Source organism: Eptesicus fuscus, chromosome 12, assembly GCF_027574615.1.
Source record: "Eptesicus fuscus isolate TK198812 chromosome 12, DD_ASM_mEF_20220401, whole genome shotgun sequence".
NCBI lineage: Eukaryota > Metazoa > Chordata > Mammalia > Chiroptera > Vespertilionidae > Eptesicus > Eptesicus fuscus.
Genome location: NC_072484.1, coordinates 1 through 137,500, shown reverse-complemented (window position 1 = coordinate 137,500; position 137,500 = coordinate 1). Strand labels below are relative to the sequence as shown.

Sequence of the window (137,500 nt, the reverse complement as noted above, 5' to 3'; positions counted from 1 at the left end):
TCCCTTCCCTTCTCTTCCCTCCCTCCCCCACCCCTCCCCCCTGCCCTGCCCCCATGCTGGGAGTTGAGGGCCCTGGGAGGGCTGTGGGTGACATTCTGCTCTCAACAGCTGCTCCCTCTCTGTGGCCTGAAGAGGGGAGCATTCTGCTGCAGTTTCGGGGTGGGGGGGAATGTCCCCACCTCTGCCCTCCCCCAGCCTCTGATTGGGGCTCTGGCCTCTGCACTTTGCACACTAGGGTGAGTGAGTGTCAAGGCCTGTGCCCCTGCCTGTGGCAACACCCATCGGAGCCGGCTCCAGGCCACGTGGCTCCCTGGGGAAGCCCAGCCCCCTGAAGGGCAGGTGGGGCCTTTGCAGACAGAGCCCTCTGTGTGGGACGCTGTGTAGGACTGACTCCCAGGCCGGCCTTCCGGCAGTCCCTCCGGCCCAGCTTTCAAAGACGGCCTGTTCTCCCTCGGGGGAGTGGGGAGCATCCTCCCCGCCTCTCTCAGATGTGCAGGAAGGCAGCGGTCCCTCCATGTTCTCCCTCCCTTCTCCATCCACTGGGCTCTGAAACTCTGAGCCAGCCGGAGTGTCCCTGTCCGGCCCCTGGGGAGCTGGATGCTGGACAAGGGTGACACGACTGTGAGATCCGCCTGTGATAAGGCCGCTGCAGGAGGGCCCAGGGCCTGGGGGGCTCCGAGGACAGACACCCGACCCAGCTGGCGGCTCCCAGGGCGGGTGTAGCAGGAGGAGCTGGAGAGAGCGGCTGAGCACGGGGAGGGGGGCAGGTGGAGGCTGGGTCTTTATCCTGAAGGGTGGGGCCTAATGGGGCACACAGGACAGGGCAGTAGCTGCTGCCAGGTGGGTGCAGGGAGGTGCTGGGTATGGACAGGGGGAGGGGCCTACCTGTTCTCCAGCCAAGGAAGGGGCCTGCCTGTCTGCCTTGGTGGAGACCCCTCGCAGGCCCGGCACGAAGCCCGGTGGACAGCTGAAGGGGTTGGGTGGGCTCTGGGTGTTTGGACGTGAGGGAGCCAGGCTGCCTCCACTTGTGGATGGATCCTGTGTCCAGCCCCTGCTGTGCTGTCCATGTCCATGTGGGCTGGCAGCCCCGTGGGCCGGAGCACAAGTGAGTGTCCATGCCCTGTGGCCCCACAGCTGCCGCTGAGCAAGTGAGTGCACCCCAGAAGGCACTCTAAGGAAGGGCACTGAGGGGTGTGCGGCAGTGGGCTCAGACTGGGGGCCTCAGACCCCCTAAGGTTACGTTAGAAATGGTGGGGCCCTCCGGAGCGGGGACTGCGGTTCCTGTCCCCGTGAGTGCCCACAGGAGGCGTCCTCAGGTCCCTTCGCCCTGCAGCCGCTCCGTCATTCAAACTCCTTCCGGCAGGCCGGGCCCCTGGGCGGGAGCCTGTGTCCGCCCCAGCCCTGCCCCTGGGACAGGCGGGAGGAGAGGGGCAGACGGAAGGGCCTCCGGGCTGCTGAATGGCCCGTTCTCTCCTGGCGCTCTCTGTCCCACGCCGGTCCTCACTTTCCTGTGAAGCGGTTTCCAGCAGTGGCCCACGTTGCAGGATAAATGTGACAACCACCATCAAGGCACCGAGACAAGGGCACGGGGGTCCCCACCCACAGGGGGCAGGTGGCTGCAGGCGGCGCGGCTCAGGCTGAGGCTGAGTCCAGACCTGGCTTTGGAGTCCGGCCCAGAGGACACGGCAGCCCCGTCCTGCAGGAGGCGGGGCTGAGCGGCCGGCTGCCAGGATGCTGTGGCTGCCAGGAGCTCCCACCACCGCCCGCGGGGGACGCTGGGGCACAGGTCTCTTGCGTTTGCGTCCGCCTTCTGGATGGCACTAGAGAGTCTGCTTTGCAAACCCTGGTGATGTGTGTCCAGTTGCACGAAGGGAAATTTCGGGAACGCGTTGCCTTGTCCGTCGGAGCCTAGCGGCGCTGAGTGCCTGGGATCAGAAGCGGGGCTCAGGATGTGCGTGCCGGCCCGCGGTCAGGCCGCAGACAAGGGGTGAGGGCGCAGGACGGGGTCTTCTGTGAGGGGCCCTCGGTGCGCCCTGGACGTCCAGCTGCGTCTCTGCCGCTGGCCCCTCTGACCCCAGGGCTCCGTGTGCTCTCAGGACTGTGCCTGAACGGCCCACATCCCACAGCCCTGGCCCCGGCTCTGCCTGCGCTCCCTGTGACCCTGAGGGTCGTGCGCGTGGTTTTCGAGCTTCCGGCGAGTCCATCTGGGCTGATGCAGGACGGACCGGACCGCAGAACCAGGCTTCCCGGAAGGCAGTGCATCACTAGGAGGCCGCTGCCAGCGCGTAGTGACTGCCCCGCCGCCTCCTGCCACCGCGTGATAGTCAGGATTGTTTTACGAGAACGCAGACAGGCCCTTGTTATGTTTCCAAGGAAACTTCACAGCCGAGTGACTGGAGGGCCAGCAGCTTCAAGTTCAAGCAGTGACTGCTGTGCCCAGGTCCACGCAAGCTCGTAGCCCCGATGTCCTGTCCCTCAGCCCCGGGGCTCCCCAGCTCAGAGTGGGGCTCGAAGCCCCTCCTCCCGTGACCCTGCTTATCCCTTCTGGGTGGGGGCTGTGCCCCCTACCCTCTGCCTCCTCTCCGGCACCCTGGTGTGCTGGGCCGCCCTGCTCTGTGCCCTCTGGGGGATTTGCATACAGGTGCGCCTGCCCGTGCAGCTGAGGGTTGGGGGTGGGAACCAGGAGCACAGGTGGTGGGACAATGGCCACTCAGAGTGAGTCTCATTCTGCTGCTGCCTCCTCAGAGCGGCAGCCTTGCCCAGGCCAGTGGGGGAGGGTGGGCTCTGGCCTGTGGGCCCCTGAGGAGCCCTTGGGCTGCCATGAGCTCGCCCTGGAGCCTTGTCCCCTTAGTGGCTGTCTGAGCCTCCTTCCTTGTCTATAATTGGGGTGACATGGCCCCGGGGAATGGCCTGCAGGGCCTGTGCTGATGGAGGGGGCCCTCAGGTCCGGCTGCACATCACAAAGGTCTCCCATGAAGACTTTCGGGGCTCCCTCCAAATGGGGTGGTGCTTGGCAGGCAGGTGCTGAGGCTCGGCAGGCCCATCCGCAGACCCGCAGGCGCCGGCGTCTGGAGCGCTGTAATCGATCGAGCGATCACCCCGCGGCTAGTCAGCTGTACAGGGCGGTTTCCCAGGCGCACGCGGCCACACCGTTTGGGGACACTGCCCGGCGGTCTTCGCCTTCTCCCAGCCGGGAGCCTGGTGGCCGGAGGAGGCTCACTGTGCGGGTGTCCTCAGGGCCTGGTGACCACCGTGGCGACAGTTGGGAGGCGCTGGGCTCACAGCATCCCTCCCCGGCCAGCTCTGGGCCCTCGCCTGGCAGCCGCTTCCCAGGTCCTGTCCCAGCCCGAACTCCGGGACCAGGAGTGGCTGTGTTCTGTCAGCCTGTCTCTCTTTCCTTCCAGACCCAGGATCCCCAGTGTGTGGGGCTGGGGCGGGTGTCTCTCAGGCCTCTGGTTGGACACGAGGTTGCCTTGCTCCATGTGTGTGTGTGTGTGTGTGTGTGTGTGTGTGTGTGTGTATGTGAGTGTGTGTGTGTGTGTGTGTGTGTGAGAGAGACAGAGAGAGAGAGGAGGGTCAGGTCAGGGAGGGAGGGGCACGCAGGGTTCTGAGCTTCAGCAGCATTGTGGGTGGTTATACTGGCTCCCCAATGAGCAGTGTCCCATGTCCATGCCGGATGCATCCCCATCACCTGTACCAATCTAACCAGCAAAGTGATGCATTCACCCCACCCGTTCACTCGTCCACCCACCTCCCACACCACCACCACCCATTCACCTACCCACCCACCCACCTCCCACACCCACCACCACCCATTCACCTACCCACCCATCCATCCATCCACCCACCTCCCACACCCACCACCACCCATTCACCTACCCACCCAGACAGCCACCCATCCACCTCCCACACACTCATGGAAGGCAGAGGTGGGCATGGAAAGTCAGGGCTAATGATGGGCTCATTGCAGTCTCATCCAGCAGGTTCAGGCCTCTGGTGTGTGTGTGAGTGTGTGAGTGTGAGTGTGTGAATGTGAGTGTGTGCAAGTGTGTGTGCGTGTGAATGTGCAAGTGTGTGCGAGTGTAAATGTGCGAGTGTGTGTGCATATGAATGTGCGAGTGTGTGCGAGTGCTAGTGTGTGTGAATGTGAGTGTGCAAGTGTGTGTGCAAGTGTGAATATGTGTGAATGTGCGAGTGTGTGTGAGTGCAAGTGTGTGTGAGTGTGCATGTGAGTGTGTGTGCGAGTGTGTGTGAGTGCGAGTGTGTGTGAATGTGCGAGTGTGTGTGAGTGCGAGTGTGCGAGTGTGTGTGAATGTGCGAGTGTGTGTGAGTGCGAGTGTGCGAGTGAGAGTGTGTGAGTGCGAGTGTGAGTGTGAGAGTGTGTGAATGTGAGTGCGTGTGAATGTGCGAGTGTGTGCGAGCGTGTGCGAGTGTGAGTGTGAGAGTGAGTGTGTGTGTTGGGCTGGGAGGATTGCACAGGGTTTGGACGTTTCCCAGCTGCTCTAACCTATGGAGGCTGGGTGGGGTGCAGGGAGAGGTGAGGCCTTGGGGCCCTGGACAGAGCTGTAGTCCCGGCCCGGCCCAGGCCCACGGGCCAGGTGAGCAGCTCTAGGCTGACCAGGCGGAGCGGGGAGCCTTCCTCACCCAGAGGCGTTGAGTCCCTGCGCCCAGAGCCTTTCCCAGGGAGTTCCCCGGGAGGAAGCACCGGGGCCGCCAGGGTGCCGCAGGCCAGGCTTTGGGCTGTGGCTCCAGATGGTGCTGGACCCCGGGCAGCTCTGTCCGGGAGCTGTGGCCCTCGGCTCTGAGCACATTGCTGGTCCGGAGCCACACTGCTGGCCTTGCAGGGTGCAGGGGCACTCCACAGCGCCAGGTGGAGATGCAACGTCTCTCTCTCTCTCTCTCTCTCTCCTCAGGCTGGGCCGCTGGCTCCCTCAGGAGGTCACCGTGCTTGCTGCGCCCAGATCTGCCCCCACGACTAGCTCTGCTGAGGGCTCCAGCTGCCCTTTCCCTCTTTGGGGCTCTGGGGTGCCCGCCGGGATGGGAGGGCCCTGCACCTCGCCCTCACCCCAGGGCGCTGTGACTGAGCCTGGGGCTGACCGGGGTCTGTGCTTTCTTCCTTCCCTCACCCAGCGGGCTGGCTCTTGTCCCCACTCCCACCTACCCACTGGTGCGGCTAGAACACCCCGGTCAGCTGGCCTGAGCGCCACCTCCAGCCCCTGTGCACTGAGTGTGGAGGGCGTGCATCTCCCAATGGGACTAGGCTGCTGTTGTCCCAGACCCAGCCTGCAGCCACATGGTGGCCCCGGCTCCGTCGAACCCCACTGTTGCTGCTGGGGCGCTCCCTCCTGGGCTCTGCTGGAGGGCCCCCCAGGAGCTGTCGACGTTTGTGGGCAGCGGCCTCATGGCCACCAATAAGCAGATGCCACCAGCCTGGCCGCCATGGCAACGGCCCCCTGCCTCACTCTGTCCAGCTCCGGGCACTTTATCTCTGCGGCCATCTGTTCTGGGAGCAGAATTCCAAAGCCATTTAAACAGACCCCGGAGCAGGGAAGGTGCTGAGCCCTCCGTCTTCCCACATGTGTGCACATAAACACACACCACCCACATGCACACACGACACACGTCACACACCACACATGTGCACACACACCACATATGTACATGCCCACACACGCAGATGAGGGTGGAAGGCCACAAAAAGGACAAGGTGCGGGGAGAGTCCCACCAGCACTGCTCCGTCTTCCCTCCCTCTCCGCCCCTCACTCCTCTGTCCATCTGTCTGTCCGAGCCTGCCTGGTTTCTTCCTCCCTCTCTGCCTTGCTCTCTCCTTTGTCCCCACCCGTCTCCTTCTTCTGCTGTGTCCATCAGCTGCCTCCAGCCCCTTCCCACTGCTGCCTGTCACGTAGGTCTTTTTCTCTGACTCTGTCCTCCCTGGGACCAGGCCAGCTGCTCTGCCCTGGCAGGCCACGCCCTCAGAAGGCATCTGGTCCCTGCTCACTGTCCCAGACGCACTTAGAAGTCTCAGTGGGGCTTCCCGATCAGGTCCGAATCTGTCTGGCCTCCCCAACCCCAAGATGGCCAGGTGGGGGGCAGAGGCCATCTGACATGGCACTCAGCTTCCTGGCCCCACGCCTGGGGCAGCCTGCCCTCAGCTGGCATCGAGAAGCCTCACTCTGGGCAGAAGCGGCATGTAGGGCCCAGGAAGCCTTGGCTGTGAGGGGACATGTAGCTGTGAAAGGTGATGTCCCAAGGGCTCCCTTGGTTGGTGGCTGAGCTCAGTGCTGCCCTGGCTTCTGGACACGGGGAGGAAGGTGCCATTGCCACACAGAGCCCCTGAGAGGGCTGGATGGCCTCTGCCCTTGACAGCTAGAACGGAACCCTACAGACCGGCAGCCCTCCGGGGGCCTGTGGCCAGAGGCGAATGCTCCTGCCGCTCCAGGGCTGCAGGCCGCGCAGGCGGGTGGGTCTGTGGATTCCAGGATTCTGACTCAGTGCTGGCGGCCGCGCGGGGTGTGGGGCCTGGAGGAGCTGGGCCCTGCAGCCCTCAGAGGGTAGTTGACTTGGTTTCACTTGACTCAGAACTTGTCCAAGTGGTTTTGTCATGTGATGGATTGGGAGATCATTTGGTTTTATTAAAGGAAACAGCACAAGCATTCATAGATTCCCCCGTTGTTACTTTAAATAATCCATCTTAATTAACTCCATCCAAAGAACTCATCTCCCCAAGGTCAGGGCGTGGGCTGAGGTGGAGGGAGCGAAGGGCTACTGCAGGCACCTGGTGTCTGTGGTGCCAGGAGGGCCTCCTGGGCCCCTGAGGCTGGGCAGCCAGGAGTGTGTGATGGGCCCCGCATCAGCCAGTCAGTGCCGCAGGCCTGGGACCCACTGGGAGGCGGCGGCAGCTGAGGCCAGAAGGGCTGGATGGCTCTCCCTGGTCAGCTCTGTTCTGTTAGCACAGGGGTTGCTGCAGACAAGGAACAATGACCGCCTGGAGGGGGTCTCCCACCTGCCCCACCTCTCCTCCCCCACCTGCCCCTCTCCCCCGCACCCTCGCCAACCGCACTAATCAGAGGACTCACCTTTTATTTCCAGCCAGATCTTGGCCCTGCGCCTCCGCCTGGAGCCACGTAGATCCCCACACACCTGCTTCCTCCCCCAACCTGGAGTCCTGAGCAGCCCCCTACGGTGTGTCTTGCCTCCACCCCACACCCAGACCATCAGCAGCCTGTGCCCCCACTTATAGGCAGGGGAGTAGCCAGATGGGGAGTGGGATGGAGACCTCCCAGAGGTGAGACTTGAGTTGTCTCAGGGTGAGCAGAAGCTAGGCTTCAAGCTGGGAGTGTCCAGCCAGGTCTGGGATTGGCCAAACTTCGCATAAACAAAGCCTTGCAGGCAGTGAAGGATGGGGACGGGATGAGGCAGGAGGACTTGTCCTAGAAAGACCACCCGCCCCTCCCCACGCTGGTCTGGGCTGAGCTGCCAGAGGCCAAAGTCAAGTTTCTTCCTCCTAACCCTCCGTCCCTGGGAGGTGGGCTTCTGGTCCTCCCTTTACCCCCCCCCCCCCCCCACCGGGGCTCCCTAGCTTGGTGGTGGAGAGCCCATAGTTCCAGGGCCCCAGGGCCTGCCCCCAGGCAGCCCGTGATTATGTAGGGGACAGGCCAGGTCTCCCCGGAACCTATCCTCCCCCATCCCACTGGTCACCCACCTAGTTTCTGTCCTGACTTGGTCGGGGGTGAAGCAGGTAGAGAGGGAAGGTGGGGGGAAGAAGGTGAGAGGGAAAGGAAGGGGAGGAGAGGAGGGGGAGGACAGGGGAGGAGGCGCTCAGGGAAGGAAGCGGTGGGGGGAGGGGAGTGTCCTTGGGAAGCGGGGCCTTCCTCTTCCCCACCTGCAGGCGGGGCTCTTTGTCCGGGCTGGCCCATTGTGTGGGGAAGGGCGCCTCATTGGCGAGGCATTAATTTGTGATTGTCTGCTCTTTGCTCTGATTGGCTGGGTGAGAAGGGGCTCTCCAGGGCCCTAGGACACAGAAGTTTGTGCAGCAACTTTTCCCAGAATGAAGTGACCGAGTGTCCCCGCTTCGGAGTGGAGATTTACCTGCTCAGCCAGGATGGCACTCTGCGGGACCTTCCTGGGTGCGTACCTCCCCCCAGCCCCTTGCACCCCTCCCTGGGCCTGTTCACAGGTTTCCGCCCAGACGCCAAAGGGACTAATTAGCTGTGTCCCTGTCAGCACTCAGCCTTCTTCTCTGGGAAGCAGGGGAGGTGACAGACAGGCTCCCCCTGAAAGAGGCCAGGCCCGGGGACTCCAGCCGCCCCTCCCGCGGCTGGCTGAGAGCTTGCAGCACCTGTCCTTGGGCTGGCCGTGGGATTGAAGGTGGGGGGCAGGGAGGGGCAGTGTGGGTGCAGCAGGCTGCCAGGCTCTGAGAGGAGGTGAGGTGGGAAGCAGGCGTGTGTGCTCCTCAGGTCTCTGTGTGTGCCCGGAGAGGCTCATCTGGAATAGAGGGGCTGTGTCTGGGGCAGCTGCTTGCGTTCCTGTTACACACAGAGTTCCTCCGTGTGTGCCATTAGCACCGTGTTGGAGCAAGAGTTAGCGTGTGAGCCCTACAAACCCTCCCAAACGTGTGTTTGTGTGCGTATATGTGTCCACACGGTGTCAGAGGGTTGGTGTGTTTGATGTCTCAGCGTGAAGCAGTCTCACAATCTGGCCCCGAGTGTGTGCGGGTGCGCGAGACGGCACACAAAGTCAGCCCGGTGCTGGTAAGAGTGGCTCTGGGTTTTGTTTGCTCCATCTGCCAGCGCCTGCCTGGGGCCGCACCCCCCCGCCCTCAGCTGTTCACATACAATATTAATGCTGACCACCTCGGCTCCGCACACAGGGCCCTAATTGTCGCCTGCAGCTTTAAGGCAGGCGTCCATCTGCAGGGACGCTTTCAGAGAACACACACAAGAGAGCCTCACCCAGCTGGTCACGGAGAAGGTGGTGCCAATCACAGATGCAGAAAGTTCAGACCAAAGTTACTTAAAAGAGTTTTTATGAAGCAAATGAACAGAAACTTGGAGTATCTGTGCAGCTTTGCACAAGGAATTACACGTGTTTTACACGATCGTTCCAGCCAAGCCATCACCAAGCCTCCCCAGCGCGGCTTCGGCCACAGGTTTGGTTTTGCAAAGCTCTCTCTGTCCCTCCCAGCGGAGCTTGGAGGCCCTTCAGCCAAACAGAGGCTGTTTCCCGGTGGATGTCCCCCCGGAACGGCCACAGCGACTCCCCTGTAAAGCGTAACGCAGTCTGCTCCACGCTCACCTGTGGGAAAGGAAGGATCTCATCCCTAAGATGTCCTGGTGTCCGTCACCCGGAAACAAAGTGTTTGTTGCACCTGGCGACTGTCACCTCCACGCGGGGCTGGCAGCCTTGGTGTGAAGGCTCCGGGGAGTCCTCCTCGCCGAGGCTCTGGGAGAACAAAGGCCGCTCGGGGCGACGGCGCTGTCCAAAGTGCTGATCAGACCGAGGCGTGTGGCCGCCCCACCTTTCAGGCTAAGGGAAGCCGCTACCCCTTAGAAGCTGCCCACACAGCCCTTCCCTGCTCCTCTCCGGTGACTCTCCCGTGTTCTCTGGACGAGTCAGCCCCAGGTTTTGAACCTGTGCTCATTAAAACCCGTTTCTTCTGAAAGCCCCAGGGCTTCTCTCCCGGTTCCTGGAACTGGCACTGAGCACACTGGAAGGCCCATTCCTAACAGAGCTGCACAGCTCGGGGGGCGGGGGTGAGTCAGTGGGGGACACGTGAAATGCTGAGACTGAGGTTTGTGCTGATAAGTCCTGTTACCTGAAGAAATAACTGTGCCGCACCAGGTCTTTTGTTGTACAACTCGATCCCTCCCTGTTGCTACCTGTTTGTTGCTGTTCCTAATCGTGACTGTTACAGATCTGAACTAGTGCTTTCCTGAGACAGTGGGCATTGTTGGGGAATCGGCTGACTCAGCACCGCCCTCCCCCTCCCCCCCCCCCCCCAGTATATCTCCCCCGAAAACAATGGCGCAGGGCTGCCCGAGCCTGCAGCCTGCTGATAAGAGTTTAATAGGATTGCTGAATGCCCAAGGCTCGGATGTAAAGTGACCCAGCACACAGAGTGTCCAGAGGAGACAGGAAGTGGTTTTTCAGGAGAGCTCTCAACCGACTATGTCCTTCTAGGCTAATGGGCATGAGCTTCTGAAAGAATAAAAACAATTGTAGGCAGGCACTGTAGGAGCCTCAAACTTCCCTTGTTGGATAATTAATGTTTCACCCTCAGTTTGACCAGTGAAGGCGCGCATTTATTACCTTTTGCTCAATCTGAAAGATTGCCCTCCGGATAGTGTGCTCTTTATGTGGTGAGGGTATGTGTGTGTATAAGAACCGGACATACCGACTCGCCTCCTTTTAGGATGGTGTTTGTTGGCTTCCCTGTAGATAGGACACTGCATGTTAAAAATAATTGCTTGTGGAAGAGTTTCAGCTGATTTTCAACACATGCTTTCTTAAAGAATGTGAAATGTTTTAGTTCTGTCTCATTCATACTTTTGATGGCCCGAGACCTCTGATGCTAATTAAGTTGGGGTTTATTTCTTGGATAGCTTACCAGGAAATGCTGTTTGTTGCCGGAACCGTCCTAGGCAGGAGTCTGAAATTCACAGGACAGTTCCTAATAGCCTACCTGTGATAATGGACAATTGTTTGCCTGATTTGTCAGTAAGAAAAGGGAGCTTGAGTAGTTAGCAAGCATACCTTGGCTCCCGGGTACCCTGAGGAAATGCCTACATTTACCCCTGAATGTGGAAAAAAATCCCAAGATGACAGATGAGAAAGCAGACAATTGGGTTGACTAAAGAGTGGGTGGTACTTCTATTGTGTGTGCTATGCATTTTCCTCCTCCCGGTTTTCATTGGGTAGCTCCGTGCAGGCAGTTTTAAAAAGACTCAGAAAGATGGAGCAGAGAACTTGCCTGGATGCCTTAGGGCTCCCGGAGGCACGCATCCTCTCTGAGAGGGTTTCATTATTTTAAAATAATTACTTAAAAAAGGGACTGTGCAATAAAAGAAAAGTATCTTTTCTTGACTGATTATTTGTGTGTCTGAGTGTATTTTTGGTCTGTAACCACAGGTACGGTTTCAGCACTTTAAACACACATACACATTTCCTTTTAAGTCACTGGTACTTGAATATGCAGATGAGCCCCTGTGTAGCCTCCTGGTTCATCCGAGTGATAAATCCTGCCGTCCGTTCTGTGTGATGGTAGGTCATGTTCTTAACCACCGATAAATATTGTAAGTTCTTTCTCTGCGGCCGTGCTAACCCAGGGCATCTGTCACTCCGGTGCTGCTATTAGGAATTATTGGACTGAACCACTGGTGGAGAAAGCAGAGGGGGGTGAGCAGGGCCGTTGTGACGCTTTCTGCCCTTTTGTGTATTTTGCATAAACAATCCAATCATGCCGCATATTAATTATAAACCAGTGTGGGCAGATGCAGGCACCTTGTGCTAGAGGTGGCTCGGAGCAGAGTCGGGCTCCGCCAGCCAAGCCCCTCGCAGTTCCCGGGTCAGCAGATCCATCTTGCTGATGCTATACTGTAAATTTATTTCACCTCGGAGAGTAAACAGATATATTGAGCCCCAAGGGTTCATGGGTAGCGTATTTACAAAGGAGCGTCTCTGCCAGCCCGTGCCACCGCTGCTAATGAGAGCGGTCATTAAGTAAATGAGACGCTGCCTTTCGCCGGCTTAGGAGCCCGCACACTGAGGGGAGAAGATATTTAATTGAAACCCGCACACAGGCTTCCCCACATGTGATGCCTGGCAGGCAGCTGCCTGCCCCTCCTCCGTCCACCCTGCACCCCCCCATGTAAATTTCATGATTGCTTTCCGTGATGTCATTTTGAAAGAGGACAGACAATAGCTGTGGGGAAAGGTAAGTCAATGTTACGTTCTTTCGCGGACAAAGGCAGATCCGGTGCTGGGCTCCCCCTCGGGCGGGCGGACGGGGGACAGGGCGGGCACGGAGCCGCTAATTGCCGGATGAAGGCTTTCTCTGTGGGGAGCAGGTCGGGCGGCCCTTTAGAGCCGCTCTGCCGGGCCCAGGCGCTCTTCTCCTCCGGGGTCTGCGGGGCTGGCTTCCTCCCCTCTCGGTCCCGCCCTGCTCGCTCACGCGCTCGGCCTCTGAGTCTGGACACGCTGTGCGTCTGCCGGGAAAGACATGGGGTACCCGGTAGCAAGGCGAGAAACTTCCCGTGCATTTCTGGGAGAGGAGCAGGTGTGCCTGCAGCTGTGGGACCGTGGCCGTGACGGGGAGGACGCTGGCTCCGTCAGCAGCAGATCTCCCCGGAACGGGGACTCAGAGTCCGCACTTCGTGTGCCCCCCCCGCCTCCCCCCCGCCCAAGACGCGGAGTGGAGATGGTCATGTGAGCATTTGTCTCTGCGTGTCACGTATCTCTAAAGTTAGGGAGCGACGCCTAGGTGCGTGTGTCTGTGGGGAGACGTGCCTCTCGGTCCCTTCTCGCGATGTGACAGGGTCCCGAGGGCCATGGTGCATGTCTGGGTGTAACTGGGCTTGTGTATTTAAAACGGAAAACCCTGGCTGGCCGAGCAGTTGGTGTGAGCGTTGAGCGACGTGGTGCCTTGTCTGTGGGTGACACGGCAGGGACGGACTTTGTTCTGTCCCCGGATCACTTCCTTCTTTGTGAGCCAGGAAAGGAGATGAGCCCCGGCCCCGAGTGTGGGTCCTCACGCGGGAGCCCGACTCCTCTCCGTGTCCCGCAGCTGTTCTTGTCCCCGCGTCCACGGCACCAGTGGGCACCACTGCCGGTCAAGTTTGTTTAATTCCCGAAACAAAACACCGGGGAGGCGGCTCTGGAGCAGGAGGAGGGCTGGGTCTCGGGCAGCAGACTGTCCCTGTCCGGGTGCTGATGACAGCAGTTACCATCATTACTCCTTCGGGAGAGGGAGGGGAATGTTGCCTCAGTGGTTTAAAAAGAAGTCAGGGAACCTGTGACGGTCTCTGGGGCTAGTGGCCGAGTGAACAAAAGGCAGGCGGGTGTTGGGCAGATCCGAGGAGGTGAGCCCCTGGCGAGGGGTGACAGTGGGCTTACTCTGGTCCTTGCCACGGGGACCCCTCCCATGGGTCCTGGGCTGTGATGATCACCTCCTTCCGTGTGACCCGTTACTGAACGATAAACAAAAGAGCGGGAGGGCAGGGATTGGCGTTTGTGGCGCAGCAGGGAGGGCGTCCCCCGCCGGGCAGGACCCGCCAGCTTCCCAGGGTGGTTCGCTGCGCAGAGCGGGCCAGCCAGGCCCAGGCCGCAGCTTGCTTGCAAAGAGGAGGCGGTTGCAGGAACCCTCGGCCCGTGGAGCTGGAGAGGGGCCCCTGCGCAGCACTGGCCCTCCCGGGCCGCGAGGGCGGGGAAAGGCCTTTCCGTTTGGAACCGCCTGGGCGGAGTTCCCTTGGACCGCAGGGCCCAGAGGTGGGCCTGGGCGCTCATGCGGGTCGAGGAGGGCGCTTCTGACCTGGGGCCTGTGGGACCCTCAGGATGGCCCTGGTCTAGAGGCAGCCCCAAGCACTTGAGACAATATGCCTTCTTGGAAGGTTCTGGCAAAGGCAGAGTTCTGGTGCCGGTGGCGGGGAACCATGTGGGCGCAGAGGCTTTGGGGCTGAAGGTTTGCTCTGTCCCGGTTGTCACCGCAGCTTTTACCGAAAAGCCCTGTCGGTGCTCAGAGGTGTCAGACAGCCTGCGGGGCGTGTGGCCCCTGGCTCACAGGAGCGCTGGCTCTGGCTAGAGCTGGGTCCAGCTGTGCTGGGCACTCTCCCTGGTCTACCCAGAGCCTGGACCCTCCTTTTCCTACTGCCTTTTTTGGCCTGGAGTCACCCAGAGTGCCCACCAGGACAGGGTGACTCTGTGAGGGTGATGGCAGGGGTGGGGGCTGGAGTGTGTAGGCAGCACAGCTAAGCTGACCTCCCTCCGGATGGGGCCTGGCGAGGGCCACACCGTTGGGAATGCTGGTTTGCATGGCCCCCCCCCCCGGGCTCACAGCAGGACCCAGTGTCTGCAGACGGACACTGTGCGGAGAGCCAGCACGGCCCCCGGCCTCCCGACGGCAGTGGGCACACTGGTGGGGCCGAGCTCCTCCTGGATGGGCTGGGCGTGCCATGTGCCATGTGCCATGTGCCATGTGCCGTGGGGAAAGCTCCGTGCCCACCTGGGTGACTGCCTCGGTCAGCACGTGGCCCAGAGCGAAGGGGCGCCAGGAGGCAGGGACTGGCCCGGGGCGGGGTGCCGCCATCACCTGATGGGGCCCGCAGGGCACTGGGCAGCCAGGGGGACGCGGTCAGCCACACAGGCTCCCTGGGAAGACAGACCAACCCTGCGCCTGCCCGGCCCTGGGGACCGGCCGGTCCTCTGGTCGGCTTTTCGCTGTGGAAAGGGCCTCGCTCCGCCCCAGCTCCCAGACACCCGCCTGTGGCTTTCCTGTGAACGCCCCCACGGACAGCGGAGCAGCTGAGTGTCCACTTTGACGGGAATTTGTGGTGAGAGTTTATAGAAAAATGGTCTTTGGGAGCCGGCATCATTAGGAGGTTAGTCAGCCCCCAAAATGCCACTTCCTGGAGGGGTGAGAGTAGCAGCGCCCCCTTCTGCTCCTAAGCCCCCACGGCCCTTCCCTCGGGGACCCGCCCCGGGCAGCCCAGCCCGAGGGCCGCGGGGGCTGGGGTCTCGAAGCCCTCAGAGGACGGTCTGTCTTTCATGAATGCTGAGTTTCACTTCTCCAGACGCTGCTTTAAAAACGCAAAACAAAATGAGAGAGGAACGTTTTTCACTGGAAATGCTCTTGCTCGGACAGAGACAGGACCCCGCAGGGGAGCGCTTCCTTCCGGCTCCCACAGTCAGGAACACATGCGCTTTTCTTGTGCCAAGAGAGGCTTTACCCTTCGCTTCATCCCTTTTCTGTTTTTAAATTTACCCACAAAAGTGCAATGTTATTTTAATCAGACGGATGAAAGTAACCGGGGGATGGCTGTGAGCAGGCCCTGTCAGCAGCCGCGCGGGGGGAGAGGGGGGGGCCCCCCCACTGGTCTCAGGCCCCTCCTGTCACCTGAGCGCTGCCTCTGCAGCCCCACCTTCAGGGTGTCCTGATAACTGCGGGGCTTGTTGGCCTGTGTGTGCGGTGCTGCGGGTTGATCTGGGGCCGTGCGCTGAGTGGGCGGGCAGTGGCAGGTCCTTGGAGGACTGGCATTCTGGGTGGTGGTGGCGGTGACCTAGATGTAGGCACACGCGCCATATGGCCCAAGCTGCTGACGGACCCGCTGCGGGCTCCCACCCACACCACGCCTGGCTTCACACCTTGATCGTGTTGGACGGCGGTCTGAAGGCTCTGGCAGAAGCCATCTGGGGCCTCTTCTGTTTTCCCATTTTGTTGCCTAAAAGCTGCACATTAGGGGAGCAGCCTGAGCTCCAAGACCCCCCCCCCCAGAGGCTTCTCCTCAGACCCAGGGTCACCCACGCACATTCTCTCTGCTGTGGTGGCTCAGACACTCCCTATGTGCAGTACCTGCTTGACAAGGCCCACGGGGGGCCCTTGGGCTCCCAGACCTTAAACCCACGTCAGCCGTGGCTTGGGGAGGCTCCGGGTCATGGGGAGCCAGACCCACGGTTCTGAGGGCCCGATGCTTCCGCGTCCCTGTCGTCTTACCGGGCTGACGTGTGGCAGCCCTTCAGCCTTGGCACCTGCAGGGTTTGCTGAGCCCTGAGAGCAGCTGGCTTCAGCCCTGTCCCCTGAGGACGGCGGGGCTCCTGCGGTGCCGGCCGCCCCGGCCCCAGGGGGGTCAGACACGGCGCTCTGCTGGGATGCGCTCCGGCCGCCTCCCGCACAGCCCTCCTGGGAGACGCCGTGGTCTGTGTCCGGCTTCCTCCGACCTTGGTCTCCATCCCCAAGTGAAGGTCCCCGACCTGCCTCCCAGTGGCGCTTCCTCCCTCTCCCTGCAGCTGAGTTTCCTTCTCCTTCGAGGCCCCCGGGGGGAGGGGACCCCTGCAGCTTCTTCAGTGTCTCATCCTTGACCTGCTGTCTCGGCAGCTCCGCAGGACACTGACCCCTCGCACGTGTCCCGCTCCCTCTGAGCAGCTGCAGGCCCAGGCCCGCCCCCTGGCCGCGGCCGGTGCAGCTGCCCAGGCGCCCGTGGACGGCCCTGGCTGGCCACACCAGGGATGCTTCTCAATGGTGGTTTCAGTGGGAAGGAAACGGAGTCAGAAGAAAAGCCACTGACACGCCCTGCGAGGACTTTCGGTTTTGAATGTTCCGTCCTCTCTGCTCCTTCCTGAGGTTGGTTCTGCCGCGTCCTGTGAGTGTGCCATCCGCCTGCAGAGCTGCCTCCGCTGCTCCTGCGTCCTGTCTGATTTCGGCGAGTTCAGCTTTCTGCGTGACCTCATTTCAGTCCCGCCCTCGCTGTGGCGGTTTGCGGAGGGCCGGGGCTCACAGTTGGTGAGAGCCGTGAGCGCCCTGCCTCTGCTCATGCCAGTCTGCTGCGCCTCCTGGGAAATGCCAGAGGCCGCCGCCAGCCCCTGCTCCTCACAGCGTCAGGAGCGAGGGGTGGTTTGGTGTGGCCCCTCACAGCTGCTGGCTCTGGGCCCTGGCCTGCCGTCCAGCTGCAGGCTGACCCTCGGCTTCTGGTTCAGAACCTGCTGCTGCACGTCTGGCCCCTGCAGGCTCTGTTAGGGGAGCTGGACTCCCAGCTCTTCTTATGCTACAGGGTGCACTCTCTGGCCCCGCCCAACCCCTCCCGCCAGGCCCCTTCCTGTCCAGGGTCCCTCTGAGGCCACCCTGGACTGACCAGACAGCAGCAGAGTTCCCGGGCATTGCTTGGAGGCTGGTCGGCAGTCCGCCACTCGGGGCCACTGAGCCCTGGAGCTGGCTCTGGTCTCCCCTAACGGGCCCTGGGGGTGAAGAAGGGAAACGGGGCCTGTGTCCTCTGGAGTTGACAGAGACCTGTGAGGAGGGCCCTGAGCCAGCCCTCTGGTTCCCCACGGTGGGTGAGGCTGTGCCATGCCAGGCCACCATGCCGCCTTCTCCTCTGTGTACCCCTGGATTGAGACAGGCAATCTGACTCGATTGCTCTGAGGTTTCTGAGGTCGGCTCAGCCTGGCTGGCCACACCCTCCTTTCCTAAGCCCGGGGTGGCCCAAGCTCTGAGCTTGAGGAGCAGCAGCCACAGACAGAGAGGATGGGTGGGTGGCACTGATGGGGCCCTGAGCTCTGGGGGCGATGCAGGGGGCATAGCGCATGTCTTCCCAGCTCCTGCCTGGCCTGCCGCCTGGCTTGGTTAGTGGGGTGGGTCGAGGGAATCGCGGGGAGCCCCCACCCCAATGCCTTCTGCCACTTCCCTTGGGCTCCCCCTGGTTCTCCTAGCCTGTTCTTCCAGCCTCTCTTACTTCTGTCTCCCCTCCCCACCCCCACCCCGCTCCTTTTCTGGGGGGAGCTTCCGAGAGCGTCCGGGGGTCCCATCAGCCCAGATGTCGTGGGGTTGGGGTCATAGTGGAACTCCACTTGGGGTAGAACGTTCCCGGTGAAGTCCGTGAGCATCGCGTGGAGCTCCGGTGTCGGGGACCCGGCTGGCTTGGAGGCCTGGCCTGGGCGACTCCGGCCGGAGCAGCTCTGCACCGCGGCCTCTCCCGGGCCGGGCGCCGGCCTCTGGGGGCTGACCAGCTCCGCCCACCACCTGGGACCCACCCTCCCCGCTGGCAGGCTCTGTGGCAGATGCCTGGAGAGCAGCCTGTGATTTGGTTTAGAAAGTCATTATTACTGCTGGGCACTTCACTGTTGTTTTTACAGCCTTGGTGAGGTTAAAAGAAATAATAATAATAACGTAACAAAGACTCAGCACAGTAACTGACAGCAATGTGCTATTTGCATTTTTAAGGAACCACTTCTTTGAGACAGCCTGGGTGAAAGGTCTCTATTTGCATATAAATGGAAAAGTGTGAGGCTGAAGTTACGTCTGTATTGTTTTCTCAGCAGAGAGCTGCTGCTGCTGCGATTAAGGGACAGGCCTGCTAGTGGCTTTTATTGAATAGAGAAAGTTCCAGGGAGGCTGAGTTAGAAGCAAAAGAATGAGAGAACCTCGCAGAGCGAAGGGAAGCCCCCCCCTCCCCCCCTTTCCACCGAAACTCAGCAAAAGCAGGTCTGTCTTTGCTCGACTCAGCAAGTCTTCATTTTATTCTCACGAAGTCCAAGCTTAAGAAAAAAGGAAAGAAAAAGAGCAACACTTGTCTCATTCACCCCTGGGCCCTGCTTGTGTTTCCTGCCAAAAGCTGGCGCGTGGGTGGGAGGCCAGCGCTGCCCCGGACCCCGCAGCTGTGAACCCAGGTGTGGGGCCGAGAGGGGCCCAGAGGCCGGGGTACGAGGGCTCCCTGTCTGAGAGGCAAGGGCTGCCGGAAAAGCCAGGGTGGGGGGGTGGAGGGATAGGGGTCGGAGTGGGAGGAGGCAAATAGAGGGTCCCTTTGCCTGGGGCCCATGTGTCCAGGGCACCAATGCCACTTCCTTTTTCATGTTGTGGCTGCCAGACTCCTGAGGGACAGCTCCACCCAGGAGGCTGCGCAGAGTGGCGTGTCCCAGATCAGGCCCAGCAGGGCAGGTCGGAGCCAGCCTCCTGGGCTCCAGGGACAGCCTGCAGCTGAGAGGGACCCTGCACCTGCAGGGCCCGAGGGCGCGGCCCCCTGCCCCTCTCCTCGCAGACCTCTACCGACGGGCCCGCACTGAAACCACGTCCCCATGTCCTGTTATTTTTCAAAATATTTTTGAAGCAACCTCACAGGAACACGTCAAATGCAGGACAGAGCAGCTTTTCCTGACCCCCCGGAGAGCATGTTGGCCGCGGCCACGCCGTCACCCAGAACACCCTGCGCGGCTGCTCTCACTGGTCTTCATCAGTCTTGACACATGAGCAGAGCCGGGACGATGGCCTGGGACAGACACTCGCAGGGCAGAAAGCCGTGGGTGCCTAGCAAGGGGCAAACTGGGAGAACAAGAACCTGTCCCCAGGTGACCTCCTCTCCCCGGCACGTCACTGGACACACAGTTTGGACCCTGATCTTTCCTATCAGGGTTTAGGCCCCTGACCTTTTCCTCTGAAGATAACACCGAGGCCTCAGCTGTGTTTCAGCTCCAGGCCCAGAAAACAGCAAAGCCAGACCAGTGAGCTGCACTGCATAACGACCCTGCCCTGCACCGACCCGTCAGCGGAGACCAGGACCCGAAAGAGCTCTCCTGGAGAGCTGATGGATATTCTATTAGGACCCTCCCCTGGGACCTCCCCTAAGATTCCCTCCTGCAAGAGAGAGAGAAATACACTCAGGACAAGGACCCCGTGTGTCTGCTCCCTTCAAGGAGCACCCGGCCATTTCCCTACCCCCCCACCCCGCACAGGCACGAAGCCCCTAACCTCTAAGGGACCCATGAGACTTGCAACCAGGGGAGCAGTGGGCAGCGGCAGGCAGCTTGTCCCGGCTCACCCCCTGAGCCTCTCTGGAGGCCAAACTAGGACGACAATTGCACTCCAAACACAAGCCGCTCTGCCTTTACTTCAGGAACAGCTGACACAAACCCTGCTCAGCACAGCAGCTGGCGCCTAGGAAAGCTACAACCACACTGCCCCCATTTTCAAAGACCCAGCACGGAAGCCACACAGTACCTCCAAGCTCGGTCCATCCGCAACTGTCTTTCTCTACCCAGCTTCCATCTTCTCAACAAGTATAACTCCTCTAACCCTTCTCTTCTACCAGCGCCCCTAGGACTCCTTTGTCCACGCAGAACTCCCAACAACTTCTTAACTCTCCACTCAGAACCCCTGAGGCTATCGCTCGCTCCCAACAGGCAACCCTGTCCTCAGCGCAACCCAACCAAAGCACAGCCCCACGCGGACAAAGGGGCCTTTAGCCTCGTCCTGGCGGGGCCATTGGGACAGTCTCAGCTGCAGCTCCACGGGGAGGCTCACCTGCCACGAACACACTCTAACAGAACTCACCGACCCAAAAGGGGGAACGTCTCTGTGCCCTGCGGACCGCTTAGCCGACTTCCCAGGCCCCTGGGCTCCCTAGCCGATGAGTCCTTGACAACCTGTAACCTCGGTGCCACCCTCTAGAGCAGGGAGGGGTCTGTGCAGGTGTTCACAGACTTGCTGTCCCTCCATCAGCACTTCCGGTCTCGTTGGAACTAACATAAAGACAATCTGTGAACAGGCAGAATGGTCACACATATATAACTGACAAAACCAAGATATTGGCAATCCCTCTCTTCCTGGCGCCCAATAGGATGTGGCTTCTACCTATTTTGGGTCCACTCACCTCAGTGAGTCTCCTTCTCTCAGACCTCGCATCGGCCGTGCCCTCCTTCCCTTGCTCCAAAACTGTCTACAAACTATTCCAGACACACAGCCAACCACGACCATGGCCTACAGGACACCCTACCATCACTCTCCAGGTCCCCAACATGCGAATGTGGGTCAGGGACATCTCCACACCCCCAGTCAGCAGGAGGTGGTTCCAGAAGATAGAGACCTTCGCCCCGATTCCATAAGAATAATTTCTAACATAGAGAAGAGGAAAATGTTAGGGCCGTAGGGCAACATGATTCTTAAAGGCCATTTGTAAGCTTCCCGCCACAGGAGACGAAGACCAGGAAGACTTGTCCACGCTTCCCGCCTCAGGAGACCACAGGCCGGGAGGGACTGGCTGGGACCAGGTGTCGGAGCACAAGGAAGGGCACCTGTCCCGGAGGCACCTGGGCGCACACCTGCGCTCCATCTGATCCCCAGCCCGCCAGCTCGGCCCACCCACTGACGACAGGCCTTCCGCCAGGGGCTGCGTAGGAGGTGGCGCTCCAGCGCCCGGCCCTTTGGGCATCCCAGCCCCCGGCCCTTTCCTTAAATAAATTCCATTTTCCTTATCCACCATCCGAGGTGCTCTGTAGCCCGCCCATGTACCACCACGTTAACCTTTCAATGACCTTCCCCTCCTGAAGAGTGCTGGTCAGCTTTGGTAGAACGTCCTGGCTGTCCCCAAGACTGGAGCCCCTGGCCTGGGGCCCTGTGCCCGGCCCGGTGCCTCTGCTTTGGTCAGATGGTGCCGTCCTACAGCTCCTGACGCAGGGACAGTCCTTTTCTTTGCACCTGATAAGTATTTGGCAGGAAGGTACTTTGAAACTATGGAGATGTCTCGTTCCTCACTTAACTACCAATTTATTCATTTTATTGATCTCTGAGTAGACGAGACTGGTTTTACCCAGCGGGTTAGACTCTTTAAGTCGATGCGCAAATTGTCCCTGCTGACCAGCGGAAGCCACCGGCGCGGGCCTGGGCCCTCTGCTGCATCCCCGCCGGAGTGAGTGCTTCGGGGGTCTCGGCACATCCAGGGCCTCGCCCATCACCGCACGGACCACCGCATTGCATCCTCCAGAAGGAAAGCCGTGCCACCCGCGGTCCTCGCTTCTGCGGGTCACCGTCTCTGGATGGCCGTGCACACGGAGCCCAGCGCCGGTCCCCGCTCCATCTGAGGCTCACACACCCTGCCACTAGCAGCACTGCGTTCCTTCTCGTCGCCAAGCACAGCTCAGTGCATCCTAAAAAATAACTGACTGATGGATTTCAGAGGTGCAGGAAGGAGAGAGACGTCGCTTTGCTGCTCCACTTGTTTATGTGCTCGTTGTATGTGCGCGGCAGCCACACCTCGGTGTGTTGGGACGACACGCTAACCAATGAGGCGAGGCCGTGGTGTTTGGTTTCATTCATTCAGCAGTTGGCGGGCATTGGGGCTGTTGCCGCTTTTTGGCTGGTCTGAACAACGATGGAAAGAATCGTGTCCAAGGCTTTGTGTCCATCAGCTGCCTCCTGCACGCCCCCTAGTGGGGATTGAGCCTGCCATCTGAGCATGTGCTCTGGCCGGGAATCAAACTGGGACTTCTTGGCGCAGGGGACGTTGCTCAACCCCTGGGACGCGCTGGCTGGGCTGTGCCCTTTTCGTTCCCGCCAGCAACGTGTCTGTGTTCCAGCTTCTCCGTATTCTCTCCAACACTTGTTATTGTGTGAGTTTTAAAAGAATTAGAGCCACTGTAGTGAGTTGGTGGTTTTAATTGGCATTTCCCTAACGACTAGGTGCTGAGCTTCTTTTCATGTGTATATTGGCATTCATATGTTGTCTTTGGACAAGTGTCTATTCAAACTGGGTGGTCTAGTAATTATGGCATTGTAAGCCTTCTTTATGTGTTCTGAATACAGTCCCTTATCAGATAGATGATTTGCAAATATTTCCCCCCCAGTTTATGGGTTGTCTTTTCATCCTATAGATGGTGTTTGATGTGCAAAAGTTTTAAACTTTGATGCAGTCCAATTTATTCACTTTTTCCTTTTATTACTTGTCCTATTGGTGTCATATCTGAGAGACCATCGTCTGAGTCAGAGTCAGGAAGGCGTGCCCCTGTGCTTTCTAAGACTTTAGCTCCTGCATTGAGAGCTGTGATCCACTGTGAGTTCCTTTTGCGTGTGATGTGAGAGCGTCCAGCTTCATTGCTGACAATCTGTGCTCCTCGAATTGCCATGTACATTTTAGAATCAGTCAATTTTCGCGAACAAAACAGTTGGAGAGACAGAAGTCGCCAGATTGTGGTGAGACTCAGGATGTAACTGTGGCAGGATTTGGGGCCCAAGACAATGCTGGTGCCCTGCTTGAGGAGCGGGGAGAGGAAAGCTCAGTCCTATGAAGAGCGGATTCTAAGAGCAGGTACCAGAGTCGGAAGAGGGGTCGATGGGACGGCCAGTGGCCAGAAGGACCTGCAGGCAGTGGGGGAGAGGTTCGGGGTCAGGGGTGCACCATGGGGATGTGACGTGGCTGTGACTGGTGACCCCTCAGGGATTGTGCTCTGGTGGAAGGCTGTGGGTGGAGGCCACTGCGGTGGGGAGTGAGGAGCAGAGTTAGCCAGTGTGGGTCCCTTAAGAAATGTGGTTGTGATGGGGGTGAGAGAGAGGCTGCTGGCGGTGGAGCCCACAGGGATGGATGGTCATTTTTAAAAAAATTTATTTATTTTTATTTATTTATTTATTTAAATAAATCTTTATTGTTCAGATTATTACAATTGTTTCTCCTTTTCCCCCTCCATATCTCCCCATCACCCGGTTCCCTCCCCCCCGTTGTCCTTATCCATAGGTGTATGATTTTTGTCCAGTCTCTTCCCATACCCCCCACACTGACACCCCTTTCCCCCTGAGAATTATCAATCCACTCCCATTCTATGCCTCTGATTCTATTATGTTCACCAGTTTATTCTGTTCCTCAGATTTTGAATTCACTTGATTTTTAGAATCACTTGTTGATAGATATTTGTTGTTCATAATTTTTATCTTTACTTTTTTCTTCTTTTTCCTCTTTTTAAAGAATACCTTTCAGCATTTCATATAATACTGGTTTGGTGGTGATGAACTCCTTTAGCTTTTTCTTATCTGTGAAGCTCTTTATCTGACCTTCAATTCTGAATGATAACTTTGCTGGGTAGAGTAACCTTGGTTGTAGGTTCTTGCTATTCATCACTTTGAATATTTCTTGCCATTCCCGTCTGGTCTGCATAGTTTCTGTTGAGAAATCAGCTGACAGTCGTATGGGTGCTCCCTTGTAGGTAACTAACTGTTTTTCTCTTGCTGCTTGTAAGATTCTCTCTTTGTCTTTTGCCCTTGGCATTTTAATTATGATGTGTCTTGGTGTGGTCCTCTTTGGATTCCTCTTGTTTGGGGTTCTGTTTGCTTCCTGAACTTGTAAGTCTATTTCTTTCACCAGGTGGGGGAAGTTTTCTGTCATTATTTCTTCAAATAGGTTTTTAGTAACTTGCTCTCTCTCTTCTGGCACCCCAAAAATTCGGATATTGGTACGCTTAAAGCCATCCCGGAGGCTCCTTATGCTATCCTCACACTTTTGGATTCTTCTTTCTTTCCACCTCTCTGGTTGGGTGTTTTTTTCTTCCTCATATTCCAGATCTTTGGTTTGACTCTTTGGGTGCGGTGGTCTACTCTGTATATTCTTTATTTCAGACAGTGTATGCTTAATTTCTGACTGGTCCTTTTCCATTTTTTTGGTATTCTCATTAAGGTCCTTGAAGATCTCTTCAAGTTTCTCAGCGGTTTTTAGAAGATTCTTGAGTAACCTTATAAATATGGTTCTGAACACTGTGTTGTCCATTAGTTTGCTTTCATCTATCTCTCCTACTTGTGACATACTTCGATGTCTCCACATTTTGGCTGCCTCCCTGTGTTGATGGAGTGGCTTTGTGTGGTCGGTGACCTATAGGGGCCGGTAGCTCAGCTTCCCCAATCACCCTAGGTGGTCGCTCTTGGTACTCCCCTTTGTGGGCTGAGTGGAAAGTCTTGGTGTAGTTAAAAGCCCTGATTGCTGTTGGTACACTGGGAGGAATTGACCTCCGGTCCAATTGGTTGTGAGGGCCTGCTGTGTCTATAACGGAAGAATTGCTGTGCTGGAGACAGAGTAGGGCTTTGGTGCTCACTGAGTCTTCCTCTTGAATGTGTCCCTTATGAGAGTGGTTGAAATCTGGTGTCATCCACACTGACAGAAAAGTCACTCTCACTCTCCGACCGATGGCCGAGAGTCCCGTAGGCGTCTGGGTCCCCGCGTGTCCCCAGAAACTGGAGTTCAGAGTGGTTGGGATTGTTGGTATCACTGGCGGGAATTGATCCCCAAGCCAGTTGGCTGTGCGGATCAGCAGTGTCTCCGCTGGGAGAGCTTCTGTGCTCAGCTTGGATGGGGCAGAGTCTCAGGGTGGCGCAGACAAGCTTTGGTTTCCCATCTGCTCCGCCCTAAGAGGGGCGGTTTCTCCGTGTCTGAAACAATGGCTGCATGGCTCTGAGAGAAGGCAGCTTTCGAGCCTCTCCTGCTGCCTAACAGATCAGTTTCTCCCCAGCTGGGGCTGGATTTCAGTGCAGTCGGGAGGTTTTGTTTTTCTCCCAAACGAGAAAGCTAGCCACGCAGCGGCTGCTGCCCTCCCTCTCTGCGCGCTGCGAGCAAGCCTGCCGAGTATTCAACCGCCCGCCCTTTCCGCGCTCACGGATCTCCGCACCTCCACAGCTCCTGAGGCTCAGCGTCCCCCTCTCTTTTTTTCTCTAGTTGTAGGTTTTCCACTCTGCCAGCTTTCCGGTGGTTCTGGACGGTGTGCGCTCTGTTTTCCAGTTGTAGTTTCAAAATTGTTGTGGTAGGCAACAGTTAGGTATTTACCTTATGCCGCCATCTTGGTTTCCCCCTGGATGGTCATTTTAACCTCAAGTTTGTTGAGGAATTGAAAAGCCCCAGGAAGGGTCCAGTTGAGAAGCCTGTGAGGTGCCCCTGGGACCCTTTATTCGATATTGGGAAGGAGGGGCATCAGGCCCGCGTGGAGAGGTTGGCTCAGCCAGGATGTCGGGAACATAGGGGGCCCAAGGAGGGCTGGGCTGAGGCCTCCCGAGACCGTCTCTCATGCTCGGGGCCCAGGGCTGTGCTGCTGTTTGTCAGGAACTGTCCTGGGCCTGGCGGGCTGGCCCTGGGGCTGCTGAGCTGGGCGGTGGCTGCTCTCAGGAGAGGGCTGGCTGGGCTCGGGCAGGAAGTCGCCCTGCTCACAGACCCACCAGCCTGGCAGCAGACCCTGGTCGCTGCTCTGAGCTTGTCTGCCGGCCAGAGTCTCGTGGTAGAAGTGAGATCGGGGCCGCTGTGGGGACAGACAGGGCACGTGGTGCCCGGTCCCAGAGGGGTCACGGCCAGCACCCCCTCCTTACCACCTGCCCCAAGCGGCCTGATCGCTGTTTGAGTCCATGCGCAGGGATACGGATGAGCTGATTAGACACCTAAGAGCTCACAGGCAGCTCGTCCCGAGGACAGCCTGCTCTTCCCTTCAGATTCCCCATAACAGGCTGTGCCAGCCTCACGTGTCTGCTGTGCACCGACCCCGGGAGGGCATGTTCCACACGAGCTCTCAACCCCCAGACCTCCCTCCCCCTCACGTGGTGGGTGGGAAAGGGGACATGGAGGTCAGGGGTGGAAGCAGCTCTGCCCCTCTGCCCCGTGTGTCCAGAGCAGGTGACCCCTGCAAGGCACAGCCTGCGGGGGCCCCAGCAGGGCCGCCCTCCAGCCTGAGGACTCCGGGTTGGGCGGGTGGGGGCTGTGTGTGCTGCCTCCGTGTGTCAGACAGGAGGCGTCCGGTCTGCCATGTGGCCGGGCCACGGGCAGGTCCTGGGGGCCTAGCCCAGGAGGAGTGCTGTCTCCCAGCAGTGACAATAGTTTGCTGCCAAATCTTCCCAGGAAGAGGAAGGACTCACATCAGGGGAGAACTGGTTCATGATGAGGATCTGGTCCCGGGGCTGCGCCCTGTTTGACGCCGAGTCCCAGGGGTGTGAGCTCCGGGTTGCTGAGGAGCCGCCCTGCTCCTGTGCCCAGACGCTCCCTACCCTGAGCTTTCCCTGCGCAGGCGTGGGGAGCACAGGGAGCGAGGCCCGGTGGTGTGGGGAGCGCCTGTGAGCTGGTTGCTTCCCATCAAACAGAAAACAGAGTTCCCTCCGCGAGATTTGCTCTGCTCACTGGCTGGGCTCCTCTGGGAAGCAGGAGGGACCTCGAGGGGTCGCACAGGGGTGGGGCACGCCTAGGGCCCCGCTGGGTGCCAAGAGGGGAAACAGTCCTGCCCGCAGCACCGACCTTACTCAGGCTCTTATGCTGTCCCTCCAGCTGCCACGACACACGCCCCCGTCACCTCGCACGTTTACACGTGTCACGGAGACGCGCAATGCCGCTGGAGCCTGGCCGTCAGCCAGTGCACGGGGGCTGTGGCGTCTCCCCGCTGGGAGGTGTGTGTGGAGAACGAACCCCGTGCGCGCTCACCTCTGCCCTCAGGTGTCAGACACGTCCTATGACTGGCCGACTCACCGCGTGTCCTTCATCCCTTCCAGGGGTGAGTCTGTCTGTGCCCACTTTGCAGCCTCCGCCTGTTCATCCAGGGCCGGTGCGGCTCCCACACACCTGCGGCGGGTTTGGAAATCTGAATGCCGGCGGGGGGGGCCCGTCCCCATTTTGGGTGCGCTGGTGACTGGTGAGGACCTGGAGCCAGGAGTCACGGCCCACACCTCTCTGGTGGAGGCCAGTCCTCACAGGGGTCCCCTGCAGTGACTCCTGGCTCAGTGAGCAGGCACGTGGGAGGTACCAAACCAGTCCTGTGAACAACCAGTCTGGTCGCTCAGTGTCGTGCTCCTGGAGGTCACAGGAGGCCCTTGGAGGGTCTGGAGGCGTCTCCAGACACGTGGACGCCGTGGGAAGGAGCCACAAGGGTGCCGGGGCGGGAGCGGCGGACTTCAGGACACACCACGTGGGGATGCCTGCCCTCCGATGGTGTCAGAGCTGCGGCCCGCCACTTCCGGCAGAGTCCAAGCTGCCTTCAGGGAGCAGCAGAGAGCTGAACGCAGGCATTTTCATTTCCTGTTTTTATTGTTGGTCACTGATGGCCTTTCTTTGAAACGCTGCTGCCGGTGTGGAAAGCTAGTTGTCATGGAAACAGAGTGCCGCAGGGAATAGGCACACAAGGCCGTTCTTTGTCCTGTCCCGCGGAGCCGGGTTGCCGTGAGGGCGCCTCCAGAGGAAAGGTGCCGGGTGCGGGGAGCCAGGCCGAGGGGAGCAGGGGCCCCGCAGTGACGGCTGGAGCCCCAGTGTGTCCTGTGACCCGGTGCGGTGCAGGGTGTCCCCGTCAGCAGTGCTGTCCCTCCACGAGCCTGGCGTGTCTTTCAGTGGATCTGGGAAGGCTGTCGATGGCCGGGCAGACACGACCCGCACTGCTCGGCTTCTGTCCGCGGGACGCACAGCCGCACTCACTGTGTCCTTTTTCTGGCCCTCAGAAAATGAGTTCCGGGGTGAGCTGCTGAGCCAGAGGTGGACACACGGAGACAAGGCCAGCAACTGCAGGACCTCGAGGCTTCTGGACGGACGCGGCAAGGTGAGGCACTCAGAGGGCCACCTGCCCTGCCCTGGGTCTGGGCAGACGAAGCTCTTCCCTCCAGGCCTGGGGCAGCACAGGTGACGTTTGTCTAGTCATCAGTCTAGATTAGGCAAAGGACCGGTGGGGCTAGGGGCACTTTAAACAAAGGGAGAAGAGTGGCCGAATAGAACAAGTCCCCAGGTGACAGTAGCTGTTCCGAGGCCCCATTGCACCGGGTGCCCCGATGTCCTCAGCCATTGCTGCCACTCTCCCCGCTGTGCCCTGGGCAGGCTGAGAATCCCTAGGGACTCGTGAGGTGTGCTTCCTCGTTTATTTCCATCTCCCCAGGTGGAGGCAGATGGGTGGCGGTGGCTCAGGTGCCCTCCGTGGTACCGCTTCCTAGCCCAGGACATCCGTGTGCTGGCAGCCACGCCACCCTCTAATTCTAGAACTTCCCGCGATGTTCTCCAGGTAAAGCAGGGTCCCCGGGGTCAGGTGACCCTCAGGGATGGAGTGTAGGCGACAGCAGGCTTGGTGGGCCTCCCTTCCCAGATCTCAGATTCTGACCTCATTGTCCTGACACAAAGACACTCTCTGTCTGACAAGGCTCCAAACCATGACCCGAGGTTCGGCCACCAGGATGCGACTGCCCAGAGTGTAGGCGGCCAGGGCTACAACGTTTGGGTGACAACCTCCTCTGAGGGTGCTGGTAGTTCGCTCTCAAAGCCCAACCTCTTCTTTCCAATCTGGTGACTGGCCTGGGCACCGTCACGGGTCTGTCCCCGCACCTCCACCCACACCTTCCTTCCTGTGGGTGACTGGTGCCGCCTGGAGCCTGAGGCCAAAAGAAGAGGCAGTAACACCAACCCTGCCTTTATTTAAATTTTGATCATGGATTTCTGCATTGGTTTCAATGTGTTAAAATACTGCATTAAAATATTGTTTAATCTTGATCACTGAGTTTTTGTTTCCCCCTTAAATTTGCACCCGGGTGATGGCCTTACTTGCATCACCCCACTCCAGCCCTGAGCAGCTAAACAGAGATCACGTGACCAGAAAAGTGACAGCAGTTTCAGAGCCATTGCGGGCCCAGGCATCCACAATAAAACAGATATCAAAAGACAGTGAGTCATACACAGTTTTCTTTTTTTTTGGTCAGAATGCACACATTTATTAAGTTCGCTGTCTTATATAGGCATGGCTCATGGCCCATATAAGACAATTACAATAATAACATCAAAAATCATTAATCACAGATCACCATAACAAATATGTCAATAGTGGAAAAGTTTGAAACGTCGTGAGAACCGCCGAAACGTGCCACAGAGACATGCAGTGAGCAAACACTGCGGGGAAGATGGCGCCGACAGACTTTCCCCTGTGGGAACAGGGTCTGTGAGGCGCCATAGAAGGAGGCCCGCCTGGACTTGATCTGAGGCCGAGGGCCTGGGGACGTGTCCTGCGGGCGTTGGAGCTGTGAGGGACGGCAGGGAGCTGCTGCCCCTGTGGCTCTGACCCGAGGAGCTCATGGTGTGGGACCTGCCGTGCACTAGTCTGTGGGCCACGCTCGGTCCTCTGGCAGCATCGGCTGTTACAAGAGAGACTTGTCCCTCTGCCTCGGCAGGTAGGGCCTGAATTGCTGTTCTGATCCGAGGATGTGCAGTGAAAGGGTCGGTTTCCAGCACTGTGGGCTGAGGAGGCCGCAGCACAGAGGTGCTGGCCTCGGAACAGCTGAGCACCAAGTGGCAAAGCAGGACCGGCCTCAGGCAGGAGGTGGGTGAGGCGAGGAACAGCTCAGTGCCTGGAGGCAGCGGAACCCTCTGTGGGAGGTGTGCACGGCTGACCCTGGCTTCAGCACCAGGCGTATGGACAGCTCCCAGGTGGGCTGGGCAGGGGCCCTGACACAAGATTAGGTGGTTGTGCGTTTAGGGGAAGTGCTGGCTGGTGTGTGTGTGTGTGTGTGTGTGTGTGTGTGTGTGTGTGAGCACTTGCTTATTTAATTTAATTTATTATTATTTAAAAATATTTTTATTGATTTCAGAGAGGAAAGGCGAGAGAGATAGAAACATCAATGATGAGAGAGAATTATTGATCAGCTGCCTCCTGCATGCCCCCTACTAGGGATTGTGCCCACAACCCAGGCATGTGCCCTTGACTGGAATTGAACCCGGGACCCTTCAGTCTGCAGGCCAACGCTCTATCCACTGAGGCAAACCAGCCAGGGGTGTGTGTGTGTGTGTGTGTGTGTGTGTGTGTGTGTGTGTGTTTAAACCTAAGGAGAAAAGATGCAGGCATTGATTGTAGGTCCTTATACCTCTTCTTGACCTTGAAGAATGAAACAGTGCTATTCAGCGGATGACTAGAGATATGCTATGGAGAAGGTGGATTGCATGACACCCAGCAAGGCTTTCTCCCTGCCACCCTGCCTGGGGCTCCTGACGAGGGAGGGAGGTACCTGATCTCTACCTCTGGACAGGTACAAATTCCATTTATGGTGGGGTTTTAAAGAGAGAGACTCAGACATGGCTGCTTTATCAGTGTGCATTATGTAGCTATACATTTTAACTTGGGGTTGGAGTGAGCCATGACCCCATGCTTAGAGGTGTCAGGAGAAACCTTCCCAAGACACGTGTTCAATAATACTCCATGGGTGTCTTTTTTGCAACCCCAAACAGGCGGGTGTCTTTAGCTGCCAGGAGGTCGGACAATGGGTGGAGTGTCAGGAGAATGTCAGACTTGCAGTGGGACTCCCCAGGGGAGCTGTGACGCCAGCCATCCGGGGTGCAGGGGTGCGGTGAGGGGTGTAGCCTCAGAGGTCAGAGGATGGGGAGCTGGGTGTGCGCTGAGGGCTCCGGAGGTGCAGGGCCTGCCCATCTGTGAAGCAGAGGCTGCTCGGGCCGCCCGCCCCCGCCGGTGCCCGCTCAGAGAAAAGGGAGCTGGGAGGAGTGAGGCAGGGCGCTCTGAAGGGCTCCAGGGGGAGGAGCCAGGACCGGACCTGAAGGCTGCCCTCAGCTGCCACAGTGCTCGCTCCCGCAGGCGTGGCCCTCGGCCGAGCCCAGACCCAGCCCAGACCCCACCCTCCCCGGAGAGAGGGGACACGGGCAGATCCCTTGGAGCCCATAGGCAGGTGATGGCCAGTCCCGGCCACCTCCATATGTCCCTCTGCCCTCCCCACTCCGTGTCACCCCGTCTTTCCGGCGGGGCTGCCTGCGGTCTCCTGGGAGTCGGCGGATGCGCCCTCTTCCTCCGGGTCTGTGCTGAGACACCAGAATGCATACGATCGTGTGGCTTCAAAAATTGTCCTAAGCTTTGCAGCTGTTGGAGCGAATTCCAAATAAAATGAAACACTCACCTGCCTCCTGCTGCATCCCAGGGCCAGTGAACATCCCTGAGGCCCGGGTGTGTGCTCAGCCGCCTTCCCCAGTTGTCTGTCCGTCCATCCATCCTTACACAATAGGTTCTGAGCAGAGCGAGGCCACAGCACCTTGCTCTGCAGGACACAGTGACCTGGAAACAGGAATGAAGGAGCTTATCTCAGAGGGAACTGAGGGCTGTGAGGGCGGAGTGGGCGGGAGCAAGGCCTGACTGTTGAGAGGATCTGACACCTATGGGTGCTCCTTGTTCCCCAGCTCTGAGCACCTCCCACCCTGAGGCAGCCTACATGTCCTCAGGTTTTCATTGACTCACTGAGCCTCCCTCCCCACCAAGGTCCCGAGTCTGAGCAGCCCCTGAGCAATCTCTCCCCTGACACCCCCTTCCCTAGCGTGAAGGACCCTCGGGCTGGCAGGCAGGTTGTCTGAGGCCCCTCGGGGCTGGGCCTCAGCTGTCTGTGCAGAAGGGCAGGGAGGCTCGTCAGCTGTGAAGGCCTGGGAAGAGTGGAGAAGAAAGGAGTGAAAGAGAGGGAGAGAGACAATAGGCGGGGTGGGGCTGGGGGCTCGAGGGAAGGGCACTTCCAGAGACCACCCTAGGGTCCCTGAACTTGGGGGGTGGACAGGCCTGGCCTCTGGGATAAAAGTGGAGATGCACAAAGCCTGTGGCCACGTGGACTGGACCCTCCTGGGTACAGAGTGCCCTTCCCTGTCCGCTCTGTCACTGGCTGGGCCCGAGCGCCTTCTCACCTCCGTGGCCCCAGAGCCCAGATGAGGTTTGGAGGCTGCCGACCACATGGGCTTGTTTGGTTCCCAGTTTGTAAATACTCAACCCAGGGAACCCAGTTTGGGCCCCGGCAACGTGCAGGCGGTTGGACGAGGGCTGGTCTCTGTGGCACGTGGCTGCGAGAGCCGCCGGTGCTTTGGTCACACGCCGAGTGGACAGCAGGGAGAGCCACATGACGACGTGGGTCCTGAGGCGACGCAGGACAGGACCACCTTCTCTGGTTCGCAGATGTGGCAACGCCGGTGCATCTGCATCTGTAAATTACCGCCCCCCCCCCCCCCCAGTTTTCCTTTTGAAGGCAGAACTAGTGAAATATTGATGAGCGCTTAGAGCCGTTTAAGGAGCAGGGAAGTGGGAGGCTCCGGTGGCAGAGCCGGCTGGATTACAGACACAGGCGGCAGAGGGCTCCTGAGCCGGGAGAGTGGCCGAGGGGACGGGGCTGGGCCAGGGGCCTTCCCCCTTAAGGGGAGAGGCTGTCAGTCATCTGTGGGCAGCTCCAAAACAGAAACGTGATGGATCTGTGCTTGGAACAAGTGAAGGGTTTTTAAATAATAAATGAATGAAAAATGGGGCTGTGTCTCCTTGCCTTTGCGGAGTGGGGGCTGCCGGGTGTGCTGGCTCCACCTGGGACGGGAGCCCGGAGTCATCGCAGCCTTGCCCGGTGCTTCTGAGGAGCCAGGGCCACTTCCCAGCAGCTCGGAAAGCGCCGTGGCCCCAGGCACTCTCACATTGAAGAGCCAGCCCACCTTTCCGAGTAATCCAGTTTGTTCCCTTTACAACCAAAGCCACACGCCCCGAGGAGAACTCGGGGATCGACCATCCGGTTCAGAGGCCACAGCTGTGAGCTCGGCAAAGGGTTTGCCGTTTGAGGCGGCGTCCACGACCCACCCCTGCCACCTTCTCTGCTCTCTGCTCTGAGTAACTTGTCTGCAGGGAGCCCAGATCACCCAGGCACTGTAACCAGCAGGGCGCTTGCCAGCTTCCTGGGAAACATCACAAAAAAGAGCGGTAGATTGCATTTCAGCTGCAAGCAGGCGCCCGGCAGCCAGGCGTCAGCGTGCCGCGTCCTGCCTGGCGGGCGCTGCAGCCCGCAGTGCGTTTGAGGGCTCGGAGGGTAATGAAGCCCCTGGACACCTGCTCCTCTTCTCACTCCCCCTGGGAGCCCCGGTCCGCAGGGAGCCGGCCGCGTGGGAAGTGCAGCCCCCGCTCCCGCCCAGCCCGCCCCGCAGCCACCCCAGGTTTTGGGTTTTCCTCCTTAACAAATCACAGACATCACCACGTGGCAGTGCCGCTTGGGGGGAGCTTCCCTCTGCAAAATTCATCTCACTACTTGGGGGATCCCCCCTGTCTTCCCAGGGGCTACCCCAGACACTGCTCCCACTGCCTTGGCTCCCTCTCCTGACCGGCTGGCCCGCTGTCCACGGTCCCCCGGCAGCCGCGTGGCGGCCTGAGACAGGTGGGCTGCCTCCGTTCCCTGACCCGCTCTCCCGGGGCCTCCGGTGTGGGTACGGGGCAGAGGCCGCTCTCTCTTGGAGACACACAGCGTGTCGAGGCTCCGCCCAATGCCCACCTCCTACCTCGTCGTCGCCTGCTGCCCAGATGTGTCATGAGTGACACAGGCCACGGATCCGTCTGACGACCTGTAGCCCTGGGGCTCTCCCGGGACTCCTTGGAGGACAGTGGGGGCGTGCCCCCACCGAAGTGGATCAGGGGTGGAGACTGGGGGGCATCACTAATGGGCTCCGGTGGGGTCTAGACCAGCGGTTGCCAACCGGTGTCCTCGGATCACTGGTGGTCTGTGAGGTCCAAAAGGTTGGCGACCGCTGGTCTAGACTGTGTCTCGTCCCCTCTCCTGGGAGAAGTGGCATCGGGTAGGGCCGGTGGGTCTGGCGAGCTGACCTGTTGGCCTTTATTCACGCCCCAGCCTGGCTCTCACGGACACGGCCTCCGCCTCTGGGCAAGCCACACAGCCTGGTGGCCGTGGGCATGTGGCAGTGGCTACTCACGCAGATGTGCTCTGAGACCCGGAGACACGCAGGTTTCTCAGAGTTCCCACAGAGCAAGCGTCTCATTCACAATCTCCATATCAACCATTGTTGTAATGACAGTGTTCTGGGCAGATTGGGCTCAGTTTAGTATTAGCATTAGTTTCAGCTGTTTTTTTCACACTGTCGATGTGGCTATGAGAAAGCGCACAGAGATGTGTCTCTGGTCCCTGCTCTAGTCCCCAGGGTGAGGTGTGCCGAGCAGCCTCTAGGAACACACGCAGGGGTGACCTGCCCCACGTCAGGGATGGTTCCTGAGCTCAGGGCACCTGTCCTTGGACTGCTCCTGGGACAGCACACAGCACACAGTGAAGCTCAAAGCTGTCCACTCTGGACGCTTCCTGGACGGCCCATCCGGGTCCTGGCCACCTGTTTCTGACCGGACGACCCTCACGTTAGCTCCCGCAGGAAGCTGGGCGTGGGGCACAGAGGGGCGGAGTCTGCGCCTCGAACTGCCCTGGTGCCTGAGCCCCTGGTCCCGGGAGAGTGGGTGGAGCAGGCCCCGCCCTCCTCAGGTGTGAACCTGCGGTTGGGGTGGGGCAGGCGCAGGGGATGGGAGGACCGGGGGACGGGAGATGGGGGGGCGGGGGGGGTCTGCTGCTGCTCCAGGTCCCAGGTCTTTCCCGCCCTGGGAGCCATTCCTTGGATTCCGCGGCACAGACCCGCCTTCACCAGCAAAGCTGGGGCTGGGAAGCACGCAGGTGGGCGGCGGCCTGTCTTCCCTGAACGTGACAGCTGCTTCTCCTTGCAGATGAGCTTAGAGAACGAGGAGATGCGTGCTCGCACCAGATCCAAGGCCCTGCGAGGTGAGTGCCGCCTCCCCGTCCGTCCTGGCACCACAGCTGGCTCAGTCCGAGTCCCAGGCCAAGGCTGTGGATGCCACTTCCCCGCGGGAGAACGGCCCACGGCGATGCCCGCCCGCCGCTCCTCCCGGCGGGGCCTGGGTCTAAGGCCTCTGGTGGCCGCGGGCTGTGGGCGCTGTGGGGCTCCCGCACAGAGCGCCGGGCGGGTGCCAGGCAGACGCAGCTCCACAGGGCGTTCCCGCCGCAGTTAGGAGGACGTGCCCACTGGCTCTGAGGGCCCAGGAGCCTGTGTGGGGTGGGGCGCTTGTCCCTCCAAAGCCACCAGCCTTCCCAGGTTGGACTTACTGCGCACTAGCAGGTCAGGAGGGGGTGCCACGGGTGGCCGCCACGCCCCCGCCGTGCCCGTCTGATGCTGACTCCGTGTGCTTCCTGTCTCTCCAGCACCCCCGGAGCCCACAGGTGCCGAGCTCAGGTAAGAGGACTCCCCGCCTGTGACTGCACGTCCTAATGTCCCCGCCGGGCTCCTGGGATTGACCCCGTTCCCTGATGAGGCCCCTCTCTCCTTGGCACGTGTCAGCTGTACCCCGCCCCCACCTCTGCCCTGGCCCCACCACACAGCCACCTCATGGCCACCGCCGGCCGGGCGGTCACGGTCTCTGCAGTCCGAGGGCTGTCTGGGTGGGGTCACAAAGGCGCTGTGTCGGACGGACTGTCTGAGGCCCCTTTGGCCGGAGACGGGACAGGCTTCCGGGCCCGAGGCTGCCACTGACTGGGAAACGCGGGCGGTGTGTTGGGGTCTCGCGTGGCAGAGTCTGCGACTGCCGATCCAGGGCCGAGCCCTGAGGAGGAGGGAGGACAGCCCTCTGCCGCGAGTGCGAGTGCGAGCCCGAGGGCCAGGCCCCCGGAGGCTGGAGGCTGAGGTGCCCTCACCTGCTGGCTTCTGTCCTGGGTGTGGCCAAAGCCTTTGGGGTGGGGATGGCCAGAAGGAAACCCACCCCAATGCCTATGTGCCTGTCTACCCAGCCCCCTCCCCACACTGCCGGCCCAGCCCCCTCCCCTCACTGCCGGCCCAGCCCCCTCCCCTCACTGCCGGCCCAGCCCCCTCCCCTCACTGCCGGCCCAGCCCCCTCCCCTCACTGCCGGCCCAGCCCCCTCCCCTCACTGCCGGCCCATCCCCCTCCCCTCACTGCCGGCCCATCCCCCTCCCCTCACTGCCTGCCCAGCCCCCTCCCCTCACTGCCGGCCCAGCCCCCTCCCCACACTGCCGGCCCAGCCCCCTCCCCTCACTGCCGGCCCAGCCCCCTCCCCACACTGCCTGCCCATCCCCCTCCCCACACTGCCTGCCCAGCCCCCTCCCCTCACTGCCGGCCCAGCCCCCTCCCCTCACTGCCGGCCCAGCCCCCTCCCCACACTGCCGGCCCAGCCCCCTCCCCACACTGCCTGCCCAGCCCCCTCCCCACACTGCCGGCCCAGCCCCCTCCCCTCACTGCCTGCCCAGCCCCCTCCCCACACTGCCGGCCCAGCCCCCTCCCCACACTGCCGGCCCAGCCCCCTCCCCTCACTGCCTGCCCAGCCCCCTCCCCACACTGCCGGCCCAGCCCCCTCCCCTCACTGCCGGCCCAGCCCCCTCCCCTCACTGCCTGCAGACGTCTCTTCCGGGGGTCTGGGACCCTGGTCTCAGACAGCCCCAGGGGGTGGTGTCTAGTGACCGGCAAAGAAACGGGCCCCAGGCCCTGCTTCTCCGAGGAGGGCAGTGCCGACGCGTTCTGTCTCAGAATACAAGGGAAGAAGGGGAGGCGCTGCTTGCCGAGGGTCCCCAATATGCCATGTGGGCATTGGGTACCCCATTTACGCTCCACAAATCCCCTGTGCGGCAGCCTGGAGGGCGGAGGGCCTCTGCCCAGCAGCTCTGGTGCGGGGGCAGCACGGTGGGTGTGCCACACCTCGAGATGCCATGCTGAGGAGCCGGGCGACCGGCACACCCGATGGAGGTCTCTGTGAGCTTCCAGACTCCCGGCCGGGACAGAGCCTGCCTTCCCGAGGCTGCTGCCTGTCCACAGGATGCCGGCCCCACCTGCGGGCCCCCGGCACTCTCACCAGACGGAGGAACGATGGGCCAGGACCACTGTGTTCTTCTCCAGGTGGCTGCTGAGCGGCTGGGAGAATGGGGGGACCCCAAAGTGTCCCGGAGTCCCCCGAGCTCTGGGATCTGACTTGGTTTGGGAAGGGAAGGGGCGTGGGCGGGAGGCGGGGGCTCAGAGCCGGGCGTGGGCGGCGCCGCGCTGCTGCCTGTGGGACCCGCCCGAAGCTGTGCTGCTGGTGTCCTTGTGAGTGGGAACGGAGGGTGAGAGGGTTCAAGCTTTCCGGCCCAAAGAGCAGCACCACACGCTCTGCAGCTCACAGCACCGTCCGGGGTCAAGGGTGAGAGGGTGAGGGTGGGCGGCAGGCAGACCAGGCGCCCTGAGCGAGGCCGCGGGCCCCGAGGCCCCGAGAGGAGGGCCCGTCCTGGCCGGCCGTGTGACGCTCGCCTGGGGACATCCTGGCTTCCGCTTTGGTAACGGTGTTAGTTCTGCCGATGGAGAAGCTAGGAAGAAGTTAGAAAAGCGCACACAAAGGCCTGGATATTCTCTCTTTTTTTTATTTTTTATTTTATTTTATTGATTTTTCATAGAGAGGAAGGGAGAGGGATAGAGAGCTAGAAACATCGATGAGAGAGAGACATCGACCAGCTGCCTCCTGCACCCCCCCCACCACCGGGGGATGTGCCCGCAACCAAGGTACATGCCCTTGACCGGAATTGGACCTGGGACCTTCCAGTCCGCAGACCGACGCTCTATCCAGAGCCAAACCGGTTTCGGCTGGATATTCTCTTGAAGAGAAAATGACTCAAACAGATTTGCTTTGAAGCATCCTAAGAGGAGACCCGGCCAGGTGAGCGAGCCTCGGGCGCCGGGCTCTCCAGCCTCGTAGTCAGACGGTGCCGTGGGCTTGGTCGCAGACACCCGTCCAGTTTCCTGCGGAGAAGCAGGGGAGACTGGGCGCCCAGCGTTCTAGCAACAGCGTCTCCAGCTGCTCTTCAGGTTCCCGAGAACCGACGTCAGCAAAGCGGAGCGGACTGCACCGAGGCGCCCGCGGGGGTGGGACCGACGGCCGCAAACGGCGCTCCGTGACGTCGCCCACAGCGCACCTTCGCACCGCGGGCTGACGGGAGCAAGCTAGGGCTCCCCCCACAAGCAGACAGGCGCCGTCCTGGCGGGCCGCCCACCGTGGTGCCGGCACAGGGAGGGCTGTGGTGCCGAGCAGCGCTGAGGCTAGGGGAGCTCAGGGCTCACTCCGGGTGAGGGTGTGGCCCATCGCCCCAGAGCTCCGCGTCACCCGCACCCCCGCTGTCCCTTCACCAGCTCAGTGTGGCCCTGGCGTCTGGGTGGCAGCACAGGGTGTGAGGAGCTGAGCTGCCGGGAGGCTGGGACAGCTGGGGCCCGTCTAAGTGTCGGTGAGAACATGCCGTCCGGCGGCCTTTCCCTTCACGCCGCGAGAGGTGACACACTTTCCTGCGGTTCAGTCCAGGCCCATCTGCTGCCACACACACTGTTCGTGCTTAGACCTGGGGAGCGGCCAGGCCCCCCGCGAGCCTGCATCCCGGCGCCTCCCGCGCGGCCCTCGCCAGCGCCGCACACGGCCGGCCGGAGGCCAGGCCTCTCCTGAGTCGGTGGGCGGGGTGTGTCTCAGGGCAGGTGAGGTGTGGGGGCAGCGCCAGTGCCCCCGGGCCTCACCGGCAGCTGCCACCTAATTGCCTGATTAACTCAGCGATTAATCGACTAATTGGGACCTCAGCTTCCAGTCTCCGTAACAAGGAGCTTTTGTGGAAAGTCTCAGGGGGTGGGGCACAGCCTGCCACCGCCAGCCCGGACAGGCCGCCGCTCTGCGCCTGCAAAGGAGACCCACAGTGACATGGCATGTCTCCCCCCTCCCCCGCCCCCTCCCCTGCTCTCTCCCCTGCCCCTCCCTCCCCCGCTCCTTCGTCTTCTTTCTAAATCAATGAAAATCAGTGCTGAGAGCGGCCTCGAGGCCCCACACGGGCTGCAGGCAGCGCTCCCACCAGCTGCTCCCCAAGGCCGCCGTGTGGGTGGTGCTTTGCCTCCACACTCGGTCCTGTTTCTCCCTGACCTGTCCCAGGTGTGGCCCTCTGGCCAGTCGGGCCCGACAGCTGTCTGCACTCAGGCCAGTGACCAATCAGGTTAGAAATCATTGCGGGTGTCTGGACAGAGGTGCCCCTTTCCTGCCCCCGGAGCCTGCACATGTCGGGCCAGAATGTTCTTTCCTGCTCGGCTCTGGGGAGTCTGTTCCGAGTGGAGCTCAGGCCTCATGGCGTTGCTCCTGTTAAAAAGGAGGTCTTCTCCCCTTGGGCAGGGCACCTTGGGGTGACCCCCTTCTAGGGGGAGCTCGGGCCCCTCCTTTAAGTGACCTCTCCATCTTGCTGGGTGTCAGTTTGCTGCTCTGTAAAATGGGGTGATAACAGCTCTTTAAAATCCTTCGTCTGTGATGTGTCCAACAGCCCACAGGATGCTCACTCCACACCCACCCAGGCCCCACCCAGGGCACTGGAGAGGCGCTCCTGAGCAGTGGGTTGGGTGGCATGGCCACGTTCATGACCAGAAGTTTCCGGCGCTTCCCACGGTTTGGTTCTGTGGGGAGACATGATGGTGAGGGGTGAGGAACTCCTGGGGTCTCGCCTCTATTCACGTTCGTTCACCAGTCCTGAGGGAGGCTGGGAGAGGCCCACCATCACCCCCTCCAAGGTCTCATGGCAGCTCCTGGGTCACCCGTCCTCCTGGCTTCACCACACCTCCGTGTTTGCACCGTCCTTCCTGCGGGCACGGCCTCAGGCTGCGGGGCCTGTGGGGCCCGAGAACCCCAGAGTCTGTGCTGCCTGGGCCGCCTCAGGCCCGTCCTGGGGGTGCTCAGAGCCCGCCCAGCCCCGGGCGCTCGGCTGCCGTGGAAAGCCTCCTCCGCGGAGAGGGAGAGCCTCCGGGTGCACCCTGGGAGCCTGGCCTCCGCGCGGACACTCCGACAGTCCTTCCGTGGGGAGAGAGTGCAGTGGGTTTTTGCCGACTGTAAGCGGCTGTTCTGAGACGAACAGCTGGGGCACCGTCTTCTGCCCCCGGGTGAGGTCTGGGCTGGGCCCCTCCCCCAGTGACCGCTCTGCTTGCCTCCCCAGCTGCCCCACGCCGGGATGCTCGGGCTCAGGGCACATCCGTGGCAAGTACTCCAGGCACCGGAGGTAAGGAGGCCTGTGGGCCTCACCCTGGTTCCTGGGAAGGAGGGTGGGCTGCTGGATCCACCGCTCTGAGTCTTTTGTGGATCTAGAACCTTCATGTCCGTCCACGGCTGCTGAGCCGGTGTCCTCCCACGCCACCTGTGACGGAGGGGCTGGCCCAGCTGAGGCAAAGCGCGGGGTCTCCCAGTTGGGCTGCCGGGAGGCCGCAGGACTCTGTGTAGGAGAGCTTGGGGCAGACCCGGGGCACACTGCGTGGCTCAAGTCATCCCGGGGGCTCCATGCGACCCCGCCAGCGAATCTGGGGCTTCTAGCAGAGGGAGGGGATGTGATGCCAAGAGAAACAGGGTGGAGGGCAGGGGGGCAGGGAGGCATTGTGGGCGGCCACAGCCTGGCCCCCTTCCCCCAGTTTGCAGAGCTGCCCGCTGGCCAAGAAGAGGAAGCTGGAGGGCCCCGAGGCCCAGCACCTGGTGTCCACACGGAAGTCACCCCCCCTGAAGCTGGCTCTGGACGAGGGCTACGGCGTGGACAGCGACGGCAGCGAGGACGCCGAGGTGAAGGACGCCTCTGTCTCAGAGGAATCGGAAGGAGCTCTGGAGGAGGCCGAGGCCGAGATGTCAGGACAGGAGGAGGCTCGGCACCCCCCGCCAGCTGAAGGTGCCTGTTCTTTCTGCCCCGAATCAAGGCGCCCAGTGTGTGCCGGAGAGCCGCGGCGGGGCCGGGGGCGCCCTGCCAAGAAAGGCCTCCTGAGAACAAGGGCGCCCTGTCCGCGGGCGCGGGCTTCCTGCGAGGCCGCGCTGCGCTGTGTGACCGCCGTGTGACGGGGTGTCTGTGCACGTGAGAGACTGACACACGGACACGGCTGTGTGGCCCTTGGGAAGTGAGGCCGGGGCTGCTGGGCACTTGGTGAGATGGAGGAGGGTTGAGGGGGCCCTGTTTGCACCGGCTTCGCTTGGGGCACCCCGCCGTTGGCCAATGCTGGTGTGCCGGACCAAGGCCCGAGCCCCCTCGCGCCCCCTCGCTTCTCGGTCTGAGGTGGTCGGTTAACTTGTTGCCACTCCTGCCGGCCCACACCTGCCTCCGTCCCGGCTCGGGCTGCGCCTGAGGGCGCTCCATCCCTTGGAGCACGGACTGCAGGGCCGGCGCGGGGAGACCCCACATCTTAGTCATTGCCCTGGAAACATTTACATTTGGGTCCTTTAAAAAGTATAAATTTGTCTACTACTTTTCAATTTGAGACAATTTTTAAAATTCTGATGTACCCTGTGAGCTCCATCGTGTGAGGTGAGACAACCCACACGGCGCTCCCGTCGGCCCCGGAGCCGCGGCAGTGACGCAAATGACCTCACTGACGCCCCCTCTGGGCGGGGACAGGCCTGGCCGCCCCCCGGGGCCCCTTCATGTGGCTTTTCTGATCTCGTGCAGGAAGGAGCCCCGTCCAGTCTCATTTCGGCTCCAACCCCACGGGCTCCTCCAAAGGCAGCTACAGCCGCTTCCAGGAGGTCATTGCCACTTCCCTCCTAGACCTGGGCCACGTCTCCGAGGAGCCCCTGGTCAGGGAGGGCTCCAGCCAGCAGGCCACGCCGGGCCCCGGTGTCCTGCACCTGGTGCAGGAGGAAGCGGAAGGAGGGGCCGCCGGCGACGGCGGGGAGAAGGAGGTTTTTGTCCAGCCGGAGGACATCGAGGAGGTCATTGAGGTCACCAGTGAGTGCACTCAGGGGCCCGGCCCCCAGTTCCCGGAGGGCGTGGCCAGCGGGGAGCTCCGCCAGCAGACAGTCTCTGAGGGCCACGAGGAGAAGGAGGAGGAGGAAGCTGAAGAGGAGGAGGAAGAGGAGGAGGAGGAAGAGGAGGAGGAGGAGGAGGAGACCGAGGAGGAGGAGGATGAAGAGGACGAGGAGGAGGTCACTCCTGATGTGACCTGCCGGGAGGGCACCCCTCGTTCCCCCCCAGAACAGGCCCCTGAGCCCCCCTGCCACAAGCCCGAGTACTCGGTCCTGGTGGAGCTGCGGTCTGATGACGGCAAGGATGAGGACTCGAACTCCCAGAAGTCCGCGGTCACGGACGAGTCCGAGATGCACGACGTGATGACACGGGGGAACCTGGGCCTCCTGGAGCAGGCCATCGCCCTGAAAGCCGAGCAGGTGCGGGCGGCGTGCGAGCCCGCGGAGCCGGGCCTGGGCGAGCGGGCGAAGGCGGCCAGGCCCCCGGAGGCCATGCGGAAGCCCTGCTGCAGCAAAGGTAGGGCTGGCGCGGGCCCTACACGCCCACCCCGCCCCTCCCCCGGGGACACCAGGTGTGCAGGTGCCACCAGAAGAGACCCAGCCCGATGCAGTGTAGCCAAGGGGCAAAGGTCACAGGCCACAGAGCGAGGCATGGAGTCTGAGGACGGCTCACGCCGCGCACACAGGGCCACCAGAGAGCAGCGCTGAGCAGAGGGGGAGGGACAGTGACCCAACTCAGTGGCTCAGCCTCAGCCCGGGAGCCACCGGGGTGGGAGGGACTTTTGTGAGCTGTAGGTCATGGGGCCGCCTCGCTTGTGGAGACAGGGCCATGCTTTCTGGAGAAAATCATGCCTGTGGGACTGGCGCAGGGTCAGATATTCAGGGGCACAGCGGGGGGGGGGGGGGGACACAGATGGCGACGTTATTTCAACCCGGGGAGAGCTGTCAGGGGAGACCCTTTGGGGGTGGCAGACTGAGGGACAGCAGTTTGGGGCGCCTAGTCAGGCCAGCACAGGCTCCTGCACAGGCCTTGAGGGGACGTGGACACGAGGAGGCCCGAGTGAAGGTGACATGGACTTAGGGGTGGTGTAGGGTGTCAGTCCGAGGGCGGACTTGGGGTCCACAGTTCAGTGGGACGCTGTTGGAGAGGGGATACAGACAAGTGACAGCCCAGGCCCAGGTGTTCAGGGACTCACACCGGTGGGATGGGCGTTTGGGGGCCCAGATGCAGTGCCCTGCTTTCAGGGCTAAAGTTGAGGGCAGGGACCCAGGGGACAGACCCATAAGGCTGTGCCAGGCTTTGCGAGGCCTCCCTGCGAGCTTTGCTATGGCCTCTGGGTCCCCCCAGAGGGGCCGCTCTGCCCAGGAGCTTCTCGAGGGCAAAGGCCGGGCTCCGGAGATCACCAGAGTCCTGACCGGTGTCCCCTTTGGGTCCACACGCATGAGTGACTCTCCGGCCTTGCAGAGAGCAGATGAGCCGGTTACTGAGATTGAGCTTAAATTTCCGCCCCAGCATTTAGTAGGCATGTCATTGGGTGAGTTTCTTAACTTCTCTGTCCTCCTCATTTTGTCACAACCAATGGCCAGTCCCGGCAGGGCCCTTTCCCTGCAGAGGCTGACCCCGAGGGGGCGCTCCGGGCGGTGTGCCCTCACTCTGAAGCCAGTGCAGAGGGACCGGGCTGGCTGCCCCCAGGTGGCCCTCAGCCCAGCGCAGCTGCTCTCGGTGCCGGTTCGTCTCCGGGCAGATACGTGTGTGGGGGGACCAGTTTCTCTGGAGTCGCCTCGCTGTGCAGTCCCGGTGCCTCTCGGGCTGTGGGGCAGGCCGGCCACTCTCCTCGCTGCTCGCCGGAGGAAGGACCGCTGTCCTCGCCACCCAGCTCGCAGCTCCCTGGGCGCCTTCCGACTGGCGTGTTGTGTGTTTAGATTCCTCAAGAGCAGAGAAACGTGAGATCAAGTGCCCAACCCCGGGCTGTGACGGCACCGGGCACGTGACGGGGCTGTACCCGCACCATCGCAGCCTGTCAGGGTGCCCCCACAAGGACAGGATCCCTCCAGAGAGTGAGTACTCCGCAGAGCTCAGGACACGGCTGGTTTTGGATGGTGTCCGAGTGGCCACTTGGGCCCTGTCCCTTGCACTGGCACCGTCCAGATGCCCATACGTGAGCCCTATGAGGCTGGGGACGGAGCGTGCCCAGTCATGCACCTTGAGAAGGCAGCTTGGGTCAGGGCCCCCTGAAGATGGGCATGGGGGGCACAGCTGAGGGAGACGAAGCCACCCCCGACTCCCCCACCCCCGGGCAGGGGAAGCCTGTCCTGGCCCCAGGCTGGAGGCAGTAACTGAACCGGAGCTTGACAGGAGCCAGTCACACTGCACAGCTGGGGGTTGCTAAGCTGAGTTTGTTTCTGCCCCAGGGAGGCAGGGGTGGGTGGGGGTGGGGGGCATGCCCTGACTGGGCTGAGACTTGGGGACTGGAACTGCCCCGGACCACGGCTCAAGGTGCAGTGTTCCTGGCGGACTCCTGCCTCGGGGCTGTGCTCACCACCCTTCTCTTGCAGTCCTGGCCATGCACGAGAACGTGCTCAAGTGCCCCACCCCCGGCTGCACGGGGCAGGGCCACGTGAACAGCAACCGGAACACACACCGAAGGTACTTGCCAAGCTGGGCGTGGTGAGGGCGGCGCGGGTGCGCGGGGCTTGCCGTGGCCCCTCGGGGCAGCCATAAGGTCAGGGCAGCCCTTTGTGTCACTGGGTTAGAATCTCCCCAGACAAACCACCTGAGCAGTGGGTGCTTTGACGCTCGAGCCCAGAGCAGAAGAAAAGGCCAACTCTGGAGGAGTGACAGCTTCCCGGGCCCCACAGGCTCCTGCCGCGTCCCCGGCCCAGCGGACAGGGCCCAGAGGAGAGGCTCAGCTGACCCCTTGTCCTTCTCTAGTTTGTCTGGGTGTCCCATTGCTGCTGCAGAAAAGTTAGCCAAATCTCACGAGAAGCAACAGCCGCAGACAGGAGATGCTTCCAAGATTGACTCCAACTCAGAGCGGATCCTCAGGCGAGTGCAAGCGCCACAGCACTGGAGGGGCTGCCTGTGGGCCGCGCGTGCCTGCGGGTGTGGGTGTGGGCGTGTGCCTCACGTAGCCGCGGGCCTTCCAGCACGGAGCTGGAGGGCAGTTTCAGGGCGCACAGGACTCTCTGGCCTGCTGCAAAGGCGGGGGCGGGGGGGGGCAGGCTCCTTCGTCCTGAGTGGTTGACAGTCTCCTCCTGGTGGTCTTCCTGCCCGGCTCCTGAGCCCCCTGGGCTGCTCTTCATGCCGCCTCTTATGCACTTAAACATCCGAACTCTTCCAAGAGCTTCAATAACAAAGAACGGCATGCCTGCAGTGGCCTTCCCACGCCTGCCCCGTCCCTGCCCAGCCCTTCAAGGGCCATCTCAACCGTCCCTGCCCGTGAAGAGCTGCGTCGGGCCAGTCTTGAGGGTTCTCCTTGAGGGTCCTCGGACATCTGCTGCCGAGCTTCCTCCCTGGGCCCACACCACCCCGCTGGAGGCTGCCCTGGGCGGCCCGCAGCCAAGGGCTCCCGCGCACTGTTGCTGAGCCGCCTGAAACCTGCTCTCCGGAGGTCGCAGCCCCGCCTCCTCTGGCCGATGCTGTCCGCAAGGGGTCAGGCCATTCTTCCCCACACAGACCCGGCCCGGGCAGCTGTTCGTGGTGGGCATGGGGGAGGGTCTCCCAGGGCTCTGGCCGCTGGTCTGAGGGGTCCCCGAGCAGGCTGGGGGTGAGTAGCACTGGGTTCCTGGTCCTGCCCTCACGGTTCTGCATCTGTCCTGCACCCCAGACCCATGTGCTTCGTGAAGCAGCTCGAGGTCCCTCCATATGGAAGCTACCGGCCCAGTGTGGCCCCGTCCACGCCCAGGGCCAGCCTGGCCAAGGAGCTGGAGAAGTTCTCCAAGGTCACCTTTGACTACGCAAGTTTTGATGCTCAGGTTTTTGGCAAACGCATGCTTGCCCCAAAGATTCAGACCAGCGAAACCTCACCTAAAGCCTTTAAATGTAAGTTGGGGAGCATTGCTCCTGGGAGGTGTAGAGTGAGGAGCAGTGGAGGGACCCCGGCCAGGAGGGCGTCTGCCCTGGGGCCGATGGGGCAAACCCAGGGCTCAGCTGTCCCAGTGTCCACCCTCCTTGTTCACCATCAGACTCCCTGCTCGTGAAACCAAACCAAGCCCTTTGGGGGTGGGGGGGGTGTCAAAAGGCTTGAGAATGACGTCACTGCTGTGGCCACCCTGAGAGGTCCCCCTCTTCTGGCCACCTACTCCCAGCCTGTTTATTCTCAGATCGAGGCAGGGTGTGTGCGAGTGTGTGCGCATGTGAGTGCGTGTGTGTGTGTGTGCGCACATGTGTGGGTGCATCAGTGCGCATGCATGTGTGTGTGTGTCCGGGGCGGGTCAGACAGCTGCTGTGTTGAGCCTGGTACCTGACAGGAGCCATTTCCCTTCCTGCTGGGGGCAGCCCGGTGGACGCAAGGTGCTATCTGTGAGAGCAGCAGCACAGTTCCTGGGTGTTGGTACCAGTAGACACGGGCCTTCGGGAACGCCCTTCCCGCCCTTTTGTCACGTATCCCACTGCTCGCCAGCCCTGAGCCCGGAGATGCTTGTGAGATGGAGACGCGCCACGGCGCCTGGGATGGAACTGGCACCTGCGGGAGGAACTGGCCCTGAGCGCAGCAGTGACGGGCTCCCGCCTTAGTTCACAGCACAGGTGCCGGTGAGACGGCGGCCTGGAGCTTGGCGCCTCGCCCGCCTGCTAGGTCAGGGCCGCCCGCCTCCCGCACGGCACCCCGACCCAGCGCCCACGCGCTCCGCCAGTCGGAAGCTGTGGTTACTCAGAAGTCTCAGCCCTGAGAGCACAGTTACTAGGAAAGACACCATTTTATGCCTGATGTTTGTGTGAGCGTTAATGCTGCTTTACTAAAGCGGGGACTCTTGTGGGGACACAGAGCTGTCCTGCCTGTGGGCTGCGCGTGGGCAGAACTCTTGTTTTTTGTGTGTTTTTTTTTTCCCAATTTTTTTTATTAAGGTATTATATGTGTACATATCTTACCATTGCCACCCCCCACCCCACTCCCATATAGAACTCTTGTTTTGTGAGAGCCACTCACCAACGGGCAACTTGTGTTTTTTTAAAATATCGGGGATGCTGGAATGTCTTTGAGGGTTTCACCCTTTCTGCACACATTTTGGTCAAGCCAGACACAGCCTCCTCAGCCCCAAACAGGAGGGGGAGCGGGAGCTGGGTGTGGGCACCTGTGAGCAGCCTGAACGGCCCTGCCCCGACCCCTTCCCCTGCAGCTCTGCCCTGTGCACCCCACCCTCCCGTCCCGTGTGCATCTGCGTGCCCCCCGCTGTCCAAGCTGAACACAGCGTGGTGCTGTTCACTCTGCAGCCAAACCTTCCCGAAGGCCTTCCCCCAGCACAGCTCCCGCTCTCCGCCCTCCCTGCAGGCTTCGACTACGCGCACGACGCAGAGGCCGCGCACATGGCCGCCACCGCCATCCTGAACCTCTCCACACGCTGCTGGGAAAGGCCCGAGAACCTCAGCACGAAGCCACAGGAAGCGCCCGGCAAGGTCCGTGTGTCCCCTGCGGGCCCCTTCGGAGGCAGGCACCGTCTGGAGGAATTGCAGTCAGGGCCACCGTCCATCGGGGCGGGTGCCGTTTTCTCCCTCTCCCTCCGCTGTGGCTCCTGGTGAGCAGAGCTTGGACGGGTGCCTGCTGAGAGCTCTGTGTGCCGACCTGAGGAGGGCCCTCACGGCCATCCCAACGTGCCTCCCTGAGACTGAGGGCCATGCACACATGTGTTCTCTCATATCTCCCGGAGACCATCATGCACACATATGTTCCCTCGTGCCTCCCTGAGACTGAGGGTCACGCACATGTTCTCGGCTGACCGTGCTCACGGCCTCAGGGCCTGGTCTGTGGTCCAGGAGACGGAAGGAGGGCGGTCACATGTCCTCCCTCCGGGCCTCGGGTCTCGTCTCTCGGAGGCGCTTCTTTCTGTCTGGCTATTTCCTTCCGAGGGAAGCAGGTCTGGGCGCTCTGCAGCGCCGCCTTCGGGACCTCGGGGCCCATGTGGGAGGGGGTGGGGTCAGGACGCAGACGCCCCTTTGCGTTGTAGGCAGCGGCCATCGAGGTGGATGAGCACGGGACACTGGACCTGAGTATGCGCAGGCACCGCCGGCGGGAGGGCGCGTTCCCTGGCGGCGGCCCCGGCCCCGGGGTGAAGGCTCCCGAGGCCTCCCAGCACCAGGGCGGCACCAGTGCCCCCGGCAGCTCCGTGACACCCCCGTCCAGCCAGGCCGCCCACCAGGAGGAATGGGACCGGCCTCTGGACTACACCAAGCCCAGCCGCCAGCGAGACGAGGAGCCCGAGGAGGTGGGTGCGCGGCCTGAGGGGTCCCGTCGCTTTGCATCGGTTCTGCACCCTCGGGCAGCGAGCACTCAGCCGCCTCTGGGCGGGGTTTCTGCCAGTGTGAGCGCGGTCTCCGTGGCCCTAAGACACGGTGGGGCCTTGGAGAGTGCGGGGAAGAGGGGCTTCTTTCCGAGCTCCTTGGTTTGGGGCTTCCCGCCACCCTGCTTCCCAAAGAGGCACACGGAGCCCCCGCAGCAGCCCTGGGCCCTCCAGGCCGCCTGGCCCCGTGGACAGAGGCGGGGAGAGCTCCTGGCCTCAGCCTCCGTGCGGGGCCGCGGTCTGGGCGGGGTGGGCAGTCCCTGCCCGCCGCTCCGCCAGCTGAGATCTGGCGGATGGAGGGCTTTCCCGAAGAGTGTGCGTCCTGGACAACAAAGCCCGGCTCTGCGGGCGGCGCCGCCCTGGCGGCTCTTCAGTGTGGCCAGGTCCCCTCGCCCCGTTCTCCCCGCCAGCCCCTCACCCCGGAGGGCAGGGCAGGTCCCTGTGGAGGAGGAGGTGGCGGGGAGACCTCCCGTCTGAGCACTGTCCCCTCCGTGATCCCGTCTTGCTGGGGAGCCAGGCTCCCTCTACATGTGTCACATGCACCCCCACTTCACAGAGAGCAGACGAGACCCCAGGCTGAGGTCACATGGCTGTCATTTGGTGTCTGGCACCGAGGAGGGTGCCTCTGAGACAGCCCAGTGGAGGGAGGCTGGCCAAGACCCGCCCACCTGGAGCTGTGCTCCCGCCTCCTCCCTGATGGGCAGACCCGTCTGTGGTCGGGACCGCCCTGTGGGGGCTGCAGTGCAGGTGGGGCCTCTGCGTCTGTGTCGTCCTCGTTCCTGTCTTGTCCCCAGGACTTAGCTGCCCCCCCCCACCCCCGCCGGCGACTTTGCCCCTCGTGGCCCCTTTGTCTCCTTCCCCGGCCCCCCCTCAGCCCTCCTCAGGCTGATCCCCATCCCTGGGCGGTCCCCTTCTCTCCGAGTATCCTCGTCCCCTCCCAGGACTGACCGTCGCCGATGGGGTGGCCCAGAAGCCCCACCCCAAAGTTCCCGCCACTGAAGCCTGTTCCCACGCTCTATCCTGCAGCCAGCAGCCCCTCCGGGCAGAAGCCTCAGCTCAGCCCTGTCCCTTCCTCTCCCCAGCGGTCGCTCCCGGGCATGCGACACCCCTGAGCCAGGCCTTCTCCGTCCCTGTACCACGACCCTGGCTCCCAGCTCAGACGCTCCTTCCAGCGCGACCGCACTGCCCGCACCCTCGGCCCCGGAGCGCCCTGCTCGGTGCTGGGAGCCCTGTTCACGCCGGGGCGGCTTTTCTAAAGTTACCTTTATTGGGGCGACGTGGTCAATAGCTTGCTACTCAGTCAGGCGAGTGCGTCAGTAACAGCGACGAGACCTCGAGCAGTCCTCCCACGGCTGGTGCTCCAGGGCGGGGCCTCCTTTGGCCCCCAGAAGGCCTGTGCGGGGCTCCCCTGAGCTCCATTTCCAAAGGGGCAGCTCAGCCCCAAGAGGCTGACCGTTTCAGGGACACAGAGCGAGGACCAGTGCTGGGGTGCGCCGTGGGCCGCCGTGAGCCACCGTGGGCCGCCGTGGGCCGCCTTAGGAAGTGCCGGCTGGGCTGTGGTGCAGCGTCGCGGGGGGGCGGGGGGGGGGAGAGGGGGCAGCTGGCTGCGGGTCACGGTGATCGGTGATCGGTCTGTTTGCTCCGCGTGCGGTTACTCCTGTGCCGCCTCATGGTCACAGCCTCTCCACCAAGACGATTTGGCGCCCCCTGTGCGGGGCGCCCCCTCCGAAGGGTGGCGAGGTGTGCGTTCAGAGGTGGCTCAGCGGCCGCTGGACGAGGCCACCCCATGCGGGGATGCAGAGGATGTCAGGGTCTCCTGTTGCCGGGCAGCTCTGGCTGAGGTCGAGGGGCGCCACCCCTCGGGGTGCTGTCTTCTGTGTCTGTTGCGGGCACTCTTCTCCCTTACCTAGAGGGTGGGAGACTCCAGGACGCGCCTGTGGCCTCTGCTCTGAAGGGTCCTCTCCCGCAGCCCTGGGCGGGCTCCTGGCCCGCCAGCGGTTAAAACCTCTCCCTGCTGGTTTTTTGCAGTCAGAGCCAGCAGCCCATTCTTTTGCTTCTTCTGAAGCAGATGACCAGGAAGTGTCCGAAGAGAACTTTGAGGAGCGGAAGTACCCCGGGGATGTCACCCTGACCAACTTTAAGCTGAAGTTTCTCTCCAAGGACATAAAGAAGGAGCTGCTCACGTAAGTCTCACCTGGGAACCGCCGTCTGGACCGGAGTGCGGCCGGGCCGGGCGGGAGGTCGGGCCGCTCTGTCTGGGCCTTCCGCTGCCCTCTGTGCAGTGTCCGTCACAGAGGACCAGGCCCCGGGGACAGTGTCCGTCACCGCCGCCCTGCGCTGGGCTCTCACGTGGTCCTCGAACACGACTGAGAAGGAGAAAGAGGCCTGTTCTATCCGTGCACCAGGCCGGGGCTGAGGGAAGCTGCTGGGAGCTATTCATAGACAAACGCAACCCACAGCTCCCGGTCGGCCCGTGAGAGCCAGCTCTCGCAGAGCAGGGGCGAGGCCCTGCCCCGTCTGTGCCGGGCTCCTCTTGTCCTGAACCCCCTGCTCCGTAGCTGCTCCCCGGCCGGCCAGCCCCGGGCTCTGGCTGGGCCCTTGTCCTCAGCGAAGGCCATGCTCTTGGGAGAGGAGCTTCCCGTGTGTTCACGGGCACCCACGTGTGTGCTTGAGACACCCTCACTTCTAGCGGAGCTTTGACTTGGTTCCCTTTCCCGCTGAGTTGAGTTCTCTGGGAGCTGCCGTCCGCGGCTGAGGCTGTGCTCTGAGGACGGAGCGGGAGGCGCTGCCCCGGGGCGACCGGGAGGCGGCCGCGCTGTCCCCGCGCAGGCTCGGGCAGGCCTCGCAGGCGGCCCTCTCTTCTGACGCTCTTTTTCTTTGTCCAGCTGTCCCACCCCGGGCTGTGACGGCAGCGGCCACATCACCGGGAACTATGCTTCCCACCGCAGGTTCGTCCCCTTTCGGGCTGCCTGGCCGGGTGCTGCGTGGCGGGTCTTCCTCCTCTCCTGCTCTGCTCCCTCTGGCTTACCCCTCTCTTCTCTTTCAGCCTCTCTGGTTGCCCTCTTGCTGACAAGAGCCTCAGAAACCTCATGGCTGCCCATTCTGCTGACCTCAAGTATGTCTGCCCTCCTGGCCGCCTCTCTCGGGCGGCTCCCTAGCTTTGCTGTCCCCTTCCATGAGGCTCCAGCCCGAATCGCAGGCTTCAGTGCCGGGCCGGCCGCCTGCAGGAAGAGGCAGAGGCAGGGCCGAGGAGGAGCCGATTCCCGTGGCTGGGGCTGCTGTGCTTGTGGCTCCTGCTCTGAGGCTGCTGTCTGTCTGTCCCCACCCGCTGGGCTGCTATAGGCTCTGTGCTGCCCTGGGCCCTGCCGGCCTCTCTGAGGGCCCCGCTCTCTCCCTGTACTGAGGCCCTGACGAGGCCTGCTCCACTGCACCTGGGGTGGCCCAGCCCAGAGCCGGCCTCGCCGCCACCGCCGGTCTGGCCGTCACAGCGCTGCAGGCGGTGCCGCTCGTGCTGAATGAGGGGCTGTTGCTGGTGAAAGAGAAAGCTCCTTCCCTCCCTCTCTGCAGCCCTTCAGCTGCGGTCTTGGCCCTGGTGCCCCAGATGTGCCTCTCCTCCTCGCTCCTCCCTCTGTCTGCCGAGCTCCTCCTCTTTCTGCTTCTGCTCCTCCCTGCCCCGAACGCACGGCCTGGCAGACTCCGTGGCACCGGCACCTGCCCGGCAGCCTGCTCGATGCACCCAGGGGTTCCCGGGTCTCCGTGTCCTCGGGGTGGCGTGGACTGTCCTTGCCTTTGTGTTCACGCCTTCAGCTGAGCTGGGACAGGCTGGTCCTGGCTGAGCCACGACGGGGAACGATGTGTCCCTCTGGCCCCTCGGGTCACCCTTTGCGGCTGCTCCTCCCTCCAGGCCTCTGTGTGGGGAGGCCCTGGGTCCAGACACGTTTCCCTGGCCACGCCCCCGGGGTCACGCCCCTCGGGGCCAGATAGAGCGCCCCGAGCTGGTTAGAAACGGGCAGAAAGCTCCAGGCCCCCGAGCGCTCTGCCCCGCCGCGGGGAGCGCCTCCTGGCCCCTTGCTGCAAGGGGCTCGTTCCCAGAGGTGCTGGGCCCGTGTGCCGCCAGGGGTCTTTCTGGGAGTGGCAGCTGGGACGGCGTTTCCTAAGGCGTGGCTCACCCCCGCTCACGCCTGGGGTCCAGCCCCACTGGGACCCCTCCTCGCCTCCCAGCCGCGCCCACGCTCCTTCCTCCTGTTTTCTTTTCCAACTCCACTGCCTTTCTGGCCTGTGACTGGTTTTCATGGATTTCCGGTTTGAGGGCCTGAGTGACTTCAGAGCCATGACCACGTGTGCTCAGGGCCACTGGATGGAAAACACCAGAAACGTGGCTGTGAGAGTGTTGCATCCTTCTCAGACTAAAAGCCTGTGAAGAATGTTAACCCAGCCCTGGTAGGGGCGGGAGGCAACCAGTTAACATCTCTCCCTCCCCCTCCTCCCTCCCTTCCACTCTCTCTAGAAATCAGTGGAAAGAATACCCTTGGGTGAGGATGGAAAAATGACTTTAACCCAGAGCATACCTGGAAGTAGCACCAGAAAGCCCGTGTGAAACAGGCTCCCCGCAGCCGGGCGCCGGGAGCGGGGAGGGCAGCCCTTTCCGGTGCCGAACGCTCCCTGGATCCTCTCCCTCCCCGTCCAGGGGGCGGCAGGCATGGCTGCTCCCCACCCGCCCTGTGGCCGGTGGGGACAGACACCTCTGCCAACCTCGCAAAGACTTTCGGTGGCCTCCCTAGCCACCTGGGTGCAGTGCGTCTCGTACGATGTTTTCTGTATTTTAATCAAATCCGTTTGCTCTTCCCGGTCACGTGCCCCGGTGTGGTCAGGGTGGGACTTGGCTGCCCAGCGCCCTCTGTATGGGGAGTTGGGGTGCAAAGGTGTGATGGGGGCTCCGCACAGGGTGGGGACAGGGATGGGGCTCAGGGGAGAGTCTGTGCATCGCCACGCCCTCAGGCACAGGGCTTCCTCCTGCCCAGACGGCCCACTCACCAGCAAGTGGGGGCCTGCCGCTGGCCCTGTGGGCCCTCAGGGCCCCGAGAGGGGCCGGTGCCCGCTGCTCCACCGCACGGACAGCACCCTCTCTGGGACACGCCTCTGGGAAAAGCTGTGGAATTGGGTCTCAGCAAGGAGTGGGACCGTCTCGGCGGCCTGGGGCAGGTGTGCCTCAGTGGGCCCCTGGGGTTGCCGGTCCCACCTGTGCTGGGCCCGGCAGGCACCGCCCCGTGTGTGTTCCTGTCCTAGACTCCGGCCCCACCGGGGCTGCCACCTTGCAGGGCCCTTCCCCACCATCAGGAGCTCATCAAGGCCGAGGTCACCACCCACCCTGAGCCTCTGAGTCTCACTCGGGGGGAGGCTGAGGGGAAGCAGAGGCCTGAGCAGCGCCTCCTCGGTCCGCTGAGGAAGAGGCAGCAGACGTCACAGGGCGGTGGCCTCAGCACAGAGTCCCGTGAGGCCCCATGTGCCTGAAGGACCTGAGCGGGGGCGCCTGGGCCTCGGCAGTGCAGAGACAGGGGGCAGCGCAGGGGTGCTGTGGGTGGGTAACGGCTGCCTGGATGGCTGTGGGGGCGGCTCCTATTAAAATGCAAAAGCCTCCTTGTCCCAGACATGGGTGGGTTGAATGTGACCACATGTGACTGGGACAGAAACCATCACAACCTCAATGGGGTTTGAGTTACCCCACAGCCTGGTCAGGGGGTGATTTGACTGGTTGGTCCACTGCCATGCCAGGGAGGCATTTGATGTGTGGCCCTGATGTGGGCAGTGCTGAGGAGGGCCCCAGAAAGTCCCAAGTGCAAGGAGAGGCCAGAGGAGGCTGGGCATTGAGCCCCATGTTGCGTGCCCACCTCGAGGATTCCTATGGGGACAGGCAGTGCCACCTGCTGGGTTCTGGGAGGTGCCCCTGTGACCGTGGGGCATCCGTTGGCAGCACCAGCTTCCTGTCCCGCCCCCAGTGCCAGACGCTGCGTGTGCCGGTGGGGACATGAAGAAGGGGTGGCAGGCAAAGGCCTGTGTCCTGCTGCAGCAAGCTGGTCCCCGCCCCTCAGGCCACGGGGGCGCTGGGGTTCTGTGTGGGAGGGCGAGGGGGGAGCAGTGGGAGTGCCCTGGGAGTATCGGCTCCCCCAGGCCACACCACAGGCCTGCCGCTCCCCTGCCCCGGCCGGGGTGCGCCCTCACGGGGACGCCCGCAGAGCCGGGCCCGCAGCCGCAGGCACTCACGTCGCTCAGAGGTCATTGGGGAAAATCATTTAAGGGAGCCACGCTCGTGCGCTACAGTGGGATTTCTACCGTCTCTGCGATGCGTCCGCAACGCCCTGTGCGGGCAGAGCTGGGCTGTGTGTCCGCTCCCCTTTCCCAGTGCCGCCCGCCCCGCCCCGCCCGCCCCGCCCCGCGCCGGGTGAGAACACGCTGAGCAGTGGTCCCGGGCCCATGTGGGTGGCGCTCACACGGCACAGCCTCCTTCAGGGAGCCCTCTCCTCCCAGTGACTCCATGAGACAAGGTGCTAGGTGCTAGGCTTGCCTTCCTGACCGCCGTGTAGCGTGAAGGCCGGTGTGTGTTCTGGAACCTTCTATTGCAGCCCCAAACCCTGCACGAGGTCAGGCTCGGAGCCCTGCTGAGGGGTTGTGCTCTCCTCTTGGCCTTCCTGGGACTCCGTGGGGGACTCACTGGCAAAGCAGTGAAGGCCGGAGGCCCGGTGAAAGGCTGGCCAGGATGGGCACCCCCGACGGCAAGGCCCCCTGGGCGGGCGTCTTCACCGGCTCCGTCCCAGCTCCCTGTCCCTTTGCTCCGCAGGTGCCCCACGCCCGGCTGCGACGGCTCTGGCCACATCACAGGGAACTACGCTTCGCACCGCAGGTGAGCCTGCCGCGCCCAGGGGTGCGGGGCGGGCCTCCCTCAGGCGCGGGTGTGAAGGTGCTGGCAGCCAGGCTGGGCTGCCTCTGACCCAGCTGGGCTCTGGGGGCGCGTCCTGTCGGGCCTTCCGGGGCTGCTGACCCCGGGGGAGCGCGGCTGCTCTGGGACCACGGCTGGGTTTTTCCTCTTCGAAACCAGCTTATCAGGCTGCCCTCGTGCCAAGAAGAGTGGAGCCAAGGTGCCGCCGACGAAGGACGACAAGGAAGACCCCGAGCTGATGAAGTAAGTCGGGCCTTGCCTGCAGAGCGGGGCTTTCCTGTGTCTCCTGATCCCCTTCCCACGTCTGCTTGTGCACATGTTCTCGCCCGGGTATGTGGACGCCCTGTACATTGTACCGGGGCACACAGACCCCTGCTACCCCTGCACCGGAGGCCCCCGGGGCAGGGCTCCGGTCTCTGCCCGTCGGTGGGAAAGGGTGGGTGCAGGGGTTGAGGAGGAGGCTATGGCTAGAAAGATGGCAGATCTTGTGGCCGGTCGTGAGCGTGAGACTCACAGACATGCGCGCTCACACACCTTTTCGGGAGCCGAGTGAGATCCTGGGAGTTCACCCTGGACCGGGGCCTCGACGCGGCCGTGGGACGAGGGGGGCAGCCTGTGCCTTGGTGATCCAAGTCCCTGAAACCCTTTCCGACCTTCTCACTGGGGGTGCTTGGCCCTGACTGGGTGCATGTGCCCTGGTCCTGTGTCCCCCTCTCAGAGGGCTGGTGTCATGGCACGGTCACCCTCCCAGAAGGCCATTTGCCCACTTGAACCTCTACCAGCAGGTGGGGGCAAGGCCACAGGGACAAACAGGGTGCGTCGCCATGCAGGGTGCCCAGGACTTTGAGAGGTGATGTGGGCCCTCCGGGCAGCTGAGGAGTGGGAGGGAGTGGCTGGGGCGGCGGGGCGGGGCGGGGCCTCAGATCGCCGGGTGGTCCGATCGCCAGGTAGATCCCGGCGGGGAGTGGGTCTGACCTGACCATGTCGCCTGGTGGCCAGGACCAGCCCGATGCGCACCCGCGGGAGCCACTGCTGGTCAGCGTCGCGGCTTCACGGGCCCAGAGCCCGTTGTGCAACAGGCGTGACTTTTTCTGCACTCACACCTCGCGGTAACGCTGTAACGGAAGCTGAATCAAAAATGCAAAGCAGGTTTTGTTGGAATGCTGCCTGCTAACTAGTCCGGGGCTTGCCGGTCGCAGGGGTGGACGCCTGGTGCTGCTGGCGGCCGTGAGCGCACTGTGCTGGCCTGGCCCGTGATTCCCACCAGCACCGGGACGAGCAGGCTCACTGGGAATCGGCTCCTCTTCCCCGTGGGCTGTGAACTTTGTTTAAAAAAACAAGACAAACACACAGGATTTCTGCAGCCAGCTGAGAAGGTGACTTTCAGAAACGCTCCGCCTCTGCGGGGAGCCGGCTCCTGAGGCCCCCGTGCCAGGAGGGGGCTGCCCTCGCAGCGCCTCCCTCTGCAGGCCGCCCGCTGCAGGACGGGGCTTCCTCACACGCCCTCGCTGAGCCTCCGGATGGACGGGCTGGCGAGGAGAGGGCTCCCGTTATGGCCCCTGTGTCTGCTCTGCTTGAGATTAAGTCCCGTCAGCACTTTGTGGGGAATCCCTTTGGCCACAGCTGAGTAACTGGCCATCCAGGCCTGTGGAGGCTCCTGGGGTCAGGAGCCGGGTGCCCTCTGTCCTCGGCTACAGTGGCATCTGGGGTCCCGGTGGCTCTTCACTCCTGCGCCCGGCACAGGCTCCGGGGAGTGCAGAAGCCACCCGAGTCGGCTCCGCACACGTGTTAACATAGTCACCTGGCAGCTCTGGAGCTGTGGGCGCTGCTGGGTGGGAGAAAGTGCGCACTGCACCCAGTCCCTGCGGCAGGTGGCACGGAGAGCGACGGGGACTCCAGGCCCCACCGCTCACCTGGCCTTCGGATCTGGTCATGTCGGGGCTTCACGGGCACCTGGCCCAGGCCTCCCGCCGGACGCCCTCAGCTGGGAGGCGTCCAGGCGTGGGGATGGGTGTAAAACAGAAACTCTCCACCCCCTTGTGAGCCCCTGGCAGTGTGTCTTCTCTGAACTATGGGCTGAGGTGACCTTGGATGGGGTCAGTGGACACCCCACAGGCCAAAGTCCGTGTGGGTGGGATGACTGAGGAAAGGGAGCCGGCAGAGGGGGACAAACAAGGCCGGGAAAGTGTCTGCGGCGGCTGCTCCGGCCGAGGCCGGGGTGTCGGGGCCAGGAGCCCAGATGGCCTTGTCACTGGGCAGTGCACCCCCCCGCCCCCCGCCGGTGCTGCAGGAGCCCTGGACGGCCAGGCCCTGCCACGGGCTTCCTGCCCTGACTTCTCAGCCCAGGGACCTCTCTGTAACCGGGGTGGTGTGTCCCCTCCCGGGCCCTGTGCGCGGGCGGGTCTGCAGCACAAAGGGTGGGGACAGCATCACACTGAAGGAGGCTCCTTGTTGGAGGGAGAAGACTAGGGACTTGCAGGTAGAGGAGCTTGTCCTCTGCCCCTGTTGGCCCCAAACCAGACCCGTCGGTGCTCAGAAGGAACGGCTGGGAGCTGCCGGGCCAGGCCTCGCCCCATGAGGCACCCAGAGCTCTCGGCCTCGCCCTGCTGTTTGTGACCGCAGGGTGCGGGGCAGTCACTCTGCGCCCCCTCACGTCATCTCTCCTGTCCCTGGGGTGCTGTGATTTCTGTAGGGACCCCTCCTCTCCTTGAACAACCTGAACAAAGGGAAGGCCAGCCTCAGGCTGGGTCGCTGTGGGGGGTCGGAGCCGCTTCCCACAGGGCTGTGGCCTCCATCGGTCCCTCCGGGCACACATCTCAGATGTGGCGAAGCTGGACACCCATGGGCATCATGCCATGACCAGCCTCATTGTGGGTGCTGTGGGGTGGCAGGGCCCCTGCTGTCGCCAGGCTGCTGGGCTCAGGGTGCCCTTCTGACCTCTGTGACTCCTAGGCCACCCAGGCCTGTGCGTGGTGCAGGCTCCCGGGCGGTGGTCTCTGGGTGGTCCCAGCGGGCACTTCACCGCTGGCGTGTTACAAGGCGACATTGGCAGCAGGTCTACTCGTAGGTGTGGACCCAGAGACCCTGCGAGCCACCTCAGGGCCAGGGGGTCACGTGAGAGTCTGCTGGGGACCCTCTGGCCACGCAGGGGGCAGGAGGCCAAGGCTGGCGCAGGGCCGTGATCCCTGCGGCTGTCACCTCCCTGGGGCTGCGACCATGGCAGGGCCCGTGTGGGAGGGTCTCTGGGCCTCTCCTCCAGCTGCCCTTGCTCACCTCTGAAACGTTCGTGCAGGTGCCCAGTTCCAGGCTGCGTGGGGCTCGGCCACGTCAGCGGCAAGTACGCCTCCCACCGAAGCGCGTCGGGCTGCCCGCTGGCTGCCCGCAGGCAGAGGGAGGGCTCCCTCAACGGCCCCTCGTTCTGGAAGTCACCAAGGAACGAGGGGCCCACCTGCCCCACTCCGGGCTGCGACGGCTCCGGCCACGCCAACGGGGGCTTCCTCACCCACCGGAGGTAACTGCCGGGGGCGCCGGGGCCCGAAGGGCTCAGGGGTGACGGGCACTGTCTTGAGGGAGGATCAGGGCCAGGATTGGCAGCTCCTGGGGAGGCGAGAGGAAGCCTGTGGCCCAGGTGATGGGCCTGTGGCCTGTGGCCTGTCCTGAGGGGCTGGCACCGCCTCCCTCCCGCCCCAGCTGCCAGCGTCTCAGCAGCGTTGGCTGCCACGCTCCAGGCCCTGCCCTCCTGCTGGGCCTCTTTGAAGTTTGGGGCCAGGCCTTGCCTGTCTTGCAAAGAGGCCTGGTGACAAGACCCCTCCTCGTCCTGTCAGGAGTCCTGGCCCCCGCGCCCCCCCCCCCCCGCCCCAGGGCGAGTGAACCTTTCTCTCCAGCCCGCTTCCTCTGTGCCAGGTGGTGGCTGAGGTGCACAGGGCCACCACCGGGTCCCATCTGCCTTCTTGTATTTGCCCTCGTCGGTCCACCATGAGGTCGATGAGCTCACTCACTCCACAAGCTCTCCGGGAGTCCATGGAGCACTAGGCTCTGGAGAGACCGCGGAGATGAGGTTGCCGGCTGGCCCTCCTGGAGGCGCTGTGGGCAGGGCGGGCGGGAAGATGGCTGCAAACAAACACGTGAAACGCCCGGTGCGGTCAGCCGTGTCCCCGCTGGGGAGGCGTAGCTGGGAGGGTGCTGAGGGAGGTGCCAGCTTCCCAGGATATCTGGGAGACAAGTCTTCAGGGCAGTGACCAGGGTCCTAGACGAGGAGGGAGGGAGCTGGGGGACTCTCCTGGGTGAGGGGGCAAAAGGTCATGAGCTAGAAAATTCCATCCAGGACCCTCCCAGGCCACCACTGGTTTTGTGACCTTGGGCTGGTTTTTGAGATGTGACTCTTGCTTCCAGTTTGTCCGGCTGTCCCAGAGCAGCCTTTGTTGGAAAGAAGGGGAAACTCTCAGGGGATGATGTTCTCGGCACGAAGTTTAAGACTGGTGATGGTAAGGACGCCCCTTGGGCAGCTTGGGACCTTGGCACCCGGGTGAGAGAGCCTTGCCGTAGGGAGGGAGTTAGGCATGCAGAACCCATCATGGTGGTGACAGATCCCTTGACCTGAGCCAATGGCTCTCCCGACCTTGGGAGGGGGGCCTGTGTCTGGGCCCCCAGCACTCCAGCTCTGACCTGGGCATCGGTGAGTCCTGGCATCAGAGCAGCCTGCTGGCCGCCCTGGAGGCTGTGCCCTGCGGGCTTATGGAGCAGAGAGCTCAGTCTCCATGGAGAAGGCAGCTGAGGAAACTCAGTATCATCTGAAAACACTTCCGTGTTGTTCTTGGCAATTAATGCCTGTGGCCCAGGGCCAGGAGGCAAACGACAGTCACAGCCAGTGGCCGCAGACCAGCCTTCCCAGCACGAATGTGGGAGGTGAGCCACTCACCAAGGGGAGCTCAGAAAGCAGGCCAGGTGCCTCTGCTTGGAAAGGGGCCCCAGTTCCATCCAGCGAGCAGGCCTCGGCCACACCCCGACTCGCTGGCCTGGGTGTGAGGCCGAGCCGCGACCAGGCTCTCTCCGGGCAGTGCTGGAGAACGACGAGGAGATCAAGCAGCTGAACCAGGAGATCCGAGACCTGAACGAGTCCAACTCCGAGATGGAGGCCGCCATGGTGCAGCTGCAGTCCCAGGTGGGTGCTCTGCCCGCCTGCCCCGGCGCCCAATTCAACAAAGTCCTTTTGTCCTTGGTCCTTGGCCTCCTCTCTGAGGGGGGAAGAGCCGAGCCCCACATCAAGGTCACTGCTGGGCTGGGCAGATGAGCACGGTGCTCATGGCCGCCTCCGGCCCGCTCTGCCGGTCCGGTTGGTCCTCGGGCACTGGTGGTTGGCGCCCCGTCAGAGTCGGTGTCGGGAGGAGCGCACACCGTGTGGGCTGGAAGAGCCTGGACAGAGCTGGCCCCACGCCCGTGGCCGCACCGGCTGGGCGCGCCTTCCTGTCCTTGTGGGCGGATGCAGGGCAGTCAGCGCCGCGGGTTGTCGAGGAGCGTGTTTCTGCGAGAAAGCGGCGCTGCCGCCGAGCGGTGCCATTGCCGAGGACTCCACGCGTGTGTGCCACATCCCTCGGATTTCCCCCAAGTGAATGCTGCGATCAGAAAAAAGCAGTAAGGATCTCATCTTGAAAAGGAGACCATGGCCTGCCCTGGAGGCTGAGAGGGGCTGGAGCAGAGCCGGGCATACAGAGGCGGGCCACACGGAGTCGTGTCCTTGTGGCTGACGGTCAAAGGGACGAGGAGGGGACGAGGCCCTGTCGGACTTGAAGGCAGCGAGGACGGCACAGAGATGGGGCTCCTGACCGAGGCTGCCCTGTGGCACGTCTAACTCCGCTCCTTCTTCCCAGGCAAAGGGCTTTGCAGGCTTTGCGGCTGCCTGTCACAGCGTCAGCCGGAGGTCAGGGAGGGTTCGCTGTGCCAGCGGCATCTTCCCCAGGTTTCTGGGCAGTGGGAGCAGAGGGCCTCAGGCCGTGTCTGGGCTCCAGGACACATCTTCGCCGTGTCTGTCCCGCCCGGCCCTTGCCTTCTCAAACACCACGGGCCCTCTGGCATCAGCCACCAGCCGGTGGCTCCTCTAATTTCTCTTCATTTGCCAACGCCCATTTTTGTTGTTGTTGGTAATCCTCACCTGAGGATATTTTTCCATTGAGCTCACCCGGGCTCCTTTCTCTCTTTTTAGAGAGAGTGGCGGTGGGGGGGGGGGGGGGGGGGGGGGAGAGAAACATTGATGTGAGAGAGACACATTGATTGGTTGCTTCCCAACACGCCCCGACCAGGCCAGGGATGTAGCCTGCAACTGAGGGGCGTGCCCTTGACTGGATCAAACCTGGGACCCTTCAGTCTGAGGATCAACGCTCCACCCACAGGGAGTTTCAGCCGGTGCTGGGTGGAGGCGGAGGCCGAGAGGCCGACGCCCCGCTCACCCTCAGTCTGAGCTGCCACCGGGTGCCGACTCAGGGTGCTCCCAGCCACTGGCCACAGAGCCCTGGCTGGAGGAAAACATCCCCACCTCTCCCCCCACAACCGGTCACCGCCGACACTGAGCTTTCTGAGCCCAGGCTCCTGCAAAACGCAGTCAGGCAGGGGTGCCCCCAGCACGTCTTCTGCAGGCAGGCCTCAGGCAGGCTTCCCACCTTCCCGTGCTGGCCACACGCCTCTCACGGCTGCGCAGGTGGCCTGAGCCGCCCGGAGCAGACAGCACGGCCCACGGCCGCCAGCCCAGGCACCGCTGTCTCTGGCATTCCACTGCAGAGCCAGGAGCCCCTTGGGCTCTGCCTGGGAGTCCCCTCTGGTGTCCTGCCGGAAACCCCGGGGCCCTGTCAGGGTGCCTGGAGGAGCCATCAGCCGCGCCCCTTGGTGATGGGCTGCCGGGGACAGTGTGCCCGCCCTCCCCCCCCCCCCGCCCCCCACAGCTGCGTTAGACACATTGCTGGTCTTTGTGGGGCGCAAACCCAGAGGCAGCAGACACCCCGCTGGGTGCGGAACTCCCACCACAGACGAGGACTGTGAAGCTGCCCAGGATTGAGCTCGCCTGGGCTCCTTTCCTTCCCCCGAGGAAGACACACACAAGCTATGGCCCACACTGCCCTGCTAGTCACCGTGTGCCCTGCACCCAGGGACCAGGGTGCTGCCAGCCCCTCCCTGGGGCGGGCCCTCCCCCCGAGGCAGGAGATGGGCCCAGGAGGACGGGAGGGACGCGGCTCCCGTCTCTGTCGGTGCAGATCTCCTCCATGGAGAAGAGCCTGCGGACCATCGAGCAGGAGAACAGGCTCATCGAGGAGCAGAACGAAGCCCTGTTTCTGGAGCTGTCAGGCCTGAGCCAGGCCCTCATCCAAAGCCTCGCCAACATCCGCCTTCCACACATGGTGAGCAGCAGGCGGCGCGGAGGGTGCCCGGGGCGGGCTGCCGCCCCACGCTCCGGGCCCCCCGAGCTGCTGGAGACCCACAGCCGAGCCTCCTGGGTGACGGAGCGGAGGGGCAGTCAGTGCTGGGTGGGTGTGGCCTCGTCCCCTGCGGCTCCACAGCCTGAACCCCGGGGCCGCCCTGGGCAGGGGCCGCCACGGGCAGGGCTTGCTAGACTGGTTCTGTCCTCCAGGAGCCAATATGTGAACAGAACTTCGACGCCTATGTGAGCACCCTCACCGACATGTGCTCCAGCCGGGAGAGCTACCAGAACCCCGAGCACAGGGCCCTCCTGGAGAGCATCAAGCAGGCCGTGAGGGGCATCCAGGTCTAGGCCCGCCCGGATGGGGTGCCAGGACCCCAGCTGGGCTCCACGTTTACCTCCCCCGCACCGCCCGCCCGGAGGTTCCCAAGTCCCAGTGACTTCTGGGTGGCGGCCGCCTCGCGGTTGATCAGAGGGGTGCCTGGAGGGTGGGCTCCCTCCGACGCCGGCCAGGCCGAGGCCGCAGCCTCCCTGAGCAAGGGCAGAGTGTAAAGTATTACAAAGGGATTTATTTTTGTTTTCTGAAAATAACCGGAAGTACAGCTCGAGGTCTCCAGTGGTTCTCAGGGAAGTTTTGGCGTTTGTGACCACGGGTTCCCGTGTCTGGGCCCCGCCGGTGCGTCTGCTCTGCGAGGCGTGTGGCGAGTGTGTTTTGTTTTCAGTTCACTCAGTTTGTGTTAAGACGGAACAAAGCGCCGCGCGGAGGGTAAGTCAGGAGCAGGCCTGCAGCCCGCCGTCAGCTCACGGGCTCTGACCTGGGCGCCGGCCGCCCAGCGCTGCCCGGGCAGAGCGGCGGGCGGCCCCTCGCGGGCTGCAGCTCTGCTCAGGCCTGGCTCAGGGCTGGGCCCGGACTCGGTGCCTGACCCGGGCCTGACCCGTCACTGCAGGGGTCAGCTCAACTCGACTGAGGCGGGGCAGTGTCTGCGAGGTCAGGGGACACATTCTAATCAGAGACACCAAGGTTTCACTCCTTGTTAGATCTAAAGATGTGAAAAAAGGTAAATTTTAATTTAATGTGTTAAAAACACAATGTTCCTACATGTAAATAGAGTCCAAATCAGTTGTGACTGCAATTCCAAGTTAGTATTTACAAGTAGAGAAATTGCTCTTTCTGGAAGAAATAAAAAAAGTAGTTAGTTTAATTATTCTGTAAATTATTTAATTTTGTCAAGATGTAAGTATTTATATTCACAACCTCTTTTATGTTAACGTTTGCTATTTATTTGACATTTTTATTTATTAATTTTATACTGTTTGAAGTAGCCCCCACATGCCAGGATACCACAAGAGAGAAATGAAATCAAAGCAAAATTAATGATTTGACTATGAGGTAGGCCACACATACAGGAAATCTTGCTATAACTTCGTTATAATTTTGATGCAATCAAATTATTTTTAATATATTTTGTTATTTATTCTTTTAATAATGGAGTTTTGAGTGTTTAGCAGCGGAGGAGCTGGTGGCCGGGGTGGCCCTCCCGGGGTCCAGTGGGAAGACTCGGTTCTCTCTCCCGTTCGCTCCCTTTGTTGCAGGCCCAGCAGCTCTGTGTTTGTGTTGATGTGTGTAGCGCAGCTGTGTGTCGTGCGGCGTCCGTGTGCAGATCGTGATGGCGAGTCCTGTCGCTGGGGGTGCTGGCCGCGGCGCTGAGCAGTCGCCCGCCCACTGGCCCAGCCCTCTGAGCTCATACTGTGACCCTCTTCCTCAGGAAACGGTGGAACCCACAGCACAGTACTTCTCGGGGTGTTGGCGGGGATTTCCTAATAAAAGCCCTCTGACTGTGACGGGAGTGTGTGCGCGCTGCCTGTGCCTGCGCCCGCGCCCGTTACCTTGGTGGGCAGCCCTTGCTCACCTCGCGGGGGAATGGCGGGGGGCTTTCATCTCAGGCCTCTTCCTGCTGCCACCCAGGGAACCCGCAACTTCCCGAGGTGTGGTTCTAGAAGGTCTAAGGCGCTGCCCCTTCCTGCCCACATGCCCAGGCGTGTGCAAACCAGTGTGTTCTTATAGGCTCAGGGAGAAGTCTTCCTGCTGCGAGTGTAACGGGGTGGGTGGCGGCTTCGGCCATCTCTCCCGGCCACAAGGAGAAAGCCTGCAGAAGGAGAGAGCTTGGACCTCAAGGGAGGAAGGGCTGAGAAGTGGGGAGAGAGGTGGAGGAGGGAGAAGGGGAGGAGAGAGCTCTGTAAGGACCTTTTCAGAGTTCCTGGATCCAGCCAGACCTGAAGGCTATACCCTTGCAATCCCAGTTACAGGAGGCCGCAGAGCAACAGACTCCCTCTTGTTGGCTTCAGCCTTGGCCTTGCAGCAGCACCTCACTGCCTCCAGCTCCTGCGCGGGCCCTAGCTCCCGGGGCCAGGCTGGGTGAGGGGCACACTTTGACCTCCCTGGGAATGTGGCCCTGCAGGGTGACCTGGAGCTCCTGTTTGCCATGTGAACAAAGGAGCGACTTTAGAAATCCCGGGATTCATTTTCAAGCCCTGTCTGAGCAGACAGGCCGGGCACGTGGGGTGCAGAGGGCACACCACAAGCCTGTGTCCTGGGGTCCCTTTGCTGAAGCTCCGCTGGGGACGGGGGTGCCTGTGGCCTGGACTGGGCCCCTGCTCATCAGCACACAGGCGCTTGGATGTGAGCAAGGCTGATTCTGAAGTGTCCACTCTGCAGGCTGAGAGTTCGCTGGGGAGGTGGGGGGCGGCAGGGAGTGGAGGAACAGGGTTGCCCCCCTCTTGGAAGAGTTGGCCCAGGGAGATGCCATCGCCTGCCAGGACGCTCCGACCCTCCCCGGGCGGGTGGCCCTGCTCAGAGGCCCTCAGGACTCCTTGAGGCAGAGGCACATCCCCAGAGCTCCTCCGGTCCCCCCCCCTGTGGAGCTGAGCGGGGCCCCCAGAGTCAGGCCAGAGTGGGGGGAGGGCCCAGGCCCCAGGGGACGGGCTGTATCCCCAGACCTGCGGCATGTGCTGCGTGGGGTGCTCGTGCGAGGAGTCCTGGCACGTGGCCGCACCTAGTGGGGCCCCAGCAGATCTGAGTCGGGGAGCCTGTGGGTGTGTCGGTAGAGCTGGGAATGTGGGTGTCTGCCAAAGGCACCCAGTTTGGTTGGGCATTAGAATGGCTCCTGGGAGCAGGTGTTAAGGGACCGTGGGTGGGCAGGTGAGATGGGCAGGGCAAAGCATGCAGCCCAGTACCCTCCCCACAAGCTGCTGCCGCCCTGCGTGTGGGAGACGAGCCAGGACTGTGACCTTTGAATACTGTTCAAGCCCCTAAACCCTTTAAGTGGGATGTTGCACAGACCCTGACCCGGCTGAGATGGAGGGTCAGAGCTGGTGTGGTCTGGGAAGCTCAGCACCATGGAGCGGCCCAGACGAACCCTTCCCAGAGGGTCTCTAGTTCCCACTCCTCGGCCCAGTACAGAGCTTTGGAGGGGGGGGGGGGGGGAGCCACAGCCCCGCAGGGGTGTATGCTCTGTAGGGGCGGCGGGGCAGTGTGTCTGCAGGGGCAGCCGCAGGCCTGAGGGATGGGTCAGGAGTGCGGGCGAGGTCCGTCATGGGGGCTCTGGCTTCCGATGCAGCAGCACCGGTGACGGCTCTAGGCTGCATCTGGCCCATGTCCCCCCCCCCCCCCCCCCCACGAACCTTCTGCAGGTCATGTCCAGCCTCTCAATAAAGGGGCCCCCACTACATGCTGCTGAAGGAGGGGGAGCCTAGACCCCAGCTCACTCACCCTGAGGACACCCTCGAACCCGCCCCCCTTCCCATCTGTACCAGCTCTGCCCCTAGCGGGTGGCAGCCACCGGATGTCTGCGCACAGCTGCCACGCCGGCCACCGTCAGCACCCACAGTCTCACTGCTGCCACCTGGCACCCGCATCTGCTCCCGCCACCTTCCAGTGCCACCTGCCACCAACAGCTTCAGTTGGAGTTCCGGAGCCCACTCTTCCCAAACTGGCCCCTCACTGAGGCGGTTACCCCCATACTCCCCTCTCCTCAGCCACAAGAGAGCGTGAGCATGACGAGTGGCGGGGAGCTGGCGAAGGAGGGACCCTTAACCTTGGGACTACGTCCTCTTAAGTGTGGTGTCCTGTAGACAGACCTCTGGACCCGGGTCTGGCGCCTCTTTGTAAGGACCCTGCATGAGTCAGGTTTCTCCAGGAAAACAGAACCAATAGGAGATAGATTAGATATATAATAGATTTACTTTAACAAATTGCTCAGGTGACGGTTGGGGCTCAGGCTGAACTCTGCAGGCCAGGCCAGAAGGCGGGAGACCAGGAAGCGCTAATGCTGTAGCTTCCCAGAGGAAGGCTGGCTGGGGCGAAATTCATTCTTCCCTGAGGGTCTCCGTCTTTGCTTTAGAGCCTCAACTGCTTGGATGAGGCCCACCACATGATGGAGAAGAATTTGCCATACTCAGAGTTTACTGATTTACCGTACATGTTAATCACTTTAAAAACACACAAAAACATCAAACAAGCCTTCACAGCAACATCTAGACTGATGTTTGACCAACCACCTGGGCGCCGTGGCCTAGCCAAGTGCCCCCCCCACCCCCCCGTGCCCGTGCATGGGAACTTTTTATTAAGGTGGTTTGCTTTAAGAGAAGTTATTTTTATCTTGAGTCATTTTACATGTACAAATAAAAAGATTGGAGTTCACCAGTATTTTCAAGTCAACATCACGCCCAGTTGCCTGTGCAGCACACAGCAGAGAGGCCCCGACAGGACTCTGAGCCGCGCAGACTCGCTCTGGCTGCAAACGCCTTAAAAAGAGGAAGAAATACTTTCTCCCTTTTCCGAGACCCTAGTGTGGATGTTCCCATCACAAAGGCTGTGCTGTGGCGACCCCTTGTGGTGAAGTTGGAATCTTGTTATCACTGTGGCCTCAAGCTGCTGAGGTGCAGACCCTCCAGAGGCAGGAGAGGAGGCTCAGGGCCAAGGCCACACTGGGAGGTCCCCCTCGGCGCCCCCCCCCCCCCCCCGCTTCCCGCCTAATGGTGTTTCATGCATCTGCCGGCGAGGACCTCACTCAGAGACCCAGGACACCAAGAGCGTGGGCACGAGACCTTCCTCCTCCATGGAGATGTCGGAAAGGGGGCGGGTGCAGCTGCCACCACCTCCCACGTCCTCTGCAAAGGCAGAGGGTGGCCTCCTTAGCAGCGCTTCCTGGCCGACATGGGAGCAGGGGAGACCCCTCCCCCGTCTGTCTAACTCCGCTCCACCAGCCAAAGGAGCCTCCGTGTGCAGCCCTGACTCAGCTTCCTGGTCACGGGCTGCGGTCTGGGCTCCGAGCTGACAGACACCGCCGGGACGAGCTGCCAAGGCAGGCTTTGCCCGCATCAGAGCGGCAGCTCTGGCAGATAAACAAGTGGTGTCCTCAGCCAGGACAGGCGCACGAAGGAACGCATTTACTGTGCAGACGTATAGCTCATATGTACATTCCCCACGTGGCTATCCTGGCCAATGCTCGTCATACTTGTGTGTAGACCTACATTTCCATCTGGTATCATTTGCTTTCTGCCTGGAAACTCCCTTTATCATGTCACATTGTGTGAGTCTGCTTCTCCTAGCTTTTATCATTTCAAAGAAGTAATAGTCTGGCCCTGGCTGGGTTAGTCAATGGTTAGAGTGCTGGCCACACAGGGAAGGGTCTCAGTTTCCGTCAGGGCACGTTCAGTTGGTGTCTCTCTCACATTGATGCTTCTTCTCTCTCCCCTTCCCACCCTCCCTTCCACTTTCTGAAAAAGCAATGAATACCTTCAGGTGGAGATGAGGAAGGACTAGCCTGAGGTTGTGAGATTGCAGAAAGGTTGCAGTGACAGCGCAGTCCTGTTATTAGCGATGTGCGTCAGTGTGGCGCGTTATCATTCATGTTCCAAGACGGACACATTACTAACTAAAGCCCATCTTTTTTTTCGTAGACCCTATGTTTGCTGTTGTATGTAAACTACCATTGCCGCGCCCACGTCAGCTACACTCTCTTCTGTTACTCTCTAGAGCTTTCAGTGACTGTGTCCATGGTGCAAGTGCCCACTGCCTTTCTCCACTGTGTTGCCTTTGCTCCTTTGTCACCGAGCAGTTAACTCTTGTTGGGTCTATTTCTGGGCTCTCTGTTCTGTCCTATTGGTCTTTTTTTAAATTTAAGAAGTCTTTATTGTTCAGGTTATTACAATTGTTTCTCCTTCCCCCCCTCCCCCCCTTAGCTCCCCTCCACCCGGTTCCCACCCCACCCTCTGCCCTTATCCATAGGTGTACGATTTTTGTCCAGTCTCTTCCTGCACCCCCCACTCCCCTTTCCCCCTGAGAATTATCAGTCCACTCCCTTTCTATGCCCCTGATTCTATTATATTCACCAGTTTATTCTGTTCATCAGATTTTTTATTCACTTGACTTTTGGGTTCACTTGTTGATACATATGTATTTGTTGTTCATAATTTTTATCTTTACTTTTTTCTTCTTCCTCTTCTTAAAGAATACCTTTCAGCATTTCATATAATACTGGTTTGGCAGTGATGAACTCCTTTAGCTTTTTCTTATCTGTGAAGCTCTTTATCTGTCCTTCAATTCTGAATGATAGCTTTGCTGGGTAGAGTAATCTTGGTTGTAGGTTCTTGCTGTTCATCACTTTGAATATTTCTTGCCACTCCCATCTGGCCTGCATAGTTTCTGTTGAGAAATCAGCTGACAGTCGTATGGGTACTCCCTTGTAGGTAACTAACTGTTTTTCTCTTGCTGCTTTTAATATTCTCTCTTTGTCTTTTGCTCTTGGCATTTTAATTATGATGTGTCTTGGTGTGGTCCTCTTTGGATTCCTTTTGTTTGGGGTTCTGTGCGCTTCCTGGACTTGTAAGTCTATTTCTTTCACCAGGTGGGTGAAGTTTTCGGTCATTATTTCTTCAAACAGGTTTTCAGTATCTTGCTCTCTCTCTTCTTCTGGCACCCCCATAATTCAGATGTTGGTACGCTTGAAGTTGTCCCAGAGGCTTCTTACACTATCTTCATATTTTTGGATTCTTTTTTCTTTTCTGGTTGAGCATTTTTTGCTTCTTTGTATTTCAAATCTTTGACTTGATTCTTGCGTTCCTCTAGTCTGCTGTTGGGTCTCTGTATAATATTTTTTATTTCAGTCAGTATATGTTTAATTTCTAGTTGGTCCTTTTTCATATCCTTGAGTCTCGCTAAATTTATCAGCCTTTTCTAGGAAATTCTTGAAAAACCTTATAACTATGGTACTGAACTCTATATCCAGTCATTTGTTTTCCTCCATTTCTTTCATTTGTGATCTGTTTCTTTGTCTCAGTATATTTGCTGCTTCCGAGTTGTTAGGGTAGCTTTGTGTGCTAGGTGTCCTATATGGCCCAGTGGGTAGACTTCCCCAGTCACCTGAGATGGACACTCTTGGTGCACCCCTTTGTGGACTGTGTGTACAGCCTTGTTGTAGTTAAGTCTTGATTGTTGTTGGTATCACTGGGAGGAATTGACCTCCAGGCCAATTGGTTGTTGAGTATCAGTTGTGTCTACGCCGGGAGAACTTCTGTGTTGGAGACGGCCTTATGGTACCAGACTTGCAAAATTTCAAAAGCCTCTGTGCTCAGCTTGGATGGGGCGAGTCTCAGGGCTGAGCAGAAAGTCTTGTCTTCCTATAAGTCCTGCCCTATGAGGCCCCTGGGTCTCAGTGTCCCTCGGTAATCGCTGCAGGCACCTCTGAGAGAAAGCCGCCCTCGAGTTTCGCCCGCTGCCAGAACAATCCAGTTTCTCCCCCAATGAATCTGGATTCCCAGATTCTCGCCCGGAACTGGGGTTCAGCGCAGTCGGGAGCTTCAGGCTCCCTCCAGCCAGTGGTGCAGTCAGCAGTCAGTCCTCTCTGCATGCACTTGCACATGCGCCTCCAGACCTCTGCCTTCCGTGGCTCCCCTGAGTTTCCGGATCCCCCCCCCCCACTTTCCGTGGCTCCCCTAGACAGTCCAGATCCCCCCCCCCCGTGAGAGCGTGGGTCCCCAGGGGCTCGCCTGGAATTGGGGTTCAGTGCAATCGGGAGCTTCCGACTCCTTCCCGCTAGGGAAAGCCAGTGGCAACCTCAGCAGTCAGACTCCCCCCATTAGCCTGGGTCCACAGGGTTTCACCCGGAACTGGGGTTCAGTGCAGTCAGGAGCTTCCTTCTCCCTCCCGCCAGACAAAGCCAGCCAGGCACTCAGCCGCCCTTCCTCTCTCGCACGTGTCTCCATACCTCATCCCTTTGCAGCTCCTCTGATTCTCCATGAGCTTTTCTCTTTCCTTCTAGTTGTAGAATTTCCACTCAGCCAGCTTTCCTGTGGTTCTGGATGATGTCTGTTCTGGCTTTTAGTTGTTTTGAAATTGTTGTGCGAGGCAGCAGTTTAGGTGCTTACCTATGCCGCCATCTTGGTTTCTCCCTATTGGTCTTTTGTCTGTTGTTGTCACCAATAATTTTATGGTAAGTCTTGAAGTTGAGTTGTGTCAGTCTTCCAACTTTGTTCTTCTTCAATGTTGTGTTGGCCACTCTCTTTCCTCTCAATGTTACTTTAGAATCATTTTGTTGATATCCATAAAATAACTTGCTGGAATTTTGATGGATTGCATTGAGTCTACAGATCAAATTGGGAAGAATTGACATTTTAACTACGTTGAATGTTCCTATTTGTGGACATGGAATATCTGGGCATTTAACTAGATCTTTGATTTCTTTCATCAGGATTTTGTAGTTTTTCTTATACAGATCTTGTACTTTGTTAGACTTATGCTGAAATATTTCCTTTTTGGTGCTAATGTAAATGCTATTGTGTTTTTAATGTCAAATTCTAATTGTTCATTGCTGGCTTATGGTCACGCACCACATAGTTATGTTTCGGACAACATGGTCCCATGAGATTAAAATGGAACTGAAAATCCCTATCACTTAGTGCCGTCGTAGCCTGTGACTTCAAAGGATTTGCCAAGGATGAGGAGGTCGCAGAAACCACCAGCCCGTGGTTGAGCCGCCAGCACCTCCAAGCAGATGGAGGAGGGTGCACTGAGCTCCGGGACTGACTACTGAGGAGCCGCTGGGCCTGGGACAGCAGGGCAGAGCGGCAGAGGCAAGAGAAAAGGACGCTGCACGGGAAGAAAAAGAACCACCAAGAAACTCAGTGAAGGCTTCACAGCAGCTTTTAGACCTCAGCCAGCTCCTTAACACATGGGCCCCAACATGGAAAGGTTTCATTCCTAGGGAGGCGTGCTCCTGTGCTTATAAGCAAGTCTATGCTGGAAAAAAGAAACCATGGACAGATTTCTGAAGAGTGACCCTCAGGAAGAGCCCTGGAGGTGCTCCAGCAGAAGGCGTGTTGTCACAGGAGAGGACAGCTCACGCGTGTTGCTGCCCCGAAGTCCCCCAGAGGGGACGTGGAGTGGGAGACGGTGATAGTGATGATCCTGGCCCTGTGCAGGCCTAGGCTAATGTGTGTGTTTGTATTTTAGTTTTTACCAAAAAAGTTTAAAATGAAGAAATAAATTAAAATTTTAAAAATAGAGTAATATGAAGAATCTTTTTGTACAGTTATACAATGTGTTTGTTTTAAGCTAAGTGTTATTATAAAAGAGTTAAGTTTCTGAATTAAAAAAATTAAAGCTAAGATTACTTTACGACTTAAGAATTTTAAAAAATCTGTTGCCTGTAGCCTAAGTGCACAGCATTTATAAAGTGCCCTGCAGTGCGAGGCCTCACATCACCCCACTCACCCCTGGCTCATCCAGAGCAACGTCTAGCCCTGCAAACTCCATTCCTGGCCGCGCCCCGTGCAGGTGCACCATTTTTACCTTTTATGCCATGTTTTTACTGTGTCTCTTCTATGTTTAGGCACATAAATATTTACCATTGTGTTACGGGTGCCCATAGCATTCAGTATGGTAACATGCTGTACAGGTTTAATGTCTGTGTCTACTAATGTTAAGATCTATGTCAGCTCTGGGTCACTTTTTAAAAAATATATATATATTTTTATTGATTTCAGAGAGGAAAAGAGAGGGAGAGAGAGATAGAAACATCAATAATGAGAGAGAATTATTGATTGGCTACCTCCTATACACCCCTTACTGGGGATCAAACCCACAGCCTGGGCATGTGCCCTTGACCAGAATTGAACTTGGGACCATTTAGTCTGCAGGCCAATGCTCTATCCACTGAGCCACACCAGCGAGGGCTCTGGGTCACTTTCAATGGACTGATCTTTCTCATTGTGAGTTGTATTTTCCTCCTTCTTTGTATGCCTGACAATTTTAGATCGGATGGCAGGCACTGAATTTTACCTTGAGTGCTGAAAACTTTGTATTCTTATATTAAATATTGTTTAGCTTTGTTCTAGGACACAGTTACTAGGAACAGTTAGATCTTTCCAAAGCTTTCTTTGGTTTGTAGCTGGGGTCAGAAGCTAGTTACTCCTTTCGGATGAAGATCTTCCATGTACTGGACACAAGGCTCCCTGCCTGGTGCGACTGTGGGGCCCGGCAGCCCTCGGAGACCTTCAGGACCAGCGTGCTCTAGGCTGCTGGCTGCCTTGGTCTCCCTGCATTCTGTCTTTCCCCTCAACTCCAGGACCTGCTTGGACTCCCCTCTGCACTGTGGCCTGGAAACTGTGACAGCAGGAGGAAGAGGTGATTGCAAGGTTTGGCCCCCTGGCTTCTGACCTCTCGGGAGTCACTGAGCTATTGCACAACACCCAGCACCCCAAACACTGCCGGCTCACATACTGTGTCCACCTCGTGGTTGTCTCAGGCATCTTGGTCAGAGTTTTAGTTGCAGATGATAAAAGAAGTTCTGGAGATGACAGTGGTGATGGCTATACAACAATGTGAATGTTCCTAACGCCACTGAACTGGACACTTAGTAATGGTTAAAGTGGTAAATTTACGTTTTCTATATATTTTCACAATTAAAAAACAACAACTAAAAAATGGGGTTACCTGAAGCAAAGGAAGCCTTAGTGCGCGTATCAGACAGCCTGTGCAGGGTCCATCTGCCAGGCCGCGCCGCGCGGTTGTCAGCTTCACCAGGCGCCGCACTCACCTTGAGAGGAACAAAATGGACACACCCTTCCGTGTGGGGGCACACACTCCTGCACACCAGCAGCTCACCGCCCACCCCCAACGCTGCCCTGGCGGCGCTTCCTGCTGCCTCCCCCAGGGAGCTTTGCAGCTCACACCTGCATATGACTCCTTTTCACAATTATTCAGACACCTCCCCTTGGCCTTGTAGGACCCAACAGGCCCTCTAGCCCAAACTCCCCCGCCCCACGTCACCTGGGACAGGAATCCTGCCGGGAGGCGCTCCCAGCCCCCGGATGGAAAAGCCCCACCGAAGACTGCCCACCGGCAGGCCTCTTCCCGCCCCCGCAGGCGCTCCTTCCTCTCCCGCACACCGCAGACTGCACGTGGCTGCGTGTCCCCAGCCGCACCCCTCTCCTCCCAACCCTCTTTGTTTGCTGTCAGTACCCAGGAGCCCAAGGCTGTGACATTACCGCGCATGTGTTCAGGTGACTCCGCTGCGCCCAGGGTCCTCCGGGCCGTCTTCAATGTCCCTGTGCACAGAACGGCGGCCTCTGCCAATGCGGGCTCCTCTGCTGGGCCGGGAAAGGGGAGGTTCTGCCCGACGCAGGCGAGCGGGGTGGGCGGCGACCGGCAGCGGGGGCTCCGGGGGTGGGCGGCCCGGCCTGGCTTTGAGCCGTCGGCCCGCTCTAGGCGGACCCCCCGGTCCCGCCCGTCCTCTGTCCCTCCCGGGCCACCCAGCCCAGGCAGCGGCCGCCAGCGGCTGTCCATCCCCCGCCCTGCCTGTCGTGCTCACTGCGGGGCCCCGGCTCGCGGTGGGGCGCGAAGGGGACAATCCTCCCCTCGCCCGGCCCGCTGCCCTTTGAACTCCGCGTCCCCGCGGGGTGCAAGGCCGGCCGGGCGACCCGCCGGCTCCGCAGCGCCTCGCGTCGGCTCGCAGCCACGACCTCGTGGCGGGCCGGCGAGGGGCGGGGCCAAGAACGGCCGCCCCGCCCTTTCCGGCGCCGGCCGGGACGCACGCGCAGTGGGCCGTTGGCCGCGCAGGCGCCGTGGGCCGGCGGGTGTTTACGGCGGCGGAGGTCGGGGGCCGCGGACAGGCCGCGGACGGGCGAGCGGCGCCCGAGGAGCCGCAGGTCGCGGGCCGGCCGGCCCTGGAGGTAGAGCCGCTGCCGTCGCCGCCCTGGGCCCTGCCCTAAGGTCCACCTTTTCCCTCCCAGGTCCGCCCGCCGGACCCCGGGGTCTCCCCGCCCCCGTCGTCACAGCCTCGGTCGCCGCTGGCCCCTAAGTTACGGGGCAGCGTTCGCAGCCGGTGGTCGGGCAGGTCAGGCGTCTCCGCGGGTCAGGGCCGGCGGGTCAGGGCCGGCGGGGCCCCGGGGGCAGGCGGTGGGACGGCCCGCGTCGCTGGTGGCGCCGTCGCCCCGACCTTCTCGCCGAGGAAGGGGCAGGTGCAGCGTCGTCCCGGCGTCAGTCTGCCCGCGGGGTCAGTGCGGTCCGGTCCCCACGAGCCGCTGAGAACTCGTGGCCGAGCCCGGGGGAGCGGGGTCCGGGCGGCTCGGGCTCGGTCTGCACTCGGTGCCGGGTCCGCCCGCCCCGGGCCAGGAGCGCGCTCGGCAGCCTGCGGTGCTGGGAAGAGAGGCGTCTCCGTGGCTCCCATTCCTCTGGCAGGAGGTGCGGGTCTGGGTCCCTTCCGGCTCATTTTCCACCTGGAAGACTTGGTCCACCGTTTTCTTAAGTGATAGTCACGATGGAACACGGCCCCGTATAGTCGACAACCACCTAGGATGGACCGTGACCCCACGTTCGCGGCTGCGTGCCTGCACCCCTCGCACCCGTTAGGAGCCCCTGCCGCCCTCAGGCCGGGGCTGCGAGGTACGCCCAGCGCTGGAGCAAGGACAGCGCTCCTTGGACAAGTCGGGTTTGAATGGACGGTAGATCCAGGTTTGGAGGCTGGAGGACTGAGCACATCCGGGGTCAGTAATGAGCAGTGGTCGTTTCCAGTGGGAGGGAGAGTTAGGTGACTGCAGTTAATAAATAGTCAGGCCTACAGATGGTCACCGCATCTCACCAGTGGCAGGGGGTAGGGTTACCCCAGAGTTACTTAGTCTGTCATTTTGGACAAAGATCTCCCACTTGCTCTGTGTTAAAGGATGTTGCCCCCTTGAGAAGGGTTAAAGGTGGCATTTGTTGTGGGTAAAGAACATAGGCTTTTGACCAGTTTTGGGTTTGAATGCCAAGCCTCTCATAAGGTGTGAAGCCAAAATGAGGTCGTGACTGGCAGGTGGTGCCTGTGAAAAGGTTGTAGCTGTATTTACTAAAAAAATAGCTTTTGCGCCCTGGCCAGTGTGCTCAGTGGTTAGAGTGTCGACCGGAGCACTGAGGGGTCTATGCCTGGTCCCTGGCCGGGGTGCATGCGACATTGATGTTTCTCTCTTTCACTCTCCCCCCAACTCTGAAAAGCAATGGGGAAAATTTCCTTGGGTGAGGATTAACCAAACAAACCAAAAAAGTAGCCTTCGCATATGGAATAAATTTTCAGTGAGGCGAAGTTGGAGATAAGTGATAGTACTTAGTACAAAATAAAACCTACCAACGTACAGTCTGTTTGCCTCGTGGGGTGGGATGACGGTGTGGACACCCTGGGCTCAGACCATGGCGGGGGTGGTTCCAGGCTTTTCCCTAAACTCGGGAGCAGCCACACACAGCTCCACTTTTTTTTTTTTTTTTAAATAATTTTTTTATTGATTTTTACAAAGAGGAAGAGAGAGGGATAGAGAGTTAGAAACATCGATGAGAGAGAAACATCGATCAGCTGCCTCTTGCACACCCTCTACTGGGGATGTGCCCGCAACCAAGGTACATGCCCTTGACCGGAATGGAACCTGGGACCCTTCAGTCCGCAGGCCATCGCTCTACCCACTGAGCCAATCCGGTTTCGGCCACAGCTCCACTTTTAACCAGTGACCCACATTTTAAGATGATTGTCCTAGACCAGGGATATAGACTTTAGCCTCAAAACTAAGTGGCTTATCTAAGATTAAATTCGACCTCATTAGCACAGTATCCCAACCAGCTCACCTGGCATGGACCCAAACTTCACAAGGGCTCTGAGGCAGAGCGGGGTGGAGATGGAATCAGTGGGCCCAGCGCTGTGTACAGCCTCAGACTCGGCTCTGAAACCCCAGTGAAGAGGAGGAACTGTCCCCGCTGGGACATGGACGCCCAGGCTCGCACGTTTGTGCCCTTGTAAGAAGAGGGAGGTTCATCCATGTGCTCATGTATTTTCTTTCTTGAGTAACCCTCTCCCATCACAACTTCCGGTTGTGTGGGCGGGAAGTGCGTGTGGAATCTCTCTGCCCAGTGTTTCCTTAGGGTTCTCTCTCGGTTAGAAAGCCGGAGAATGGTGAGGGCAAAGCAAGTATAAATTTTGTAATAAGAAAATTATAATACGTTGTTATAGGAGTTGGCCTGATTCTGAAAAAGTTACATGGACAAAGTATAAAATTTGAAAATATTTTTTTTTTAGTTTTTGGAAGAGTAAGACCTGTACGGAGCATTTTCCCTATTCATTAGATGAAGGTACATTAGGCTGTCAGTTGAGCCAGAGGGGAACACAGGGTGTTACTTTGTATTCTTCTTGTTGCCGTTAATCCTCACCCAAGAATGTTTTCCTTTGATTTTTAGAGAGGGGGGGAGAGAGAGAGAGAACCTCAATGTGAGAGAGACACATCGATTGGTTGCCTCCCACACACATCCCAACCAGGGGGAGGGATCCAGCCTGCAACTGAAGGTACGTGCTCTTGTCCAGAATCGAACCCAGACCCCTCAGTCCTCACACTAATGCTCTAACCACTGAGCAGCTGGCCATGCTTTCTTTGTGTTCTTGAAGGCAGGTGGGAAGGTGTAGTTTATACTATTAAAGAGCTGGAAGGGCGGCATAGCTAGACTCCAGAGGGGGGCAGGGGTTGGAGTAGCAGCTCCGCCTACCTGTAAACTAGATTTTGTGTTTGTTACAGTATGTTCTGTGGGGAAGAGCGTTTTGTGGATGTTTTCAGCTGAACTGTGTACGTCAGAACATCCAAATGAGCAGACTGCGTGGATTGCCGGAAGTGGCATCTATGTGTCTGAGGGTGCAGAGTTGCCAGACAGCATGCGGGACACTATGTCCAGTAGAATTTCAAATGACCAATAAGTTTTAGTACTTGTTGTTTACCTGAATTTCAGTGCCGTGTGTGTGTGTGTGTGTGTGTGTGTGTGTGTGTGTGTGTGTGTTAAAGGTTTACAAAAAAGGTCTGCAGCACTTGAAAATATTCAAAGAACAGTTGCTGTTAGAATGAGTTTTTAGACTGTCTGCCCTCCGGTTGTATTACATTCAGGGATTTTGCCATGGCTATATCCCTTTGAGGCAGATCTGTATTCAGGATAGATTCAATCCTAAAATCTTGACTTTGTGGATTGTTGATGAAAGTAAAGCTTGGGATTCACAGTTTAATTGAGGATTAAAGTTAAATATGTTGTAGGTATCTCAAGTTCAAATTAAAAAGATTTAATTTAGCCCTGACTGGTTTGGCTCAGTGGATAGAGCGTCGGCCTGCAGACTCAAGGGTCCCAGGTTCGATTCTGGTCAAGGGCATGTACCTTGGTTGCGGGCACATCCCCAGTAGGAGGTGTACAAGAGGCAGCTGATCGATGTTTCTCTCTCATCGATGTTTCTAACTCTCTATCCCTCTCCCTTCCTCCCTATAAAAAAAACACAAAAAACAAAACAATAAAATATATTTTTAAAAAAGATTTAATTTAGTTGATACTATAAGTTATAGACTTCCTTCTGGATGGGTACCACCCAGTTTATTTCCTTCTGAAGCTGGCATTCTTGCTCTGAGGCAGGCAGGGGTTGACAAAATGTATTCCATCTGTATTTCAGAATTCAGAATTTGAAATTGGTATGCGTTTAGTACTTTCATTGTTCTGCTCTTACCTTTAATGTAAATGGCTCTTTAAAAAATCTTTCATTGCAGTGTTGCCCGAGTGTGATCTCAAAGATGGGAGGTGCGGTGAGTGCTGGTGAGGACAACGATGAGCTGATAGACAATTTGAAGGAAGCACAGTACATCCGGACCGAACTGGTGGAGCAGGCTTTCCGAGCGATTGACCGCGCAGATTATTATCTTGAAGAGTTTAAAGAAAATGCGTATAAAGACTTGGCATGGAAGCATGGGAACATCCACCTGTCGGCTCCGTGCATCTACTCAGAGGTGATGGAAGCCCTGGACCTGCAGCCTGGGCTCTCGTTCCTGAACCTGGGCAGTGGCACCGGCTACCTCAGCTCCATGGTGGGGCTCATTTTAGGTAATGGGGGAGTTTGCAGCACCAAAGAAGCTGCTGGCAGTGTCCTTTGGAGGGGTCTGTCTAATCGCCCTTGGCCTTCCCTGCGTTATCTGGTATCATTTACCAATAGTCACTGGGTGGGCTGGTGAGGGGAGGGCCCTGGGGCACCGTTCCCGATCCCTGTCCCCTGCCACCTGTGCCTCCAGCAGGTGTCAACACACCCCGCTCCCCGACAGTGGAGCACCTGGACAGCGGCGTCACGCTGGTCTCCCTGGTTCTTGACTAGACCTCGCCCAGCAGGCCCTGCCACTTGCTCTAAACCAGTGGTTCTCAGCCTTCTAACGCCGCGACCCTTTAATACGGTTCTCATGCTGTGGTGACCCCAACCATAACATTATTTTCGTTGCTACTTCATAGCTGTAATTTTGCTACTGTTATGAATCCTAATGTAAATATCTGTGTTTTCCGATGGTCTTAGGCGACCCTGCTAGCTGTATTAAAGGGTCGCGGCGTTAGAAAGGTTGAGAACCACTGCTCTAAACAGAACAATTAACTTCCAAGTCCCCTGGGATTCAAAGTTCTCTCAAACAGTTTTTGTTTGTTTTGTGGTTTGAACACTGGGAGAATTAATGCCTGTAATGTTATTTTTAGATAATTTCCAGGGTAGAGAGATTTCACAAGTTAACTTTCTCGAAGCCATTTAGTAACAGTATCCGATAACTGAGGATTCATTTCATTCCTGTCTTGTGTAAAATGTGATTGGTGGGGGTGAGGCATCTTAACAACTATCATGGCCAGAGCTTTTCTGGACAAAAATGTATCAAGGCAGAAAAGGGAGCAGGCCCTGGGCATCCAGGCTGGACACTGGCAGCCTCCCAGGATGGAAAAGGCAACTCGGTCCCGCCCGGAGGTGGACGGGCCTTTTGATGACGGTGACTCTGGAGAAGAGAGGGGTCGGTTGTGAGAGAATTCACATTGGGTATGGGTAGGAGGGAGTGAGAGCGTGAAGTGTGGAGCCTGGAGAATTGGCACATGTGCATCCACTTCCTTGCAAGCACACCCAGAGGCCCCCCAGGACCGCCCCCTCCGGGGAGCACTGCCCTCCATCAGCACGGAGGGTGCTGCCTGTTTCTGACCTGCTGTAAACATCCCCCAGACTCCGCTCAGCTGTCTGTGCCCTGGAGGAAGGTTCCCACGCAGGGAACACTGACAGCAGTAACGGGACGTAACGTCTTCTGCGGTTCCCTTTGATGTCAAACATGTTTCACTGTGACCTGGAATTGTAGTTTTTTCAATGATGATTAAAACCTGTTTTGTGAGGATTATTAATGCCCACAGCTGAGTGTCTGGTGGGACTTTCTGTGGAAAACAGTCCTGTGTCAGCTTTCATTGGCAAATACGTTTCTTCAGTTAATGGCAAAACCTTGAACTCTTGGTTTCAGACCTTGGCTTTTTTACATTTTCACATAATTCTTTGGAAGTTGGAGGGCAGGGAAGCTCAGGCTTTGGAAAGCTATGGAGTCAGTAACCACAAGTGAGGGGGTGTGATGTGAGCAGAGCCTGCCTTGCATCTAAAGATTAGCTCGAGGTGATGTAAGATTAGAACACCTTGTGAATTTCTGTAATTGCTCACACACACTCAGATCTGTTGCTGTCGATATAGGAGAAATGCAGAGTAAGAGTTGTTGCTCCAGTTCTGAGAGTTTTCTGGCTCTGAACCCTTGCAGGTCCTTTTGGGGTAAACCATGGTGTGGAGCTTCATCCAGACGTGATTGAGTACGCAAAGCAGAAACTAGACTTCTTCATCAGGACCAGCGACAGCTTCGACAAGTAAGGACAAGCCCTGTCCCTCTGTCAGGGTCTGGGTTGTAAGGTAAACTTGATGAGACGGGGGGAAATCCATCCGCAGTGTTCTGGGACCAGCAGGCATGGTTGTGGTGTGACAGGGGACCAGGATGTGTGGTCTAATTGTTTAAAAGTGGAGTGGCTCAGTTGATTGGGCCATCCTGTGCACTGCAGGATTGCTGGTTCGATTCCTAGTCAGGGCACAGGTGCCGGGGTTGTGGGCTCCATCCCTGGTGGAGGGCATGCAGGAAGAAGCCAATGGATGTTCCACTCTCACATTGATGTTTCTCTCTAAAAAAAAAAGTCTTAACACACGCCTCCCCCCACCTCTCTCTCCCTGGCACCCTGGCCCCCTGGCCAGGTAACTCAGTTGGTAGTTGGTTAGAGCATCTTCCTGGTACTCCAGGGTTACAGGTGGCAGGCTCGATCCCCGATGAAGGCACAGGCAAGAGTCAAGCAATGAATGCATAAATAAGTGGAACAACAAATCTATGTGTATCTCTGAAAATCAATAAAAAAAAGTTTTAAAACATATATTGGGGTTTTTAGGGCTTTAGATTTGTTCACTGTGATACCTAGGTAAAGGTAGTTTTTCACCAATAAAAGAAATAGAATGTTCATTTTGCTCAGTTTTCATGTTTCTTTTTAAAAAAATATATATTTTATTGATTTTTTACAGAGAGGAAGAGAGAGAGATAGAGAGTTAGAAACATCGATCAGCTGCCTCCCGCACACCCCCCACTGGGGATGTGCCTGAAACCAAGGTACATGCCCTTGACCGGAATCGAACCTGGGACCTTTCAGTCCGCAGGCCGACTCTCTATCCACTGAGCCAAACCGGTTTCGGCCGTTTTCATGTTTCTTATAGAGACGTTTTATCATTGATGGTTTCTAAAACAGTAAACAGTATTTGTAACTAGTTCTTGCCATTTTTAAACAAGGCATGAATAGTCTTATTTTAGGGATTAAAATTTTTAGAAAAACCAAATGTATTTTACTTACCCTCATTTCACTGTTGTGTAGTGACTTTGAATAAGATAATTAATTATAAATGCAGGGCAAAGATAGTGATGATTGGAGGTTGGATGATTTAAGCTTGGATCATGCTTATGATGTTCACTTTCATGATACTTTATTTGGAATTTCTAGGGTTTAATTATTAATAGCACAATCCTTTTTGAAGTCTGGCTCCCAGTGCCACCTCAGGAAGCTGTGTTACCTGGTGTAGGGTTCTGAAAGGGAAGTCTATCACGCGTGGTTGGCATCGGTTTATTGGTAGCCCTGTTACAGTTACGGAGCTGTGGGACGAACACATTTCTTCCTTTCAGGTTTGACTTCTGTGAACCTTCCTTTGTTCCTGGCAATTGCCTGGAGCTTTCTCCCGATTGCTCTCAGTATGACCGGGTGTATTGCGGGGCAGGTGTGCAGAAGGAGCACGAGGACTACATGAAGAGTCTTCTCAAGGTGGGGGGCATCCTGGTCATGCCGCTGGAAGAGAAGGTCAGACCCCTTCCTAACTGACATCTTTGCACATGTAACTGTTTGGCAAGGTCTGTTCCAGGTAGTTGACACATACTCTTCCTTGTAACAAGTCCCTGTGTTCACAAATGAGGTAGCAGGCAAGGACAGGTCTTGGGTCGAATAAGCATCTCAGAGCCTCCCTGTACACTCCCCACCCACAGCTGTGCTGCCGTGCTTGTTCTGTTACTAGAATCCTATCCTATATAATAAAAGCCTAAGTGGCATCATGCCCTAGCGCAACACCCTTGCACACATCATCACAAGATGGCCACCACAAGATGGCCAGCAGGAGAGGGCAGTTGGGGGTGACCAGGTCTGCAAGGGAGTGCAGTTGGGGGCGATTGGGCCAGCTGGGGGGCAGTTAGGCATCAATCAGGCCCGCAGGGGAGTGGTTAGGGGGTAATCCACAGAGATCGGGCCTAAACCGGCAGTCTGACATCCCCCAAGGGGGTCCCAGATTGGAGAGGGTGCAGGCCGGGCTGAAGGACACCCCCCACCCCCCCCCCCCCCGCACGAATTTCATGCACCAGGCCTATCTTACCTAATAAAAGAGAAACATGCAAATTAACCATCACTCTGCTGTGCCCACAGCCAATCAGAATGAGTATGCAAATTAACCCAACAAAGATGGGGTTAATTTGCATATGCAGGCGCAGAGCGGTGTGAAGCCTGCTATGAGAGGAAGCGGGGGTGGCTGAGGGAGCTACTGGAGTGGTGCTCGGACAGAAGTGAGGACTTGCTGGCTCCGGGCCACCCGGGAGCGGGGACGTGCCGGCTCCCAGGCGGCTTGGGGGTGGCTGGGGAGCAGGGACATGCCAGCTCCCGAGTGGCTGGGAGTGAAGCCAGGGGAAGGAAGGCCTATTCTTGCACAAATATTGTGCAACAGGCCTCTAGTAGTTACTGTATAAAAGAACTAGAGTAAGGCTATTCCGGCTGGTAGTCTCATTGTAAGACACTGTGATGGTGATAGTTCACAGGAATCCTTGCTTGGTGGGCATCTTGCCCAAGTCTGCTGTTGGGTCATGCATGTTTTAGTATGTTTTCAGTACTGTGTTTCAGTGGGAAAAACAGACATGCATTGGTCATTGGGAAGGATGACTCACTGTCACAACTAGGAAAAACAAAATTATAAAAATTATGAGATTGTGCATTTTTAAAAATTTTCTGTTATTGTTAAATGTTTGCATTTAACTTATTTTGCTTGAAAAGTAATCATTCATTTTAGGAAATGAAGGAACACCAGGGACAACTGCTCACAGTTGCCTTCCTGCTGGCTGAGTGTGGTCCTTGTACCTGTTTCTAGTTTGATGTCCTTTTTAAAAAGGTGACAGCACATGTTTTAGAAGTTACACTGGGTTACTTCGAAGAGTTCGTGAATGTAGTTTCAAGCCAGTCGGTGCTCACATCACTATTTTCAGTCCTTGCCTGGAAGTCACTGGTGTGTGGGCCTCGATGATCCGGTTGAGGTGACTGGACATGAGGCTGTGTGTTGTGACTCACTGTTATTTTACTGTTACATAAAGACTCAGTGAATTACCCAAATTACTCATAAATATTTCAGTATGTATTTGGGTAAGATAAGGATTCTGTTTTTAAAACATAGTCATAAAACCATCATCAACCTAAAAAATTAATAATTTTTTTTCTCTTTTAAAATACATTTTTATTGATTTCAGAGACAGGCAGGGAGAGGGTGAGAGGGATAGAAATTGGTATCATTGATCGGCTGCTTCCTGCACACCCTCTCCTCCCCCCGGGGGGTCAAGCCTGTGGGCATGTGGCCTGACGGAATTGAACTGAGACCTCCTGGCTCATGGGTCAGCGCTCAGCTACTGAGCACACCAGCTGGGCAATAGTAATTTCTTAATATCTTCAACTGTCTACTAGCATTCCATTTTTCCTGATTGTCTTAAAGTTATTTTGAGTTGTTTATGTGAAGGCAGGTCCATGTAAGATTTATGTGTTGAGTCTGGTCTGAGTATCTCCTAAGTGCATTAATATGTAGATTCTTTCTTTTTCATTGCAATTTGTTTTTGAAGAAATTAGTCCATTTGTCTCACCGAGTTCCCTGCAGCATATCTCTGGGGCTCTTTCCCATGTTCTTCTCTTGGTCCTTTCCTCCGTGAGATGGTGATGGGTGTCAGCGCCTCCTGTCTCTCAGGCGGAACGCCGTCCCCGTCCGCCCAGTGTGATGTCTGTCTACAACATGTGGCATCACCATGATCACCAACAATCTGATGTCTATAACTGGTTCAAGATGTTTGGGGTGTGTGCTTTTTGCCTTTTTATTCCACTGGAGATGTGCCAAGTAGGCCGTCCTGCCGGGTTGGTCCTGCTGTTTTCACAGGTGACAGGACCAGGCCTCGTCTCTGCTCTTTATTCTCAGAATGCGGAGTGGGTCCTTCCTCACAGATGACTGTAGGAATCTTCACAGTTTCGTAGAAATACATAGGACCTTTTACTAGAATTGTGCTACAGCTGGGTTAATTTGAGGATTAGAGACATATTTTCAGTATTCTGCTCATACAGAACATGAAATAGGCATTTATAGTTTTAAGGGCTCACACATTTTTTAAATTACATTTAAATATTTGATGTTCATTATAACTAGAAACTCTCCTTTTAAGAAATGTTTTACTTTGGGTGGTGGGCATGCGGTACGATGCAGATCTTATAACACAGGAACCCACACCTGAAACCTGTGTGTTCATGTTGACCAGTGTCACCCCAATCAATTCAATAATTGTTTTTTAACAAGGAATGTCTCTGCTAGTATACAAGAATGCAAGTAACTTGTGATGTTCATCGAATACATGGCTACTGAATTCTTTCGTTTCTGAGATTCATGGCATGGAACCTTAGTGTTCAGACGGTTTGCTGGTGTGGGTATTTTTAGTTAGAGAGCATGTAACCTTAGCAGGACAGAGCTGCTCAGAAACAGTCCTGTGACCCGGAGCAGGCCCACAGGACACAGGGTGGTCGTGTTGTCTGATCGGTCCTGCGCCCCTGGATGGTGACTCACAGGAGATGTGGAGAGACTGCACGCAGGTAGCCATGACTCCGGGGTCCTGGGCAGCGTCACTGGGAAGCTCCTTGGACACTTCAGTGTGCATCTCCCAAGGGGACAGGAAGCTAGACTCCCAGCAAGGAGCTGTGCTCTGTGGTTGCAGCTGTTGGGCGTGAGTCCCCACTTGCTGTAGGAGGTCTGGCTGGCCAGGGTGCGGTGTAGATTGTGTGTGTCTGATGACTGTCACTTCAGAGCCCTCCACATCCCCTAGCATTGAAAGTGGTCTCATCAGAACCCTACACTCCTTGGATTGTGTCCTCTTGTTGTCCTTTAACATTTCCTCTGTCATAGACATTTCCTGTCAACAGGAGTTAGGGTGAGATGCTTGGCTGTGTTCAGACTAAATGTATCCACTGTTCATGCCACATTGCCCTCGGGTGTTTCATGATTCGTGTATGTGTGTGGTTTCAGATGGTGTGTAGGAATGACTATATTTAATCTAACCTACCAGTAGTTAAATCTTGTTTTGTCTCCGGGATAGTTGACTAAGATAACGCGCACGGGACCTTCTGCTTGGGAAACCAAAAAGATCCTGGCTGTTTCCTTTGCTCCTCTGGTCCAGCCGCGCCGCTCAGAGTCGGGGAAATCAAGACTCGTCCAGTTACGTGAGTACAGAGCCCCTAGCCCATCATTTGGATGTTTTGAATTTCATTAGAAGGAACCTTTAATATTAAAGAGCATTTCCCACTCACTTTAACCTTAAACTTTTCCAAGTGATTTTTAGGCATTTAAACAATTATACTCTATTTCCAGCTTATTGTACGTGATTTTAGCCTTGTTTTACATCTACAGAGAACTGCTGACGGTGATGCCCTGGGAAGCAGAAGAGCCACCTAGAAGGGAATTAAACCCGCCCTGTGGAGAGTGTGTCCCGGCACCTCTGGCCGCGGGGCTCCTGCAGAGCCCGGTCCCTCTGCTCCGGGGCGGCTGCAGGGCCACGTGTCCGCCACTCGGCTCAGGTGGGCGGGGCCAGGTCTGCAGTGGAGCCTTCCTCGGCCAGGCCTGCGCCTCTCACTCCGTCAGGGTGCAGACCCACCAAAGAGTGAAGCTTTCAGCCAAATGTTTTATAATTTCAACAAGAGGTTTACACAGCAAGGAAAATTGCAAGTGTCTTTATTTAATATAAAACTGTTCAGCATGCACTCTGCTTTCTGATGATTTAGAAAATTTGGAAAATGAAAAAAAATATAGGAAGAAAAAAATCACCCTTAATTTCAGCACCCAAAGATAACTAATACATGTTGGTGAGTTCCTTCCAGAATCATCCTTTAATATATGAGAGGAGTCACTTGTCAATGTGATGTTCTTCCTGGTCTCTGCTAAGTGCAGGTCACATGGCATTGACATGGTCGTTGAAGTGTGAGGAACTGGGGTCAGGAGCACCCACAGGCTGCAGAGGGACTGAGAGGGTAGGCGTGGAGAGTGAGGATGTTTGTGTTGGTCCTGAGGCCGAGAGGAACTCCATGAGAGAAGAGGGAGGAAAGGAGCCAAGGCCGTGACTGACGTGTGCGTTCCCAGGTGCTCAGAGGGGGCAGGGGGCTCCCTGAGGGGGTGCCCGTTGGCCTGCAGTTATCTGTCCCCCGGGCTGTGCAGGGCTCCTCGGGGGGAGCGTCTCACTCGGGATCACCCTCCTGAGGGACGCAGTCGTGTCCTTGTTCCGTGTTCCCAGAGGGTAACTGAGCTGACGTTGCCCACGGCAGCGTGTTGGAGGTGAGGGGACAGTCGGGGGTCGAGGAGGCTTGGTTGGGCCTGGCTGACGGTCATGACCACGTGGAGGGCACCCTGATATGTGGGTTTTGAGCCTGTGGTTCAAAGTGAATATTGGATGATAAATCACGTGATGCTGTTTAGGGATCATCAAGGGAGCAGCAGTCCCCGTGTTTGTGACGTGACCTTTGTAGACCAGTAGTCACACTGATGGGGTCGGTGCCGAGTGAGGTCCTGTAGGTGCCGGCAGCGTCCGCCATCAGAGTGGACGGGCCAAGGTCAGCACAGGCAGGGACCAGGCAGGAGGCGTTGGGATGTCCCAGGCTAGAGATGAAGATGGATGGTGAACACTGGCCTGAGAGGGAAGGCCCGGGACAGGCCCAGGAGCTCTCTGAGGAAGGGTGCCAGAGACTTGTGATCGGCTTTGTGGTCAGGGCTGGGTGACAGCCCTGGGGGTTGCCGGCCTATCTCTGTTAATTGCAGCCACAGACTAGATGTCAGGCCGAGGAGAGGGGAGAAGGGGTGACGTCAGAACCTGGGGCAGCAGCACTCGGCTGGGAGGGGGAAGAGCTGACACCAGCCAGCAAGCAGGTTACCTCCCCACGTGGCCCACGTGCCAGCGCTGTCCGTTCCAGCTGCCTTAGGAGCAGCAGCGAGTGGCAGGGTGAGCCCCAGCGTCCTTCCTGGAGGAAGAGGACAGTTGAGCAGAGAGGAGTTGGTGCTGACAATGGGGTCACGGGAACTTCCAGGGCCCCGGGGTCCAGTGGGCACTTGCTGAGGTTCTGCGAGGCCTCCGGATGGTGGGTGGGGGTGTTTTGGGGCACTCAGGTCCTGGAGGGGAGAGCGATGCTGGTTTTGAGTTTACTCTATTGACACACTTGACCCCCTCGTTCCTTTCCCTCCGAGAAAAGCCCTCACGGCCTCGCCGCAGAGTCTGCGTTAAACTCAGTGACCAAGCTTTACTTTTTCTTAGGCTGTAGAGTTTTTGTTCTTAAAAATGTGTGGTTCTACTTTTCTCTACTTTAACAACAACAACAAGAAGTCCTCAGTTTACAAATCACAGTGAAAACGTTAGAGTAGGGGGCGAGTGCCGGGTGGCGGTGGGTGAGAGAGCCCACGGGCAGACAGGGACCCGCGGGCCGGCCAGGCGGAGGACGCAGCCGCCGGGCCTTCTCCTGCTGTCTCCGCCGGTGCTGCCCTCCTTGGCCTCCGTGCGGGTTACAGGTGTCAGGTATCTCCTGAAAAGAGCTCACGTTCTGTGCTTTGTTTGTCCACACGCAGTCTCCAGGGGGTTAGGCCGTGTTGTCATCACACACACTGACTCATGTCCTTTGCGCTGCAGCCCCCCTGGCGGTCCGGAGCCTCCAGGACTTGGCTCGCATTGCCATCCGGGGCGCCATTAAGAAGGTCATTCACCAGGAAGCAGTGAGCAGAAATGGGGACGGACTGAAGGCCACTCCCAGGTTCAAGCGAAGGAGAGTGCGTCGCCGTCGAATGGAAACCATTGTCTTCTTAGACAAAGAGGTCTTTGCCAGTCGGATTTCCAACCCGTCTGAGGACAACAGCTGTGAGGGGTTAGGAGAGGAGCAGCGGGAAGAAGAGGAGCAGAGCCCGGCTGAGACGAAGCCAGAGCCCCCCGTGAACTTCCTGCGGCAGAAGGTCCTGAGCCTGCCCCTGCCTGACCCCCTGAAGCACTACCTGCTCTACTACAGGGACAAGTGAGCGCCCGCAGGTGGCGCCGAGACTGTGGCCAGCGGAGCGTGCCGTCTGCACGGTTCTTCCAGTTTGGTCTTGATTATCTTGTAGAATTTTCATTAAATGGTAGATTTCTTTAAATATAATCTGACAAACGTAAGTGCATGGGAGAATGTTTTCTTGAAAGGGACAGAGTCTCCTGGAGAAAGGGCTCCCCCAGCTCGTGGGCGGCCCAGGGAGGCATGCCTGCACAAGCAGTGAGACCGAAGGGCCGTGCCGTGCCGTGCCGTGCTGTGCGTGGAGCGTGACCGCGCACTTTGTAAGTGGGGCCTTCTGGGTGTGACACACCTTTGTCCAAATTTGAATCTGACGTTACCAACTTCTTAATTCGTGGCCCTGACCTTCACTAAACCTAGCTCTCCCTTCTTGACAAGCCCTCCCTTATTGTAAAGTTGTAAAAACGCTTATGGGAGTTGTCAGTTTGTGGGGGTTTTAAAAATTGTGTTGGGGAAGGAGGAATAAAAGTATCAAACTGCCAGATATCTTTTAGGAGTTCCAAAAGAATTCCAAGGAGTTTTTTCCTGACACCTTCCCTTCCCTTTAGAAGAACTAACGTCGCCCTGGCTGGGTAGCTCAGTTGGTTGGAGCATCGTCCAGATACACCACGGTTGCGGTTTTGATCCCTTGTCAGGGCACACACAAGAATCAGCCACTGAATGTTAAAGAAGTGGAGCAACAATAAATCAGTGTTTCTCTCTCTCCCTTCCCTTCTCTACAATCAGTCAATCGATTGATCGATCAGAAAAAGAACCAATGTCTAGTAATCCCTGAGAGAATACCCTACAGAAGGAAGCGCGTGTCGTGTGTAGGTAATAAACGACAACTTTACCCCAATGAGGACTGCGATGACGACGACGACGACGACGAGGATCTTGGTGATCCTTGCTAGGGGTGGCCTCTCGGACCGGGACCCAGGGCGTGGCCCTCAGAGCCAGTGGAGGCCCCTGGGCTGCGGGAGGGGCGGAGACGCTGGCCGCTTGCGCTTTTCGCTTTCCTTCAGAGCTTCCGTTGGTATTCCTCTATAATCACGTTAGAGAACTGACTCATAGATTTTATCTTTTGTAATTCTGGAGAAAAAAGATTTGTTAGTTTTGTAATTTTTCTTAAGAACAAATGTATGTATTTTGCACTAGAGCAGTTTCACTCTCGGGGACAGACCTTGGGGCCTCGTGTGGCGGGAGCTTTTGTCTAACCAGGGTCTGGGTCCGGAAGGAAGGGTCCTGTGGACTGGCGGCAGAATGTTTGAAGTTAAGTGCTTATTCCAAAACACTGGTTCTTTCTCAGTTTTTTTTACCCAAACAAGAATAGTATTAAATGTTAACAAATAGCCCAGTAGACAGTGCTGATGTTGGTCAGTCACCCAGAATGGAGGGTTAATTTTACCGCTTCAAGTCTTGGGTGTTGCTGAGGTTTAGTGTCTCTGGTTTCAACCAGTTAACTGAGTCCTGGTTATTTTTTTTTTTCCACCTTTTTGCTGTTTTTAGTAGCTGAATCCTTTCTGTCACAGGATGCTGTGTGCATGCCTCGCTGGGAAACCGTGTTGTGTCCTGGGCTTGTGTCCTGAAGCTGCTGGGAAGAAGCACTTCGTGGCTTGCTGTCCTGCCTGTGACTCGGCCACTCGGAGCAGGGCGGAGCGCTCCCGGTGACCCCGCAGAGCGACAGGGTCATGGGATGCGCAGAGGCCTCCAATTCGTGGACGTTCTTGGACATGATAAGTGTATCTGTGAAATCTGTTCTGTTATGCTTCCCCCTGTGATTGTATATGGATTTCATTTCTTTTAATCCACATTTGCCTTATAAAAGGCAATGGGGGCCTGTGCCTCGCTTGTGGGTTCCCCAGCCCTGGTCGCGGTGCGTGCGGGAGGCGCCAATCAGCGTCTCTTGTGTTACTGTTTCTCCCTCTGCCCCTCCTCCCTCCCTTGGACTCTCTCTAAAATCAGTGGAAGAAATGTCATCAGGTGAGGATTAAAAAAAAGGCCATGCATAACACATGTTTTCCTATATGTGTTAAACTTGCCTAGCAGTTTTAATTTACATGTTCTCAGTTGTGATTTTTAAACCAGAATTTGGTTAAAAAATATGATGCTGTAATATATATGAACCAGCCTGGTGTTTATCTGGTAAACATGACGGAGAGTTGCGAGTTGCGCGCCGGCCTCCTGTGGGCCGCGTCGCCGGTGTAGTGTGAGCAGCCTGCCACTACCCGGTCTGTGCGGCCTGCGAGCCCGCGCAGGAACCGCTCTGACAACGTGGGCTTCTGTGTGGTCGTCTGTGTTTTCATATGTGACGTTTGTCTTAGAAGTAGGAGAGCCATTGAGATGTGCAAAACAAAGATCAAGTTTTAATATTAAGTGTGTAATGTAAAAATCAACTGTGTGTGTGAAAGTGCTTTAGCCAGTCTGGAACTTTCAGGGGATTAATGTAAGAAATTTGAAACTGGTTTAAAAGCTGATATACATGAATAAATACAAGATATCAATAAAGGCAGTTAAGACATTTTAGCCTCTTAGCATTGCTTCTGTTTCTTGTCTGGGATAGATATTCTTGCCCCCAAATCTTAAAAAAAATATATTTTTTCTTACAGTGTATTTTCTTTCACACTTTATTACTAATTCTGGTATATGAAGAGTGTCTGTCTGTGGTTAGATTTTTGGCACAATTTTTCCATAACCTGAAATATGGAAAGAAAATTGGGTACTGCTGGTAGCTATACATTTTACCAGCAGCAAAGGGTGAGGGTTTAGGGTTGGTTTGGGTCAGGGCCTAGGGCCAGGCCCAGGGTTTAGGATTGGGGTTTATGGTCAGGGTCAGAGCAGGGTCGGGGGTTAGGGTCAGGACTTCAATTTTTGAGGTGCTATTGCAAAAAATTTTTTTCATTTCAAATTGCAGTTTTTCCTGTACATTTTAGTCCATCTGGGCTGCTATAATAAAACACCATTTTGGTATTTTGGGTGGCTTCTAAACACGTTATTTTTCACATTCTGGAAGCTAAAAGTCTGAGGTCAGGGTGCTGAGCTGGTAGGGGAGGGCCTCTCTCCGGTGTCTGGGTCCAGCTCACCCTCCCAGGGAGGAAGGAAGGGGCTTCCTGTGCCTCCACCTTCATGGCTTGAGGCCCCACCTCCTAACAGCGTCACACAGGGCTGGAAGGTGGGCTGGGTCCGGCCGTGCTGAGGCTTGCCTGCACGAGTGTCCGGTAGCGTGGGCAGCTGCAGCCGCCAGAGACTTGGTGGCTGGTCAGCAACAGGGATGTGTTTCTCCCCAGCTAGAGGTGGGAAGGCCAGGATCAAGGCGCCAGGCGAGTCTGTCTGATTGCAGCTTGACCCTTCCCCTCCACCCCACACGACAGAAGGGCAGTGGAGTTGTTATCCCATAGGGTTAGGGGAGAAAATAAAAGTTGTTTGGAAAACAGCTGTTGTTGCTGTGTGTGATGATGGGTGGGAGGGATGCAGGGTCAGGGCCATGCATACCCCGACCTCAGGTTCTGTCCCGGGGCAGAGCAAGCGCCTTCTGCTCCTGGGATTGCCGAGGGTCATGTGGCAGAGAATGACCCGCGTGTTGGCAGAGATGCAGCTGCCTGTCTGTGATCCTCACCAGCTGGCTGGCTCTCACGTCTGCGCATGCACTCAAGGTGAGCAACCTCCCCGATGGAGCTTTCTCAGGCCTCCCTGGGCACAGTTCACTTCAGGACGCTCCGCCTTTGTGAACGAATGCCCTCCCAATAGCATCACTTCCTAACACTCCACATGGCGTTAGGTTTCAACACGTGACTATGGGAGGACAGGCATTCAGTCCATAGCAAGGAGGGTGCTTCAGGCTCCTTCCTGTGGTTGCTGAGAGGATTATTCCTCAGGTGATGTCAGCTTGAGGACCTCAGTTCCTCCATAGCTGTTGGCGAGAGGCCTCGAGTTTCCTTTCTCTAGGACAGTGGTCGGCAAACCGCGGCTCGCGAGCCACATGCGGCTCTTTGGCCCCTGGAGTGTGGCTCTTTCACAAAATACCACATGCGGGCGAGCATGTACAGTGCGATTGAAGCTTCGTGGCCCATGTGCAGAAGTTGGGTTTTCGGCTCTCAAAAGAAATTTCAATCGTTGTACTGTTGATATTTGGCTCTGTTGACTAATGAGTTTGCCGACCACTGGGCTAGGGCAGAGCTGGAGAGCGACCAGGTGAGACAGTGAGAACCTGCACCTGCCGAGTCCAAACACACTCTTAAACTTGCAAGGATGGATTTTTGCTGTTAAAAATTACCTTATTTAGCCCTGGCTGGTTTGGCTCAGTGGACAGAGCTGGTGGACTGAAGGGTCCTGGGTTCAGTTCCAGTCAAGGGCATGTGCCCAGTTTTCCCAGGTTGTGGGTTCTATCCCCAGTGGGGGATGTGCAGGAGGCAGCTGGTCAATGATTCTCATCCTAATATATAAAAACCCAGGGTCAAAAAAAATAAAAATAAATAAAAACCCAGGGTCCATAACGTCCAAAACAACCAAAGGCTCAACTTTGACCGGAAGTCCTGCTGTCAGTACTGGGTTGCCGTGGTGACCCAGTATTGACTGCTGAGGGGGCTGTGGATCAGGCCTGGAGAGAGAAGCAGGGTCTGATCCTAGCTTCCATGGCAGCTGTTGATCAGCCCTTGCCTCTCTCTTTCTCTCCAGGCCTGGCCAGCAGCCGCACCTCTCTTTCTCTCCGGGCCTCCACAGGGGCTGCTGATCAGCCCTGCCTCTCTGATCAGGACTAGAGATAGGCCCGGAGACACTGACTGGCATAAAAACCGACCAATCAGAACCAAATCTGGGTGAAGTGTGAGGAGCCAATGGCTTCCTAGGAGGCAGAGCTTTTGACGCTGACTGGCATAGAAACCAACCAATCAGAAACTAATCTAGGTGAACTGGGAAGGCAGAGCCTAAGGTGAGGGCTGAGTTGGGGTTTTAAGGGCAACAGCTATTTGGTGTAAGGTGTAAGAAAGCGGTTCAATGTTTTGTTCAGTTTGGCAATATAGTGCATATGGCTCACTATCAGTCCAGATATAGGCATTATGTATTTTTGTCTGCCAAGAGCATCTCCTCCTGCTGAAAAAGTCTTTCCCTCCCATTTAAGCAATCCTATCCTATATAATCTATATTAATAAAAGGGAAATATGCTAATTAGACTGGGTCAACCGGCCATCTTCCGGACTTCTGACTTCCTTCCGGACAAAGCAATGGTGGTGGGGGCCAAGGCAGAGGCAGTTAGGGGCAATCAGGCCGGCAGGGGAGGGCAGTTTGGAGCAAGATCAGGCCGGCAGGGGAGGGCCATGGGGGCGAGATCAGGCAAGCAGGGGAGGGCTGTTGGAGGCAAGATCAGGCCGGCAGGGGAGAGAAGTTGGGGGCAACCAGGTCGGCAGGGGAGGGCAGTTGGGGGTGAGATCAGGCCAGCAGGGGAGGGCAGTTAGGGATTATCAGGCAGGCAGAGGCAGTTGGGGGCAAGATCAGACCAGTAGGAGAGGGCAGTTAGGGGCGATCAGGCAGGCAGGAAGAGGCAGTTAGGGGCGATCAGGCAGGCAGGCAGGTGAGCAGTTAGGAGCCAGCAGTCCCAGATTGTGAGAGGGATGTCCGACTGCCAGTTTAGGGATCGGGCCTAAACTGGCTGTTGGACATCTCCCAAGGGGTCCCCAATTGGAGAGAGTGCAGGCTGGACTGAGGGAACCTAACCCCCACTACACACACACACACACACACTGAATGAATTTCGTGCACCGGGCCACTAGTCATTGATATTTCTCCCATCTCCCTTCCTCTCTGAAATCAATAAAAATATATTTTTAAAGTTAACTTATTTTACTTTAGTAAGCATGTCCAGAACATTGCAATCAAGTGGGCTTGGATGACACATCAGAAGCCAGCAGTCCCTGAGACTCCACAGGCTGTCCTCCCTGGGCAGCACCACGGAAGTGGGGGTGGGGCGGGGGTAGGAAGACCCTGGGTGGACTTGTGGATGAAAAGGGCCACATGCTGACCTGACAGCTCACGGGAGGCCTGCATGACAGTCTTGCAAACTCGGAGAACTAAAGTCACCACAAAGGATGGTCTGAAATTAAACTTTAACTAAACGCAGTTATGGTGGGCAGTTACATACTAGACCAGTGTCTTCACTGACAAGGTCAACCTTGACCTTAACTGAGCCTATGTGTCTTTTTGCATCTATGTTAACATACGCTTGAAATGTCTGGGTAACTTGTAACTTCCCTTTTTCTGGAGCCCCTGGGGCACAACCAAATGTGGTGGGCGCCAGGACAGATGCCACAAATTCCTTCCTTATCAATTGGAAGGAATTGTTAATTGTTAATTGTAAATTCCTTCCTTATTAATTGTTCATGCACTCACCTAAGTATGTGTCCATCATTTCACTTTTTATCCAGTCCCAGGGGTTTTCCCAGCTTTGCTTTCTCCCACCTCCTTAATCTATTACCAATGAATTTCATGTACCCCACCTATGTCCCTCCTCTGATGGCAATGTATAAATACAATGTAACCCGCCATTCTCCGGAGCATTATCTCTATCCATTGAGGTTCTGCTTCCCGGCATATGTCGACAGTTTGGCTCAAATAAACTCACTAAAATTCTTTACAGGTTTCAATGTGTTTTTTTTTTTCGTTAACATTACTTGGCGTAGTTGCGGCAGAATTCCAAAGAAAACTCACCCGGGATCATCCCTTGGACTTGGACTTGGAGCTAGGATCCAGCAAAGGCCCTTTTGAGCCCACCGGTCCTCCGCCCATTGGGTGAACGTGGGTGAGTGGTCTCTTGGATCCAGGACCTTCCCTTGCTTTGGTAGAGGGTCTGACTTTATTTGAGCTGTGTTTTAAAATCCTCGAGGTGGAACCAGGGTTGACAGAACCCAGGTTAAGGGTTGGCAGAACCCAGGTTAAGACGGGACTGGAGGAAAAAATGGGTGGCTGGTTTTGATTTTGGCTTTTTAATTGGAATTGCTGAGAGTCTGAGCAAAAATAACCTTCGCCGTATAAATGAGCTGAACTCATTCAGCTCCGAAGATAACGGGGCAACATTTTTTTTTTTAGAATAGTCCGATTCTGGGGTGTTCTTAGGTGACTAAGAATCTTTGTGGAGGTGTCAGAAATGCAGGAGCCCCATAGGGAAGTTCCAATGCAACTGTAATTAACTAAATGGCTCATCTAGGGGGCCACCATCAGGCTTGGTCTGCCCGGGCCCCGAACCTTTCCTGTGGTTTTGGACAGCCGGGAGAGAAACTGAGGCCACACTTGACCCACTACATAACATGTCTAGAAAGTTTGCTCAGACGACAGATACAAAAAAAAAAAAAATTAACATGGGAAATTGTGCCTCCAAGGCCAGAAGCTCTCAAGACTCCAGTCCTCATTTAATACTCCTGATAAGAAGCCTTTACTTGCAAGTACTTTACAGAAATGAGAAAAATTTAACTAGAAAATATTAACTGAGGAATGGCCACAAAAAAAAAAGCAGTTTGTTTGAAATACCTATGTTAATATTTTGCATGCAGGAATTAGAAAATGCCGGCTCTGAAATTAAACTGAATGAGTATATGGGAAGCATATCTTGATTTGGAAATTAGAAGCTTCTAAGGAAAAGCATAGAAAAATTTCTTCCAATAAGATGGAAATTAATTTTAAAAACTTTAGAGACTGTCTCAGAACTATCCTGAAGTTAATAAATGTCTACACCCCATTTTTCCCCGTAGGAAGCAGCCTCTGATTTATCTTCATAGAAGATTCCCCCAGACAAAGGGAGGCAGAGGCAACTAGAAAAGACCAACCCATTTTTGAGTAGCCCTTTGGGAGTGGACTGAGATTCTAGAGGGGCAGGTCCCGAACCGGGGACAAAGACACTGCTTTGGTAATTTTAATGCTGGACATTCTCTGGTGTGAATTCTTAGTGTGTTTTCTGCGTGCCTGTATAAGAGTGTTGATGTTTTGTGTCTCTTTGTTGTTGTTTAATTTGTTGAAAGAAGAGGCAAGTCCCGCTCTGGGGAAGCCTCAATGTGTGTGGTGGGTTGAAGGCGTGAGAGAGATTGCAGGAACGTCCCAGCAGCTGCCGAGAATTCTTAATCTTGGGGGCTCTTCTTGCTCTTCCTCTCAGGGTTCAGCCTCCAGAAATAGCTAGTGAGATTTCTGTCTGTTTGTCTGAAATATAATTGTGGCTGTCTATCTTTTAGGGATTTCGGTTTGCTCTTTCCTTGTTTATTGTGAGAATAAACAAATCATCTTTTCTGTCAAACAGTTTTTGTCATTCGTGGACAGCTTTATTCTGATGCATTTGTAGGCATATTATATGTTTAGAAAAATCCATGAAAAGGACTCTGACTTACTCTAAATTGCAGGCTTCTAAGCAGGTCATATTTTTGAACTGGATGAAGATTTATAGAACTTCAAGGAATAACTGAATTAAAAAACTACTGGCAAATAATCAGGATAAACAAAAATAACTATGTGACTAAATGAATTGAGGATAATTATTGTTATGACTGTTTAAAATATTGTTGACTTTTAAATCTTTTGTTTCCCAAATATAAGGACAAGTAAAGAGCAGACATTCTGCATTGTAGGAACTAACAAATTGGTAACAGATTCATTTCACAGTGCGCTCCCGGGAGTCGAACATTTCAAAGATCATGGCTTACAATCGGGAGATTTGGTGTGTTGGAAAAGATACCAAATAAAAGATACTCTCCAACCTCGTTGGAGGGGACCTTACCAGGTATTACTAACTAACCCATGTGCAGCTAAACTTAAAGGAGTTAGCTCATGGATTCACATTTCTCATTTAAAAAAGGCATCTGACTGTGAATGGACGTCTACTCCCATCTCCGACACCATCTCCATCTGCACCGGAGATCAAACACTTTTCGAGGATGAGAAGTTGCTGACCACGGAGGCAGACAGCTATCCCAAGACGACGTCAACAAGGCCTGTATGCTCACAAACTGATATTGCTTCAACCTTATTTTTATATCATCTGATTGTTATTGATTGAATGTACATAAAATTATTTTCATAATATTATTATCCTCCTTAGGGTTTCCTAGTGAAAATAATATCTGCCTCCCCAGACCTCCTCCCTTATTAGATATGAAAAATTTAACTTAGATACCTGCTAATCTTTTCCACCTACTACACAATGATGTTCTGATTATCAGGTATGATAGTGAAATTAATGCTTTGTTGGCCACACATTGGTCTTCTCCTACTATCAGTATAAGCTTTGGTGGTAGTATTGTTTTTTTCTGGCTATATCTACTATAAATGACCCACCTTAAGTGAATACCTCCCTGATAATTCCAATGGTAGAATTGTATATGGATCTAATCTGGATGAATATTGTATGGCTATAGAGATGGGTGATGAAAAGCTAAGAAAAACACCTGGATATGATGGCCAAAGGCTTGCAGCAGCCTGTCCTATCTGACATAGGAATCTTGTCCTCGGACTCACCAGCCATGTTCTTATAGCTGGATGTCTGTGAAACAAGAAAGAAATCAGTGGGTCCCAATTTCAGAAATTATTGACATCACTAGGTGGGTAGATATGTCTGTAACTACCCCACCATCCTTGCGTCCTGGATGCTTGTGGGAAGCCCTATGGAATACTCAAACTCGAGCTCATTTGGGGGTCACCTTCACCCATTTAACTATGGCATGGGAAACTCAACATTTTTGGGTCCACTCAGTCTACCCTAACTGCTCCCAAGCCATAGCTACCCAATGGCAACAACACTCCTGGTGGATCCAACAACATTGGCCCTCTAAAAGAATCAAAAGGGGGATACTTGGAGGAGTAGGGGCTGGCCTTGGTATCCTGGGACAAGCTGGACTTGCAGCTAATGAATAACATCATTCATTAGACAAAGGGTTTTTTTTTTTTATCTCAAATAGGTCATATAGAGGGAATGCTGTTTTAGGAAGAAGGAAAAGGGTGGGAAGCAGCATGGAAAGACAATAAAGCCTTAGTTTCATGGATAGAACAGACTCGACAGACTATAAAAACTCATGCACAAACCCAACAATGGGAACGTGCCTGTGCCCTAACTCAACAGGGCCTGTTGTCTATGCTAATGCGAGGAATCTGAAGTGGCTATGAAACAATGGCCAACTATAATGGCTGCAGAAGCCCAGGCCAGACACTTATGGGACTCATATGGTTCCCCAGGAATTTGAAAAATTGTTTTAAAAGCCCAGGTGCCAGTTAAATCCTAAGCTTAAATTTCCAGTAGTTCAACTGGCCAGCATAGGGACCATCCTCAATAATACTAGAATACTTCCAATGGGAAGTAGATGGGCCATATTTAAAAATAATAAACAATGTGAACCCATCTCACTGTCTGATTGTGAAAGTCAGAAAGGTGAATGGTTATGCCCCCAATCCATTGGAATACTGAATTCACTCAGTCCTGGCCTATTGTATCTGCCCCAAGGAATAACAATATATGGTATATGGGAAAGGGGCGTTTTTGCTGGGAAGGGTTAAAAACTCTTCTGTTATATTAAGCAATTTTTTTTACTGTAATATTACCAAGTTTACATTAAATAATACTAGAATATGATGTAATACTGAAATTATAGGCAGAATGACTTTGCCTGATGTTCATAAAATCTGTGATAATATTGATACTGAAAAACCAATGTATTGAGAAATTGAACTCCTCCCCATGAAGCCATTTTTATGGAAACTAACGGGCCAGAAGAAAATTAGAGCTTCTAGATAATGAAATAGTAGAGTCTTAATTCATCTGGCGAAACATATCATAAGGTACAAATGACAGTGGATGAAGGAGGAAAACATGTAATTATCTTAATAAAAAATTATGATAATGCATGTAAAGCATTTTTCGGCTGGCTGGGATGCTTGTTCCCCTCAGACTTTTCCTTGTCTAGTATTAGACATTTTCTGTTCCTAATCAATGTTATTGCTTTAGTATTGTTACTTTGGTTCCTGATATGTAAATGTTATACTAGATGCAGAAAAAGAAAACTTGACAAAGAGCAAAAAGACTCATATCATGGTGGCTCAAACATTAGAAATGATCCAGAATACTTTTTAACAAGGACATATAGGATCTGTCTGCCTCCCATTTACCTGCCCTTTTTGAATAATAATAATTTGACCTTAAACGCCATCTAAGGTTATGGTCTTGCTCCATCCCCAGTGGTTCACCTGTTCAGGAGACATGCTGACACCGAGACATCCTGGCAATGAGCCATCCTAGCACCATGGGACTCCGTTATCCAACCAAAAAGTTGGTCATCAATGCATCCTTTGAGTTGATTTATGACCAAAAGGGGGATGTGTGGACGAATGGGGCCACATGCTGACCTGACAAGATCAGGGTGTTAGAGAGTGAGAATTTTTGAGCATGCTTCCCCCTAGATAACTTGGTCATTAAATTCCAGCTGCAACTAACAAAATGGCCTTGCAGGATAGATAATTGTTAGTTTTCTTGAGAACAGGATATCAGTAAGCCTTACAAGATAGAACACCTGTTAACTTTCCTGATAACGGGATGCAGTTACTTACTCCACCAGGCTCCGGGACCCTGAAAATGACATGTTGACTTTACCTAAGAAATATTACTTTGCTTTAAATTGTTTCAAATTGTTTGCTCTGTAAAAAAAAAAAAAAAACAGGAGGTAGTGAATGGGTATAAATATGGTCGGACACAAAGGGTCGGGGCTGCTCTTGGGGCTGGGTGAAGAGAGCAGACAGCTGGCCAGTTAATTAAAAAAGGTTCCCTAAATTGTAATTTGGTCTGGACACCAGTGGTCATTTACTGGCGTTCGCTCCACAACATGTGGAGGCCCCAGCGAGATAACCAACCTTTTCCTGGTCCTGTGACTGGAGTCCACTGGGGTCCTCGGACTCTCTGACCCAGGGGGAGATCTCTGAGAGACGTTCCTCAGCCCCGGGACTGGTAGAGGTCGGAGACCCTGTCTGCTAAATTTCCTGATTGACTCTGATTGGAGCCACCTGGATCTGGTTCTTACTGGTAAGAAACTTATTTCTAGTTCTGTTTTGTGGGTGCCCATCTAAGGTCTCTGGAAGGCTGGACGCAGCGCTACTTCCGAGACCAGATCCCCGGCGCACAACGGTGCCCGGCGATCCTGTTGGTTGTCTTTGTCTTTTGTTCTGTGTTAATTGTGGTCTAACTGTCTCTATCATTAGAATGGGTCAGTCTAGTTCATGTTCCTCTGTCTGTACTCCCCTGCAATGTTTTTTGAAAAATTTTCAGGAATTCAAACAGCGAGCGGAGGAATACGGAGTCTCTGTTAATGCTTTTGATTTACAGAAATTTTGTGAGTGGCAATGGCCAACTTTCCCATATCCCAGTGAGTGGCCTCCGGAGGGGTCCACTGATCTAAGGCAGGCATATTATGTCCAACGTGCTGTTTTCGACAATCCCGGCCACCAGGACCAAATTCCTTATACCCAAATTTGGATAGATATCTTGACTGACAATCCCAAGTGGCTCCGGAGCTGCCAGAAACCTCCCCAGAAAAAGGAAAAATTGGGACAGAGACGGAGATGGACTATCCTCCTCACTAAACCTCCCATCACTAAACCTCCTCCCAGAGAGTCCCAGGGGAAGCCGCCTGCTGCCGGGAGGGCGGGAGGGAGCGAGCGAGGAGAGAGAGGGAAGTGCTGACGCAGGAATGCCGCTGCACGCTGGCCGGAAAATCCAAGCCGCTCCCAGGCCCCGGGACTGACAAGCAGCCTCCTGTCCTTCCGTCACCCCCAGAGGATCTCCTCTTGACAGAACCTCCCCCGTATCCGTCTGCCCCAATGGCAGGTCCCCCTGAAGACCCAGTGATTCTGCCCCACACCTGCAGTGGGACTGAGTATAGACCCCATCATCTGGACCCTTCCCCTGACTCCTCAGGGGTCCCGATGCTGCCCCTGCGTCAGGTGACTCCGGTAGCAGAGGATGGCAGGCCGTTTATGGTTTATGTCCCTTTCACGACTAGCGACCTGTATAACTGGAAGAATCAGAACCCCTCGTTCTCTCAGAATCCCCAGGGACTCATCTCTCTTTTGGAGTCTGTATTTTTTACCCATCAGCCCACTTGGGATGACTGTCAGCAACTCCTCCAGACTGGTCACTTCGGAAGAGAGAGAAAGAGTGAGAGCAGAAAGGAGAAAACTGGTCCTCAGACCAGATGGTCAGTGAGTGTCAGACCCGGCACGGCTGGAGGCCGTTTTTCCACTCTCCTGACCCCTGTGGGACCCCAACTCAGACCAAGGTAAGGAGGCTCTTGATCGGTATTGCCAGACTCTGCTGAGGGGAGTCCGAGCAGCTGCGCGGAAGCCCACAAATCTGTCTAAGGTAACTGAAATGGTGCAGGGACCGAATGAATCCCGGCCGCTTTTCTAGAGCGCTTGTGTGAAGCCTACAGGCTCTACACCCCCATAGATCCAGAGGCGCCAGAAAACAGGCGGGCAGGTAACATTGCTTTCGTGTCCCAGTCGGCCCCAGACATAAGAAAAAAGTTACAAAAGTTAGAAGGCTTTGAGGGAAAGATGTTGTCGGAATTGGTAGAGGTAGCACGGAAGACTTTCAACAATAGAGAAGACCCCGATGAGCTAACCAAAAAGATGGCACAGGTTTTATTAACCATGAACAGGGAAAAGGAGACGGGAGGAAAGGAAACCAGAAAGGAAGAGGAGCAAGGCCCGGGGATAAGCGCCCTTGGCGATCGGGCTGGGGAAGAACCAGTGTGCCTACTGTAAAGGAGAAGGCCCCTGGAAGAATGAACGCCCCCAGCGCCCTCAGGGGCGCCCGGCCCGCTGTTAGTCGAAGAAGTGGACTGAGGGGGCCGGGGCTCCGTCTTCACTAGCCCCCAGGAGCCCAGGGTCACTTTGCAAGTTGGGGGCAAACCAACAGATTTCCTTATTGATACCGGAGCTACGTTCTCAGTCCTACAACAAGCGGAAGGTCCGGTGTCTAAGGAGCGAACCCCTATTCAAGGAGCTACCGGAAGACAGTAGCTGATCCCGTCATCTGCTAACGGGCACCTAGGCTGTTTCTGATCCCGTCATCTGCTAACGGGCACCTAGGCTGTTTCCAAATCTTTGCTATTGTAAGTTGTGCTGCTATGAACATAGTGATGCATATATCCTTTCTGATTGGTGTTTCCAGTTTCTTAGGATATATTCCTAGGAGTGGGATCACTGGGTCAAATGGGAGTTCCATTTTCAGTTTTTTGAGGAAACTCCATACTGTTCTCCACAGTGGCTGCACCAGTCTGCATTCCCACCAGCAGTGCACGAGGGTTCCTTTTTCTCCGCATCCTCGCCAACACTTGTCGTTTGTTGATTTGTTGATGATAGCCATTCTGACAGGTGTGAGATGGTACCGCATTGTTGTTTTGATTTGCATCTCTCAGATAAGTAGTGACTTTGAGCATGTTTTCATGTGTCTCTGGGCCTTCCTTCTGTCTTTGGAAAAGATTCTATTTAGGTCCGTTGCCCATTTTTTTATTGGATCATTTATCTTCCTTTTATTAAGTTGTATAAGCTGCCTGTAGATGTTGGAGATTAAACCTTTATCAGTGATAACATTTGCAAATATGTTCTCCCATACAGGGGGATTTCTTGTTGTTTTGTTGATAGTTTCTTTTGCTGTAAAAAAGCTTTTTATTTTGATGTAGTCCCATTTGTTTATTTTCTCTTTAGCTCCCATTGCCCTAGGGGCAGTGTCAGTGAAGAAGTTCTTGTGGCATATGTCGGAGATTTTGCTGTCTGTGGATTCCTCTAGTATTTTTATGGTTTCCCGTCTTATGTTTAAGTCCTGTATCCATTTTGAGCTTATTTTTGTGTATGGTGTAAGTTGGTGATCTAGTTTCATTTTTTTGCACGTATCTGTCCAATTTTCCCAACACCATTTATTGAAGAGACTGTCTTGACTCTATTGTATGTTCATGCCTCCTTTGTCAAATATTAATTGAGCATAGTGGTTTGAGTTGATATCTGGATTCTCTATTCTATTCCATTGATCTATATGTCTGTTCTTGTGCCAGTACCATGCTATTTTGAGAACAGTGGCTTTGTAATACAGCTTGAGGTCTGGTATTGAGATCCCTCCTACTTTATTCTTCTTTCTCAGGATTGCTGTGGCTATTCAGGGCCTTTTTTTTTTTCCAGATGAATTTTTGGAGATTTTTTTCCTAAATCTGTGAAATATGCCGTTGGTATTTTAATGGGGAGTGCATTGAATCTATAGATTGCTTTGGGTAGTATGGACATTTTAATGATGTTGATTCTACCAATCCATGAACACGGTATGTCCTTCCACCTGTTTACGTCTTCCTCTATCTCTTTTTTCAGTGTCCTGTAGTTTTCCGTGTGTAAGTCTTTTACCTCCTTAGTTAAGTTTATTCCTAGATATTTTAATTTTATTGGTGTGATGGTAAATGGGATTGCTTTTTTAGTCTCTCTTTCTATAAGTTCACTATTGGTGTATAGAAAGGCCATAGATTTATTGGCGTTAATTTTGTATCCTGCTACATTGCCGAATTCATTTATTAAGTCTATTAATTTTTTGATGGAGTCTTTCGGGTTTTTTATGTACAGTATCATGTCATCTGCAAATAAGGATAGCTTTACTTCTTCTTTTCCAATTTGGATGCCTTTTATTTCTTCTTCTTGTCTGATCGCAATGGCTAATATTTCCAGTACTATGTCAAACAGGAGTGGTGAGAGTGGGCATCCCTGTCTTGTTCCTGTTCTTAGGGGAAATGGTTTTAGTTTTTGCCCATTGAGTATGATGTTTGCTGTGGGTTTATCATATATAGCTTTTATTATGTTGAGGTATGTTCCTTCTATTCCCACCTTGTTGAGAGTTTTTATCAAGAAAGAGTGTTGGATTTTGTCAAATGCTTTTTCTGCATCAATTGATATGACTATGTGATTTTTATCTCTCAATTTGTTTATGTGATGTATCACGTTTATTGATTTGCGGATATTGTACCATCCTTGAATCCCTGGGATAAATCCTACTTGGTCATGGTGTATGCTCTTTCTGATGTACTGCTGGAGCCGATTTGCTAGAATTTTGTTGAGGATTTTGGCATCTATGATCATGAGGGATATTGGCCTGTAGTTCTCTTTCATTGTGTTGTCTTTATCTGGTTTTAGTATTAGGGTGATGCTGGCTTCATAGAAGGAGCTTGGAAGTATTCCTTCCTCTTGAATTTTTTGGAATAGTCTGAGGAGGATAGGTTTTAGTTCTTCCTTGAATGTTTGGTAAAACTCTCCTGTGAAGCTGTCTGGCCCTGGGCTTTTGTTTGCTGGAAGTTTTTTGATGACTGCTTCAATTTCTTCCATAGTTACTGGGCTATTGAGCTGTTTAGATTCTTCCTGATTGAGTTTTGGAAGGTTATATTTTTCTAGGAATATGTCCATTTCCTCCAGGTTGTCCAGTTTGTTGGAATAGAGTTGTTCATAGTATTTTGAAACAATCCTTTGTATTTCAGCGAGGTCTGTTGTTATTTCGCCTCTTTCATTTCTGATTTTGTTTATTTGGGTCCTCTCTGTTTCTTGGTGAGTCTGGCTAAAGGTTCATCAATCTTGTTTATCCTTTCAAAGAACCAGCTCTTGGTTTTGTTGATCTTTTGTATTGTTTCTTTGGTCTCTATGTCGTTTATCTCTGCTCTGATCTTTATTATTTCCTTCTGCTTACACTGGGCTTTTCTTGTTGCTCTCTTTCTAACTCTTGAGTTGTACGTTTAGGTAATTTATTACCATTGTTTCTTGTTTTTTGCCATAGGCTTGCAGAGCTATGAACTTCTCTCTCAAGACTGCTTTCGCTGTGTCCCATAGATTTTGGATTGTTGTGTTTTCATTGTCATTTGTTGCCATGAAGTTTTTTATTTCTTCCTTGATGTCTCTGGTAACCCAGTCATTGTTTAATAGCATGCTGTTTAATCTCCATGTGTTTGATTTCTTTGGATTGTTTTTATTGTAGTTGATTTCCAGTTTTATGCCACAGTGATCTGAGAAGAAGCTTGATATGATCTGTATCTTCTTGAATTTGGAGAGACTTTGCCTATGTCCTAACATATGGTCTATCTTTGAAAATGACCCATGTGCACTTGAGAAGAATGTATATTCTGTGGCTTTGGGGTGAAATGTTCTGAAGTTGTCAATTAATTCCATCTGGTCTAGTGAGTCATTTAGGATCGATGTTTCTTTGCTTATTTTTTGTTTAGAGGATTTGTCCAGTGGTGATAATGGTGTATTAAAGTCTCCTACTATGATTGTATTGCTGTTAATCTCTCCCTTGATATCCTCCAGGAGTTTTTTTTTTTATGTATTTGGGTGCTCCTATATTGGGAGCGTATATGTTTACCAGAGTTATTTCTTCTTGTTGGATTTCTCCCTTTAGTATTGACCTTCCTTATCTCTTGTTATGTCTTTCACTTTGAGATCTAATTTGTCAGATATAAGTATTGCTACCCCAGCTTTTATTTCATTTCCATTCACCTGGAAAACCTTTTTCCATACCTTCACCCTCAGTCTGTGTGCATCTTTTTTTCTGAGGTGGGTTTCTTGCAGACAGCAGATATATGGGTCTTGTTTCCTTATCCAATCTGTTACCCTATGTCTTTTGATTGGGGCATTTAATCCATTTACATTTAAAGTTATTATTGATAGGTACTTATTTGTCGCCATTTTTATTCTATACTCCTGTGTTTCTTCTTCGCTTTCTAGTTCTTTTTTTTTTACAGCAGACCCTTTAGCATTTCTTGCATTGCTGGTTTGGTGGTGATAAATTCCCTTAGCACTTTTTTGTCCGTGAAGCTTCTGATTTCACCTTCAATTTTGATTGATAGCCTTGCTGGGTACAGTATTCTTGGATTGAAACCCTTCCCTTGCATAACTTTGTATATTTCATTCCATTCCCTTCTGGCCTGACGACTTTCTGTTGAGAAATCAGTTGCTAGTCTGATGGGGGTTCCTTTGTATGTAACTTTCTGTCTCTCTCTGGCCACTTTTAAGATTCTTACTTTGTCATTGGTGTTTGCCAATCTAATCTAATAATAGACAAATATGCAAATTGACCGCACCTTCGCTACACCTAAGCCACGCCCACCAGCCAAGCCACGCCCACCAACCAATCAGGACGAGTATGCAAATTACCCCAACAATGATGGCGGCTAATTTGCATATCAAGACAGTGTCGAGAGAAGCCAAGAGCTGCAAAGGGGAGTAAAGCTTCGAAGAAGCAAGCAAGCCAGGGGGGGGCGGGGGAAGGAGAAGGGAGGAGCGAAGTCAGGGCCGTGGGCGAAGGGAAACGAAGGCGGGCTGGAGGAGAAGGCGGGGCCGGTGGCAAGGGCGGGGCGGAGGCGGGGCCGGGGGCGAAGGGAAACGCGGGCGGGCTGGAGGAGAAGGCGGGGCCAGTGGCAAGGGCGGAGCGGAGGCGGGGCCGGGGGCGAAGGGAAACGCAGGCGGGCTGGAGGAGAAGGCGGGGCCGGTGACAAGGGCGGGGCGGAGGCGGGGCTGGGGGCGAAGGGAAACGCGGGCGGGCTGGAGAAGGCGAGGCGGGCGGCAAGGGCGGGGCGGAGGCGGGGCCGGGGCTGAAGGGAAACGTGGGCGGGCTGGAGGAGAAGGCGAGGCGGGTGGCAAGGGCGGGGCGGAGGCGGGCGACAATGGCGGAGCAAAGGGAAATGCGGGCGGGCTGGAGGAGAAGGTGAGGCGGGTGATAAAGGCGGAGCGGAGGCAGGGCCGGGGGCGAAGGGAAACGCGGGCGGGCCGGAGGAGAAGGCGAGGCGGGCGGCAAGGGAGGAACGGAGGCGGGGTAGACTGCAGCAGGAAATCCCATTGCAGGAATTTTCCTGCAACGGGAAAGCTAGTTTAATTATAATGTGCCTTGGTGTCGGTCTTTTGGGGTTTATTTTGCTTGGGACTCCGTGAGCTTCTTGGATTTGTGTGGGTTTTTTCTTCCCTATATCAGGAAAGTTTTCTGTCATTATTTCTTCAAACAGGTTTTCTATTCCTTGCTCAGTTTCCTTTCCTTCTGGAACCCCTATTATGCGGATGTTGTTTTGTTTTGTGTTGTCCCAAAGTTCCCTTGGGCTCTCCTCCTGCTTTTTCATTTTCTTTTCTAGAAGCTGTTGTAATTGGGTATTTTTTTTTTTCATCTTGTCTTCTAGCTCACTGATGCGGTCCTCTGCTTCTTCTAGTCTACTCTTGATGCTTTCTATTGAGTTCTTTACAGCAGCGATGTCATTTTTCATTTCCTCTTGGTTCTTACTCATATTGTCGAATTTGTCTTCCATTCTTTTCAGCCACCTTATGACCATTTCTCTGAATTCTTTCTCTGATAGGTTGCTGGCCTCTAATTCGTTTACTTCCTTTTCTGGTGATGCCTGCTTTTCTTTCCTATGGGGGCTATTTCTTTGTCTCACCATGGTCTCTCTTCTCCGGATGTCTGGTTATATAGATCTCTCTCTCCGGCGTTGATTTAAAGGTACAAAATACAACACAACCAGGCACAACAGACAAGGCACTGAACAGCGATGTATTCACGATATTAATAATCTCCAATAAAGGTGACCACCAGAGAAAGTTAAATTAGGGGATAAGAGAGAAAGAAGAGTAAAAAGAAAGTAAGAAAAAAAAGGAGTGTCAAAAATAAAATTAGGGAAATGAGAAAAAAAAGAATAAGAGAGACTAGAACGAGACTAAGAGAGAAAAGAGGAACAAACTATATATATGGGGAGAAAACTCCAATAGAACAACCACTGATCACAGCAAATGCCAGCAACAAGTACCTGGTGATTAATACAACCTACAATACCAACTAATATCAAGTGAGGCAAGGGAAAACAGAAGTAAAAAACAAACAAAAACACAGCAAACAAAAAATAGAATAAGCAAAACAATCTCACAAAAAAAGCATAAAAATTCGATATAATCAATATTCAAGCAAACAACTAAAGGACAGAGAGAAAACATTTTTTTTTTAAGTTAAGACAGTGAAGAGAGAGGTGTGTATGCACTTGGAGCAGGGGATTGGAGATTAGATATATAGGTAGGGTGAAATTTTAGCTGGGGGTAAACAGAAAGAATAGGGAAAATCTAGAGCAGGAAAGGGGTAAGATAAACAGGACACCAAAAGGGGAAAGGTTAGGCAGAGAGTGATGGCATAAAGGTAGAGTTGAGGTAGAATGAAATGATGGTGAAGGAAAGGCGAAAATAGACTGTAGAATACTAATCCCAAAGTAAAATAAAGAGAAAATAAAATGATGCTTTTTATAAAAAATAAAAAAGACCCAAAAATAAATATAATAAAAAAGGTAAAATAGTAGTAGTAATAATGTTGATTGCAAATAAAAATGTAATAATTAAAAAGGTAAAATCAAGTGAGGAAAAAAGAAAAAAATAGTTTCTTAAGTAAATGATGCAAAAAATGAAAATTAAAAAATTAAAAATTTATTAAAATAAAATGTGCAGTAGTTAAGGTCATTCACTTCCTCTGTTGTTCTGTTTGGCACGCCTGTTTCTCAGTCCAGCAGTGTTGCAGTTCCCTGCGTTTCACTGATCCTCAGTGTTGTAATTCAGTCTTGATTTTTAAGCAGGGGGTGTCTTAATTTCTGGTGTTCCTTTATTTTTGATAAGACCAGAGTCAATTTGTGATTCAGCTTCTGGGTGGCAGTGTTTCTGGGTTGACTTCCAGGACTCTAAGGCCTCTCTAGCCTTTTTTCCTCTATGGCACTCAGTACTGGTTTGCAGAGGCTGGTGGGCAAGTTCAAGCCAACTGCACACCCCTGAAACTCCCAGGCTATCCCTTCGCGTCAGATCAAAACTGGTTGCTCTTTAGAGATTCCCCGTTAGCAGCTCTGAGGCCCCCTTCCACAATCACGGATCACACCGGCCCCAACAGCCACAGACCTCTCCTGAGGCTCAGACCTCCTTGGTCATCCAGCTCCCACAGTGCGTGCGCGTGCGTGCTCGTTTCTCTCTCTGCAGGGACTAGAACCTCACCCTATCCCTGGAGAAGTCTGACCTTTCCGTGGTGGAGTGAAGAGCGCCTTTGAGTCCAAGCATTCGCGCCTCCTGGGAACGGTGCTCTGGGGCAAACAGCTGTTGGGCGGTCACCACAGTTATTGATTTTCAGGCCTCGAACAAAGTCCACCTTCCCTTTCAAGATGTTGAGATTTCGCTGTCCGTGCCCGTAGTTCCGGGAGGGGACCCAGCCGCCGTGGGGGCTGCCCTGTCAGGGGAACCCCCGTCCAGCAGTCCCCCACCTTCTCCTGGCGTTCAGCTGTCCCTCAGCTTGCTAACAAACACTCCCAGTGCGACCCTCAGCTGTTCTCTCTTTCTGCTCCGGGACCAGGCTGGGAACACTCTGCCTACTCTGCCGCCATTTTCTCCTCCTCTCGATGCTTTGTTTTAATTCAACAGTCGGCTTCCCGGGTCCCCACCAGCTCTAAGTTGGCTGCTAGGCGCAGGCCGAGGCGAGGCGTCCTGTGGATGCGGCCCCAGGGGCGTTCTGGCGGGGGACACCTGCTCGCCCGGCCTGGAGGCGAAGGGGGGGTGCAACCACCACCCTGGGCACAACCGGCGCCTGCCAGGCTCCCCTCCGGTGGCCACGATGCCCCCCTCCCCCGTCCCCCCGCTCAACGTCCAGAGTTGCCGATGCCAATGGCCCCCAGGTGTCCGGCCGGTGGGCCCGAGAGCCCTGCGGGGGCCCTCCTCCCACCCCCATCACCACGGGGCCTCACCCTGCCCAGCCATGTGATAGGCTGGAAGTGGGCACCTAAATAGGGGGTGGAGCAAGGTGATGGCCAAAAGTGGGCCTGTGATCAGGGACAGGGCCACGTCCTGGCCAGAAGTGGGTAGGTGATCAGGGGGCGGGGCCAGGTGATCATTCCAGAGTGGGACTTAGTTCCAACCTGATGTCTGCACCCCCCGTCTAAGGGATCAACACACTTCCCCTTCCAGACTGGTTTGAGGACGCTGGGGCTGCAAGCATGACCTGGGGTTAAGTGACAGGCTGGGGTCAGGCTTAGCTGGTCTCTGGAGCTGCCGTGGAGCTCAGAGTGTGCCGTGGGCCAAACGGCTTCTCCAGGGGAGGAGAGATGCGGCCACGGAGGTGCGTGGCATCAGGGACTTGTACCAGGTGACACCCGGGCACAGCCACGTCTCAGAGAGCAAATGCAGGGAGTCAGCCGGTTTGCAGACCCCAAATCAATTTCTTTTCGAGGTAAAACAAAATCCGCCAGGGGAGGCAGGCGGGGGAAGCCGCACACAGGGAAAATTATGGGAATCTAAGACACAGGCGGCGAGGGGAGGCTGGGGGGTTACCAGCTGGGAGGGAGCCTGGGATAAAGAGAGCAAGGGCCCTGAGGCAGAGGTGTAAATAAAAGAACCCTGTCCCCTGGGGGTAAAGGAGGGGGTTGGGTGAAGGGAGGAGCCCATCAGAGCAAATGGCCACAGGATGAGGGTACTGACCCAGAGGTTACAGGTAAAGGATTACAGGCTGTGGGCAAGCAAGGGTTCCAATTCTAGCTCAGCCCTTTGACTGCTGTGTGCCCATGAGGAAGTCGCTCTCCCTCTCTGTGCTATGTAGCCTGGCCTGTACAATGAGCCACAGCTGCTGCTCCTGAAGCATCCATCTTATATGAAAACTGCTCTTTGAAATTTTAACCCTGCTAATTGGCTTCTGTAAATTCTTGCTTGCTAAGACTACTCCCACTTCAGCGAGGCCATTAAATCTTCCCCAGACAAGTTTATCAGTGCTGGCGCCAGACTAGGCCTCTGGTTGAGGTCTCAAGGCCCAGCACATACGGGCTCTTTAAGAACTTGTAAAAGGGGCCGGAAACACTCCATATTTGGGAGACAAAGGAGGTAGAATCATATAAATAGGGGAAGTTCCTGCATGTTGGGGCCCAGAATTTGAGAGACATTTTCCTCTGGACCCGCGCGTAATAAATGTAACTCCATCTCTCTGGTGTTGCTTTGTTCTTCTCCGGTTTTCTGTGACACTCCTACTGCACCAGCCTCACCACCCTTCCTGCCCCCAGCTTTCCTGGGACTTTACAGGACCCTCTGGACCGCTTTCATGGACCAGGGACAAGCCCCTGCTCTCCTGCTTCCTTGTTAATCCCAGCTGTCAGAGTCCCCCAGGACAGAGAGAGCAAGCAGGAAGGAGTTCTTGGAAGGATTTTGGCAAAGGGACTGCTGACAGGTGTCAGCAGGGGCAGACTGCCCACCAGGAGATGGCACCTGGGAAACGGATATCATCCAGGGTTTTAAGGGTTTGGGGCAAGGTGGTCACACCTGAGTGGGCAGGAGGTAAAGGGTGCCTGGCCACATGTTAGGCCGGAAGTGGGCATCTGATCAGGGGGCAGAGCCACATGATCATTCTAGAGTGGGGTACATATTTCACAGCTCTGTAAACATGAATTCTTAGGATTTCAATGACTTTCCTACATATATTCCAGCACTTGCAGCATGAATTGTAACTCTTTTCAAACACTTTCGTACATATTTTCCAGGGCTTTCAACATGAATTATAAGGATCTTAAACACTATCCTACACATTTCACAGATTATTGAATGCTAATTCTCAGTGTTTCAACAATTCCGTACAGATATCAGTCTATCATCATGTATTCCAAGTGTTTGTAAAACATTCCTAAACATTTCCTCACCCATCAATGTGAATTCCAAGTGTTTTATGCACTTTCCTACAGTTTTCAAAGCTCTATCAACATGAATTCTAAGTATTGTAAACACAATTCTACAAAGTTCACAGCTCTTTGAACAGATTCTCACTGTTTCAGCACTTCCCTACAGACATCACGGCTCTATCAACAAGTATTCCACGTATTTCAAACACTTTTCTAAACATTTCTTGGTTCAATCAATGGGAATTCTCTTTTATACACTTTTGTACAGTTTTCTAACTTCTTGAAACCAAATTCTGAGAGTTTAAACCACTTTCTTACATCAATCCCAGCTTGTTCAGTGTGAATTATAAGTTTTTTCAAACTTTGTGGTACACATTTCACAGCCCTTTAAACATTAATTCTTGGTGTTTCATATTTCCCAACAGGTAACACAGCCCTATCAACATGTTTTCTAAGACTTTCAAACACATTTCTAAACATTTTGCTAGCTCTTTAATATGAATTCCAAGTGTTTTATAGATTTTGATACATTTTTCTAAGCTATTTAAATGAGAATTCTGTGTTTAAACCACTTTCTTACATATATCCTAGCACTTTCAGCGTGAACTACAAATGTTACAAACACTAGCCTACACATTTCCCTAACCCTAACACTAAATGCTAATCCTAAATCTAACCCTACCCTTAATTCCTAACACTAACCCTAACCCTAAAGCAATACCTATCCAAACCTTAACATAACCCTGACCTTAACCTTAACATAACCCTGACCCTAACACGTATCTCCTAACTCTAACCGTAACATAACTGGGCCTTGAATTGGGCAGAGGGCGGGGTTTAGGCAAGAAGAAAAACAAAAAAGCCTACATCACCCGGTATTCCCAGGCAAAATTCCACCCGAGAACTAACAATGTCGACACTGCTTTGCTTTGGCTATCAGAGATCAGGTTCCTTCAGGGTGGTGTGGCCATAGACGCGGGGCAGGCCTCCAGGAGCCTCAAGAGCCCGCACAGTGGAGCACTAAGCCCCATGGCTGACCTGGTGCTCAGCCACCACCCACCTCCGCCTTCTAGCCAGGACTAGATCTCTCCCTGCTGAGCCCTCAGCTACCTCACACCACCCACCTTCTGAGCATCCCATATATGGGACATGCTGGGGGGTTGCTCACGGAAGGGGTGCGATGTGCAGGGTAGCCGGAAGGCGGCGCCCTCCCCAACTGGGCTCCCCTAGGGATTACAATTCCCAACGCCTGCAGCCTCTTGTAGTGCAGAAGCCAATTGGTCAACGCTTAGTTGTGGCCAAAATATGTGCACGTGCCAAGGAAGGGTCCAGGGCCAGGGGAGGCGGAGGCCGCCCACCACGGAGGCCCACAGCAAGCCCAAGGTCTGATGCGACGTGTCCCGGGAGACCGCGCAATGTGACGTGGCGCGTGGCGCGTGGCGCGTGGCGCGTGGCGCGTGGCGCGGGCGGTCACCCCTTCCTTTCCTTCCTCTCACCCTCGCCCGGACCCGTGAAGACCTCTGCAAGGGGCCCAGAGCGCTGCGGCTCGACCAGCATCACGGTGCTGAAACCCAGGCCTGTTGGAAGCAAGCGGCCGTTCGGGCCACAGCCAACCCCGTCTTAGACTTTGGCCACCTCTGAGTTGTTGCATCTCATCCCGCACGCGTCCCCCTGCCCACGGGGGTGGCAGGTTTCATGTCAGAGACACCTGCCCACGTCTCTAGAAAATGGTTTCTCGCATCATCCCTCGTGTGTCGGGAGGGTCCCTGGCAAGGCCCAGGAGGACACGATGGCTTTGCCGGGACACTCAGCCCATCAGGCAGACACAGGTCTAACTGGCCTCTCCTGATCGCCGGGACCCTGGTGGCGCGGAAGGGGAAGCCGTGGGGGAGAGCCGAGTTGGAAAACTTGGACTGTTTATGGGGGGTGGGGGGTGTCCCTCCTAAGCCCTGAGGGGTCTCCGGGTCAGCCTGCCGAAAGGAAAACATACAGGTCACGGAACCTTGCACACGTGATGTCACTTCCTCGGTCGCAGGACAATACAGAACCTAGAACTCTGGTCACCGGGCTCCCGCATTCCTGAGCCAGGCCCCTATCTCCTCACCGGACTGGAGACCTCGGACAGAGCAGGGTGTCCTCCCCTGGTCTCCGGATGGTCTCAGGGGGTGTCTTTGGAAGAGCTCACACCCAAAGCTGTTTCACTCACCGCAGACGGTGGCTCTAGTCTCCCTTCTGAGGCCTGCTGTCACTGGGCAGTGTGGAGCCTCAGGGAACCTGTGACAGCCTAGCGCTGGCCCATCCCAGGGAGGCCACAGCTGGGAGCACTTGAGGGCATCACATCCGTCCTTGCCGCCGTCTGCGTGCGTGCGTGCGTGCGTGCGTGCGTGCGTGCGAGTGCGAGTGCGAGGTGTGTTGGAGTGGAAGAAGCTGCAGGAGGGCTGGTTTGCTGGGTCTCTCAAATGTCTATCTGAGGTCATGGGGGGCACAAGAGCAAGTGAGTGCTGGGGACCAAGCTCCCCTACCCTCCGGAAATCCTAGGCGTCGCGGGGTCATCTTATGCCTTCGTGGCTGGAAGTCTATTCGGACAACCCTGGGTCCCACCAGAGGAGGGAAAATGACTTGCTGGTGGGGTTTCCTGCCGTGGTGAGTGAGACCCAGGCAGTTTTCTCTAATGGCCCGGACACCAGGCCTTGCCTGTCAGAGCTCCACCCAGGAGATCGTGAGGAGGTCATGGAGACTCAGTTGGACTAGTCCAACCTTTTGCCAACCTTGTCCGGGAGCTAGAGACCAGACCGCCGGCAGTCAGAGTGGGCCCAGACTTGAGGGTGGGTACGGAGGGCGCTGTGCCCACGGGATGAAGATGACCCAGGGGAGCCAGATCTCAGATTGCCACTAGAGTGTTCAGCTGTCCCACCTTCATTCACTCATTCACACATTCATTCACTCATTCATTCACTCATCCATCCACTCATCCCTCCACTCATCCATCCATCCATCCATCCATCCATCCATCCATCCATCCATGCATCCATCTTAATCCTCTGCCAGGATATTTTTCCATTGATTCTTCGGGCGAGTGGAAGAGGCCCGGAGAGGCAGAGGGAAACATGGATGTGAGGGAGACACTTGGATTGGTTGCCTCCCGCAGGCGCCCTGAGGGGGCAGGGAGGGATCCAGCCTGCAAGGGAGGTAAGTGGCCTTGATCCTAGTGGAACCCGAGACCCTTCCTTCCATCCACAGGCCTGCGCTCTGTCCACTGAGCCAAACCCGCTGGAGCCTGTTCCCCTAGTCAGGGTAACAGACACACATCCCTCCAAGCCAGGGGTGCCCTCTGTGAGGCGGGAGACACCTTTCCCTGATTGGGGGGTGGAGGTCGTGGTGGCGGGGGCGGGGGCGGGGGCGCGGGTGGGTGTGGGTGTTGGGGAGGCTCCGGGGGTCGGATCCCAGAGTAGACCCAGGGGTGCCCCCCACCCCCAACATCGCCAAGGGGAGGTTGGGAGTGGCCCAGCCTCTCTCCTGGGCCCAGGGCGGGTGTTTGGGGGTGGGGAGGGGGAGTGCTGCAGCGTGGCAGGAATCGGGGCGGGCGTCCAAGTGCGCCTCAGGGCCCTGCATTGGCCCGTGGGGCGAGCTTGGGCAAGCACAAAATAACCATGAGAAAAGCCGAGGGCACCCGGCAGGTAGGGAATGCCATCTCCTGAGCTTGCCCGAGATGCGGGGCAGGCGGGCGCCTTCCGTTGGGGGTGCGATAGCCTGCAGTGCGGAAGGGGGTGTCCACCGCAAATGGGTAGGACGAAGCCCCCCCCGGGGATGGCAAAACGCGAGGGGCGGCCCGGGCCTCTGGCGCGGACCGCGGGGTTCCCCTAGCAGTTTGGGGAGCTCCCTCCCCGCCTCAGCAGCGGGGGTTCGATCCTATCCCCGTGTTGTGGGGCGCCTGTTGCCCCCCCCCACCCCCCCCCGCCCGAAGTGCGCTGGGGGCTTCCACCTGTGGGGGAGAATGGAACACACACGGCCCTGCGATCCCGATCCCGGGGAGCTGCGTGGAAGGCGCGAGACCCCTTTTCCTAAGGTTGGAGGGCGGAAGCGGGCCGGGGGTCGCACTACGGGGGTGGGGGTGAGTTGGGAGAGTAGCCCCGGGGGACGGGAGGTTCCCCCCCGCACCGCCAAAGGGAGGATGGGGCGGGCTGCAAAAAAATCATGAGAATCAAAGCAAAAGCAAAAGCCTACAGCACCCGGTATTCCCAGGCGGTCTCCCATCCAAGTACTAACCAGGCCCGACCCTGCTTAGCTTCCGAGATCAGACGAGATCGGGCGCGTTCAGGGTGGTATGGCCGTAGACGCGGGAGCGGGCCTTCGGGAGCCTCAAGAGCCCGGCTCAGCTCCCTCCACCCTCCGCCCGCCCTCTGGCCGGGACCACATCTCTCCCTGCTGAGCCCTCAGCTGCCTCCTGCCCGCAGCCCGCCCCGCCTTCTGAGCTTCCGGGAGAGGCGAGATGCGGGAGGGCGGCTCGCGGTGGGCGTGCGATGTGCTGGGTAGCCGGAAGGCGGCGCCCTCCCCAACTGGGCTCCCCTAGGGATTCCCCTTCACATCCCCAAGGCAGCCTCTGGATGTGGAGAAGCCATTTGGTCAAGGCTTAGTCGTGGCCAAAATATGTGCACGTGCCAAGGAAGGGTCCAGGGCCAGGGGAGGCGGAGGCCGCCCACCACGGAGGCCCACAGCAAGCCCAAGGTCTGATGCGACGTGTCCCGGGAGACCGCGCAATGTGACGTGGCGCGTGGCGCGTGGCGCGTGGCGCGTGGCGCGTGGCGCCGGCGGTCACCCCTTCCTTTCCTTCCTCTCACCCTCGCCCGGACCCGTGAAGACCTCTGCAAGGGGCCCAGAGCGCTGCGGCTCGACCAGCATCACGGTGCTGAAACCCAGGCCTGTTGGAAGCAAGCGGCCGTTCGGGCCACAGCCAACCCCGTCTTAGACTTTGGCCACCTCTGAGTTGTTGCATCTCATCCCGCACGCGTCCCCCTGCCCACGGGGGTGGCAGGTTTCATGTCAGAGACACCTGCCCACGTCTCTAGAAAATGGTTTCTCGCATCATCCCTCGTGTGTCGGGAGGGTCCCTGGCAAGGCCCAGGAGGACACGATGGCTTTGCCGGGACACTCAGCCCATCAGGCAGACACAGGTCTAACTGGCCTCTCCTGATCGCCGGGACCCTGGTGGCGCGGAAGGGGAAGCCGTGGGGGAGAGCCGAGTTGGAAAACTTGGACTGTTTATGGGGGGTGGGGGGTGTCCCTCCTAAGCCCTGAGGGGTCTCCGGGTCAGCCTGCCGAAAGGAAAACATACAGGTCACGGAACCTTGCACACGTGATGTCACTTCCTCGGTCGCAGGACAATACAGAACCTAGAACTCTGGTCACCGGGCTCCCGCATTCCTGAGCCAGGCCCCTATCTCCTCACCGGACTGGAGACCTCGGACAGAGCAGGGTGTCCTCCCCTGGTCTCCGGATGGTCTCAGGGGGTGTCTTTGGAAGAGCTCACACCCAAAGCTGTTTCACTCACCGCAGACGGTGGCTCTAGTCTCCCTTCTGAGGCCTGCTGTCACTGGGCAGTGTGGAGCCTCAGGGAACCTGTGACAGCCTAGCGCTGGCCCATCCCAGGGAGGCCACAGCTGGGAGCACTTGAGGGCATCACATCCGTCCTTGCCGCCGTCTGCGTGCGTGCGTGCGTGCGTGCGTGCGTGCGAGTGCGAGTGCGAGGTGTGTTGGAGTGGAAGAAGCTGCAGGAGGGCTGGTTTGCTGGGTCTCTCAAATGTCTATCTGAGGTCATGGGGGGCACAAGAGCAAGTGAGTGCTGGGGACCAAGCTCCCCTACCCTCCGGAAATCCTAGGCGTCGCGGGGTCATCTTATGCCTTCGTGGCTGGAAGTCTATTCGGACAACCCTGGGTACCACCAGAGGAGGGAAAATGACTTGCTGGTGGGGTTTCCTGCCGTGGTGAGTGAGACCCAGGCAGTTTTCTCTAATGGCCCGGACACCAGGCCTTGCCTGTCAGAGCTCCACCCAGGAGATCGTGAGGAGGTCATGGAGACTCAGTTGGACTAGTCCAACCTTTTGCCAACCTTGTCCGGGAGCTAGAGACCAGACCGCCGGCAGTCAGAGTGGGCCCAGACTTGAGGGTGGGTACGGAGGGCGCTGTGCCCACGGGATGAAGATGACCCAGGGGAGCCAGATCTCAGATTGCCACTAGAGTGTTCAGCTGTCCCACCTTCATTCACTCATTCACACATTCATTCACTCATTCATTCACTCATCCATCCACTCATCCCTCCACTCATCCATCCATCCATCCATCCATCCATCCATCCATCCATCCATGCATCCATCTTAATCCTCTGCCAGGATATTTTTCCATTGATTCTTCGGGCGAGTGGAAGAGGCCCGGAGAGGCAGAGGGAAACATGGATGTGAGGGAGACACTTGGATTGGTTGCCTCCCGCAGGCGCCCTGAGGGGGCAGGGAGGGATCCAGCCTGCAAGGGAGGTAAGTGGCCTTGATCCTAGTGGAACCCGAGACCCTTCCTTCCATCCACAGGCCTGCGCTCTGTCCACTGAGCCAAACCCGCTGGAGCCTGTTCCCCTAGTCAGGGTAACAGACACACATCCCTCCAAGCCAGGGGTGCCCTCTGTGAGGCGGGAGACACCTTTCCCTGATTGGGGGTGGAGGTCGTGGTGGCGGGGGCGGGGGCGGGGGCGCGGGTGGGTGTGGGTGTTGGGGAGGCTCCGGGGGTCGGATCCCAGAGTAGACCCAGGGGTGCCCCCCACCCCCAACATCGCCAAGGGGAGGTTGGGAGTGGCCCAGCCTCTCTCCTGGGCCCAGGGCGGGTGTTTGGGGGTGGGGAGGGGGAGTGCTGCAGCGTGGCAGGAATCGGGGCGGGCGTCCAAGTGCGCCTCAGGGCCCTGCATTGGCCCGTGGGGCGAGCTTGGGCAAGCACAAAATAACCATGAGAAAAGCCGAGGGCACCCGGCAGGTAGGGAATGCCATCTCCTGAGCTTGCCCGAGATGCGGGGCAGGCGGGCGCCTTCCGTTGGGGGTGCGATAGCCTGCAGTGCGGAAGGGGGTGTCCACCGCAAATGGGTAGGACGAAGCCCCCCCCGGGGATGGCAAAACGCGAGGGGCGGCCCGGGCCTCTGGCGCGGACCGCGGGGTTCCCCTAGCAGTTTGGGGAGCTCCCTCCCCGCCTCAGCAGCGGGGGTTCGATCCTATCCCCGTGTTGTGGGGCGCCTGTTGCCCCCCCCACCCCCCCCCCGCCCGAAGTGCGCTGGGGGCTTCCACCTGTGGGGGAGAATGGAACACACACGGCCCTGCGATCCCGATCCCGGGGAGCTGCGTGGAAGGCGCGAGACCCCTTTTCCTAAGGTTGGAGGGCGGAAGCGGGCCGGGGGTCGCACTACGGGGGTGGGGGTGAGTTGGGAGAGTAGCCCCGGGGGACGGGAGGTTCCCCCCCGCACCGCCAAAGGGAGGATGGGGCGGGCTGCAAAAAAATCATGAGAATCAAAGCAAAAGCAAAAGCCTACAGCACCCGGTATTCCCAGGCGGTCTCCCATCCAAGTACTAACCAGGCCCGACCCTGCTTAGCTTCCGAGATCAGACGAGATCGGGCGCGTTCAGGGTGGTATGGCCGTAGACGCGGGAGCGGGCCTTCGGGAGCCTCAAGAGCCCGGCTCAGCTCCCTCCACCCTCCGCCCGCCCTCTGGCCGGGACCACATCTCTCCCTGCTGAGCCCTCAGCTGCCTCCTGCCCGCAGCCCGCCCCGCCTTCTGAGCTTCCGGGAGAGGCGAGATGCGGGAGGGCGGCTCGCGGTGGGCGTGCGATGTGCTGGGTAGCCGGAAGGCGGCGCCCTCCCCAACTGGGCTCCCCTAGGGATTCCCCTTCACATCCCCAAGGCAGCCTCTGGATGTGGAGAAGCCATTTGGTCAAGGCTTAGTCGTGGCCAAAATATGTGCACGTGCCAAGGAAGGGTCCAGGGCCAGGGGAGGCGGAGGCCGCCCACCACGGAGGCCCACAGCAAGCCCAAGGTCTGATGCGACGTGTCCCGGGAGACCGCGCAATGTGACGTGGCGCGTGGCGCGTGGCGCGTGGCGCGTGGCGCGTGGCGCGGCGGTCACCCCTTCCTTTCCTTCCTCTCACCCTCGCCCGGACCCGTGAAGACCTCTGCAAGGGGCCCAGAGCGCTGCGGCTCGACCAGCATCACGGTGCTGAAACCCAGGCCTGTTGGAAGCAAGCGGCCGTTCGGGCCACAGCCAACCCCGTCTTAGACTTTGGCCACCTCTGAGTTGTTGCATCTCATCCCGCACGCGTCCCCCTGCCCACGGGGGTGGCAGGTTTCATGTCAGAGACACCTGCCCACGTCTCTAGAAAATGGTTTCTCGCATCATCCCTCGTGTGTCGGGAGGGTCCCTGGCAAGGCCCAGGAGGACACGATGGCTTTGCCGGGACACTCAGCCCATCAGGCAGACACAGGTCTAACTGGCCTCTCCTGATCGCCGGGACCCTGGTGGCGCGGAAGGGGAAGCCGTGGGGGAGAGCCGAGTTGGAAAACTTGGACTGTTTATGGGGGGTGGGGGGTGTCCCTCCTAAGCCCTGAGGGGTCTCCGGGTCAGCCTGCCGAAAGGAAAACATACAGGTCACGGAACCTTGCACACGTGATGTCACTTCCTCGGTCGCAGGACAATACAGAACCTAGAACTCTGGTCACCGGGCTCCCGCATTCCTGAGCCAGGCCCCTATCTCCTCACCGGACTGGAGACCTCGGACAGAGCAGGGTGTCCTCCCCTGGTCTCCGGATGGTCTCAGGGGGTGTCTTTGGAAGAGCTCACACCCAAAGCTGTTTCACTCACCGCAGACGGTGGCTCTAGTCTCCCTTCTGAGGCCTGCTGTCACTGGGCAGTGTGGAGCCTCAGGGAACCTGTGACAGCCTAGCGCTGGCCCATCCCAGGGAGGCCACAGCTGGGAGCACTTGAGGGCATCACATCCGTCCTTGCCGCCGTCTGCGTGCGTGCGTGCGTGCGTGCGTGCGTGCGTGCGAGTGCGAGTGCGAGGTGTGTTGGAGTGGAAGAAGCTGCAGGAGGGCTGGTTTGCTGGGTCTCTCAAATGTCTATCTGAGGTCATGGGGGGCACAAGAGCAAGTGAGTGCTGGGGACCAAGCTCCCCTACCCTCCGGAAATCCTAGGCGTCGCGGGGTCATCTTATGCCTTCGTGGCTGGAAGTCTATTCGGACAACCCTGGGTCCCACCAGAGGAGGGAAAATGACTTGCTGGTGGGGTTTCCTGCCGTGGTGAGTGAGACCCAGGCAGTTTTCTCTAATGGCCCGGACACCAGGCCTTGCCTGTCAGAGCTCCACCCAGGAGATCGTGAGGAGGTCATGGAGACTCAGTTGGACTAGTCCAACCTTTTGCCAACCTTGTCCGGGAGCTAGAGACCAGACCGCCGGCAGTCAGAGTGGGCCCAGACTTGAGGGTGGGTACGGAGGGCGCTGTGCCCACGGGATGAAGATGACCCAGGGGAGCCAGATCTCAGATTGCCACTAGAGTGTTCAGCTGTCCCACCTTCATTCACTCATTCACACATTCATTCACTCATTCATTCACTCATCCATCCACTCATCCCTCCACTCATCCATCCATCCATCCATCCATCCATCCATCCATCCATCCATGCATCCATCTTAATCCTCTGCCAGGATATTTTTCCATTGATTCTTCGGGCGAGTGGAAGAGGCCCGGAGAGGCAGAGGGAAACATGGATGTGAGGGAGACACTTGGATTGGTTGCCTCCCGCAGGCGCCCTGAGGGGGCAGGGAGGGATCCAGCCTGCAAGGGAGGTAAGTGGCCTTGATCCTAGTGGAACCCGAGACCCTTCCTTCCATCCACAGGCCTGCGCTCTGTCCACTGAGCCAAACCCGCTGGAGCCTGTTCCCCTAGTCAGGGTAACAGACACACATCCCTCCAAGCCAGGGGTGCCCTCTGTGAGGCGGGAGACACCTTTCCCTGATTGGGGGTGGAGGTCGTGGTGGCGGGGGCGGGGGCGGGGGCGCGGGTGGGTGTGGGTGTTGGGGAGGCTCCGGGGGTCGGATCCCAGAGTAGACCCAGGGGTGCCCCCCACCCCCAACATCGCCAAGGGGAGGTTGGGAGTGGCCCAGCCTCTCTCCTGGGCCCAGGGCGGGTGTTTGGGGGTGGGGAGGGGGAGTGCTGCAGCGTGGCAGGAATCGGGGCGGGCGTCCAAGTGCGCCTCAGGGCCCTGCATTGGCCCGTGGGGCGAGCTTGGGCAAGCACAAAATAACCATGAGAAAAGCCGAGGGCACCCGGCAGGTAGGGAATGCCATCTCCTGAGCTTGCCCGAGATGCGGGGCAGGCGGGCGCCTTCCGTTGGGGGTGCGATAGCCTGCAGTGCGGAAGGGGGTGTCCACCGCAAATGGGTAGGACGAAGCCCCCCCCGGGGATGGCAAAACGCGAGGGGCGGCCCGGGCCTCTGGCGCGGACCGCGGGGTTCCCCTAGCAGTTTGGGGAGCTCCCTCCCCGCCTCAGCAGCGGGGGTTCGATCCTATCCCCGTGTTGTGGGGCGCCTGTTGCCCCCCCCCACCCCCCCCCGCCCGAAGTGCGCTGGGGGCTTCCACCTGTGGGGGAGAATGGAACACACACGGCCCTGCGATCCCGATCCCGGGGAGCTGCGTGGAAGGCGCGAGACCCCTTTTCCTAAGGTTGGAGGGCGGAAGCGGGCCGGGGGTCGCACTACGGGGGTGGGGGTGAGTTGGGAGAGTAGCCCCGGGGGACGGGAGGTTCCCCCCGCACCGCCAAAGGGAGGATGGGGCGGGCTGCAAAAAAATCATGAGAATCAAAGCAAAAGCAAAAGCCTACAGCACCCGGTATTCCCAGGCGGTCTCCCATCCAAGTACTAACCAGGCCCGACCCTGCTTAGCTTCCGAGATCAGACGAGATCGGGCGCGTTCAGGGTGGTATGGCCGTAGACGCGGGAGCGGGCCTTCGGGAGCCTCAAGAGCCCGGCTCAGCTCCCTCCACCCTCCGCCCGCCCTCTGGCCGGGACCACATCTCTCCCTGCTGAGCCCTCAGCTGCCTCCTGCCCGCAGCCCGCCCCGCCTTCTGAGCTTCCGGGAGAGGCGAGATGCGGGAGGGCGGCTCGCGGTGGGCGTGCGATGTGCTGGGTAGCCGGAAGGCGGCGCCCTCCCCAACTGGGCTCCCCTAGGGATTCCCCTTCACATCCCCAAGGCAGCCTCTGGATGTGGAGAAGCCATTTGGTCAAGGCTTAGTCGTGGCCAAAATATGTGCACGTGCCAAGGAAGGGTCCAGGGCCAGGGGAGGCGGAGGCCGCCCACCACGGAGGCCCACAGCAAGCCCAAGGTCTGATGCGACGTGTCCCGGGAGACCGCGCAATGTGACGTGGCGCGTGGCGCGTGGCGCGTGGCGCGTGGCGCGTGGCGCCGGCGGTCACCCCTTCCTTTCCTTCCTCTCACCCTCGCCCGGACCCGTGAAGACCTCTGCAAGGGGCCCAGAGCGCTGCGGCTCGACCAGCATCACGGTGCTGAAACCCAGGCCTGTTGGAAGCAAGCGGCCGTTCGGGCCACAGCCAACCCCGTCTTAGACTTTGGCCACCTCTGAGTTGTTGCATCTCATCCCGCACGCGTCCCCCTGCCCACGGGGGTGGCAGGTTTCATGTCAGAGACACCTGCCCACGTCTCTAGAAAATGGTTTCTCGCATCATCCCTCGTGTGTCGGGAGGGTCCCTGGCAAGGCCCAGGAGGACACGATGGCTTTGCCGGGACACTCAGCCCATCAGGCAGACACAGGTCTAACTGGCCTCTCCTGATCGCCGGGACCCTGGTGGCGCGGAAGGGGAAGCCGTGGGGGAGAGCCGAGTTGGAAAACTTGGACTGTTTATGGGGGGTGGGGGGTGTCCCTCCTAAGCCCTGAGGGGTCTCCGGGTCAGCCTGCCGAAAGGAAAACATACAGGTCACGGAACCTTGCACACGTGATGTCACTTCCTCGGTCGCAGGACAATACAGAACCTAGAACTCTGGTCACCGGGCTCCCGCATTCCTGAGCCAGGCCCCTATCTCCTCACCGGACTGGAGACCTCGGACAGAGCAGGGTGTCCTCCCCTGGTCTCCGGATGGTCTCAGGGGGTGTCTTTGGAAGAGCTCACACCCAAAGCTGTTTCACTCACCGCAGACGGTGGCTCTAGTCTCCCTTCTGAGGCCTGCTGTCACTGGGCAGTGTGGAGCCTCAGGGAACCTGTGACAGCCTAGCGCTGGCCCATCCCAGGGAGGCCACAGCTGGGAGCACTTGAGGGCATCACATCCGTCCTTGCCGCCGTCTGCGTGCGTGCGTGCGTGCGTGCGTGCGTGCGTGCGAGTGCGAGTGCGAGGTGTGTTGGAGTGGAAGAAGCTGCAGGAGGGCTGGTTTGCTGGGTCTCTCAAATGTCTATCTGAGGTCATGGGGGGCACAAGAGCAAGTGAGTGCTGGGGACCAAGCTCCCCTACCCTCCGGAAATCCTAGGCGTCGCGGGGTCATCTTATGCCTTCGTGGCTGGAAGTCTATTCGGACAACCCTGGGTCCCACCAGAGGAGGGAAAATGACTTGCTGGTGGGGTTTCCTGCCGTGGTGAGTGAGACCCAGGCAGTTTTCTCTAATGGCCCGGACACCAGGCCTTGCCTGTCAGAGCTCCACCCAGGAGATCGTGAGGAGGTCATGGAGACTCAGTTGGACTAGTCCAACCTTTTGCCAACCTTGTCCGGGAGCTAGAGACCAGACCGCCGGCAGTCAGAGTGGGCCCAGACTTGAGGGTGGGTACGGAGGGCGCTGTGCCCACGGGATGAAGATGACCCAGGGGAGCCAGATCTCAGATTGCCACTAGAGTGTTCAGCTGTCCCACCTTCATTCACTCATTCACACATTCATTCACTCATTCATTCACTCATCCATCCACTCATCCCTCCACTCATCCATCCATCCATCCATCCATCCATCCATCCATCCATCCATGCATCCATCTTAATCCTCTGCCAGGATATTTTTCCATTGATTCTTCGGGCGAGTGGAAGAGGCCCGGAGAGGCAGAGGGAAACATGGATGTGAGGGAGACACTTGGATTGGTTGCCTCCCGCAGGCGCCCTGAGGGGGCAGGGAGGGATCCAGCCTGCAAGGGAGGTAAGTGGCCTTGATCCTAGTGGAACCCGAGACCCTTCCTTCCATCCACAGGCCTGCGCTCTGTCCACTGAGCCAAACCCGCTGGAGCCTGTTCCCCTAGTCAGGGTAACAGACACACATCCCTCCAAGCCAGGGGTGCCCTCTGTGAGGCGGGAGACACCTTTCCCTGATTGGGGGTGGAGGTCGTGGTGGCGGGGGCGGGGGCGGGGGCGCGGGTGGGTGTGGGTGTTGGGGAGGCTCCGGGGGTCGGATCCCAGAGTAGACCCAGGGGTGCCCCCCACCCCCAACATCGCCAAGGGGAGGTTGGGAGTGGCCCAGCCTCTCTCCTGGGCCCAGGGCGGGTGTTTGGGGGTGGGGAGGGGGAGTGCTGCAGCGTGGCAGGAATCGGGGCGGGCGTCCAAGTGCGCCTCAGGGCCCTGCATTGGCCCGTGGGGCGAGCTTGGGCAAGCACAAAATAACCATGAGAAAAGCCGAGGGCACCCGGCAGGTAGGGAATGCCATCTCCTGAGCTTGCCCGAGATGCGGGGCAGGCGGGCGCCTTCCGTTGGGGGTGCGATAGCCTGCAGTGCGGAAGGGGGTGTCCACCGCAAATGGGTAGGACGAAGCCCCCCCCGGGGATGGCAAAACGCGAGGGGCGGCCCGGGCCTCTGGCGCGGACCGCGGGGTTCCCCTAGCAGTTTGGGGAGCTCCCTCCCCGCCTCAGCAGCGGGGGTTCGATCCTATCCCCGTGTTGTGGGGCGCCTGTTGCCCCCCCCACCCCCCCCCCCGCCCGAAGTGCGCTGGGGGCTTCCACCTGTGGGGGAGAATGGAACACACACGGCCCTGCGATCCCGATCCCGGGGAGCTGCGTGGAAGGCGCGAGACCCCTTTTCCTAAGGTTGGAGGGCGGAAGCGGGCCGGGGGTCGCACTACGGGGGTGGGGGTGAGTTGGGAGAGTAGCCCCGGGGGACGGGAGGTTCCCCCCCGCACCGCCAAAGGGAGGATGGGGCGGGCTGCAAAAAAATCATGAGAATCAAAGCAAAAGCAAAAGCCTACAGCACCCGGTATTCCCAGGCGGTCTCCCATCCAAGTACTAACCAGGCCCGACCCTGCTTAGCTTCCGAGATCAGACGAGATCGGGCGCGTTCAGGGTGGTATGGCCGTAGACGCGGGAGCGGGCCTTCGGGAGCCTCAAGAGCCCGGCTCAGCTCCCTCCACCCTCCGCCCGCCCTCTGGCCGGGACCACATCTCTCCCTGCTGAGCCCTCAGCTGCCTCCTGCCCGCAGCCCGCCCCGCCTTCTGAGCTTCCGGGAGAGGCGAGATGCGGGAGGGCGGCTCGCGGTGGGCGTGCGATGTGCTGGGTAGCCGGAAGGCGGCGCCCTCCCCAACTGGGCTCCCCTAGGGATTCCCCTTCACATCCCCAAGGCAGCCTCTGGATGTGGAGAAGCCATTTGGTCAAGGCTTAGTCGTGGCCAAAATATGTGCACGTGCCAAGGAAGGGTCCAGGGCCAGGGGAGGCGGAGGCCGCCCACCACGGAGGCCCACAGCAAGCCCAAGGTCTGATGCGACGTGTCCCGGGAGACCGCGCAATGTGACGTGGCGCGTGGCGCGTGGCGCGTGGCGCGTGGCGCGTGGCGCCGGCGGTCACCCCTTCCTTTCCTTCCTCTCACCCTCGCCCGGACCCGTGAAGACCTCTGCAAGGGGCCCAGAGCGCTGCGGCTCGACCAGCATCACGGTGCTGAAACCCAGGCCTGTTGGAAGCAAGCGGCCGTTCGGGCCACAGCCAACCCCGTCTTAGACTTTGGCCACCTCTGAGTTGTTGCATCTCATCCCGCACGCGTCCCCCTGCCCACGGGGGTGGCAGGTTTCATGTCAGAGACACCTGCCCACGTCTCTAGAAAATGGTTTCTCGCATCATCCCTCGTGTGTCGGGAGGGTCCCTGGCAAGGCCCAGGAGGACACGATGGCTTTGCCGGGACACTCAGCCCATCAGGCAGACACAGGTCTAACTGGCCTCTCCTGATCGCCGGGACCCTGGTGGCGCGGAAGGGGAAGCCGTGGGGGAGAGCCGAGTTGGAAAACTTGGACTGTTTATGGGGGGTGGGGGGTGTCCCTCCTAAGCCCTGAGGGGTCTCCGGGTCAGCCTGCCGAAAGGAAAACATACAGGTCACGGAACCTTGCACACGTGATGTCACTTCCTCGGTCGCAGGACAATACAGAACCTAGAACTCTGGTCACCGGGCTCCCGCATTCCTGAGCCAGGCCCCTATCTCCTCACCGGACTGGAGACCTCGGACAGAGCAGGGTGTCCTCCCCTGGTCTCCGGATGGTCTCAGGGGGTGTCTTTGGAAGAGCTCACACCCAAAGCTGTTTCACTCACCGCAGACGGTGGCTCTAGTCTCCCTTCTGAGGCCTGCTGTCACTGGGCAGTGTGGAGCCTCAGGGAACCTGTGACAGCCTAGCGCTGGCCCATCCCAGGGAGGCCACAGCTGGGAGCACTTGAGGGCATCACATCCGTCCTTGCCGCCGTCTGCGTGCGTGCGTGCGTGCGTGCGTGCGTGCGTGCGAGTGCGAGTGCGAGGTGTGTTGGAGTGGAAGAAGCTGCAGGAGGGCTGGTTTGCTGGGTCTCTCAAATGTCTATCTGAGGTCATGGGGGGCACAAGAGCAAGTGAGTGCTGGGGACCAAGCTCCCCTACCCTCCGGAAATCCTAGGCGTCGCGGGGTCATCTTATGCCTTCGTGGCTGGAAGTCTATTCGGACAACCCTGGGTACCACCAGAGGAGGGAAAATGACTTGCTGGTGGGGTTTCCTGCCGTGGTGAGTGAGACCCAGGCAGTTTTCTCTAATGGCCCGGACACCAGGCCTTGCCTGTCAGAGCTCCACCCAGGAGATCGTGAGGAGGTCATGGAGACTCAGTTGGACTAGTCCAACCTTTTGCCAACCTTGTCCGGGAGCTAGAGACCAGACCGCCGGCAGTCAGAGTGGGCCCAGACTTGAGGGTGGGTACGGAGGGCGCTGTGCCCACGGGATGAAGATGACCCAGGGGAGCCAGATCTCAGATTGCCACTAGAGTGTTCAGCTGTCCCACCTTCATTCACTCATTCACACATTCATTCACTCATTCATTCACTCATCCATCCACTCATCCCTCCACTCATCCATCCATCCATCCATCCATCCATCCATCCATCCATCCATGCATCCATCTTAATCCTCTGCCAGGATATTTTTCCATTGATTCTTCGGGCGAGTGGAAGAGGCCCGGAGAGGCAGAGGGAAACATGGATGTGAGGGAGACACTTGGATTGGTTGCCTCCCGCAGGCGCCCTGAGGGGGCAGGGAGGGATCCAGCCTGCAAGGGAGGTAAGTGGCCTTGATCCTAGTGGAACCCGAGACCCTTCCTTCCATCCACAGGCCTGCGCTCTGTCCACTGAGCCAAACCCGCTGGAGCCTGTTCCCCTAGTCAGGGTAACAGACACACATCCCTCCAAGCCAGGGGTGCCCTCTGTGAGGCGGGAGACACCTTTCCCTGATTGGGGGTGGAGGTCGTGGTGGCGGGGGCGGGGGCGGGGGCGCGGGTGGGTGTGGGTGTTGGGGAGGCTCCGGGGGTCGGATCCCAGAGTAGACCCAGGGGTGCCCCCCACCCCCAACATCGCCAAGGGGAGGTTGGGAGTGGCCCAGCCTCTCTCCTGGGCCCAGGGCGGGTGTTTGGGGGTGGGGAGGGGGAGTGCTGCAGCGTGGCAGGAATCGGGGCGGGCGTCCAAGTGCGCCTCAGGGCCCTGCATTGGCCCGTGGGGCGAGCTTGGGCAAGCACAAAATAACCATGAGAAAAGCCGAGGGCACCCGGCAGGTAGGGAATGCCATCTCCTGAGCTTGCCCGAGATGCGGGGCAGGCGGGCGCCTTCCGTTGGGGGTGCGATAGCCTGCAGTGCGGAAGGGGGTGTCCACCGCAAATGGGTAGGACGAAGCCCCCCCCGGGGATGGCAAAACGCGAGGGGCGGCCCGGGCCTCTGGCGCGGACCGCGGGGTTCCCCTAGCAGTTTGGGGAGCTCCCTCCCCGCCTCAGCAGCGGGGGTTCGATCCTATCCCCGTGTTGTGGGGCGCCTGTTGCCCCCCCCACCCCCCCCCCCGCCCGAAGTGCGCTGGGGGCTTCCACCTGTGGGGGAGAATGGAACACACACGGCCCTGCGATCCCGATCCCGGGGAGCTGCGTGGAAGGCGCGAGACCCCTTTTCCTAAGGTTGGAGGGCGGAAGCGGGCCGGGGGTCGCACTACGGGGGTGGGGGTGAGTTGGGAGAGTAGCCCCGGGGGACGGGAGGTTCCCCCCCGCACCGCCAAAGGGAGGATGGGGCGGGCTGCAAAAAAATCATGAGAATCAAAGCAAAAGCAAAAGCCTACAGCACCCGGTATTCCCAGGCGGTCTCCCATCCAAGTACTAACCAGGCCCGACCCTGCTTAGCTTCCGAGATCAGACGAGATCGGGCGCGTTCAGGGTGGTATGGCCGTAGACGCGGGAGCGGGCCTTCGGGAGCCTCAAGAGCCCGGCTCAGCTCCCTCCACCCTCCGCCCGCCCTCTGGCCGGGACCACATCTCTCCCTGCTGAGCCCTCAGCTGCCTCCTGCCCGCAGCCCGCCCCGCCTTCTGAGCTTCCGGGAGAGGCGAGATGCGGGAGGGCGGCTCGCGGTGGGCGTGCGATGTGCTGGGTAGCCGGAAGGCGGCGCCCTCCCCAACTGGGCTCCCCTAGGGATTCCCCTTCACATCCCCAAGGCAGCCTCTGGATGTGGAGAAGCCATTTGGTCAAGGCTTAGTCGTGGCCAAAATATGTGCACGTGCCAAGGAAGGGTCCAGGGCCAGGGGAGGCGGAGGCCGCCCACCACGGAGGCCCACAGCAAGCCCAAGGTCTGATGCGACGTGTCCCGGGAGACCGCGCAATGTGACGTGGCGCGTGGCGCGTGGCGCGTGGCGCGTGGCGCGTGGCGCCGGCGGTCACCCCTTCCTTTCCTTCCTCTCACCCTCGCCCGGACCCGTGAAGACCTCTGCAAGGGGCCCAGAGCGCTGCGGCTCGACCAGCATCACGGTGCTGAAACCCAGGCCTGTTGGAAGCAAGCGGCCGTTCGGGCCACAGCCAACCCCGTCTTAGACTTTGGCCACCTCTGAGTTGTTGCATCTCATCCCGCACGCGTCCCCCTGCCCACGGGGGTGGCAGGTTTCATGTCAGAGACACCTGCCCACGTCTCTAGAAAATGGTTTCTCGCATCATCCCTCGTGTGTCGGGAGGGTCCCTGGCAAGGCCCAGGAGGACACGATGGCTTTGCCGGGACACTCAGCCCATCAGGCAGACACAGGTCTAACTGGCCTCTCCTGATCGCCGGGACCCTGGTGGCGCGGAAGGGGAAGCCGTGGGGGAGAGCCGAGTTGGAAAACTTGGACTGTTTATGGGGGGTGGGGGGTGTCCCTCCTAAGCCCTGAGGGGTCTCCGGGTCAGCCTGCCGAAAGGAAAACATACAGGTCACGGAACCTTGCACACGTGATGTCACTTCCTCGGTCGCAGGACAATACAGAACCTAGAACTCTGGTCACCGGGCTCCCGCATTCCTGAGCCAGGCCCCTATCTCCTCACCGGACTGGAGACCTCGGACAGAGCAGGGTGTCCTCCCCTGGTCTCCGGATGGTCTCAGGGGGTGTCTTTGGAAGAGCTCACACCCAAAGCTGTTTCACTCACCGCAGACGGTGGCTCTAGTCTCCCTTCTGAGGCCTGCTGTCACTGGGCAGTGTGGAGCCTCAGGGAACCTGTGACAGCCTAGCGCTGGCCCATCCCAGGGAGGCCACAGCTGGGAGCACTTGAGGGCATCACATCCGTCCTTGCCGCCGTCTGCGTGCGTGCGTGCGTGCGTGCGTGCGAGTGCGAGTGCGAGGTGTGTTGGAGTGGAAGAAGCTGCAGGAGGGCTGGTTTGCTGGGTCTCTCAAATGTCTATCTGAGGTCATGGGGGGCACAAGAGCAAGTGAGTGCTGGGGACCAAGCTCCCCTACCCTCCGGAAATCCTAGGCGTCGCGGGGTCATCTTATGCCTTCGTGGCTGGAAGTCTATTCGGACAACCCTGGGTACCACCAGAGGAGGGAAAATGACTTGCTGGTGGGGTTTCCTGCCGTGGTGAGTGAGACCCAGGCAGTTTTCTCTAATGGCCCGGACACCAGGCCTTGCCTGTCAGAGCTCCACCCAGGAGATCGTGAGGAGGTCATGGAGACTCAGTTGGACTAGTCCAACCTTTTGCCAACCTTGTCCGGGAGCTAGAGACCAGACCGCCGGCAGTCAGAGTGGGCCCAGACTTGAGGGTGGGTACGGAGGGCGCTGTGCCCACGGGATGAAGATGACCCAGGGGAGCCAGATCTCAGATTGCCACTAGAGTGTTCAGCTGTCCCACCTTCATTCACTCATTCACACATTCATTCACTCATTCATTCACTCATCCATCCACTCATCCCTCCACTCATCCATCCATCCATCCATCCATCCATCCATCCATCCATCCATGCATCCATCTTAATCCTCTGCCAGGATATTTTTCCATTGATTCTTCGGGCGAGTGGAAGAGGCCCGGAGAGGCAGAGGGAAACATGGATGTGAGGGAGACACTTGGATTGGTTGCCTCCCGCAGGCGCCCTGAGGGGGCAGGGAGGGATCCAGCCTGCAAGGGAGGTAAGTGGCCTTGATCCTAGTGGAACCCGAGACCCTTCCTTCCATCCACAGGCCTGCGCTCTGTCCACTGAGCCAAACCCGCTGGAGCCTGTTCCCCTAGTCAGGGTAACAGACACACATCCCTCCAAGCCAGGGGTGCCCTCTGTGAGGCGGGAGACACCTTTCCCTGATTGGGGGTGGAGGTCGTGGTGGCGGGGGCGGGGGCGGGGGCGCGGGTGGGTGTGGGTGTTGGGGAGGCTCCGGGGGTCGGATCCCAGAGTAGACCCAGGGGTGCCCCCCACCCCCAACATCGCCAAGGGGAGGTTGGGAGTGGCCCAGCCTCTCTCCTGGGCCCAGGGCGGGTGTTTGGGGGTGGGGAGGGGGAGTGCTGCAGCGTGGCAGGAATCGGGGCGGGCGTCCAAGTGCGCCTCAGGGCCCTGCATTGGCCCGTGGGGCGAGCTTGGGCAAGCACAAAATAACCATGAGAAAAGCCGAGGGCACCCGGCAGGTAGGGAATGCCATCTCCTGAGCTTGCCCGAGATGCGGGGCAGGCGGGCGCCTTCCGTTGGGGGTGCGATAGCCTGCAGTGCGGAAGGGGGTGTCCACCGCAAATGGGTAGGACGAAGCCCCCCCCGGGGATGGCAAAACGCGAGGGGCGGCCCGGGCCTCTGGCGCGGACCGCGGGGTTCCCCTAGCAGTTTGGGGAGCTCCCTCCCCGCCTCAGCAGCGGGGGTTCGATCCTATCCCCGTGTTGTGGGGCGCCTGTTGCCCCCCCCACCCCCCCCCCGCCCGAAGTGCGCTGGGGGCTTCCACCTGTGGGGGAGAATGGAACACACACGGCCCTGCGATCCCGATCCCGGGGAGCTGCGTGGAAGGCGCGAGACCCCTTTTCCTAAGGTTGGAGGGCGGAAGCGGGCCGGGGGTCGCACTACGGGGGTGGGGGTGAGTTGGGAGAGTAGCCCCGGGGGACGGGAGGTTCCCCCCGCACCGCCAAAGGGAGGATGGGGCGGGCTGCAAAAAAATCATGAGAATCAAAGCAAAAGCAAAAGCCTACAGCACCCGGTATTCCCAGGCGGTCTCCCATCCAAGTACTAACCAGGCCCGACCCTGCTTAGCTTCCGAGATCAGACGAGATCGGGCGCGTTCAGGGTGGTATGGCCGTAGACGCGGGAGCGGGCCTTCGGGAGCCTCAAGAGCCCGGCTCAGCTCCCTCCACCCTCCGCCCGCCCTCTGGCCGGGACCACATCTCTCCCTGCTGAGCCCTCAGCTGCCTCCTGCCCGCAGCCCGCCCCGCCTTCTGAGCTTCCGGGAGAGGCGAGATGCGGGAGGGCGGCTCGCGGTGGGCGTGCGATGTGCTGGGTAGCCGGAAGGCGGCGCCCTCCCCAACTGGGCTCCCCTAGGGATTCCCCTTCACATCCCCAAGGCAGCCTCTGGATGTGGAGAAGCCATTTGGTCAAGGCTTAGTCGTGGCCAAAATATGTGCACGTGCCAAGGAAGGGTCCAGGGCCAGGGGAGGCGGAGGCCGCCCACCACGGAGGCCCACAGCAAGCCCAAGGTCTGATGCGACGTGTCCCGGGAGACCGCGCAATGTGACGTGGCGCGTGGCGCGTGGCGCGTGGCGCGTGGCGCGTGGCGCGTGGCGCGGCGGTCACCCCTTCCTTTCCTTCCTCTCACCCTCGCCCGGACCCGTGAAGACCTCTGCAAGGGGCCCAGAGCGCTGCGGCTCGACCAGCATCACGGTGCTGAAACCCAGGCCTGTTGGAAGCAAGCGGCCGTTCGGGCCACAGCCAACCCCGTCTTAGACTTTGGCCACCTCTGAGTTGTTGCATCTCATCCCGCACGCGTCCCCCTGCCCACGGGGGTGGCAGGTTTCATGTCAGAGACACCTGCCCACGTCTCTAGAAAATGGTTTCTCGCATCATCCCTCGTGTGTCGGGAGGGTCCCTGGCAAGGCCCAGGAGGACACGATGGCTTTGCCGGGACACTCAGCCCATCAGGCAGACACAGGTCTAACTGGCCTCTCCTGATCGCCGGGACCCTGGTGGCGCGGAAGGGGAAGCCGTGGGGGAGAGCCGAGTTGGAAAACTTGGACTGTTTATGGGGGGTGGGGGGTGTCCCTCCTAAGCCCTGAGGGGTCTCCGGGTCAGCCTGCCGAAAGGAAAACATACAGGTCACGGAACCTTGCACACGTGATGTCACTTCCTCGGTCGCAGGACAATACAGAACCTAGAACTCTGGTCACCGGGCTCCCGCATTCCTGAGCCAGGCCCCTATCTCCTCACCGGACTGGAGACCTCGGACAGAGCAGGGTGTCCTCCCCTGGTCTCCGGATGGTCTCAGGGGGTGTCTTTGGAAGAGCTCACACCCAAAGCTGTTTCACTCACCGCAGACGGTGGCTCTAGTCTCCCTTCTGAGGCCTGCTGTCACTGGGCAGTGTGGAGCCTCAGGGAACCTGTGACAGCCTAGCGCTGGCCCATCCCAGGGAGGCCACAGCTGGGAGCACTTGAGGGCATCACATCCGTCCTTGCCGCCGTCTGCGTGCGTGCGTGCGTGCGTGCGTGCGAGTGCGAGTGCGAGTGCGAGGTGTGTTGGAGTGGAAGAAGCTGCAGGAGGGCTGGTTTGCTGGGTCTCTCAAATGTCTATCTGAGGTCATGGGGGGCACAAGAGCAAGTGAGTGCTGGGGACCAAGCTCCCCTACCCTCCGGAAATCCTAGGCGTCGCGGGGTCATCTTATGCCTTCGTGGCTGGAAGTCTATTCGGACAACCCTGGGTACCACCAGAGGAGGGAAAATGACTTGCTGGTGGGGTTTCCTGCCGTGGTGAGTGAGACCCAGGCAGTTTTCTCTAATGGCCCGGACACCAGGCCTTGCCTGTCAGAGCTCCACCCAGGAGATCGTGAGGAGGTCATGGAGACTCAGTTGGACTAGTCCAACCTTTTGCCAACCTTGTCCGGGAGCTAGAGACCAGACCGCCGGCAGTCAGAGTGGGCCCAGACTTGAGGGTGGGTACGGAGGGCGCTGTGCCCACGGGATGAAGATGACCCAGGGGAGCCAGATCTCAGATTGCCACTAGAGTGTTCAGCTGTCCCACCTTCATTCACTCATTCACACATTCATTCACTCATTCATTCACTCATCCATCCACTCATCCCTCCACTCATCCATCCATCCATCCATCCATCCATCCATCCATCCATGCATCCATCTTAATCCTCTGCCAGGATATTTTTCCATTGATTCTTCGGGCGAGTGGAAGAGGCCCGGAGAGGCAGAGGGAAACATGGATGTGAGGGAGACACTTGGATTGGTTGCCTCCCGCAGGCGCCCTGAGGGGGCAGGGAGGGATCCAGCCTGCAAGGGAGGTAAGTGGCCTTGATCCTAGTGGAACCCGAGACCCTTCCTTCCATCCACAGGCCTGCGCTCTGTCCACTGAGCCAAACCCGCTGGAGCCTGTTCCCCTAGTCAGGGTAACAGACACACATCCCTCCAAGCCAGGGGTGCCCTCTGTGAGGCGGGAGACACCTTTCCCTGATTGGGGGGTGGAGGTCGTGGTGGCGGGGGCGGGGGCGGGGGCGCGGGTGGGTGTGGGTGTTGGGGAGGCTCCGGGGGTCGGATCCCAGAGTAGACCCAGGGGTGCCCCCCACCCCCAACATCGCCAAGGGGAGGTTGGGAGTGGCCCAGCCTCTCTCCTGGGCCCAGGGCGGGTGTTTGGGGGTGGGGAGGGGGAGTGCTGCAGCGTGGCAGGAATCGGGGCGGGCGTCCAAGTGCGCCTCAGGGCCCTGCATTGGCCCGTGGGGCGAGCTTGGGCAAGCACAAAATAACCATGAGAAAAGCCGAGGGCACCCGGCAGGTAGGGAATGCCATCTCCTGAGCTTGCCCGAGATGCGGGGCAGGCGGGCGCCTTCCGTTGGGGGTGCGATAGCCTGCAGTGCGGAAGGGGGTGTCCACCGCAAATGGGTAGGACGAAGCCCCCCCCCGGGGATGGCAAAACGCGAGGGGCGGCCCGGGCCTCTGGCGCGGACCGCGGGGTTCCCCTAGCAGTTTGGGGAGCTCCCTCCCCGCCTCAGCAGCGGGGGTTCGATCCTATCCCCGTGTTGTGGGGCGCCTGTTGCCCCCCCCCACCCCCCCCCCGCCCGAAGTGCGCTGGGGGCTTCCACCTGTGGGGGAGAATGGAACACACACGGCCCTGCGATCCCGATCCCGGGGAGCTGCGTGGAAGGCGCGAGACCCCTTTTCCTAAGGTTGGAGGGCGGAAGCGGGCCGGGGGTCGCACTACGGGGGTGGGGGTGAGTTGGGAGAGTAGCCCCGGGGGACGGGAGGTTCCCCCCGCACCGCCAAAGGGAGGATGGGGCGGGCTGCAAAAAAATCATGAGAATCAAAGCAAAAGCAAAAGCCTACAGCACCCGGTATTCCCAGGCGGTCTCCCATCCAAGTACTAACCAGGCCCGACCCTGCTTAGCTTCCGAGATCAGACGAGATCGGGCGCGTTCAGGGTGGTATGGCCGTAGACGCGGGAGCGGGCCTTCGGGAGCCTCAAGAGCCCGGCTCAGCTCCCTCCACCCTCCGCCCGCCCTCTGGCCGGGACCACATCTCTCCCTGCTGAGCCCTCAGCTGCCTCCTGCCCGCAGCCCGCCCCGCCTTCTGAGCTTCCGGGAGAGGCGAGATGCGGGAGGGCGGCTCGCGGTGGGCGTGCGATGTGCTGGGTAGCCGGAAGGCGGCGCCCTCCCCAACTGGGCTCCCCTAGGGATTCCCCTTCACATCCCCAAGGCAGCCTCTGGATGTGGAGAAGCCATTTGGTCAAGGCTTAGTCGTGGCCAAAATATGTGCACGTGCCAAGGAAGGGTCCAGGGCCAGGGGAGGCGGAGGCCGCCCACC

General features: G+C 57.6%; 2 protein-coding genes, 1 long non-coding RNA gene and 7 other non-coding genes across 18 annotated transcripts; 2 read left to right on the top strand and 8 right to left on the bottom strand.

The window, feature by feature from the left end:
* Positions 1 to 34,917: 34,917 nt before the first annotated feature.
* MYT1 (myelin transcription factor 1) lies at positions 34,918 to 63,165 on the top strand. Its single transcript, XM_028133495.2, has 21 exons — positions 34,918 to 34,987; positions 35,426 to 35,456; positions 40,203 to 40,265; positions 40,669 to 40,916; positions 41,685 to 42,497; positions 43,904 to 44,038; positions 44,537 to 44,627; positions 44,913 to 45,026; positions 45,808 to 46,022; positions 47,470 to 47,594; positions 48,143 to 48,400; positions 50,504 to 50,658; positions 51,361 to 51,423; positions 51,522 to 51,590; positions 55,311 to 55,373; positions 55,569 to 55,652; positions 58,702 to 58,920; positions 59,802 to 59,893; positions 60,467 to 60,570; positions 62,651 to 62,794; positions 63,025 to 63,165. Exons 1-21 carry the CDS (start codon positions 34,933 to 34,935, stop codon positions 63,163 to 63,165), a joined length of 3,282 nt encoding a protein of 1,093 aa, XP_027989296.2. The 5' UTR covers positions 34,918 to 34,932.
* A 690-nt stretch (positions 63,166 to 63,855) lies between these two features.
* On the bottom strand, positions 63,856 to 74,888 carry LOC114228231 (uncharacterized). 2 transcript variants are annotated; one of them, XR_008557830.1, is made up of 4 exons: positions 74,362 to 74,888; positions 73,808 to 73,910; positions 64,725 to 65,000; positions 63,856 to 64,632 (listed from the first exon to the last, which is right to left on the bottom strand). It is a non-coding gene; the product is annotated as an uncharacterized LOC114228231 (long non-coding RNA). The 2 variants fall into 2 exon arrangements; XR_008557829.1 differs by having other exon boundaries at positions 63,856 to 65,000.
* Positions 74,889 to 74,907: 19 nt separating this feature from the next.
* Positions 74,908 to 91,608, top strand: PCMTD2 (protein-L-isoaspartate (D-aspartate) O-methyltransferase domain containing 2). 8 transcript variants are annotated; one of them, XR_008557828.1, is made up of 8 exons: positions 74,910 to 75,045; positions 75,622 to 75,858; positions 78,904 to 79,234; positions 80,941 to 81,043; positions 82,387 to 82,558; positions 86,128 to 86,251; positions 86,439 to 86,605; positions 88,696 to 88,774. XR_008557828.1 is itself a non-coding variant. In XM_054724533.1 (7 exons), the coding sequence occupies exons 2-7, from the start codon at positions 75,670 to 75,672 to the stop codon at positions 90,670 to 90,672; spliced, it is 999 nt and encodes a 332-aa protein (XP_054580508.1). In that variant the 5' UTR covers positions 74,909 to 75,045; positions 75,622 to 75,669; the 3' UTR covers positions 90,673 to 91,608. The 8 variants fall into 8 exon arrangements, 7 of the variants coding, with proteins under 7 accessions (XP_054580510.1, XP_054580508.1, XP_054580506.1 ...); XM_054724533.1 differs by lacking the exons at positions 86,439 to 86,605; positions 88,696 to 88,774 and adding an exon at positions 90,593 to 91,608 and having other exon boundaries at positions 74,909 to 75,045; XM_054724531.1 differs by lacking the exon at positions 86,439 to 86,605 and having other exon boundaries at positions 74,909 to 75,045; positions 82,387 to 82,522; positions 88,696 to 89,208.
* Positions 91,609 to 116,981: 25,373 nt separating this feature from the next.
* Positions 116,982 to 117,100, bottom strand: LOC129151032 (5S ribosomal RNA). Its single transcript, XR_008557841.1, has one exon. It is a non-coding gene; the product is annotated as a 5S ribosomal RNA (ribosomal RNA).
* Positions 117,101 to 120,318: 3,218 nt separating this feature from the next.
* Positions 120,319 to 120,437, bottom strand: LOC129151030 (5S ribosomal RNA). Its single transcript, XR_008557839.1, has one exon. It is a non-coding gene; the product is annotated as a 5S ribosomal RNA (ribosomal RNA).
* A 3,220-nt stretch (positions 120,438 to 123,657) lies between these two features.
* LOC129151051 (5S ribosomal RNA) lies at positions 123,658 to 123,776 on the bottom strand. The gene has a single exon (XR_008557852.1). It is a non-coding gene; the product is annotated as a 5S ribosomal RNA (ribosomal RNA).
* Positions 123,777 to 126,999: 3,223 nt separating this feature from the next.
* LOC129151049 (5S ribosomal RNA) lies at positions 127,000 to 127,118 on the bottom strand. Its single transcript, XR_008557851.1, has one exon. It is a non-coding gene; the product is annotated as a 5S ribosomal RNA (ribosomal RNA).
* Positions 127,119 to 130,341: 3,223 nt separating this feature from the next.
* On the bottom strand, positions 130,342 to 130,460 carry LOC129151044 (5S ribosomal RNA). The gene has a single exon (XR_008557849.1). It is a non-coding gene; the product is annotated as a 5S ribosomal RNA (ribosomal RNA).
* Positions 130,461 to 133,673: 3,213 nt separating this feature from the next.
* Positions 133,674 to 133,792, bottom strand: LOC129151041 (5S ribosomal RNA). The gene has a single exon (XR_008557847.1). It is a non-coding gene; the product is annotated as a 5S ribosomal RNA (ribosomal RNA).
* Positions 133,793 to 137,016: 3,224 nt separating this feature from the next.
* Positions 137,017 to 137,135, bottom strand: LOC129151029 (5S ribosomal RNA). The gene has a single exon (XR_008557838.1). It is a non-coding gene; the product is annotated as a 5S ribosomal RNA (ribosomal RNA).
* Between the last annotated feature and the right edge of the window lie 365 nt (positions 137,136 to 137,500).

What these genes read in the sequence shown, in the direction of transcription:
- PCMTD2 (XM_054724530.1), top strand. Translation starts at nt 75,670, where the DNA reads ATGGACCGTGACCCCACGTTCGCGGCTGCGTGCCTGCACCCCTCGCAC. An exon ending in GAGGACTGAGCACATCCGGG is followed by an intron (nt 75,859 to 78,903) that starts GTCAGTAATGAG and finishes CTTTCATTGCAG; the next exon opens with TGTTGCCCGAGTGTGATCTC. An exon ending in TCATGCCGCTGGAAGAGAAG is followed by an intron (nt 82,559 to 86,127) that starts GTCAGACCCCTT and finishes TCTCCGGGATAG; the next exon opens with TTGACTAAGATAACGCGCAC.
- MYT1 (XM_028133495.2), top strand. Translation starts at nt 34,933, where the DNA reads ATGAGCTTAGAGAACGAGGAGATGCGTGCTCGCACCAGATCCAAGGCC. An exon ending in AACTCAGAGCGGATCCTCAG is followed by an intron (nt 45,027 to 45,807) that starts GCGAGTGCAAGC and finishes CCTGCACCCCAG; the next exon opens with ACCCATGTGCTTCGTGAAGC. An exon ending in GAGACGAGGAGCCCGAGGAG is followed by an intron (nt 48,401 to 50,503) that starts GTGGGTGCGCGG and finishes GGTTTTTTGCAG; the next exon opens with TCAGAGCCAGCAGCCCATTC.